The 121,896-nt window shown below is 39.2% G+C and overlaps 2 protein-coding genes and 1 pseudogene across 2 annotated transcripts; 1 reads left to right on the forward strand and 2 right to left on the reverse strand.

Moving 5' to 3' along the window:
- Window positions 1–9,773: 9,773 nt before the first annotated feature.
- LOC134488742 (U2 spliceosomal RNA) lies at window positions 9,774–9,894 on the reverse strand (annotated as a pseudogene).
- Window positions 9,895–45,356: 35,462 nt separating this feature from the next.
- CCN2 (cellular communication network factor 2) lies at window positions 45,357–49,796 on the forward strand. Its single transcript, XM_063309903.1, has 5 exons — window positions 45,357–45,614; window positions 45,743–45,962; window positions 46,756–47,013; window positions 47,168–47,379; window positions 48,452–49,796. Exons 1-5 carry the CDS (start codon window positions 45,564–45,566, stop codon window positions 48,746–48,748), a joined length of 1,038 nt encoding a protein of 345 aa, XP_063165973.1. The 5' UTR covers window positions 45,357–45,563; the 3' UTR covers window positions 48,749–49,796.
- A 13,806-nt stretch (window positions 49,797–63,602) lies between these two features.
- Window positions 63,603–120,108, reverse strand: ENPP1 (ectonucleotide pyrophosphatase/phosphodiesterase 1). The gene is made up of 25 exons (XM_063309914.1): window positions 119,780–120,108; window positions 105,212–105,284; window positions 104,038–104,154; window positions 101,612–101,737; window positions 100,387–100,447; window positions 99,245–99,342; window positions 98,264–98,343; window positions 97,624–97,743; window positions 92,288–92,397; window positions 87,240–87,305; window positions 86,416–86,488; window positions 84,400–84,508; window positions 83,320–83,451; window positions 81,772–81,803; window positions 80,076–80,203; window positions 77,600–77,669; window positions 75,967–76,054; window positions 75,246–75,421; window positions 73,623–73,668; window positions 73,364–73,518; window positions 72,323–72,458; window positions 70,274–70,354; window positions 68,886–69,018; window positions 67,404–67,560; window positions 63,603–65,059 (listed from the first exon to the last, which is right to left on the reverse strand). The coding sequence occupies exons 1-25, from the start codon at window positions 119,963–119,965 to the stop codon at window positions 64,892–64,894; spliced, it is 2,721 nt and encodes a 906-aa protein (XP_063165984.1). The 5' UTR covers window positions 119,966–120,108; the 3' UTR covers window positions 63,603–64,891.
- Between the last annotated feature and the right edge of the window lie 1,788 nt (window positions 120,109–121,896).

The following is a 121,896-nucleotide window of genomic DNA, read 5'->3' on the forward strand; positions in this document are numbered from 1 at the left end:
CATACTGAACCAGTAATTTAATGCAGGAATTATGGTAGAGCAGATGCTGTTTGGGGTCTGGCTCTAGACTTCTGCAATAAAATCCAAGCTGTGGTAGAATGATCAGCATATCCTGCTGCCAGAATTTGCATATACACACATGGATGTTTTGTTAATGGAAGAAAACATTAACATACTTGGAGTGGAGGGCTTTTTTTTTTTTACAAGACCTTTAACTATCATTTCACTTTTACTAAACCCTTTCTACCCAAAACCTATGATCTTATATACCAATATTACTACAGCCTGGGTTTAAACATTTAGGTTTAATTTTTGGCTATGATTCCTTCTTGTAAGCATTAGGAGGGATCTGACTGGGGTTGTCTCAAGCAAAATACAGGGTTTGTTTTGAATAAGAAAATCAAAGAATCCCTTCTGTTTTGATTTAGATGATTACTTCAACACCTACATTTTTCTCTGGATTTTACCTTTTATAGATTCACAATTAATTTTGAAATTCATGTCACATTTCAGCAGTTGCTTTAAATTTTATCCATTCATTCATTCATTCATTCATTCATTCATTCATTCATTTAATCTCCTACCCTTCTTTTGTACAGCTCAAGGTGACATACTGTACATAATGCTCCCTCAGCCTATCTTCCCCACAAGAACAACACTCTGAGAGCCAGCTAGAACTCACAGTCTCCTAGTCCAGCATCCGTACTACACCACATTGGCTCTCAGTGGCTCCCTCTTCATGTTATTCTTGGATATTTTCTGACAATTAAGTAGTTTCTGTTTTTTTTTCTGGCTATATCACTTCAAAGGCTCCAACTTAGTGTATGGTTTTATAGGTGTAAAACTAACTTGGTAGATAAGGCACTAAAAATCACTTGGAATTGGATCATCTGGATCATGCATTTTTACTGTATAAGTAAAAGAAAAGATAGTATAATTAATGGATTATTGCATCTTTTGGTGTCAGGCTTCAACTGGAGATTCTTCTATTGGTATGTTTACTTAGTTTTACTCAATTGTTAAAAAGATATACAGTACATGCATGCCACATTTCATTTTCATAGGAGTTCTTAAAGCAGTTTACAGTAAAACCTTACACAAATATAGGTAGGGTAGCACATCTAGAAGAGGCAGAATTTTGGAATATGGAATTCAGAAGGAAAATGTTTCATTCATTGTAGCTTGAAGTTTTAAAAGGAAAGGGAAGCTTCATTGGAGGAACAGCTTTGCAAAGCATTGATGGAGTGATTTAATTGCAAGGAGAAATCATCTCTTCAGCTCATCTCTTTGAATCAAATCTTGGGACTAATTAAGCTGTTAAATTTAGCCACTTGTCCTCACATAGCTTCAGTCAGATTTGAAGACCTATTCAATGGATTTTCTACGTTTTCAGAGCCTCGACCATTGGCTTCCTCAGTAACTTTGGGTTGGGGAGGGTGTTTTGATAACAGACATGAATAGCTGCCCAAAGACTTTTGTCCTCTCTGTCCTCTCAGTCACCCTGTAAGAGTGTTGCTCTGCTGTTATTATCTTATCTTCCCTCTTCTGTTAGAATATTTTTTTATGCAGGTTTGCTTGAAGGGAGAGAAAGAGATTCAGTTCTTTTCTGCTATTTTACATAGTATTTATTTTATTTTACATAGTCTGCTCTTTCTGATGTGATCCTTAACTTTCTTAAATCTTCTTTTTCCTCACTCTATTTGTCTGACATGTAAAATAATCCTTGTCAGTCTCTGTGTCTAGTACATCTGCAGTTCTGTTTTTTCAGTCATCATTTTGATTCTCCTTTCATTCTTGCAAACACACACACTATCCAGCTCTTTTGCAGTTGCCTAAAACTTAAAGTGATTCTTGTCAAAGCACAATTCTCAAACAGTTCTCTTTTACCAGATTTATTGATATTAATGGGATGGTGTTACAAGGATTTCAGCAACTGAACTATTTTCTATATGTATTCCATTGAATGGAAATTTTCTGATTTTCTTTCTAGCAGCCTTCTTTAATCCAGTGGGGAGACAAGTCTCTTCACTGATAATGAAGACATTTGCAGCTGTCTCTTTACACAACAGTCTCCTGTTTTCATAGCAGTCTCCTGAATCTTTATCAGTCTGGGGACCAACTCTTACACACACTGAAAATTTTAAGAAAGTAGTTTGTTTGTTTTTTGCTACTTGTCTATCTCATATTGTATTATCTGTGGGTTTTCTCCACTGTGGATCTAAGAAAGTATGCTTGTTGTTAGAAGTTGGATATAATTTGTTTATATAATTCTGTATTATACATGCAAGAACAGGGATAATATACACACTTCTCAAACTTCTCAGATAAAAACTGTTGCATAAGTAGCACATGAAACATCACTCCCAGAGATGGCTTCCTTTCCTTAGCAACCTAGAAAAGCAAACCAAGAGAGGGCAGTGGAAACTTTGATTTTTGGTAAGAACTTATTTTTAAACAGTTTTTAATGTTTTATTTTGGTTTCAGAGTAGGATGCTTTCTGAATTGGTTCAGATTAACTTATTTATATTTCTTTATCTCTGGAAGGCTATTGTGTTGTCCTTTCTTCATCTCTGCTCTCTCTCCTTTAGAGGAGTTACAAGAGAAATATTTCAAAGAATTATTGTGATGAAACTTTGAAGCTATTCAGATGAATGTTGCAGTCTTAATGTCCTCTTAAGCACGGTTTTACAAACTGGGTTCTTCAAAACCATAGGGTTCTGTGAGAACTTGATGGGGTTCTGTAAGAGACCAGGCAGGGGGGTGTTCTCTCAAACACAGCCAATTTTATATCACTAGAGCTTTGCCTCTTGATCATGGGTTCCATAATTTTTAAAAACAGGTTCCACAGCCTGAAAAAGTTTGAAACCCCTTGCTCTAAAGGATCTGCCGTCATTGCTACTTTTATCCACACTGCCAAAGCAATTGCTTCTCTATTATAGCTACAGTCAAATCTTTTATCAGGGTGAATTATGAGTGGAATGTTGTTGTCTTTGAATCTCATCTTGCACATTCATATGGAATCTTTCCGCCTTTAAAGCTCAAATATTGATTTCAAATCAAATCTTGGCTGATTTCACACACTCCTAATATTCCAGATGGCTTAGAGAAGGTTTCTTATGATCCAAAAACAGCATTGCAGAAGAAGTGGGATTTCAAGATGTATTTAAAAGAGAAAATAGATTTGAGCTGATGGATAAAGTGTGACTTTTAAGGTGCTTTGGTCAGATGGACTGAAGCTTTGTTTACTACACCTAAAAAGGATATGCAAACATTTGTGAGGCCATACCCATTCTTGCTTTATTGGGTAGAAAAGGGCTCAACTCACATGAAAACATATTTTCTGTGAGATTGGGGATTTGTTTTGTCTCAATGCACATAAGAAAGTCAAAGAATTGGACAGGTCCACTCAGGCTACCGAAGCTAACTTGCTCAGCACAGAAATCCAGTTTAAAGTACCCTTGACAGAAGGCTGCCCAACTCCTTCCTGGACAGTAGTTAAATACCAATAGTACATCATTTTATAAAAATTATCTTTCCAATTATAATTCAAAGTAAATTTCTTACCTTTGTTCCACATATTCTCCCATTGTTCAAGCATAATATTATACCCAAAATTCTTAGCTCATTTAATCATACATTCTTTAATTTGTTCATCTTCTAATTTCATCTGTAACAACATTTTATACATTTTCTTAATAAGATGCTCATTGTTTGTACAAAGTTCCATTTCAAATTGTGTTATTTCATTAACAAAATTATATATCTTCTTATCCAAATTAAACCATTCTGACAGTTGTGCGTAATTAAACCAGTGACAGATATGACCTTCCAATTCTAGTTGTTCCCTTGTTTAAGTTTAGGTAACCCTTCTTCAAAGTTCAGCAATTTTTTTTTAATATAAGAATTTTACTAGATTTAAGACAAAGATTAAAAAATACAAAAAAGAAAAACACTACAAAAAGGAAAAAAAGAAAAAACTGAAAAAGAGTGAAAACTCAAGAGAAAAAAAAAAATTTTTAATTACCAGAAGAGGTGACTTCCGACTTTTAACAGCAGGGATATACAACAAATTTTCCATAATCAATCCCTTACTCTATATTAAATCAAAATCACATTATTTCTATAAATCATTTCATTAGCACATTATAAAAATCACTAAATACAGTTGCTCCATCCCCTTATATTAAAAGAAAAAGAAGAAATTATTTATATATGTTTGTGCATATATATATACACACACACTGTGTGTGTGTAAACTTCCTAATCAACTTCCCCCCAAAGATAACATTTATTTAATTATTTCCTTCCTACTACTATTCTATACATTGCTGTCTACTGTAATAAAAATCAAACTAAAAGGCGTATAAATTGCCTGCCATTGTAATTAATAATACAACAATTATAATATCTTAATCATATTAAGCCTAAAACCAAGCACTTATTATTATAACTTGTTAATCTTAATCCAAATTGTTAGAGATGAATGAAGTCAAACTGGCCCTAGAAGCAATCCAGATAAATATTCTTAAAAATTCTTCAAAATAAACCAGAGCATTTACAGATCCCCACAACACACACAGAGCTTTTTTTCATAAAGAAATCAGACAGCCCAACTGCCCCCCTTAAGAACTCTGACTTCTCAACAAAAAGCCTCCCATACATAAGAATCCCCTTCTTTTCCATCAGGAATTCACTTCACTAAGTTCCACTTATGGCTGGCAATTCAATCTGTCCCTTTAATTTCTTCACCTCGACTATCCGACCTTCATCCAGCATTTCAACAGAAGCCCCAATTTCTATCATTGTTAAGCTCTTCAATTTCTTCCATGACATTCCCAACCAGATGGCACATTTTAAACCTCATGTTTTCCACAATATCCTGAATACCTTGCATAAAAGCTTGGCGGGACTCAGAAAGCATCTGTTTAAAGTCTCAGTGAAAGTTGGAAACAGTCTGATTGAAATCCTCCATGTCTCATGCAGTAGATTATGGCGCCCCCTAGGTACTTAACCAGCGAAAGTGGGAGATAATAGAAAAATTCTGAGACGTGTTTACAGAAGTGAAAGTATGATAACAGGCAGTTCCCCAGAAAAAGTAGCAACAGAAAGCTGAAAGTTCAAAACAGCTGATTCAACGTGTAGGAAACTGCTAAAATCTTCAAATTTAGTACAAAAATAATAGCAGGGAGACAGTTACTTACTCTCAACCTTCCTTAATATTTGAATGGGAAACAAAATCCAAAACTTAAAAAAAAAAATTTAAGAAATTAATCACAAAAATAACAATAAGCACCAAGAGAACTCATTTCTCCTTGCTGTAGAAGGCCTTTCTTAGAGTACATAACCTTAAAAGAAAATTGGGTGAGGTTTAGAAATGAGGTGGCTGGTCTTAATGTCCCTTTAAGACTACAGCACAGCTTGGAAATGGTGATCCCCTAGCCTCCCGGCTGCCCTTACCAGTCAATCGCGAATGCTGTTTGAAATTTTCTGGCTGCAAGCAGCCTTCCTGAGGACAGATGTGGTAATTCTGAGTGTTTTCCTCTCTCTGGAAAAACACTCCTGGGCTTCAGGAAAAACCTGTCTGAGCCCGAAAATTGCCATGTTATCAGTTCTGCTCGCGGAACCCACAAGCACAGCTGTTCAGACCACCATGTTCCCACTGGAAGCCCCAAAATTCAGCAAATCTTCATATCTCAACCAACTTAGTTTGCCTGCCATCTCTCTGCTAAAAAACACTTCTTGAGGGGACAACCACATAGGTACATTAGGAGACAATATTGGTTTATTCCAAACCCTCAGTATGGCATACCTAACAAAATGATTTTTTAAATCTTTATTAACTTTATCGTACCACAAGTAGGCATGCCACACAAATCAGAGAACATATCCCTCTAATTGCAATAATTTTGTGTCCTTCAAAGTCACCCAGTCCTTCATCCATAGCAAACAGCTGGCAACTTGTGTCATCTGCAGATTTAACAAGCCTTCCCTCCACTGCTTCATCCAGATCATTAGCATAATACTGAAAAGTTCTTGTCCCAGGCCATAACTGTAGCCACAGCCACCCCCCACCCCCAATAACCTTCCTCTAATTTAACAAGGAACTGTTAAATTGAGTACTCTTTGAGTACAATTTTCAGGCCACCCAATTAATCAGGGTCTGATGGAATGGGCCATACAGAAGGAGAAAGATACAGGGGATGAACAAGACTAGAGACAATTGCAGTTCCATTACTAAAGAGGTATCATAGTGATAGCCTGGCTAAGAGGAGACAGATCAAGTCTTTGGTTCCGACCACATGGTAAATAAGCCATGGACCGAGCTCTCTTCATTTGTTAGCTATGCATGTGGGCATGCTATATGTTCCCTAATAAGCCAGAATTTTGGAAAAAAACACCTGTCTTATTTGATATAATTCTGTCTTAATGAAATGGAATGAGAATTTCAAGATTATATTATTATTTAAAACAAATCTCACTGGATTTCTTTGGATTCATGATGAGGAGGAAATGAAAGGGATGCCGTAACTTGGTCAACCAAATTATTCTGTCCAAGTGTACTTCTGATATCTCTTCACTTTCACAGAGTTTGCAGTTGTGAGAAACTCTACTGCCTAACTGGAATTATGCCATGAATCATTTGTTCCTATACCCCTGAAACTATACAAAACCCTGAAGCAATATCTGAATTAAATTCTAATGCAAAAATAAAAATGGAACATGTTGAACTTTCCTGTTGTGAGGAGAAAATGCTTCTTCTATAGGATTTTGTTCTGTGATTTAAAAAAAAAAAGCTCTGCATTTTTGGTCTCCAAGGAAATTAGCCCGTTACCTTAGAGGCTGTTTCCTTCTGATGCAGCAGAGTAGGTGAGAGGCTGTTTACCTTGGCAGCCACGAAGAGTTAAACACTTGTCTGATGAATGCAGGCCTTTCAGGACCATTAGCCCTGGCCTGCAGGAATAAACATTCCTTTGGAAAAAAAAAAAAGTTTAAACGGGGAGGGGGAACCTGCTGTAGAGTATTAGAATCAAAAGCATATTATACAATATAATAGTCCCATAAAAGCCAATTCAGTATATATCTGTAGGGTGTAGTGGTTAAGGTGCTGGACCAGGACTGGGGAGATCCAGGTTCTCATCCCCCCTTAGGCACAGAAGCCAGCTGGGTGGCTTTGGGCCAGTCACCCTCTCTCAGCCCTAGGCTGGGGAGTCAAAAAACACCTATCTACCACCATGCACTGGACTAAAGTAGTAGACTAGGGTCCATAAACTTCTATGAAGAGGTCTTTGTCCTGCAGTGGAATGTGGTTAAATTTCTAGTTCCACTAATTATAGTTAGCAGCTGTATAAGCTGTGGCTAAGCAGAGAGGGACAGAAGGAAGCTGGAATCCATTCTGTTTGTTTGTTTCTATAAAAAGGTAAGTATAGAGAATATTTATTGAAGATAGTGATAAAGGAATTGTGGATGAATATGGAGATAACCTTGAAGAAGGAATGAGAAAGTGGTTATGTAAACACCAGGTTCAGACAGTAGTTATGTAAGCACCCGAGAAAGAACAGGGGGTAAGAAAGAAACTCAAGATTATCCTACCTTGATTCTCTTTGCTATAAGAATGGGCAAAGAGAAATTCTGTTAGGCTTTCAAGAGGCTATTATACCCTACAACAGTCAGAGTTCCAGTAGTTCTTGGGGTATCTGTTTCCTGGCCTGGCCTACCTTGAAGGGCTGAAAGGAATAATCTGACCCCCACCAAACTTTCTTACATGAGGATCAGAAGAATAGAGTACAGCAAAGACATGAATAAATAATAGTCCCTCCACAGTCTTTCTAAGCCTGCTTCTAGGCTCATGGGAATGTTTTCACGTCTCACTAGGCAAATGCTACAGGTAGAATTCTCAAAATATTTACCATAAAATAGTGTTATTGTTCTTTTTCCTGTAAATGAAGTGTTTGCAAAAGACTGGATTGAAAATAATTTTCTCTTTTCTTTAGAATTTGATCCATGTTGCATCAGTCGTTTTGTTTTTAAATGAATCAGCCATTCATGTAATGTCTCAGTAGTTCATCTGGGTGGGACATGGATAAAGTAAGAATTCCAAAAAATAAAATGCTATAATTTTTGTTTTATTCTTCCAAGAAGGAATACATCCACACTGCACATCAGAAAATAATGGAAGAAAATGTTTACAAGTAAAATGCTTGTAAAGATGGGCTGTGCATTTTTCCCACTTTTACAAGCATGCAAAGCTCTGTGAAATGCAAATATAGACAGAACTTAAATTCTCTAAAGCTCAAATCTTAATAGTCTTAATGGGTTGTGCTTAAATAATACTAAGCCTGAGAGACTTCTAGAAGTAGAAGCATATCTGTGACATGTGCTATAGTTTGGAGCCAATCCAAAAGAACAGAGAGAAGCCCAGACTGAATCAGAGGGAAGGTCTATCTGTATCAGCCCTCCCAGTTTTCAACCACGTCCAGCAGCTTTTTCTAAAAAAAACACTGCAAGCTGATTATGAAGGTGTATCAACAGCCTACTTGCCTTCCTGTTTGCTTATAAATTTCCCAGAAGAATCTGTACCACTCCCTGCCACTAAAAGCTTGGTGAAAAAAATGTGGTTTTGCCAGTCCCTCTCTCTCAGCCCAACTCACCTCACAGGGTTGTTGTTGTGGAGAAAATACGAGGAGGAAGGAGTATTTGGTATGTTCTCCACCTTGAGTTATTTATAAAAATAATACAGGCAGGATAAAAATAAATAAATAAACATGGGGCGAGTGAGAGCCAAATACACCACATTGGGAAGGGCCTTAGCCTGGGAGCCATGTAAGAGAAGGTCCTTTACTGTAGACCACCAAGCTGAGCTTCTGACAGTGGGAAGGTCTTCAAAAGGGTCTCTTGTTGAAATAAGCAATTGGGCAGTTTTATAGTGGAAGAGGTAGATAGTCACATTTAGGACTTTGAAGGTCAACACTGATACTTTAAATTGTAGCCGATAGCCAGTGATCCCTGTCATTACATTGGTTAGCATCCTAGTTTTTGTACCAATTGCAGTTTCTGGATACTGTTCAAGGATTATAATGTGTAGTGTGCATTGCAATAGTCCAAATGGTTTCCATTAAAACATGGATAACTATTGCCAAATCTGATCAGTTCAGGAGGGATCACAATTGGAGCACCAGCTATAATGATATAGGAATGATTGGTTCTGTAGAGTTAGATGGTAGGGAGCAACAATCCCAACTCTGCCACATGGCCCCATGGTTCTATAATACTGAAAGCTGCTGAGGGGTCTGGGAAAACTATTAGGTTCACACTGGCCCAATCTAGTTACCAACATAGGTCATTCACCAACATGACCAAGGCAGGCTTAGCACCATATCCTAGATGAAACCCTATTTGAAATAGATCCAGATAATCAGTTTCATCTGAATCCATTTGGAGTTGTATGAGGCTGCCATGTTCTCAGTAGCCCAACCCAAAAATGGAATACTTGAAGGAGATCTATAATTACAGAGGGCTTTTTCAGTTAAGGTCTTATAAATGCATCCTTTAACCAGGTGGAAATACATCCCACACTCAAGGATGTATTGATTCCCACCCCCAACCTAACCATTGGACCAGTCCAAACCTGGCTAATTTAATCATCCAAGTGGGTCAAGGGTCAAGTAAGTAGGTAGTGGTCCTCATCTTTCCACTCACCATCCATATTCTTAGGAACTACAAACTAAAAAATCAAAGTGGAAATGTAATAACCCTTTATATCATCTTTAATGGGAGGGGAGTTTCTAGTGCCTTAAACTTTCCCATTTGGAATATGTTCTAGTCCCTTTATAATTTTGATAATTATACTGATAAGAACAGATAATACACTTGATCTTAGCCAAAAGGCTGAGATGTTTGCAACAGTGGTGGTATCTTCAATTTAAGCATGTTCTAATGTGAGCTCCTGTTGCTAGTCCCAGCTCCTGCCAACCTAGCAGTTCAAAAACATGCAAATGTAAGTAGATTAATAGGTACCGCTTCGGCGGGCAGGTAACGGCATTTCGTTTAGTCATGCCAGCCACATGACGACGGAAGTGTCTACGGACAAACGCCGGCTCTTCGGCTTTGAAACGGAGATGAGCACCACCCCCTAGAGTCGGACACGACTGGACTTAATGTCAAGGGAAACCTTTACCTTTACCTAATGGACCAGCATGGGCCACTTGGCCATTTCAGTGGAATACTTTGGCCATTTCAAAGGTGTCTGAGATGCTTTCTTATTTGATGGAATCCATGACAGAAGTAAAACCTATAACAAAAGCTCAAGTATATTTTTAAAGTGGACATTTCTGGGATTTCCCAAACATGGACTAAAGAACTGGAGTCTCTGATAATGCCCTATCAATGTCCTTAAAAATCTAAAAATGGTATCTACAGATTTGAGATTAAAGTTGATTCATCAAAATATTGTATATACGGTGTTCTGGACTCCCCAAAGCATGTCTTTGAAAGGCTGAACATCAGACTTTCTTTGTTGGAGGTGTAAAAAATTTGAGGGTTCATTGGCCCATATGATATAGTAATGTGATCATCTGGTATATTTTTGGAATAGTGTTCTGGTATATTTTTGGAATAGTGTTCTAATGTACTGTATATATATCCCACAGTGCAACTCTGAGGAAGCTGTTTGTTGCCACTCCCACTTCTTCTCCCACTTCTTCTTTCTCTCTTCCTTCTTCTCCACTAGAAGCAAGCATGCTGCTCTGCTCTCCATTCATCAGGGCCTTGTGCTTGGGCCTTGATGAAGAATTCTGCCCCTTTCTTCCACACAGCTCTTGGCAGCTGTAGGGCTAAGAGTTTAGGGCAAAACTACGTATTTAGAAAGGAAAGAAGAACAAAGGAACTTCATCTTTTCCACCAAGATGTAACACAAGCAACAATAAAGTCTGTAAGAAATTATTTTACTTCTTAACCTAATATGTCTAAGCATGTGATTCTTTATGGTTGGGAGGGCAGAGTGAAAGATCAATAACCTGGGTTTCCCTGACATGCTCATTGAAGCTATCTAAGATAATTTTCTTTTTCTGTGCCAGCTTCTCAGCTGTGTTATAAGCTGTGCTCCATTCCAGTGGTTCTAGCAGGCCACTAAATTGACTTCAAAATGTATATGAAAAGTACTGTTACATAGTTTGTTTAATCAAGCCCCATGTCCTAATAGTCAGGAATCACGCTGAGATGAGGAATAGGTCTCTAGTGTTTATTACTGCTACATAAGACAGAAAATCCTAACAACTGAAGAAGCATGGGAAAAACCCAGACAGCTAAACCCCAAAAGTTAAGGCGGGTCTGATCTGTGTCTCTTTGAATGGCTGCTTAATTCCTCAGTACTACGCATGCGTTTTCCCCCCTGGATAGAGGCCCCCTCCTGCTCGCCATCAGTACTCATGACATCACCCTCCCCTCCAGATTCACATTCCATTTCAGCCCCCTCCCTTCCAGAGGTCCCATAAGAGTCCATCTCTCCCTCCAAGCTCCCATGGGAACTGTGCAACGATGGAAATTCTTCAAAGGAAAACTCCTCCAAGGACGAATCAGTGCTGCTGTCCAGGTCTGATAACGCTTCTGGTCCAGGTGGCTGCTGCTGGAAAATAGCTAGATAATTAGAAGATTCTTCCCCCCTCCCCCTTGGGAAATGCAAGCCTGAGGTGGAGGGCTGCGGCTCTCCCTCCTCCTCTGTTTCTGGTCTCAAGGCTTCAGGTGGGGGTGGAGGCTGCAAACTTACGAACTCCTCTGCTTGGGATTCCTCTGCTTGCTCAGCCAAGTGAGGAATCTCTGGTAGAGTGAGAGGCTTGGGTTTGTGAGGGAAAAGCTGATGGAATCGATGAACCAGCATTGGTGCATGTACATCTCTGGCATTCTCCCACATGCGCTCTTCCTCAGGGTACCCTTTCCAGTGTATTAAATATTGGATGCCCCTTCCCCTTCTCCTAGAGTCCAGAATTTCCTCGACTTCGTATTCCTCCTCCCCCCCCACAATTACTGGAGGGGGGGGCAGTTGCGATCATAAGGCACTTGGGGGAGGGTCCTTGGCTAGCAAGGCTCTGTGAAAGACTGGATGGATTTTCATGGATGCTGGCAGCTTTAAGCGATAAACCACTGGATTTATCTGCTGTACCACAGTGAAAGGGCCCACAAACTTAGAGTCCAACTTCTTAGAGGGCCTGGTAGAAGTCAAAAACTTGGTAGAGAGCCATGCTTTGTCTCCTACCACAATTGCTGGCCCCTCTTGTCTGTGAGCATCTGCAGCTCTCTTGTAAGCACTCTTTGCCCTGTTCAGCTGCTCCTTTAACAACTCCTGTGCGGCTTATTGCTCTTTAAGAAAATCAGCCGTGGCTGGAACAGCTCCCTGCTGGAAGGAGGTGGGCAACACCCGAGGGTTAACCCCGCAGAGTACTTGGAAAGGAGACATCTTGGTAGAGGATTGCACAGAGTTGTTATAAGTAAATTCTGCCATGGGGAGCAGGGCTGGCCAATTGTCTTGCTGATAAGTGGTGTAACACCTGAGATACTACTGTAACCATTGGTTAATTTTCTCAGCTTGCCCGTTACTAGCCGGATGATGCGATGATGATAGGTGGATCTAGACCCCTAATGATTGGAAAAGCGCCCTCCAGAACCTGGAAGTGAACTGAGGGCCTCTGTCACTCACCAAGTGATTTACCATGCCTCTATACCTAAAAACATGGCCCATGAACAACTGCGCTGTGGCTTGCGCAGATGGGAGGCCCTTGCAAGGAATAAAATGTGCCATTTTAGTGAAAAGGTCCACCACCACTAGTATGGAAGTCAGCCCCTGGACCGGGGGTAAATCAGTGATGAAATCCATGGAGATTGTATCCCAAGGCCTACTGGGGGTGGGTAGGGGTTGTAAGAGTCCTGTGGGCTTCCCTGGGAGAGGCTTGGCTCGTCTACAGGTATGACAAGAAGCAATGTAACCCTTTATGTCTGCAGTCATCTTAGGCCACCAGTAGTCTCTCAGAGCTCTATGGAGAGTTTTGAAAACACCTCCGTGGCCTGCCGTTTGATGGTCGTGGCAAAGTCTCAGTACTTCTTCCATCAATGAGGGGGGAATGTATAATCGCCCGCTATGCCAGAGGATTCCTGCCTCCACATTAAAGGGGGAAGCAGTGTCTTGCGGGTCCCTCTGGAGGTCATCCATCCTGGCCCTGGCATACGGGTCCTGTTGCTGCTGAGCTCTGACTCTTGTAAATAGGTGCTCTGCTTGTCTGCCTGCTGCTAAAATCTCTGTCTGGTTCCCCCTCATAGACTGCTGAAGTTGTGAGGTTGTAATATCGTAGCCTGTACCTCCTGGTGAGTAGTGGGGGTTGCCTGAATGGATCGAGACAGGGCATCTGCCAAACAGTTCTGCGCCCCGGGAACATAAGAAATAACAAAATTGAAATGGGAGAAAAACTGGCTCCATCTGATTTGGCGTGGGGTGAGGGATCTGGTGTTTTGTAGACGCTGTAAATTCTTGTGATCGGTGCAAACTTTCACAGGAAAGGTTGCACCTTCTAGCCATTGCCTCCACTCTTGAAATGCTGCTTTAATTGCTAGCAACTCCTTGTTAAAAACATCATAGTTTCTGTCTGCTGGTGAGAGCATGCGTGAAAAAAGGCACAAGGAAGCAATGTATTCTTGGTTTTGTTTGTATATTGCAATAACACTGCCCCAATGGCAATATTGGAAGCATCTGAATGCATTATGAATTGCTTTGTGGGATCAGGGTGCTTTAAAAGCGGCTGGGATGCAAAGAGTTGCTTAAATTCTTGGAAGGCTGCTTGCTCTCTCTCCCCCCAAATGAATTTTGATCCTTTCTTCAAAAGCTGTGTGAGGGGTTTAGCCCTGTCACTAAATTTATTTATGAATCTCCTGTAAAAATTGCAAAACCCTAGAAATCTTTGTACCTCTTTCACATTTCAGGGGGGTTGCCAAGAGAGAATTGCCTGGACCTTAGAAGGATCCATGGATATGCCTTCTGTTGATATTTTATAGCCCAGGAAATGTAATTCAGTTAAATTGAAGGCACACTTCTCTAGCTTGGCGAACAGCTTGTTCTCTCTCAATCTTTGTAAGACATTACGTACATGGGATACATGAGTTGTAGCACCGTCAGAGAATATTAATATGTCATCTAGATAAATGACTAGATACTTATCTAGTAAATCAGAGAAAATTTGATTCATAAATCGGGAAACTATGGCTCCTGCATTAGACAAGCCAAAGGGCAAAACAAGGTACTCAAATTTACCAAACCTGGTATCGAAGGCAGTCAGATATTCATGCCCCTCTTTCATCCGGATCAGATTGTACGCATTCCTGAGGTCCAACCTAGTAAAAATGTGTGCTTTCTGTAAGCGATCCAGCAGATCAGATATTAGCGGGAGGGGATAATTTTCTTTTATCATGAGTTTATTAAGGGAACTGAAATCGTGTACCACTCTCATGGGTGCCTCCTGGTTTGCCGGTGCCAACGGGTCAGGCTTCTTTGGTACAAAGAAGGTAGGAGCAGACGCTGGGGAAGTAGATGGTTGGATGAAACCCTTTTGGAGATTAGAATCCAAGTAATCCTTTAAGGTGGCTAGTTCCTTGGGGGACATGGGATATTGTTTCCTTGCTGGAATCTTGGCTCCTGGTATCAACTCAATGGTGCAATCACAGTCCCTATGGGGGGTAGTGCTGTGGCCTCTTGTTCGCTGAAAATGTCTGGGAAATCTGCATACTTGGCTGGCAACTGGACCCCCCCCTGCTTCCGTGGCTTCGTTGGTTGCTGGAGAGAGGAGAGCAGCTTGAATCTTGTGGTGCTGGCATTCCTTAGCTGGGAAGGAGATTGCTCCCGTAGTCCAGTTCAACAATGGGTTGTGGATCTTCAGCCAAGGTGTGCCCAGGACTATAGGCACATTAAGTGATGCCGTAACATAAAGTTGGATCCACTCAGTGTGGTCTCCCATTGTTAGTTGCAAAGGTTCAGTGAACCTTCTAATCGGCCCTCCTTGAGGGGCTGGCCGTCAATGGTCTCCACTTCTATGGGACGTGGCAATTCTATGGTCGGGATGTTGAAGTCTTGTACAGTCTGTACATCAATGAAATTGGTGGAAGCTCCGGAATCCACGAGGGCCTCTAGCTTGACCTGGTGCTCTGGGTTTACATGCATTATGACTGGTAAGTAGTAAAAGGATTGCCTGGAATCCTCGGAATGAGCCCTTCTTAACTGATTGATGGTCTCCCTGCTGAGCTCTGTGGAGGGAGACCAACGGAGTTTCCCTGGTTGGAAGTAGAGGCGGAGGTGGCTCTTGGTTCAGCTGCTTGCCCTGGGTCTCTTATGGAATTTGCTTGGCTTCTCGCTGGGCAAGCTCTCACCATGTGCCCCTGGACTCCGCAGTAGAAACAGTGGGCTCTCTCTCTCCTTCTCTGTCTCTCGGCCTCAGAAATAAGCCCCTGCTTGCCCCGATCTGCATTGGCTCCTCTGGTCCTGAGTAAGGAGATGCTGCTGAGAGAGCTGGAAATCCTGGAAGCACCCTGAGGCCCCTGCCTCTCCCTGACTGCATCTGTCTGAGCTCTTCTAGCCTGGCATCTATGACCACAGACAACTGATATAAACCTTCTAGGGTAGCTGGTGTTCCCTGGCGCACTAATTCATTTTTAATTTCTTCATCCAGCCCCTGTTTGAATTGGTCTTTCAAGGCACTCTCATTCCAGTCCAGATCTCCTGCTAACAGCTTGAAATCAGCAATGTAGATTCCCACTCTCTTGTTGCCTTGCTTGAGCCTCCGAATTTCCCGGCTGGCAGTGACCTCTCTGATCGGGTCATCAAAGTGTGCTCGGAACCCTGCCAGAAAATTCTGGTAGTCGTTGAGAATTGGGTCATTGTTCTCCACCATGGGAATAGCCCATTTGGCTGCTGGGCCCTTTAGCAGACTTAAAATGAAGGTGACTCTGGTTCTGTCTGTGGGAAACTCTGCTGGTCTGCTGTCGAAAAACATTGTGCACTGTGTGAGAAAAGTTCTCAACTGTCCTGCTTCTCCTCCAAACTTCTCTGGTAGACTGCGCTGGGATCTCAAGACTGCTGGCGGAGCTGCTGCTGCTGCTGCTGGCACCGGTTGTGGGTTAACCGGAGCTGGTTGTTGTAACTGCTGTAGCATGGCTGCTTGTAATGTGTTGATCTGGAGATCTACTTGTTGGTGGTGTTGTTGCAGGGCTGCTGCCAATTGTTGGATGGCTTGCTGAATTTCCTGGTTTTCCGAAGACATTTTCCCCAATGTCTCTCCTTTATTTTTCTTTGTTCCTCCCTCTTTCAATGGGAGTAGGAGTTTGTTAGGATTGATGTCCTAACAGTCAGGAATCACACTGAGATGAGGAATAGGTCTCTAGTGTTTATTACTGCTACATAAGACAGAAAATCCTAACAACTGAAGAAGCGCAGGAAAAACCCAGACAGATAAACCCCAAAAGTCAAGGCGGGTCTGATCTGTGTCTCTTTGAATGGCTGCTTAATTCCTCAGTACTACGCATGCGTTTTCCCCCCTGGATAGAGGCCCCTTCCTGCTCGCCATCAGTACTCATGACACCCCAATCTAATAATCCATAATATGCTTACTAATAATCCCCCAAACATAGAATTTTGTTTATTTTCTTACTACTGGAAGATTCATATTCTCTAAGTACAATATTAGTTGATTTGATAAACTGTGGTCCATGGCATTAACTAGCTAAACTACTCAAAAAAGCAGCAGGTGGCTTTTCAGTAAAAGCTATTAAATGTTTGTAAGTTAAACTCATTAAATCCAATTTGCTTTTCTTTGCTAAGGTTTCCTTCTCCATAACACTTTCTTTCAGGAGATGAATGCTTTCATCCACTGTCCTCTGAAGACACCTATGCAACACTTTTCAGAGGCTGTTGGTGTCACGCTCCCAGATCAAATGTTCCCAGAAGATCTTATTGGACTCGCATCCATCTTCTAGCAACATGTGTTAACCCGTGAGTCGCCAGCAGGGAGGGGCAGCTGGACTGGAGTGTGAATCATCTTGTTTGGGCTAGATGCTCCTTGCCCCAAGGTCATCAGGAGAGAAACCTATCCAGCCATCTGCTGGCACGAGAAGGAGGGGCGCATACCTAAGCGGGTAGTGGGGGGGAATTTGAAGTCTCTGTGATTTTAAATTGTAGAAATGCGCGGGAAATGCCATTCACAACTTTTTGTCTGTACTGAACGCTTCGCTTCATTAAACAGATTTATAAGCAACAGCTTATGAGTCATAATTGAGTGAAAGCTTGAGTGTTCCAGTCATTACTGTTGAGTTTTCTCATTTGGCATTGAACTGCTATGGACTAAAAATACATCTATGCAGCTGAATATCCCCCTCCCCCCCCTCTCCCCCCTCTTGTGCCTTTAAACATCCTGACTTTACTTCCACAGACACTTCCTCACTGCACAGGGTCTACTTTTGGGTATTTGGAATCTAAGCTCACATCTTGACTTAGACAATGCTGAATGTTCCTCAAGGGAAGCTCACAGCCAGGAGCAGGTGCTGATATTGAATCCTTTCCTAATAATTCATTACTGTTGTTGTTCTTGTTATGCTGCTGCTGCTGCTTCAGTTGACAGAACAGGTACAAAGGTAAGGTTTTGACCTTCATCTCCTACATGGATGAAACGCACGTTCTGAGTTCACCAGCATACAGGATATCATCTTAAAAATACAGTAAATCTCTTTTACCACACTTTTGTTCTGAGCATCTTTCCTCTAGTGAAAGGACTTGGACTGTATTGTATGGACACTATTGGTTCGCTCACATCAGTTCTAATGAAGTGGAATGCCTCAGCATGGTTGGCTTAATGTTTTCATCAATAATATAGCCACCTGTGATTAACTTGGGATGTGATTATTATAAACCAGCATATCTATGACAGTTTTCAATCTGCAGTGTGATTTACAGTTCTTATCTCTTTTATACTTGCAACTAACCTTTAGGTGGCTTGGTTGAGCAAGTGGGAGATTGATCGATTGACTGATTGATCTGTGAAATTTGTAGGCCACCCAACTCCTAATGACTCTGGGCAGCTCACAACTAAAACAAGGAAAATACAATAATGACATAATGATAATGATAATGATAATGATAATAATAATAAAATAAATTGGTGAGAGCAACAGACTGGACAACTATGAAGCATAGGGTCTTCACTCCCCTTTGCCAAAGGCCTGGGTGAAAAGATTCTCTTAAGGGCCATGAGCATCAGTACTAGTAAGCAGATATTTGAAGGAGTGTGATGCAACACAATCAAATTTAAATTATACAGTATCCAGGGTACCACATTATGGTTCATAGGCACAACCTTGTGCCAGCAGCAAATGTAACAAGCCGTGATGATAGCAAATGATAACACATACAATATGATGCACTTATGTAATGATGTCATAATGTCTGACACAAGCATATGTGTTGCTTAATTTGCATGATGACATCATCACACTCGTGTTATCATTGTCCATCTTCGGCCAGCCTCAGCTATGTGCCTCCCTTTGCCTTGGCCCAAGAATCTATCTAAACCAAGTGCTGGTTTTAGTTACTGCAGTACTGCAGAAAAAAAAAATTTCTTCTGTAGGAAGTAAATAGTGCAAAATTACATAAACTGGCCATGTAACAAAAGTAAATAAGCCAGGACAAAAAAGCAAATGGTGTAGTAACTAAGTACCAGCTGGATTTAACAAAAGGTGAAGAGGATTTCCAGGCATTTTCAAGTCACTTTTTTGAACAGAGAAAGAGGAAAGTTTTAATATTTCCCTAGCAGCCAAGCACACCCCTGCCTTTTGATTTAAGGGATGGAGAAACAACTATGAAAATCCAGTCACTGGGTTCAGTTTCGGCAGCCAACATCTAAAAATAGGCCTGCTTTCTTATGGAAAGGTATACGAAGTTGAAGAGCAAAAAGAGGCATCTGAAGATGAACCCCCTCCAAGTTGTCTGAATTTGGTGCCAAGCATACAGGGCAGCTTGATAGTTAAGAGGCCTCTTGTGCCATTTTTGGAACTTTAAAGGCGTTGATGACCAAACACTCCATGCTGGGAAGCAACCATGGAAAATAACCTGATCTGTAAGGAGCAAGCAGTCTAATCATTTTAACCATTCTTTGAGGTTTCTTTCATGTTATTCGGCATAATTGCTCTAGCAGACTCTTTCATCAGAATTCTGGTTGCAATAGTAGCAGTGAACTACTGATAACTATGACTGGTCTGTGCAGTATATGAAAACAGTGCTCTATGATCTGAAGTCCTATCTGATACAACTTTCTGGGAAATTCAGAATATTCCCATTTCCATATATGGACATTTCTGCTAGCTGCTCCAAAACATGCTCATTTTGCTTATTTCTTTTTGGATAGCTCCACTTTTCCAAGAGGAAACTTCCTTTGCCCCTTAAGATTTAAATATACACTATCCCATACTGGCACATAATCTCCTGAGTTAGTTGTTAAACTTTAGTTGATGTCTCATCTTTAATTCTTACTTCTTCTTGCTATGGATATCTTGAAGCAAGTGCAGTAACGTAAGAGGAAAATAGAACATTATCAGGTGTATGTATACTGATGTGGCATTATTCTGCTAGGCCTTTCTCCACAAACACAAATTTGCAAGATCTTGGATATACGACTTAATTAAATAGTGATATAATCTGGGGCAGACAAATTTGAATTGTCTAAATTAAATTTCATCTTCTACTTCTAGGAAGGATAGTCATTGTGCCTGAGGAGGAATTAAGCTGTCTTGCTGAAGCCAACACATTCCCATATATAATGGCCCCATACTGATGGTTAGTAGTATTCTTGTACTCTCACAATCCAAATTTAAGAAGCACTAAAGGATCCATATCCATGGTTACAAGCACCAATATGCTTCCTGCCTATAGCTGATTGATTGACTGATTGATTTCAGGTGCTACCTGATTCTAGTCTGGACAACTCACAATATCAAACAGCAAACTAAAAATTCAATATAAGTAAACAAGATAGTATCTGACCATTCAATGCATAGCATGTCTAAAGACTCATCCAACAAGGTGGTTCCATCCACCCTACCCCAAGGCCTGGGAGAACACCATCAAGGGCCTTCAAGGTCTTCAAGGCCTCCCAGAACACCATCAGGATGGGAGGGATTTTGTTCCAGAGGGCAAGCACCATGACAGAGAAGGCACACTTCCTGAATCCAGATTGATGGCATTGTTTAATCAAAGGAACCTGGAGTGTGCCAACTCTGCCAGTTCATATCAGCCAGGCAGAAATTGTGGGAGATAATGTGGTCCCACAAATAACCTGGCCTTATGCCATGTAGATCTTGAAGATGATGTTTTTCTTTTAGAAAACTTTGTAAAAACCATAGTAATAGAGTTTGTGTGAAGAGTTGACTCCTGTGAATTTTAATCATGAGACACATTTAGAAACATTTTTATTTACTGAATTTAATGTAATTTTAACTATGCCATTAGGAGGCTTGCAGATTATAGTTTTCCATTGCATCTGTATGCCAAAACAATTTAAATTCCTTCATATTTTGTCTGGGGGTCCAAAACAGGAATTACACATGCCAATGGCCCATCATCATTTTTGAATTATTGTAAGTTGTGGTAAAAAGAGGGAGAAGAAACTTGTATTATCATAGAAAAAAAGCCTCTTGCTCAAGTTTTCCAAAACACAAAATATGCCAGTCCATTTCTGTTTTAAATGTCCCTGGTATCACAGGAGGTGATTCTTCTTTTGTGCCATTAATTCTAGTTTTGGGGCATCTCCTAAAATCTAATTAGGATTGGGGGGAAGTGATCCAACAAAAATGAGGTCTGTATGTAAACAAAGAAATAGGTTCTAGAGAAATAGGACCTTCAAAATGCTGGACGGAAAGTTTTTATGTGTGCAGATGAGCATTCCTGAAAGCAGGAATCTAATCTGAGCAATGATTAGTGAAGCAGGTTTTATGTCTATAACAGAAAGAAGCTTTATTTAAAGAAAATCAAAATAGGAATAGGGAAAGCCTAGCATCTAGCTAACTGGATGGAGGAGAATCAGAGCTTCATGCATTCCCACCCAGGAACAAAGGCAAAAGAAATTAACCTGAGATTAGCAGGACAAAGGGAGGAGGTAGTGGTATAAATCCTTACCCCTCCCTCCAGGGCCGCAACTAGGGTCTGTGTCACCTGGGGCAAACATGAATTCTGCGCCCATTTGGGTGCCACCCATGCCCATTTTGGCACCCCCCAGCACAGCGCCTGGGGCACATGTCCTGCTTGCCCCCCACCCCCAGTTGTGGCCCTGCCTCCCTCTCTCTATCTCTCCTGCACTGCCTATTCTGATCTTGTGAAAATATAAAACTGAAATCTCATTATCCAGACAACATTAACTCATATAATTCCATGGGATTTTCTTATAGCCCAGAATAAGTTTATTATGTATAGCCAGTTCAATGTGAAGGCTCTCAATTTATTGGCATATTGGAATGCATATGAAGTCACTCCGGTCACTTATAACACAAATGAGATAAAGTATGAAATCATTGCAATAAAATAAATAGGCTGAAGAGGTAAAAAAGAGTTGTAGCTTAGCTAGCACATGTTGATCTTATGATCCTAGAAAAAGAAGGATCTCCAGGATGCTGGATTCCAAAAGAGCATTCTGGGACCTCTTGTTCTGAGGCTTGGCTAGTCTCCAAAGGACTGTGATGTGCCTTTGTCACAGCCATACTATATATGCCTCAATCAGTGCTGGACAGGATACATTAAAGGGCCTGACATGCAGTCATAGAGGCAATGGGCAAAACAGTGTCCTTGCGGTCAATAGGCTTTTAAGTGCTAATGAATCAGTGTCTTGGAAGTCACAGTTTTAATACAAAATGCTTTATCAAAAGGATCTACTCTCTGCTGGTTTTAACAGATCTTGCTGTTGTTATACTAGATATACACAACTATATTTCAGTCTTCCACTTAGAAAAAACAACCTTTTTCTGTCAAAAGGTATTGCCAATTCTGCTTGATTCCATGAGTTAATCCAATATGTTTCTCCTTGAATGCTAATGTTTAGAATGACTTGGATATGAATAATGTACTTTCCTACAGGACTTGAAAACATGCTTAGAAAGACTCCTGGCTTTCTCCCATTACACAACAAACCATTGCTGGCTTGTTGTATTCTACACAATACAACAAGGTGACACTATTCAGATTTAGGAGACTGCCTGCTCAGTGAAATAATGAGATCTTCATCATTGTTACATTTCACCCTTATCAGATTTGCAAGAAAGTTCTCCATTTCCATCTAAGCACAGCAGAGACAGATGCGTTTCAAGATATAAAGGATTAAGACTCCAAAAAATAGCTATAATAATTTTTCCAGATGTTACAACTGTTGAATAAAACCTAAATTGGTTCCATTTTGGAACAATAAATAACACAGATAGCAATTTGGCTTTTTAAAATTATCTATACTGGGAAACAATTTTGTGATTTGGAACATTTTAAAGAGAGAAAAGAACTTAGAAACATGAGTGGCATTTCTTATATGCTCCTTGATTTAATCTGTGCTTGTTCGAGGCAATTGTTCACCTTGGCACTTTTCCCCTATATAATATTTATGCACTGTATAGGAAAAGATTAACAACCTGGGAGTGGCTAAGCCTTGTAAGAAGTTCTAAAAGCAGGTGGGAATGGTGGTGCCTTGGAGCTATTACATACAGAGATGTCCGCAGAATCCAACAATGTCATCAAAATGAAAAAAATGAGTGTTGCAATGGTGCAAATCAAGCTTTGCCTGTTTTGTATGCACATGTACAAAAGGGGTGGAGCTTGTGTCATAACTCTGCTTGTGTCATCCTTTCCCCTCTTTCTTCCCTGAAGATGCATTTGATTACATAAAATGAGGTAACAGGGGATTCCCATCTCAATTCCTCTTTAACTGAAACCTAGAGAGGCCAACCAGACTTTGAGTAGGGGAATTTGTTTGTTTGTTTGTTTGTTTGTTAGATTTTTATGGCCACCCATCTCAAACAAGTGAATCTGGAATGTCTGGATATCTGTGACTGTATGTGTTTCAGCAAAGGGTATAAAGTGTTTAGATCAGAAAGTACATACAGCACATATGTACATACCCAGCACCCTCTTCCTTTGTGGTGTGAAGAACATAATGTAAAGTGCAGATAAACGAATGATAGAATTCATAAACCAGCAGTGATTTCTAGGTGTCCTGAGTCCTTGGGTAAATAAGAACAAGTAGTGCTGAAGGTATTACAGAGAAACTCTTCATAATCCTCTCATGCATTATGAGGATTGTTTAATATATTAATTGGAAGAATAATATTGTTTTAGATGAATTATTCCCATTCCTCTTTCATGTGGAGAACAGGAAATGCCTCCCTATATCATATGTTCCAGGTACAACAAAAAAATTGGGAAAGAGAGGAAAAAAGTGATGTGAGTGTATGGCATCCTGCTCCTAAGCTCTTAAACAACATATTAGAGGTCTCTGTTCATCTCCAGGATACCTCATATGGCCTACACATCTTTTCATTCTCCTATAGAGTTGTTAGGGAGATTATATGGGCACATGTTTAGTGCTTTTTAAGTCTCTAGGCCAGCCTTTCTCAACCTTTTGACCCTGGAAGAAGCCTTGAATATTTTTCAGGCCTCAGGGAACCCCTGCACATTCAGGCTCAAATATAGGCCAGAAGTTACAGAATTATTTATTTATTTATTTATTTATTTATTTATTTTATTTTATTTATCAAATTTGTCACCGCCCATCTCCTCCAACTGGAGGGACTCTGGGCGGTTTACAATATAATTATTATATTTGTTTTATGTGTAGGCCTGTATATATGCATTGACAGTGTTCTTAAATTAAAAATAAAGGATGAAACTTACCTCCTTAATGTGAAGTTGCCCGAATTGGAAATATTTTTTTAAATAAATTGTGATCTCCCAGGGAACCCCTAGTGACCTCTCACGGAACCCTAGGATTCCACGGAACCCTGCTTGAGAAACCCTACTCTAGGTTGTGAGAACCACCTGATACTTCTTTGAACAGAAATGCTTCATTTCTTAGGAGAGACATGAAGTGAGGATAAAAAGGAAGGAAGCACAAAGACTTGTGGCCTTGTATAGTGCTTATTACACAAAAGCCCCTGTAAATGGCCTTTGAATGATAACTTCATTACATGACTTTATCCCAGCTATAACGTCAGCTGTCACCAGGCAAATATTGAAAAAGTGCTGGATAACACTAATAGTTACTTCCTCTTGGGATTGATGGATAAACAATTGGAAAAAAGACATGGAATTTTATTTTTATATATTATAACCGCAGCAAGATTTTGTACACACAAAGATGGAAAGATTTGGCAATACCTACAATGGAGGAATGGTTGGTGAAGTTGATCAGACTTGCTGAGATGGCCAAATTGACCTGTTTGATTAGAGAAAAGACAATATCTACATTTACTGCAGACTGGAAACCTGTTATGGACTTTTTTGCGTAAAACAGAAAAAAATTAACTTATGACCTATGGTTTTGATGATTAGATAGGATAGATTATAGAAAGAAGACAGTCACAATGTAACTTTAGAGAAAGAGGTAAATCTACAATTGTATTTATAATTGCTGTAGAGAAGATTGGAAGCAACTTCTTTATATCTTTTTTCTTTCTTTTCTATTTTTCTTCTACCTTTTTTCTTTTCACACTTTAGCTTTCTCTGTTATTTCTTCCTTTTGCTTTTTTTTCTTACTTTATTTTAGTTTGTATTAATTTTTCTCTTGTTTTTAAAACTTTTAATAAAATTATATTTAAAAAAAGAACACTAATAGTCACTATGATTACAATAAACTAAAGCATTACATAGAGCTTGTTTATAACCCATCTTATTTACTTTGTATCTGCATTTAATACTCTTTGGAAGGGGAAATATTGGCAATGGTTAAAACTTACAGGAGCTTTGAAAATTTGCTCCTACAAATTAGGCATTCCAACTGTCCTTTTAAATCTCTGAACATTTTTTTCAAGGAATAAAAATAATTGTATCTATTAACAACAAACATTTCGAAACTTTAATCTCCAAAGCAAATGGTAACTGGTCTCTGGTCTCTTCTTATTCTTAAATGTTATGCAATTCTGATGTATCAAAAAAGGTAAAGGTAAAGGTTTCCCTTGACGTAAAGTCCAGTCGTGTCCGACTCTAGGGGGCGGTGCTCATCTCCGTTTCAAAGCCTTGGAGCCGGCGTTGTCCATAGGACACTTCCGGGTCATGTGGCCAGCATGACTTACGGAACGCCGTTACCTTCCCGCCGTAGCGGTACCAATTAATCTACTCACATTTGCATGTTTTCGAACTGCTTGGTGGGCAGGAGCTGGGACGAGCAACGGGAGCTCACCCCGCCGCGCGGTTTCGAACCGCCGACCTTCCGATCGGCAGCTCAGCGGTTTAACCCGCAGCGCCAATGTATCAAAGCTAGTATAAAAACCAGCGGGATATTAGAATTCGTCGTTCCAGCTCTGAGAGCGATATGCAGCATCATGCAAATGGGTCTGCTCAATTACTGCCATTCCTCTCCTTTAAGTTTTATTTAACAGAACATATTAATGGCTCTAATAATAATGCAGTGAAAACAATTACCATCTATGTTTGAGTTTCTTACGTAAGTTACAAGAAACTGGATATGTTTCAGGACCTATATTGTGCCTCTCAATGTAATGATTGCCTATTCCAATAAAAGGAGTCTCATCAGTAGTTACTAGAGAAAACTAATTTATTGAATGAATAGTATGCAAAGTACGAAGAAAGCTGAGAATGAGCAAAAGCGCGCCAAATACAAACTAAATATCCTCGCTTCAAACCCAATCCCGCCCCTCGCCCCACCATAGCAACCACCCCCTCCCAGGTGTTGGCAACCGTCACACATCGGCCTGGGAAAGCAACCTTGAATACATGTCATAACCCAAACATACATTCCTGCAGAACAGCAAGGAGATTACAGCCTGGCACGGCTGAAATTCCCCTCCCCACAAATGACAGACACGGAACAGGAAAGTGACATGTGAAACGTTACGATGTATTCAAACCATTGGAACGATGAACATGACACTCAAACATTCAGAGTATGCCTCTTTCACTTCACCTAAGATATCCCCCCTTTAAAAAATCTTCACACCAAGTAAAATAGTTCAAATCCCGAAGTGGAAAGGGGCCATTCCAACCCCTTGCTCAGTGCAAGAATCCAAATTTAATCCCCCCAGACCCAGAGAGATAGCTGTATAGTTTCTGCTTGAACACATCCCATGAAGGGGAGCTTACCACCTTTCTTGGTAACTGGATCTACCATTGATTTTTTTTTCCTCCCGTCTGAAGATAGGGGCGACATTTGCTTTCCTCCAGTTATTTGGGACTTCACCAAGATTTCTCAAAGATAATACACTGGGGCTTGGCCAGGCTTTTGGCTAGTTTCATCAATCCTTTGGGATGCAATTCATCTGGTCCTAGAGGTTTAAACTCATTCAAGTAGTGTTATGTATTCCCTGACCATATTTTTATTGATCTCAGGTTCAATCCTGTCTCTTCATTTTCTGGTGGAATTTTTTGTAGGAGAGGACTGAACCAAAATAGGAATTGTAGGCAAGGAGGGCATTAATTTTTGAAGTATATAGTAACTAGGCATACAGCAATATGCTACGTTCTGTTTTCTTTGAAGACAGACACCAGAACAGAGACCGAAAATTGAAACTCTGTTTGTATACATTGGCCAAATGCTACCTGCTTAATTATTTGACTGAAAGAGGCAATCTCACTGAGAAACTAATAACTTTCTGTCCATGATTGTGTTACAGATAAAGTAAAAAAAAACAAAACCTAATCTGGTCCACATATGCTCCTTGAATACTGTACCCTGTCTGATCAATCCTCAGAATTCATGGCACTGTTATTTATCCTAAAGTCTTATTATTTGTCTGAAAACTAGAACAGAAGCTTTTCATTTAAAAATGGTCCTTTCTTAAGTTAAACTTGAAAAATAACGTAGGATGCGTGCAACCTATTTCAAACAACATACTGTTTGTTGAATGATGATAGTGATGATGATTTTCCATCCTACTCCAATAAGGAGTCATAAGATACTTGAGTAGCAATTCTATAAAACACAAATTTGTACTGACCAAAAACTCATACAGTGGGATTATTTGTGATATTTAATCCTGTACAATTGAATAAAAATGTTATTATGCACATAATCAGAAATATTCCTGCTGAACTGAAATGGTTTTCCGTATGCTATTCTACGGATCCACACTCAGAGAAGGCAAAAGATGAATTTCTATGACCTTAGCATTATTGCATTACCATATTTAAAGTCTTGTCTCCTTTGAGTCATATTTAAGCCCTAGTAACTTCATGAAGATGTCCATGTAGTTTTCTTGGGGAAAATATGGAAGTGGTTTGCTGTTTCTGCTTTTTGAGTTTCTCAACAACCTAATTTAGTTGACAGCTCCAGTATTTCCTGGATGATTCCCATTCAAATACTAACCATAACCAACTTCCCTTAGCTTCCCATCCCAGAGAAGTTCACCTATATGCTGCCAGTCCAGCCTGTGTCATCAACTCTTAACCAGACCTTAGATTATTTCCTCCATCAGATTAGGTAAAGCAGGAGATTAGAAACTATTCCTGATATTCTCTCTCCCTCCCTCTCTCTCTCTCTCTGCTATCCCTTCTCATAATCTATGCCCAAGCAGTATTCTAATATCTTCCATGTGCAAAGACTTTGCCTTGGCTGGTGAAACAAATATAATTCAATATACCGTATGTGAAGAAAACCACAGAAAATGAATGTAATGAGAGGCTTATTTCAGAGACACAATTGTCTATTTTAGTGTTGGGACCAAAACACAAACAGAGTCTATATACAAATAAGCAATGAAATCCCTACATAAAAAATGAAAATTAAAAAGAGAAAATACATTAATATATGACAATGTGACATCCATGGACAATGTCATGTCATATCATAGCATAATGTCTATTGAATTTGACTGAATAGATGGCAGTTATCAGACATCTCCTAACATTTCTGGATAATCTCCTGAATGGCTTGTAAGAAAAAAAACAGTTTAGAAATCACCATTTTTTTTAACCCAACCAATTGTCCCACTTGAGGTTAATTCTAAAATTGTATCTAGATTTCTATATTGCAATGATTACACATTTTTCACTTCCTAATTCAAACTCTTCTTTTCTTTTGACCTTCTTTTGACCTTTTCATTTTCTGATGTCCTCCATTTATATCTATTCCCAAACTGCAGAATAAAAATGGAAGAAAAAAATAACCACAGGAAATTATTTCTTTGGCACTTTTGCCTTGGCATGCAGTGCATTTCCTGTTCTATTGTAACCTGAAAAAAACACTTTCAGATTCATAACACAATCGCAGCAAGATTCTTATTCTTGGATCAGATGCAGATGCCCAGCCACTGTTGCTTTTAGACCCTTCAGAATCTCCCTTTTTCATCTTATTGTTCTATGTTTTATACATAATCATAGGTTTTATACCATAAAAGTAATAAAATATACATTTCAGTCAGAACTGGAAACTCTGCAAAACATTAAGCAGCATGTTAACTGGCATTGCTAAAAACCACTTTGTGAAAGTGTATGTCCATAAATCCAGAATGCTTAGCACTCTGGTCCGTAAGAATTTCCACTGACTAATTCTGGACATTTGGCACTTTTGATAATCTCTTGATTATTTTACTTTTTCACTAGGAGTTGAAGGCTTTGAAAATCTGGTTCTCCTTGGGATGCTGAGTATTTAAAATGAGATGTGGGTTTTCCCTTTGATGGAAGGCTTTAATTGGAAATCCAGGCACACCTTGCCATTCAAGTGCATTGGAATGTGAGCGCCTTAGAATTCAGCAATGGTTTCAGCTTTCTTTGGTTTCTGGAAAGATTTGTGTTTTGTTTTGCTTTTTGTTTTGCTTTTTTAACACAAAGAAGCAAGAAGTATAGTTCTTACTGGGCTTTACCACTTTCGAATTTGGATAAAGATATTGCTTATATGGTTTTACGTTTGGGTCAAGTTTCCTGGGCATATTAAACTATCATTTTTTCTTCTTCCTACTATATTGTTTCCTCAGGCATGAGGTTTTATTTAAGGATCTTTTTAACATGTGATCACCTCTTTTCTGAATCAGATGACAAAAAAATGGCATGTACTAGGGCTCCTTGCATGTATCAAAACCACCCTAGAAAGTAGGAAGTAGACACCAAAAGAAGATTCAGAGATTTGCAAAGGTAGGTACAGTAAAGTAGGAGCTTGTAATGTATCACTCCTAATGATGCTATCAATTACATATAGGGAAGTGGGGGTGGGGGGGAAAGATCAAGGATATACAAGATAGTAGGTTTTCAAACGTGCATAAGAAAAACCCTGGTTGTCCACTGTTGCTCCAGAAAGCAAGATTGTAGGAAAGCATATTGCAGTTAAACTTCAAAAGAAACTTTTTAAAAGGTTATTGTGGGGCTCTGAGCCAGACTGTCTTAAAAGAGTGAGTTTCCACTGGAGGTATGAAATAAACCGGATGAAAAGCTATCAGAGATTACATAGGCGTGACCTCACATCAGTTCCCATACTGAGCAGAAAGTTGGATCAAATAACCTCAAGAATTTGTTCTAACCTTATAGTTCAATTGAAGAACTGGGCTTTTAAAGAAAACAGCTATATTCTAGTTTTTTGAAAAGTATTCTGTTTGGGGCTGAAAGAATCTTTTGAAACTGTTTGTCTGTTGCAACCTGTAACTTGTTCACAGGTTCTCTTTGCTCAGTATGTTTTTTGCCTCTTTTTCCAAAGCAATTTAATCATTTATGAAATTTATGTTCAATTTAATATCAAGGTGTTTAGAATGGTAATCAAATGTTCACAAATCAAAATAGCCAAAACAATGTTATCTTTTACTTGCTTTTAGAATTATATTGAAATTTATCCAACTGCAGACAAGTTTGGAACACATGAAAAAAACTGCAGTTTCAACACTACATAAATTATTTGTGTTTAAAATATCATGGAATGTGAATATAAAATTGCTATGCTATCAAAATAATGTTTGGTCAGAACTGTTTCAACTATAGGTGTCTTCATGCATTTCATAGATATGAAGTACTACTTTTAGAAACTGAAACTGGAAACTAATTAAGAAGTAACAAGACAATAAAAAAAGTGGGAGAAAAAAAGCAACAATCAAAGTAAGGTTTTGGGCTGTATCAACAGAGGTACAGTGTCAAGGTTAAGGAAGTGATAGCATTGCTCTATGCTGCGCTGGTCAGACCACACCTGGAATACTGTGTCCAGTTTTCGTGGCCACAATACAAAAAGGATGCTAAGGAACTGGAAAGAGTGCAGAGAAGAGCAACAAAGATGGCAAGGGGCTAAATCCTACAAAGACCAGTTAAAGGAACTTGGTACATTTAAGCTTAAAGAAGAGAAGGCTACAGGGAGGCGCGATAGCAGTCATCCAATACATGAAGGGATGTCACAGGAAAGAGTGAGGAGATGTATTCTTCCTAGCAGCTGAGGGTAAGACAAGAACCAGTGGGTGGAAGCTCTACAGGGAGAGATCCAAACTTGAACTAAGGAAGGATTTCCTGACTTTGAGAGCTATTAAGCAATGGAAAAGCCTGCCTCCAGAAGTGGTGGGTGCTCCATCACTGGAGGCTTTCAAGAAAAAAACTGGACAGCGATTTGTCCAGGATGGTATGAGGACTCCTGCACTGGGCAGGGGGTTGGACTAGAAGACCTCCAAGATCCCTTCCAACCCTATGATTCAATGATGCTGTGACTTAAGTTTTAAAAAAATCTGCCTTCTTCTCAGGGAGCTCTTTGGCAAAAGTTTAAAAATTATGATCAGAATGTACTTAAATTTTCAGTATCAGTACACGTCCTTATTGGTGATTAACACAATAGGATGGGGATCACAAGACCCCATTCACAGGCAGTAACACCAGTCTGTACACAAAAACGAATGCATTTGTACACACAGAAAAATCCATCCAGCTCACACCTATAAAGAACACATACATGGGTGATGTGGTATACATGTATGTGACATTTACCCACTGGATTGTCGAGGGCACTCATGCTCTCCCAATATGTAGGAGTAAACCTTAAGAAGAATGCACAATTCTTATGTGACAGGCTCTGTCTCATAAGGATTGTGCATTGTAAGCTTATGTGGTTTGTAAGCTAGTTCCTGTTCAGAGGATCTTCCTACATCAATATGTTCACAAAGCATACATCACACTAACAGCAATAGTGACAAGAGTAATGCCTCAACTTACGGCACTGCACTAGCATTCCTGTGAGATCTGACGTTCTACAAGCACAACAGTGTGAATAGGGACCCCCTGCAACTGTATTTTTCTTCCTTCACTGTGGGCATATCATTAACAGGCTCTTTCTACTTTTGCCTTATATTCTGTCCCATAATAACCAGCAAACAATCCTCCTCTGCCACAAATCCTCAGCTGTTATTTATAGTTTATATTATGTTGTCTGTATTGTTTTTAAATGCTGTAAGCTGCCCAGAGTTGCTGTTGTGAGATGGGTGGCTATATAAATCAAATAAATAAATCAGCTTTGTAAGCAGTACCATGCTAAGTAATGCTACAGTGGAAAATGGCCATCTGAAGGATTTTGACTTGGAGTACTCATTATGCAAAATGCACTTGTACTAAACACCTGATGGATTTTCCCAGTGCATCTCCAGTGGAGTAGAGCAGGGAAGGGGTTCTCTCCATGCAGAGCAAAAATATCATACTGTGCATTCGATGGTGAACATGCTCAGAGAAAGCCTAAAGCAGTTACTTCAAAACTCTTCCATTTCTTGCCTGCCCAAAATCTTCTTCCAGCAGCAAAATGATGCAGTCTCATACATGCACCCCCTTGTGGTCTTAAAGGATATATTTTTTTTCCAGCTATAAACACACACCATCACACATTACTACTTGCTATAAAAGAGGAAAATCTCCAAACCTTTCATAGCTGTCTCATAATTTTTCTTTATAAGGCCTTCAGGAAGCCTCATCTGAAGGCAGCCATGACCTTCTAAAGTATTTGTAGGGCACAGTTTTCTATTGCTGTGTTACAAATTCATGGAGCATTTAAAATGCCCAAAGGGGTATCTTTGCCAGGTCATTTTAAGTAAAGATGTGTTCAGTTAGCTACCTTTCCCTCCCCACCATCACTCACTCACTCACTCACTCTGTCTCTGAGCTCTATTCCTATTGCTTCTTAGGACAAATGAATCAGCAAGCCACAACTGTTCCTCCTTTTTCTGGTTTATGTCACTCAGTTGCACCTTCCCTGGCAAGGTGATAACCATGTGCCCATAGGCAAGAATAGGAAAAAGGGCACCAGCAGGATCTGCAGGCTGCTGTGGTTAATTGTGAGATCCCTGCCAATCAAGACTCTTAAACATGGGTTGCTACCAGGGTGGTGTAATGGTTAAGATGTTGGATTGGCACAGAGATATTCCAGTTCAATTCTACCCTCTGCCACAGGAACTCACTGGGTGACACTAGGCCCATCCCCCTCTCTCAGAGTTTTTGTAGGGAAAAAATGCAGGATGGAATTTTAGGGATGCTGATGTCAGGATACAGATGAAAGAACCACGCTGAGGCAGGAATTGCACTCTAGTATTTATTGTCCTACTCAAATAGACAGAATCCTGCTAAACTGAGAACAGAACTAGTAAACTCTACTGGAAAAACCCCGGCATTCAAAGGCGGTCCTTTTCTGATTTTCTGGGCTGGGAGCCCAAGGGATTCTACACTGTGCGTGTGCTTTCCACCCAGGAAAGGCCCCCACCTTCTTTGCCAGCCACTTCCGTAACATGCACCTTGAACAAAAGATGAGATGTAAATCTAACAAATTGAGACCTTATAATAGAAGCAAAGTTGTACCACCAAGACACAGATCTTCTACCATTAGTTAGCATTACAGCTACAGACAAGAAAATTCCCGTGTTTGCTTGTCAGCTGGTCCAGCTGGACTGGCCAAAGCAAAAATGTACCTGCCTTGGCAGCCTAAGAGAAAAATGTTGTGCATTACTCAGACAGTATGCATAGTCTTTAAATCATGTCAGAGAATAGGCAAGAATTCTGTTCCTGCCTATACTGTCAACATCATGTCAGTCAACACAAGTTTATCAGTGCCATTCAATTCACATATTATTCCGAAGAACAATTAATTCGCCGCAAATAGAAACAGGAGTTTGTTCGTTATTTTTTACATTGCTCAGATAGTAGTGATGATTAAGTGATGTTGCAAAATGTGCATAAATCGAAAGGGGTTTTGCAGATTAATCTGAAATCTTAGACTGATACACATAAGGCAGCCATGTATACTTATTTTGTATTGTAACTATTTTAATTGTAATTGTTTAACTGTTTTATGGTTTTTATCGTTGTAAACCGCCCAGAGTCACTTGCTGAGATGGGCGGCTATAGATATTGAATAAACAAACAAATAAATAAATAAATAAGGTAACATCAGAAAAAACACTTATATTATTTTGGTGCTACTACAAAATGAGACTGCCTCCAAATGCATTAGATTAGAATGAATACACAACACACTGACACACAATGGTGATGTGGATTCCTTGCTATTTCTTGCTTGGAGCAAGTTGCTAAAACTGCTTATTTGCTGTCCACATGGAACTGAAATTTAAGAGTGCTTTTCTCTTGTTATAGGATGAGCTTCTGAAATGTATTTATAGATTGTTTAATGATTTTGAAATGCCATTTCCTTACAAGCAACCTGTTGTACTCTAGTACCGTAATGGAAATATGTAGCATAGGTTCTCCTAGTATTAGAATGTGTGTGTGTCTGGGGAGGTGGGTGGATTCTTAAACTCCAGAGGAAAGTTCAACACCATGAGTTCTGACTCTGAAAGGGGGTCAGAGGAAAAATAATGAAGAACATATCGGGCTGTGCAACACAAGAACTAGGACTTATTTAACTGGGAGGAGGAAAGAAACTAAACAAACACTCAGATGAACAAGCAGTGTAAACCATCTGTATATAAATAGGGGGGGGGGAATTGAAACCATGATCCAGTTTTCTAAAAAAGAGAAATCCTATATTTATTTGCACAGAGCTTTAGGTAACTATGGGCTCTTGGTTGGCTGTCCAATGATGTCAGAAGGCCAAAAGATAGCTGCTGCAGCTCTTGTGGCAGAGAGAAAGAGAGAGGGATGGGTGACAGGGCACATACAAATATAGACACAATTCTGGCAATGTATTTACCTTTTCCAGTATGCCTTGGGCATTGTATATATTGATTGAGCAATGCACATCATTTAGTCAATGTATGTGTAGACATTTGGAAACTAAAAAGATGCATAATTATTGGATGATGTGGAAAATGCTGTAATTATGACATTTGCCAAAGTGTCTTTTGAACATTGTCTAGAAAACAATAAAAAAGAGTAGGAAAAGACTACAGAAGATAATAAATCAAATCAAATCAAATCAAATCTATACAACTTTCCTGTAATGCTAGAACTGCCCTGAAACAATGAATCTGGGATATAGATCTCCAAACAAATTTAAGTAAAGTGCTACACCCCAATATCTGTCATTTTCTTCCGGAAGGGTTCGTTCCAGCTTCTTATCTATTATCTATCGCAATTTTGAAATTTCATAAAGCTTTCACTTTAGCCAGGCTGGATGCGCTGGCCTCAGCAGTCCTTTTTGGACATTTTAAGGGTACTCCTATGCACGTTTGACTATGTCCATGTGGTGACAGCTCAATAGAAACCCTAAGCCATATGTTGTTATATTGTTCCCTGTATAAGGATTCTAGACAGATCCTTATATATCCATTATTGAAGAAATGTCCAGGCAGGGAGAGTGACTTTTATCTAATGCTACTTCTTTCAGACAAGGACCCAAAAATATCCTCCCAGGTTGCCCAGTTTTGGGCTACCATCTGCACAATACGCCGCACCATCACTTAGATTTTTAATTTCTTAACATAGTATTTATTTCAATTCATTTTAGTATTTTCATTCTTAATTAATTTTGGATTGTAGTATATTAATTGCTTTTGTTTATATATATGTATTAACATAAGATTGTTGCTATTGTATAGTTTTATTGTGTCTGGCCTTAGGGCTGTAATAAATGTGATGATGATACAACTTTCCTGAAATCTGAGAGTGATAAGTCATGGTGAACCTCAAATATATGACAACACTAGTTGAGAGCCAGTTTGGTGTAGTGGTTAAGGCACCAGGCTAGAAACCAAGAGACCAGGAGTTCTAATCCCACCTTAGGAACAAAGCCAGCTGGGTGACCTTGGACCAGTCACTCTCTCTCAGCCCTAGGAAGCAGGCAATGGCAAACCACTTCCAAAATTTTGCCAAGGAAACTGCAGGGACTTGTCCAGGCAGTCGCCAGGAGTCAACACTGACTGGAAGGTACACACACACACATATAATAGTATGCATTGTAAAGAGATTGGTTTTGAGACAAATAGCTTCAAAATACTATTTAAAAATAAATAAATGGTGCATGCTCTCTCTTTAGAGAATTGATTCTTTACTTTCTCCACTGAAATCAGGTTAGCAGAATATGCTAATTTTTCCTCTTTCCAACCGCCCTGTAAGGAAGGCTAGCCTGAGAAATCCGCCATATTTTTGCCTCAGTACAAGTTATATCATTCAAATATTCTCAGCAGGATATGAAGCTTTTCTTGAAGGTCAAGAATGCTTCAGAGTTCTGCCAGTGTGCTGCAAATAAAAATGGGCAGAGCTTCAATCATAATTGTGCAACCACCTTGACTTTCCTGACCACACCCTTCAGACAACCCTGGATCTATGCCTTCACATCATTGACATATTCTGAGTATTTGGGCCCTTTCTAAAGATAAAATTGGATATCTTAAGAGAAGATTTGAGCAACAACACCAAGGAGTAAGAAGAGGGACACCATCTCAAGTTTCAAAGGGTATTCAGAAAAGGGAAGTGAGCATCCTGATTTATAATGCAGCTTGGAACTTGCTCTTTAGAGGTTCAAGACTGAACTGGAAAAAATAATGGGGGTACAAAGCAGTATATTTGGAGAACACTTAAATTATAGTTACTTTTTATGTCTTGTTTAGCCAGAAATAGGTCACTGAAAGAAAAAAAAAATTCTCCCCTCTTCTTAAATGGCACCCTACCAGTCTGATAAATTGAGATGAAAATTAGAACCCCATTTTCTAAAGCTCACATAGAGGGACAGAATATTTAGAAGCTTCTATACACTCAACAAGAGCCAGTTTGATGTAGTGGTTAAGGCACCAAGCTAGAAAACTGGGAGACTCTGAGTTCTAGTCCCACCTGAGGCCCAAAGCCTGTCGCTGAGCCAGTCACGCTAGGAAGCAGGCAAGGGCAGGCTATTTCTGAAAACTGTTGCCCATGAATTGCTTGTCCATGAAATCACCAGGAGTCAAGATAGACAAGAAGGCACCAAAAACAAAAAAAGCCTTAAATACACTAGTAAATTCAGTTTTAGAAATAAGCATGCCTACAGATAGAAGCAAATTTCAGATACAAAGCAAGGCTGTTTTATTTATGTTTTATTTATGTTTCATTTCCAGCGGAAGCAGAACAGAGAGCTGTGCTTGGTTTTGACACATTAAGTAAATATCTGTTTAATGTCTGATTAAGCAGGTTTGCAGAGGAGTGCAAGATAATATTTATTAAACATTTGGGGAAAATATTCTGGCAAGCATTTAGGGAAGGAAATTAATGTCCATTATTACACCTGAGGCAAGCTAGGAACATCTGCAGTACAGCTTACAAGCCCATCAGGATGACAAATGGCTCAGGGCAGAGATGTCCATATACGGCTACACACTTCCTATAAGCTGACAGCCTTGTAAGAGCATTGCATACAGTACTTGGATCAGGTTCACATTCTTCGGGCGTGTTTCTCTGGGAGCCAGCGTTTGATTTCCGCTTTGAGGGCTGGCTCAGACCTCCAGTGGCTCTCATAAGAAAATAGCCACGACTGAAGGTTGAAAATGTGCAAGATTCTTTCTTTAAGTACACAAACACTCCAAGTCTAGCCACTTTCCTGCAGCCCTGCCAGGGTTGGTTTTCTTTTTTTTTTCCCCCAGTATGTCTGCTACTTGATCAAGTGACTTCTTTAGGAAAGAAGCTTTGAGTTCAAAAAAGGAGAAGAATAAACATAAGAGAAAGAATGCCACAGATCCGCACCTGTGGGTTTTTTTTTTTAAATAAGTCTTACCACTAGTTGAAACTAATGTCGGCACACACATTCCACATATAGCTGTATAAATAAAACTGTGTTGCTGCTGTAGTTAATTCCTAATTTGATCAGAAAAAATATACAGTCTGAAAAAGAGCTGCTGTACAAACACCTGCACAAAAGTCAAGGAGTCCATGTGAACAATCATGTATTCATGACAGCCCATCATTCTTGGAATGATGGAATACCCTTTGCTCATAAGACCAGGCAAAGAAAAGCTAGTGACAATAATGACCACACTTTAATTTTAGCATGATCCCATCAGCACAATACATATCTGATGAGTCATTCCTCAAGGGTGTATAGAGCAATAAAATTAAAATCCACAGGATTTAAATACTAGACAAATTGTGCAATTTATGAAACACAAAGGGAATTAAGTCCAAAACTGTTCTCAAAACCCAAATGAAATGGACTTTCTTTCTGAAGAATAAATAGATGTCCTTAGACAGAGGACACATAGTCAAGTCTCTTGAGAGTGATAAGCCAGGTAGCAACTTGACTCATTGTTTGCCAATGATTTGCAATGATTATGAATGATGAGACAAATTTGGATATGTGACAGTACTATCTAGTATTCCATGCCACTCCAGACAGAGAGCTGGGTATATGATCTGTTCCATGGAATAAAGGTTTGTCAAAAGAAGGAAATATTACTGTATATAAAAACATGTTTCTGTTCACTTCTTTTATGGAAGTGAGAGTTGAATTTGTCAGGAGAAACATAGACATAACTAGATTGCAATGGGAATGGGGTACTGAAGTAGTTTGCGTGGTAAAACAGGAAGAGACAGAATGAACGTGGACTGAATACGAAAGTAAGTGACCAGTATGAAAGAAGTATTTTGCGGTAGTTTGGCCATACAGAGAGAAAGAATGAGGATCAAGCTGAAAAACAAATATATGAAGAAAGAGTAAATGTGTTGAGAAGGGGAAGATTGAGAGGATTATGATCAGATGGAGTTGATGAAATCCTCAAAAAGGAAGATGTAAGAAGTTTAACAAACAAAAAGCACTATATGAAGTGGAGTATGGTCCCAGTGGAATCAAGAATAATTTGTGAGAATAGAAAGCTATAGAGAGGTGAAGTGAATGATGTTCATATTAACTGGATGTAGTTATATTTCCTGTTCTTTTATTCCTTTTCTGCACTTTGCATAATGCTGCCTACCCAGAAAGGGAATAGTATGATAGGGTATGTATGTATGTATGTATCTATGTATGTATACAGTATATGTTTGTATATGTATCAATTCACTCATTCAGTTCCAGTGGCATTCATGCACTGGTGTCTTTCAATCTGTTGAAACTGCAATTTAGCTAACACATCTGGAGGGAACCTGATCAGCTATGGCTGTTAGGAGTTATCAGGTGCTGGCTTTGAAAAATCAAGATATGTAAATATGTACATATTGTAGTCCTTTAATGTTTAGAAGAGTAGTACTTGATAAGTGATATTTTGGAGTTCTTTTTGTGGGGAAAGGAGGCCTATGAAGGGTCTGTGTATCTTGTTTGCTAAAAGCATGATAAATTCACTGGATTCTAGAAACTCTCTGGCTGTGTTAGCACAACATCACATGAGTTAAAGGCCCAGTGGTTGCATTCACATACTAGGTTGCACTTGGTTAGTTTTAAGTATGGTTGTTGTGGCTTTTGTTGTTTTGTGGCTTAATGTTGTGTGAACCCAGTCCATTCAGTTAGTTTATAAAACTGGATAAACTCAACAGTCATAACTTAGATCAGTATTTCTCAACCTTGGCAACTTTAAGAAGTGTGGACTTCAACTCCCAGAATTCTTAAAGTTGCCAAGGTTGAGAAACACTAACTTAGATGTTTGTTCTTCCCTCTCTCTCGCTCTTTTTCTTCTCTTGTCTTTTCTATTCCTTTCTTTGTATAAAAAAGCAATAGAACATAATTCAGGTGTTGTGCATAAGCAGCCATTACATAAGATAGTACCTTATCCATCTTGAACTACTGAAGTCAGCAAAAATTTCTCCCTGTCCTCTTCTCTTTAAAAAAAATTGGATTGTTTGTTGTGTTCAGGTGAGCCAGAACAGCCTCAGGATACTAAGTGCTTGGGACATGTACTCAAATTAGACTTACTTTGGGATGACTTAGGGGGAAGAGTTTTGTCATGCTCAGGATTAATCTGATTTTAAATGGAAGAGTTTTCCCCAGTAGTCATGCAGGGAAATTTGAACTGGGGGTTATAGATGTTCTCTAGTAAATGGATCAATCAACATGTAATGCCATCCTGTACTCAGAGGAAAGTCTCACAGAATTCATTAAAGTGTTGTGTAGTAAAGGACAACCTAGGACCCTCTGGATACTTTGACTCCAACTATCTTTTGCCATTGTGCACGATAGCTGGACTTGGTGGGAGATGGACCAAAATATTTGGAGGGTGGAAGGTTATCTGTCTCTGGTGTACAGTATTGCAGTCTAAGACTCCAGTTATCTAACTACAGTAAAATGAGTGGTTCCTTAATGGCAAACATGATTAATGGTTCACTTGCTCATTTGTGGTGGTGGTTGTTAGATCTGGTATTGTTATGGTAAAAGTGTGCATGGGTGCTTTATAAAAATAGCATTAGTGTCTAACAAAAACATGTTCATTTTCATTTATGAAACTGTAATCTTTTTCATACTTCCTCCAGTTACTAAAAAACATTCTATTACATGTGCAGTAAAAACAAGTAAATCTATATAAAAATCTATATAAATCTATGTATCAGTTATTTGATCAATGACTGATGATTTTATCCATCTGCTTCAAGGCAAGTGGTCAAACAATTAAAATTACTTTGTTTGTCAATGCTCATTTTGTCTTCCCCACCAGGTTTGGCTCATGGTCACAGGCCATTTTAATTTGTTATGCTTTTAGCCTCCTCAACTCAGTCATTTCTAATTCAGTGACATGCATAATACAAAGTATCCTTCCCCCTCCAACTATCTTTTACCATATTTAGGCATTTTAAAGCATCGTTCTATTTACCTGGTTGCATTTCCATTTTCGTAAGCATGTTGTACATAGTTTGGTGTGTCCGTTATTGACTAAAGTGGGTAAATGCAGCCTTTTTTATTGCAGGCATCCAAGTAAATAGAGGTTTTGGAAAGCCTCATGAATTTAGAAATGTGTATTACCTACCATAGCAGCTTTTTACTGGATTTTTTAAAAAGAGGATTTTTTCCATTAAGGAGAGCTCTTTAAAAAAAATTAGTGTGGTGTTGGAAAGAAGCTATGCCCGTATTATGGTGCGTTGGAAAAAGAGGTGGCAAACTGCAAGTCTAATTCATTGCAAACATCTCCTGTGAGGGCCAGTTTGAAAGGAAATAAAGGCAAACAGCACCAATATTACATGGCAATATATCTTAAAAGGCCTCAATGGTGACCATATATTCTATACCTCATAATTCTCTGTTGAACCATGTAATAAATATGCTTTTGCGAGCCACATTTTGCAATAAAAATGCTGTGATCCCTTGTATTTCAGGTGGAAACTCTCTCAGCTCCGACACTCTCTCATCAACTGCTAAGAAAATCATGCTTACTAATTGGATCCAGAACCAATTCAAGCAAAGGAGCCAAGAGCTAATTGGAACAAGCACCCTACCCCCTAATCCTTTGGAAGACACTTCTGATGAAATCCATATTTCTAAGGCCAGAATGCAAAGCAGCTTCCCAGGGTATTGGATCAAATTGCAGGGCCAGCCCAAACTTGAGGTAAAAAGGGTGGCAGCCTTTGGCAGCAGATTTGAATGTCGTTAAAGGGCAACTCATTGAGTTATTCCATTTGTTATGATTGTGTTTTTACTGCCAGGTGTGGGGAGATGCAGTGGTGGGATTTTCTGCCTCATTTGCCAAAATAACTTGGCTGGCTTTAGGTGGAACTATACTTCCCGAGTTGTGGACGGGGCTGGCTTTGTAGGCAGTAAATGATCATGAGCAAAGTCTGTCAAATGGAGCTGTGGTGTTATAAGTCTGTCTTTCTCTTCTACCAAGAAATGCAGAGCTGGACCCAGGGTTTTATAAGCAAGTTGCTCTTCCCCTGAGCAACTCGGCTGTCAGATTTGAAGAAGAAAAGGCAAAACCTGCGTGGAGTGGTAGGGAACATTGTTTTCAAACTCAAGAGCACGTACAAGAGCCCTGCCCTATTTAAACACAAGACAATTTCGCTTTGATTGATCCCAGGCAAGTGGCATCTTCAGATGTTCAGGCCACACCAGGACAGAGGATGTGCCCAGAAGTCTGTCTTGCAACTGCTCTGATGCAAAAGTATTGCCTTAAAGCAGGCACACTTAACATCTACTTCCCAGGCCCCCTCCCAAATAGCTACTTGTTGTTTTTTACTAACCGAGAAAGGAAAATGTTACCAAATACATGGGAAAGCAGGCAAATGAACTGCATTTAATTATATTAAATATTATAAATGAAATATAACCCAAAGGTGGGCCTGCCTAGGCCTAGTCACAGCTTCTCCCAATTTTTCAAGGATGCCCCAAGTCTTCCATGCAAAAACCAAGGGCAGACGTTTGCCTGAAAAAAGATGGACATCTTCCTTAAAGGCCCTGGGGACATATTTACACCTGATTCAATTCAAATAAGATAACTAAAATGAGAAACTCATTTGTTTCCAAGTGGAGTGCAAAGATCAGGTTTTATCTATGAAGGCCTGTATGGCTTGGCATTGAGATACTTACAAGACCATCTTCTCCAGCCAGAAATGGCCTACTCAGTGTGCACAATTTACAAATATACCACCATCATCCTTTAATGGTATCCCAAACAGATGAGGGGAAGGAGTACATGAGCAATGTTTTTAGTTGCAACCCCCCATATTATGGAACAGCCTCTCTCTGGAAATCAGGCTGGTGCCCTCATGGTTGGCCTTTTGAAAGCTGCTAAGACAGAGCTATTCCAGAGGGGGGTGAATGCTCACCACCGGGCCCACTGTATTATGACAGATTTATCTTTTATCTTGATTTTAGTTTTTTTTTTAACCATGTGTTACGGATTTTTGATTAAACTGCCAGGAGTTGATTTCTAGATCCAAAGGCATAAAAAGACAAAAAGACAATACACAAATGAATAAACAAACAAACTGTTAAGAGTATTTATTTTTTCAATGTATAAGCCACCTTAATAGCCCAAGTGACTCTGGGCAATGCACAATGTTAAAAGAGTAAGACAAGCAGAAAAGCAGTAATAAATAACAAAAACAATTTATTATATTACTATATCAAGAAAGGAATAATGAGGTTCATTACCCAGATTGTCATTCCAATTCTTTTACCAATGGGTTTTACATCTGTGCTTTTGCCGACAACCACCCTGTAGTGTACGTTGGTTTGTTAACTGGCTACCCAACTACAAAACATCTCTGAGTGTCTTCAAAAGGTTGAAGGAACAACCTTACATAGATTAAGCTGAGAGACAGTGTCTTGGTGACATAGTTGGAGGTAGGAATTCACTTCTAAGTTGCCCATTCACTGCAACTGTTAGATTAGGGCAGGGTTCCTCAACCTTGGCAACTCTAAGCTGTGTGGACTTCAACTCCCAGAATTCCCCAGCCAGCAAAGCTGGTTGGGGAATTCTGGGAGTTGAAGTCCACACAGCTTAAGAGTTGCCAAGGTTGAGGAACCCTGGATTAAGTGATATAGATACAGCTTTCCAGACTCAGCTGAAACACCAGCTGTGAGCTGCTTAAGTGGAGCAGGTCATCTTTGCTCAGGCTAACCCACATCCTTGGGCTGTTGCAAGTGTGGGGGGATGCCGTTTATGACTCATGAAACTCCTCTGAGGAAGGGAGATTAGAATGTAAAAATAGAGGCAGGCAGAGTGAGAGACATAATGCCTTATTTCAATAAATGGCATCATCTTTTTTTAAAAAGTAGTGGAACTATTGAGGGAAAAAAACATGTTTAAGGAGCAGAACATTGCTAGGGTGTGTTGCTTACGAATGATGAGTTCATAGGCAGTGGGAAAAGCGGAGCACATCTTCCATGCTTCTGTCTCACTTCACCGTGCCAAGTATTTCAGAGCGAGTACGTTCCTTCCCTCTCCCTCCCCCTCCTTCTCCCTCTCTCTATTAACAGAAAGTACCTATTAGGGAAAATATTCCAGTATGATTCAGTGGTCTAATACTGCAAACCAGGCATTATACAATATACAACTCTGGGTGATAATATAATAAGAAATGCCCCCAAGTAACCTTCTTTTCACAGAAAAGTACACCTAGGTGTGTGGGGTGAGTTGGGGGGAGGGAAGTAGCCAGAAAGTTAACCATCAGGCGTCCCAAAAGAAATTAGCAGAAAACCTTCCACCATTGGTATTTCTAGAGTCTTATGTCTTGAGTCTTTTTGTCATAATAAGAAAAAGAAAATAAAAAGTTTCCAGCTTTGCTCCTAGCAACCATACAGGCGATCAGCTACCCACCCTACCCCTTCTCCCCTTCCTTCCCCCTCTTGAATTCACTGTTCTCACTCATGGCAGGAGAGGAATCAAGTAGCACAGTCTTCCTGTCTTCTCTGGAAGGATATTCAGGGTGGTGATTGCAGGGAACGAGATTCCATCTGCATCCATTAAAGCAAATGGAGCACTGTCATTTACTTCACTAGGAATGAAGAATGCAACCTGTGTTTCTAAACCCATTTTATTACCTCGCAAGTACTATTGTTAAGAGCCTGAGGGAGTTGATTCCAGATTTGCACTCAGTCCAGCTGGTGTAACCATCCTCTAAAGTGCTTGCTGAATGTTAGAGGATGGACAACATACAGAAAACATAAACTCATCATAAATTAGAGAGGACTGACTCTGAAGTGCACCAGCCAACCTTAGTTTGCACAACTTTCCAATGATTCAATTACCAAGTCTCTCTCTCTCTCTCATGTGTGTATGTGTGTGTGTGTGTATGAGAGAATGTGTGTGGGTGGATGTATAATATATATTGTACATTAATATATATTCCATATAAAGAAGCACCCTTTTTCATATAAAAATTATTAATGCATATGGATCTCAAGTCTCCACTGCAAATAGGGAAGCTCTTCCTCCAGATAGTTTGTATCTAGAGCAGTTACAGAGGCAATTGTCTTCAAGTCACACAGGACAATATATAGGATTATTAGATCCAAGACTGGATTATTAAATCATTTCACCATATAGGGAAATCTTCTTTAAAAGAAAAACTAGTAAGTTTTTAGCATACTAATGGCCATTTAGGGAGCAGGAAATCTTGTACTGAACTTGGATTATAGTGGAAAAACTTAAAGGTGATTTTTGGAATCTATTCATTTATTTTACATTTTTCCATTAAGCTGGAAAAGAATTTCCAATTTCACAACAGATTTCACAAACGGTTTCTTTAGAATCCTCTGGGCTTAACAGGGGAAATGCCCTCCTTTTTAAAATGCCTCTTCGAAATGGATAATTGTTCATATGAAATCTCTGGTCTTTAAAAGAGATCATAATACTTTTCAAGAAATCATTTAACTCCTTTCTCTTTCCACCTGAAAAGTGGATTTTAAAAGTTTAAAAGTTGCAAGAAACAGGTTAGGGTGACTGCCAGTGGCAGACAGGCTGAATTTTTGAGGAATGCTGGTTCAGCCTTTGGAAGAGGAAGAAGAGAGAGTACGGATTCCAAAGGAGACATATTTTTAACTTCTATAAATCAGGATTGTGGTGATAGGAAGAATCTAAGCTGGAACTGGAGGGAAAGCTCTCTCTCTTTTTTCCCCCTTGGTGAAAATACAGCGCCTTTTTTGTGCGCTGAAGTGCGCCAGCTTTTTCAGACAGGAGGAATGCGGAGTGTCAAGGGGTCAGGATCAATCCGGTGTGACTTGATGAGGCAGGAAGGTGGAGAGGAATGTGAGGAATGTCGCTGTTTGTGAGGGACTCCATTCAGCCGATTGGCGCGTTCCGGACGCCTCAAGCGTATAAAAGCAGCCCGCTGCCTGCTCACGACTCATACCAAACGTAGCTCTCCTAAGCAGAGAGAAAGAGAAGACAGACAGAAGGCGGCCCTGTTCCAGAAGCCCCAAGGCCAAGCCGATCGAAGGACGACCTGCCCTCGCCGGCCAGCGAGATTTAAAACCAGAAAGGACTCCACCTGACAAGGAGACCCCTCGGCTCCAAAGCCAGCCGCGCAACTTTTGCCGATTCCCTTGCGCCGAAAAGTTACAAGAAACAGGAGGATGGCAGTCCGCACCCTCGCCTGGGTTTTCCTCGCCGCTCTGCTTAGCTGGGTAAGCACTGTTTTCTGAGACAGGCCCGCTGTCTCGCTCCCCCTCTCCGCTCCTATTTCCTCATTTACCGGGCCCACCTGCGGGAAACGAGTCTTGACCCCCCGCCTCTTCTCCCTCTGTGTCCCCAGGAAGCGGCCGGTCAGGAGTGCAGCGGGAAGTGCCAGTGCGGCTCCGCGCCCCCCGAGTGCCCGCCCGGGGTAAGCCTGGTACTGGACGGCTGTGGATGCTGCCGCGTCTGCGCCAAGCAACTAGGCGAGCTTTGCACCGAGCGGGATCCCTGCGATCCTCACAAAGGGCTGTTCTGCGACTACGGCTCCCCGGCTAACCGCAAGATCGGAGTATGCACCGGTGAGTAATTGCCTTTTGTTCTCCTGCCGTCGCTGCCTTTAGGACGGGAGCGATTGGAGTAGGGTAGAAAATACTGAAAGGGGTGACTTCTCCTAGGGCAGCGTTTCTCGATCTCAGCCCCTTTAACAGGTGTGGACTTCAACTCCCAGAATTCCCTAGTTGGGGAGTCCACATACCTTAAAGTTGCTGAGATTGAGAAACGCTGTTCTAGGGCCTTGCAAATTCACTGTTCTGAAAGCTTTCTCTTCCTTTTATGCATTAAGTATATTTCATTTGAAAAAAGTATGGGACAGGCTTCCCCCAAAGGTCTCTAGGATTGTTTAGGACTACAACTGCCAGAATTCTAGTTATGCTGTCTGGGAATTCTGAGAGACATAATTCCTTCACATTCGGTGACATCCATTAGAATAGAAGTTAGCATAGAGCAGGCTTCTTCAACTTTGGCAGCTTTAAGATGTATGGACTTCAACTCCCAGAATTCCCTGCTGGCTGGGGATTTCTGGGAGTTGAAGTCCACACACCTTAAAGTTTCCAAGGTTGAGGAACCCTGGCATAGAGGTTTCCTTCAGCAGGGAAAGTTTCACCCAACTTACAACACTTCTGCTGTTGTCTGTCATAAAAGGCAGAGGAGCTGAATATAAACAAAAATGGCGGCTCTCTGAAAGGAAGTCAGTCCTTGCACTCTCTCTAGATGGTTTAGCTCCTCTCTTGTATAGTTCTAGATTCTTGATCTCTCCATCACCACTGACACAGCACTGAGTATTTATAAGTGAATCCTGTTGTCTGTCTGCAGCAAAGGATGGTGCTCCATGCATATTTGGAGGTATGGTGTATCGGAGTGGTGAGTCCTTCCAGAGTAGCTGCAAATACCAGTGCACCTGCTTGGATGGAGCTGTAGGCTGTGTGCCTCTCTGCAGCATGGATGTTCGTCTGCCCAGTCCAGACTGCCCTTACCCACGAAGAGTGAAGCTCCCAGGAAAATGCTGCGAGGAGTGGGTGTGTGATGAGCCCAAAGACAAAGAACGCACTGCAGTTGGACCTGCTCTTGCCGGTGAGCTGGACTTTCCTTAATATTTCTTCTGTGTTGCTGATGCCCTAGTTTGAACTACGTAGGCCACTTTTGTAATTCTGTTGTCGTAACCACACTTGCTCGTATTGGTTCTTAATGCTCAAATATAAGCTTACCATTTCTCTATGCTTTTCAGCTTACAGACTAGAAGACACCTATGGACCTGACCCATCACTGATGCGTGCAAATTGTTTGGTTCAGACCACTGAATGGAGTGCCTGCTCAAAAACTTGTGGAATGGGAATCTCGACCAGGGTCACCAATGACAATGCCCACTGCAGGCTGGAGAAACAAAGCAGACTTTGCATGGTGAGACCTTGCGAAGCAGACCTTGAGGAGAGCATCAAGGTAAATAATTGTCCATTTCTGCTGGGTACCTGCTCTAGTAAAGGTGATTTATAGCCATTATGTTACCCTACTTCGGAAAAACTCTGATATAAATTAATTTTCAGTCAGTTGCAAAAAGAGTTCAACCAGTAGGCCCTGAAACAAAATGTTGGGATGTCTCCTGCTTCTCTTCAGAGTACTACATTCCTGTTCTTCCCACCCACCTGTTCCCTGTATCAGTCAGTCATAGTCTACATTGGGTTGATCTGGAGAATTTCCTCTTGTAGGACTATAAAGCTATGTGCAATTTTGCGAACGATGAAGTTCCCTAAGGCTTGTTAATACTGTAATTCCTTTTTGTATTGGTAATGCTGTAAATAAGCAATGTGTAAAATCAGTTACAGTGCACTTTTAGATATCAATTCAAAGGTTAATTCACTGAGTGCAAAATGTCTTATTCCCAAGAAAGGAAAGATGGAATTGCAGTCTTAATGATTATAAATTAAATAAAGAACCTTATTGTCTGTGGCTGTCCTTAAAAATTGCAATACAAACCTGGTTTTTAATGAGTATCAGTAAAACTTTGAAGGGAACCAGGCAAGAACAATCTCCTAAAAGTCCACTGAGGAAAATTAGACTTACTTCCAAATAAAGGATATGAACAAGGCAAGTTTAAGTATCCTAAGATTATGCTTAACTCTGACCATGGGACAAATATGTGTTTAAGACTGGCAAAATTATATCCCATAGATTGGATGCTAACTAAGTTAGCTAAACATAGAACCCATGGATACCTATATTAGACATTACTTAATGGGACTTCAACTATGTCTGGATCAAGGGTAGATAACTAGTGCCTTTCAAATATTTCAGGCTATGACTTCCATAACTCCTTGGTCATTGGCCCATGCTTATTGGAGCTGATGAAGTCCAAAACATCTGGAGGTCCTCTGGTTAATCTCTAGTCCAGAATTCAACCTAAAAGGTTGGAAAGTAAGAAAAATGTTAATGTTGGAAATATAGCACATACTAGGTGATCTGAATGGGAGTATTATTTATCTGGTATGTCAATATAAGATTTTTTTTTCAACAGAAAGGTAAAAAATGCATTCGTACACCCAAGATCTCTAAGCCTATCAAATTTGAGCTGTCTGGCTGTACCAGTGTAAAGACCTACCGAGCCAAATTTTGTGGTGTCTGCACCGATGGGCGTTGTTGCACCCCCCACAGAACAGCCACTCTCCCTGTGGAATTCAAATGTCCTGATGGTGAGGTCATCAAGAAGAGCATGATGTTTATCAAGACTTGTGCCTGCCACTATAACTGTCCTGGAGAGAATGATATCTTTGAGTCAGTGTACTACCGGAAGATGTATGGAGACATGGCATAAAGCCCCACGAGAGATTTTTGAACTTGACCCTCAACTTGAACTGATAATGGCATCTCATTTTGTTAAACATGATTCAATGGCACAAGTGATTTAAATGTCTGGGTTAAAAAAATGACAAATTCCATGTGACTTTAAGGTAGAATTGTCTACAGACCCCAAACATTGGTTTGAAGGAAGAATAATAATAAGGTGATGGTGAATAGTGAGGAATGATAGTTAATTTGTGCATCAGATTAGAGTGTATTAGGGAGAGGGATAAATATCTATTAATTAAGGGACATAGGCAGTCTTAAGAAACATTTTCAATATGTGGTAGCATGTGTCCCATTTAATTGTGCAATCAAAAAAGACTCCTTAGCAAGGTTATTGGCACTGGTTTTTGTGACAGTAACAGCTGGACTGGACATTTTCATCCAGCAAGGTGCTAAGTAATTGTGTTATTTGAGAATGGCGGTAATTCTGCCTTTGAAGTTCTGATTCAGAGGATTTGCTCAAAAAGAATCAGAATTAGACTGGACAGCTTGTGGCAATAATTTGCTTGTCATGGGCAAGATTTTTCTAAAATGATAGTGTAACAGTGTAAATACTGTGTGTGTTTATGTGTGTGTGTTTATATGTGTGTGTGTATATATATATATTGTACAGTTATCTAACTTAATTTAAAGTTGTGTTGCCTTTTTTTGTTAATGCTTTGATACATCAGTGTTAGCCTCTTTACGATTCAAAGCTTGTCTGATCCAATGCATTCATTCAGCTCATAAAATAGAGTCTGTAATGGTAGTTTTGTTGAGTTAGTAGGGGAAAAAATTAACTGAATTGGTGCTTTGATGAAGATGCACCAGTGTCCTTTCAAATCATTTCATCAAACTAACAACAAGGGGAGGAAAACACATTTATCTCTGTTTTAATTAGTATTCCCTGAAATAAAATGAATGCTGTCAAATCTTTCCACCTGGGAACAGTTTGTTACTTATTGAGAAGTGTGACCAAAAGATACATGTTTGCACCTTTTTAGATGAAAAATAAAGTATTTTATTTTTTATATAAACTGGATTGTATTGACTTTGATTTTGTTGAGTCCAACAGCTTTGGGACATGGCGTATATTTATACATCGTTACTTCTCAGCCAGTGCTCCAGTGAGATATTTCTGTATGCTGGAATAATTGAGTCACTTGAGCAGGAGAAAGTTTTGATAGAACAATTTCCCATGCAAGTTTGCAATCAGCCTACTGCATGATCTGATACTAAAAATAAGTGTTAGCTGACCAGCATGGCTGTGAAAGGGACAGGGAAACTGTAGCCTCCCAGATGCCTTTTCAATACAACAGTCAGCATATTGGGCAGCACATCAATGGTGAGCAATGCTGGGAGTTAAGTTCACAACATCTAGAGGGGCAATGGTTTCCCAGTCCTGATCTAATGGAACTGGAAGTTAAGCCATTCTAATGTCCTATTATCTTAAAAAAATCATCCTGAAACTTCTCTTGGTGACAAAACGCATTCACTCCATCTCCATAAAATATTTCTTCATTTCCATGGATGAAGTCAGCTTCTTGCCTACAGATGAAAGGAAAGAGTTTGTGCTGTAGAACACAAGTGCATATGCACACTAGAGGCATTTCAGCTTTCTCTGTTTTCAGGGAGTAGAAAACAATACCTATAAACTGGTTGTCATCTTCACATAGAATCCATTCAAGGTGTTACTTGAACTGAAGCCAATTTAAATGGCAATGTCACTCCACCTGAGTGTAATCTTTCTTGCAGTTAGTGAAGCTTACTTCTAAGTAACCATGAATAAACTGTCGCTTCTCACATTTACTTTGATAGAATTAATATTGGTATAGTCAGGCTTGATTAGATTGCAATTCTTTGCAGACAGATTTTGTGCAACATTTCCTTCTGGCTCTGGGTGAATATGTTAACAGAGAGATGGCTTTTTCTGCTCTGCAGTGGACTAAACCTTATAACTTTCAGTTTCCAGTGCTTTTATGTCCAAGCGGATGGATTTCATCAGCATCTAGGAGTATTAGAGTATTAGAAGAATCAACACTTGCTGGAGAAGAACTACCAAAGAAAGTCAGGTGGAACAAACTCTCAACCAAGAGCACTATTTAGCATTAGAGCTCCACTTACTTTAAAGAAAATGTATGGCTTACTTTGCTGCAACAGCACCCATGTATTTTCTACAACACTCCACAAACTAGATGCCACAATATAATACATTTCCTTTGTTCTCTCATACTACTCATGTCAGACTATGAAGCAACATTTCATTTCTTTGGCGAAAGATCATATATATTTAGCCCAGTAGAATCTTTAGATGAGTTATGCTCAATTTTCTATTCCTTGATAATTATGTTTACCTGAAAAACAGAATGTACAGGGACAATTCATAGATCACTGACCATGGTGGAATCCCAGTGCCATAGCTGATGCGGACCCAAGAAGCAGACTTACTATTAAGAGCTGCATTTTACTGAAACTACTGAAGAAATTCTTCAGTAGCCCAAAGATTGTATCTTTCAAACAGCCCCTGCCGGGTGAAATTGAGAATAGCAAGATGTGGTCTGTAAATTGCTAAATTTTCAGTCCTTCAATGCATTATTTACCCAAAGTCTGATTTGTACGGCATCAGTTGAAGTAAATGACATGGGTCATATTTGCATGGGAAATGCCTATAATTTTTAAGGAAGGAAATATCTCATTAGTCCCAGTAAAAAATAAAGAATGCATTGTTATCACCTGTTGACTACAGAGTACGCATTGACCCTATAATTTTTCCAGTCTGGAGTGAAAATAGTTGGAAAATCTTCTTGGAGGGTGGTGGGGAGGAGAGATCATATGGTATCAAAGAATGAATCCAATACACATGGAACAAATGCCATAGATTTGAGCTTTCCATTTCTTTTCATGAAGAACTAAGATTTTACTGTCCTCTCTAAAATGCCACAAGATTTTTAAAAAATGAGAAGAATCAATATGTATTGATCAAATTAATACTGTTTTAAATATAAGAAGTTTACAGTGCACTGAAATAAAGTATTGGAACTTTTGTAGTTGTTATTTTGAAGATTATATAATTATTGCAAAGACAATTAAAGCAAAAGCCTTCCCCTGATTCAGGCAACTCAAATGAAGCTGCAGCAAGTGATTGCCAGGGAGAAATCATGGAAATCAAGAGAGTTTTATACTTTACACGGACATTGTTCAATTTGCTAAATCACTGAAAACATTACCTGCTTGTGCACTAATGACATTATGTCATTAATGAATTAATGAATTAATGCAAAAATATAAACCAGTTATTGTATATACTCACAGATAAGCCCATCTGTGTATAAGCTCAGCCCAATTTTGGGGGTGTATTTTGGCACCTAAAATTCTCAGCTTATCCACAAGTATATACAGTATGTACTAAATAATACCTTTGTGCAAACAGATAATTACTATTTCCCTGACTCTCCTCATTTCTATTTGCCTTATGGTCTTTTAACAATTTCCATAGGAAAATAGCAACAACATAGTTTTTCTAAGTTGGATATTACTTTTGTATTTGGCTGCTCTGGTGTGGATCCTTGGTTGTTTTCTTCTTAAATAGAGACCAATGATATTGGAATTAGCTCTAAGCTTTACCTGCATCTTTCAGATGTCTCACATTCATCAGGCCAATATCAATTGTACTAGAAGTTTTGTCTTTTCCACAGCTATGTTTCAACTATACACCCATAAGGCAAATCCTAATATTGCATTCTACTCCAGAATAAAGTTCCTTTCATATCTGTATTCTTCAGCTATTTAATGGAGTTGATGCTGTGAAAGTGAAGCAGTTACATGTGACTCTATTATCATGGACAAATCACCTTTTTCTGGATAATTTTGACCTGGCTGCTAGAATAAATTTCTGAAGGAGTTGTTCTACAATGGCCTGCTCTAGGTGCCTGATAAATCTGGATGCTTCTTTTATCCACCTGTAGTGCTGATCTGAGGAATACTAAGCACCTGTATTCCTCAGATAATACTAGTCCCTATGAAAGCAATTAAATAGTGAAATAAGAGAAAAATGTGGAAGAAGTCAATCCAAGTATGGGAGTCTAACTGATTGGGGACTAATTCTGTGTCAGCGAAGGCAGGGAAGAAAGCTAACCAATTTGTTACCATCACTCCAACATAGAAAAGTTCAGAGATGCTTTTTCATATGCTACTGAGATGTTGCAAACAATTAGCTGAGACATTCAGTAACTAATTTATTTTGGTCTTTGTATATCAAATCATTTAGTGACCTTGGATTAGACTGTATTATTAGTGCAGTGCAAACGGAGGAAAGCTGCTCATCTCAGCATGTTGGGATGCTTTCAACCACACCTTCTGAGAACGCAGACAAGCTGCCTGGAGCACTGAGGCTGCCATCTTTTTCCTCTGACTCTTGCTTCCTCTGATCAGATCAGTCAAGGCAGGATTCATGCATTGGCTAAGAGATGTAATTATTTTGCTTTTAGGGGACAGGTGGTTCCTGCTTGCTTAAAAGAGATGCCAGTTGCTGGCTTTTGTTTTGTTTTTTTACTTGATTCAAAGCATTAGTTTCAAAGCCCTAAGCCTACCTGTTTTGGTATGAATCTCTCTAGTTATTAAAATGTACAAACAAGAACTTTCTCAGAGCAGTGTTATTGTCAGAAGCCTACTTGTCAGGCAAACGTGGAATATGTTTTTCCCTCTGTGGCTCCTGAATGTTCTTGTTCCCTTTGGATTCATGTTTGGTCTCTTTTCTTTTGAATTTTAGAAAAGTTAAAACATACCCTTTTAAAACTTGGTCTTTTGCACTGTTTTCTGTAAGGTCACTGATCTATTAAGCCAGCTTTACTGTTGGCCTTTATATTTTTATGATATTTTTAAAGTTGGGCAGCATCTATATGACATTGAGAATGCATATAAGATGTCCTTTTAACTTTACAATTTTACAATTACCATTTTAGAGTGGCTGGTACAAGGCAACCAAGGACATTAGACCTGAGATACAATCTGACCTAGATATTCTCAGTACATGTTGAATCACTATCTCTTGTATTACACTTATTATATATCATTCCAAGGGTGTAGTACAGAATCACTTCTACAGCCAGGCAGCTGTCCACAGTCTAAACACACAATTTCAAGACTGGATAATCATTGCACCTTGTGTTAGTTTACAAAAAGCTGGGTTCATTCCTGCTACATTCCTGCTTTCTGGAATAAAACCTGGGACACTGAAACAACAGGCATTTTTATTCAATTCAAATAAAGTTTTTAGCTTTTTAACATTGTCATTTAAATCTACTGTGACTGTTTAACAGAAAACTTGGTATGGTGATTCATGTACCTACCCATCTTTTCTGGACAGATATAAGGGGGTCCAAAGAAATATTGTTGGAGAGATGCTATTTTTCCTTGTTTCCTATCCCTTGTTGCAGAGTCATCTGCCTATAACTGTGTCATGCTTGATCACTTCCCCCAATTACTTTCAGCTTAGTTACAGTGCAGATGTTACCTTGCTGTTGATAATCATCATGATGATGGTATATACTAGGGTATTTTTTTAAACAAAAAAAAGTTATGAAAGCAGCTGCAAATAGAATTTCTAACAGCAAAGAAACACCTACTTTTTAGATTATCTCATTCACAAAGAAGCAAAAAGAAAAAGAAAAAAAGAAAACTGACTTTTGAATGCATGCTCTAGAAATAGCCAACCCCAGTTAAGCAGTCAACATTCCTTCTTGTTAAAGTCTTTCCCTAAACACAGTGTTAGAGATCACTTCAGCTATTAACTATAATCAGAAGGCATAAAATAAATGGGACAACCACATTTTCTTACCCCACCAGCCATGTCACTTGATGTGACCTTACTGCTATGTTTCTAATGTACAAATTTTGCTTTCATTAGGGAAAAGGCTTGGGTGTGGCTTTCTTTAGATTACCCTGTTTTATGTCCTTCGTACACAGAAAGAATTACCAAGAAAGCTGTCCAGCCACTTAGAGAGAAAGAGAAAAAAAAGTCAGGCTTTGCCAGAGAACAAGAGGAATATTAGAACAGAAAGAGGTTGTTTCATTTTTTAGAGCTTCATTTTTCCATTCTCTTTTTCCTGATCTCTGCATTTCTTCATATGCCCTTAAATGGAAGTTACCAAAATGCTAGCCTCAAACAGAATGTTCAGCCTGACGTGAACCAGGAAATGCTGAGGATTTCTTTAAGAGGACCTCTTCTGCAGTCACCCAGAAAGCAAGACTATCCAAAACACATTTGTTTGGGAATAAGTATATTAAAAAAAGGAATCTTGCTATTGAGTAAATATCTTTAGGATTGCACAGCATTGCTTTTAATAAGGGCCTGCTTTTGCAGAAGTAAAATCCTATCAATTACATGCTTAACAGAAGGGTCTGGTTTTCTCAGTGCAGCTCATTGAACCTGTCACTATTCCTGGGTTAATAGTTTACCCAGTGAACCAGTGCAAAATACACAAAGACATTGAAAACAGCTCCAGTTATATGCAAAGCAGCCATTTTGGCCCGGATCCCAGCTTCCTTTGCAGAGGTTGGCCTTCTCTCTCTCTCTCTTCCTTTCTTTCTTTGAAAAAAGGAAGAGCGTAAGGTTGGAACTGTATGTGACAGTAGGCCAACCTCAATGAAAGCTCCCATTTCACACACACACACACCCATGTACTTGGGATGAATGAAAAGAAAAACAAAACATCTGGGGTGCCTGGAACATCCTCATTTCAGCAGAGTTTAGGCTCCTATCTCTTTATCCAAAGCCAGAAGGGAGAGTTAAGGAGGGCCACCAGACCTGAGATGCAGACATTTATGTTGCAGTAAATAGTTTCTAAACCCTCCTTTCCATATCTATAAGGCTCCCATATCTGGGCTGCAGAAATCTAGATGATGACTAGATGGCAGCAAAGAGATGCAAAATGCTACTCTTTCATGCCATCTAGTGGTTGCCCAGAGTTGTGCAGTCCAGATCTAGTAATCCAAAGTAAACTCTCTCTTCTGAGTTATTACAGCAGGGTGTCTGACTCAGAGTGACTATTGCAGGGTTCTGATCCTGGATTTGCACTGGACCTTTAAATGAACTAGTTATCTGGACAGAGCCTGTATGTAATGAGTCCAGGACAGCTGCCCTAATCCAGCTGGAACATACAAGTCTCTGGGCTAGGTCTACCAAATCTGGGCTGCAAAACTCCAAAAAAAAAATTGCATCACTGTCTGTACAGCCCTATTTGTTAGACTCATATAACACCTTTCCTCCAGGTGTGTAAACAGCATATATAGCTGTCCCTGCTTCAGCTTTAGCCCTATCGCAATAATTCTCTGAAACCGGTTGGGCCAAGAGGCAGTCACAGCCCAAAGACACCTGGTGAGCTTCTGTAGATTTGAAAGCTGGGTGTCTCCAGTCCTGTTTTCTGCCACACATCCCATCTTATAAGGGTCTTCAATGAACCCCAAGCTCCTTTCCCTCCATTTGTCCTCACTGTCAGTACACCCCAAATGTACCCAGAAAAGTAGAGCGGCTCTTCACCGTTCTTGGTGGGTGGGCAAGAACATGGCAGAAAGCTTTCCTCCAGCTGGAGAGCAAAGGACAAGAAGAGTGCAGAAGCTGGGACACAGCATCTGGCTGTAGGGCAGAGGGACAGAACAGAAGCGGATCTGTCAGGAGAGATCAGAACCCAGAGGCTCCTCCATTCTGGGCCACATCACCATTTTTGCAACCCAGTGCTGGGGTGACTCCAGCAGCAGAAGAGGGGTTTCCCCATACACGGTACAACTCCTAGCCCAACACCTTAACCATTAGACCAAACTGTGTAAGTACAGCAACCACCAAATGCCTGTCTCCAATCTTATACCCTACATTACAGTAGTGAAAGAAAAATCCATAGACAGTGCAAGCTGTGTTCTCTTCTAAAATTCAAAACCTTTGGCTGACTCAGACTTCTTTCACTCTGTCTTTTGCATCTGGCTTCAATTGGTAGCTTTCAGGTTTCTAGGAAACAAAACAAAACAATCTATCAAATCTACCCATCTTAAATTTGAAGCAGAGAATTGTAGAATCATAAAGCTGGAAATAACTTCAGTGGTCATCTAATCTAATCCCTTCCAAAGCAGAGAATTAATCACCCCCAATCTCTGTCTAAAAGCTTCTAGTAAAAGAGTGTTTGCCATCTTCAGAAGCTGTTAGTTTAAGAGTTGAATAATGTCCTTGGGGAAGTAGGAAAGATTCCTTCCAGTGCCATGTTTTTAGATGGGCATGGAAACCTTTTCATTTTGGGAGGGGGGTCAGTTTGGATTATTAACATGACTTTGGAGTGATCATTGCATGTCACGGATGCATATGTTCTGCTTGGCTATATACCCAGTATTTGGAATCCATTAATATACCAAGAATTATAGACATTTCACTTGTGGGGACCCTCAAGTCCTGCTATGCTACCTCATTCTGGTGGATGTGTATTCCTGGGAAAGATGAGCAAAGAATGCAAGGAATGTATAGCCAAGAGCACATGCTCCCAGCAGGGAAAACCAAGGTATGACCATCATCCCAGCTGCACAGTTAAAGCAAGCAGGCACCCATATAAGGCAACAGTGATATAGGAAGGTGCTGGAGGCAAATGATCCTTTTAGTGACAATTATAAAGACATCATTTCATACTGTGTGGGAGAAGGCAGTGATAAACTACTTCTGTGTTTTGCCAAGAAAACCACATACACGGACAATATAAAGAGATTGACAAGATAGTGCAAGATGATGGGCACCCAGGCTGGGTGGTCCTCAACATGGTACTGAGGAAAAGGAGAGCATTTGTTTGTTAATATATTGTTTTCTACTACAGATTAAGGTTACTATGGTAACTAATCATTTTGGCGGGGTGAAGAGGTTGAATTTAATTGTCCCCTTTTCACGTGTTAATGGTTACATTACCTAAGGGAGGAACTTGCCTGAACTTGTTTTAGTTTTAGTTTCCCTTCTGTGTAGGCTTGCAGAGAATATGCAGCTGAGAGAAATCTCTCCTCTCAGCAAACAGCCTTTAAATATGTTTGTTTTCTGTAAATAAAATTATTTTTATAGAAATGCCTGGTGTGTGACTTTTCTGGTCTCTCCTGGGCCAAATGCTTTCTAGGCACTCTGCCAACATTGTTGGAGTATTAATGTTGTTTATTACACAACTAGATTAAAGCCTTCAGGATGTCTAGTTGCTGATGTTGCCTTTCAGGAAAAGAAAATCCAAAGCTGCAAAGACAGAATTACAGTGGGAACATGGAACGTAAGAAGCATGAACATGGGAAAGCTCAACACCATGAAAGATTGTGTTGACTACATATTGACAGTGCAAATTGAAATGACTGAAATTGGATACTATCATTCAGAAGATCATAGTGTTTACTATTCAGGACATGAACAACAAATAAGGAATGGTGCTGCTTTCATAGTAAGAAAGGGGATAGCAAAGACAGTCCTTGGGTACAATGCAGTCAATGGCCAACTAATATCAAATAGATCTCATGGACAACTTTTTAATATGATGGTCATCCAAGTTTATGTTCCAACTACTGATGCCAAAAAAGAGGAGGTTGACAAGTTTTATGGTCAAGTTCAATCTAAAATTGACAGAGCATGCAAGCAAGATGTGTTGCTTGTTGTTGAAGATCAGAATGCCAAAGTCGGAAATAATAAGGAGGAAACTGTAGTTAAGACTATATGGGCTAGGAAATAGAAATGAAGCAGGTGAACAACTGATCAGTTTCTGCCAATCCAACAATTTCATTATTGCTAACACAGTCTTAAAACAACCAAAACAATATCAATATACATCCATATCACCAGATGAAATACATAGAAATCAAATTGACTATATTGTTGCTACAGGGAGGTGGAACAGCTCCATCAAAACAACAAAGACATAATCAGGGGAAGACTATAGAACAGCTCATGGACAATTCATATGCAAGTACCAAGTCAAACTAAAGTAGAGGAAGTTGTATATGATCCTGTGCATATACCCATAATTTTCAAAGAGAACATCATGAATCACTTTGAAATCTGAACTTCATTGATAGGGAACCACAGGAACTGTTGAAATGAAATCAGAACTTATTAAGGATGAATGTGAAAAGAGACTGTTGAAGACCAAGAAACAGAAAAAAGCAAACTGGATGTCAGGAAAATAGTGAAAATTGCCAAGAAGAGAAGAGAAACCAAAGCCAAGAAAGACAAAGATCTCAAGGAAAGTCTTAATGAAGAATTTCAGAGAGCTGTTAGAAGATACAAGAAGCAGTATTACAACCATATCTATAAAGACACTGAAGACAGAAACATACACGGAAAAACAAGGAAAAATCTTTGAGAAAGTCCCTGAACTCAGAAGGAAGTTCCAAATTAAAATTGCCATATAAAAGAGGCCAATGGACAGTAACTGATTCAAGGAAGTTCAAACAAGGATGGAAGAAGCATAGTTAAATTCTGTACAGGAGATACTGTATCCCAATATCTTATTCCAAGATATCTTGGAAGCTGTTTCCTATTTACGAGAACTTCTAGAATCAGAAGATTAAGTTAGAATAACATCAAATGATCTATGCCAAGCAACAGAAGAACAATCAAGGTTCTAACAAAACTATGCCAGCAAATCTGGAGAATGACACAGCGGCCAAAAGAGTGGAAGAGGTCTACATACCAATACCATGGCAAGAACCTTAACAGAGTGTGTAAACTATCACACAATACCTTTATTTTACATGCTACCAAAATAATACTTTGGATCATCTAATGTAGATTAAAGCCTACATGGAAAGGGAGATGCCAGAAGTTCAAGCTATTTTTAGAAAAGGCTGAGGAACATGTGACATTATTGATGATGCATGCTGGATGATGCATGCTTTGGGAAAGGCAAACAATACCTTCCCCACAAAGTCAATATGTGCTTCATTAATTATAGAAAGATGTTTGATTCTGTCATCCATGTCAAGCTGTGGAATTCAAGCTTAGGAAAATGGGAATTCCAGAACATTAGATTGTCTTCAAGCAAAACCTATACACAGGTCAGAAACTCAGTCTGGACAGAACATGGCGAAACAGATTGGCTCCATTCAACCTATATGCTGAATATATATTGAGAGAGACTGGATTAGAAGAAGATGAGAATAGCTTTAAAACTAGAGGAATAAACATGCATAACCTGTTTAATTTTTAATGTGGGGACCTGGTGGGCCAAAAAAAGAAGTGTTAATTTCTTTTAATAAATATATGAAATAAAATGCTATTTTAGATTTTATTATGATTTTGAGTCAGAACTGTAACTTTTGTATTAATGAGTTGCTACAAACTGGCTTAGTAGGAATCATTTGACGTATACAACATTCGTTAAATGAATAAGTAAGCAGAGAGAGGTGTGCATGGAATTTCACAGAGTGACAATACAAAGGCAGAATCCAGCCCATAAAGCAGAAGAAGCAATAGACAGGCTAACACCTAACATTTTGACACCTGAGTCAGAGCAGCAACCCTGCTCTGACTCAGATTATCTTATTCTGGCTTGTAATTGTTCTCCCTTTCTGGGAGTAAAATGCAGTAATACATTTTAGAGCCCGTACTTTGCCATCCTTTCATATCCCCAAAACCTTCATTTTACCTGATGGTAGGTCCAGCCCTGGGGAAGGAAAAGGGTTGGGCCAGACCTGTTTTTCAGGCCAGGATTCCTTCGTTGGTCCTATGAATGGGCTTGGAAAAGTGCATGGATTGCCCTTCCCACCGAATCCTTTTCTCCCATAACATCTGTCCAAATGTTTGGTGGCCACCCAGATTTCTCAAGCAGCTCTCTGGAAGCACATGGAACTTCAGGGAAGCAGTCAGCAAAAAATCACCTGACTATTTGGGCTTGTTTTCAGTGGAAAATGATGGTTATAAAGACATACAGTACATCAGTCCCTTATTCCTCTAAGCCAAATATACTAGTCATTGCTTTCTCTAAGGCCCACTTGCACAGCCCACTGTAAAACTTAAAGGTCTTTTTTTTTTTTTTTTTAGTAATTCAGAGTGCATTCAGTAGGTAATATTTTGGGATCAGCACCTGACAGGTCTCAGATAATGAGTACTGACTTGTTGAGTGATCATGGTATGCTCACTGATTCTTGTGGGGGAGGGTTGGAACTGGGAAGGGGAATGTAATGGAGTATCCTGAAAGCAGACAAGATTGATCGGCTGGCTGGATTCTTGAGAGGAACATACCATGTGCTGGCATGTTTTTATGTCTATATTCTGGAATAATACTTGAAAGCTCTCAGATATGGGTGTGAGTCCATGTTTTAGTTCATACCATGCTGTCATCTTCAATGTTGGTAATTCAAAAACTGCCTTCCTATGCATATTCCTTCTTCCAGGTAGCTCACCATAAAAAATTCTAAATGATTAGGGCAGTCTGACCCCATGTGGTAGAGCTGCAGAATGTTTACAAAGTACTTACAGAACATATAAAATGTGATCTTGGTTTCAGTAGGCTATTTGCTCATGTATCTAATAATTTTTGAGCAAAGGAAGGAAAGGAAATCATCATCATCATCCAGAACTTCAGAGACCAACATAGCATACACCACAAGTAGCACCACCCCAGGTGGTGATTTGCTTGATTCTGTCTTGGCTGAATATTTCAATTTCTTACAGAATAAAGAGTCAGAAAGAAGTCAGGCTTTAAAACAATCCTTAGGCTTCCCAGAGAAACAGTAAGAGTTCAGAGATAACAAAGGGTGAAGAATTTTGTGTTACCATCAGTTCCCATCTGATTACATTTTTCTCAGCTTCTGTGTTCAAATAATTAATATTACTTCTGGTTTTCTTTAAGATATATAATTAAAGTGTTTGTGATATGGCTAAGGGAATACATTCTTCATGTTTGTAGTCTACTATCTTCCCTGGATTTTTCCTCTGAGAACCTGCCAGGGTCCATCTTATCTCAATTATCTCAATTCTTGGAAAGACTATACTGGAACATGATACCATCAACAGCCATTCCTTTTTGCTTCTTCTATCAATCCAATTCTATTGTCCTTTTCCTAGTAATTGGAATCAGGAACAAGTAGGTGTGAGAACTGAAGTAGAAACCATTCAGGCTAAAAACAGTATGAGGCAGGACAATTTCTTGCCCCATAATTCCCTCAAGACTCCTGTGAAATGCATTTGATTCCAGAAGAATAGAATCTCATTTGCTCTTTGTCTTGGATGTCTACTTATGCACTGTTGTTACAGAGATGATGCCTGGAAAAAGAAGCTATTTGATAATACTGTAACTACTTGCTTGTATTTCTTCCTTATTCTTAAAGTAACTATCTTTAAGATACCAGCATGAAACTGTTATTCCTTTCAGTGTAACTTGCATCATTGGTGAATTCAAATAAATAATTCCCAAACTCCAAAATATTGATCCTAAGCACTGTTATCATTAAAAAAGACAAGAGAAAGAAAACTAATCTGTTATACAGTATTTATTTACAATTCTCCTATTCCCCTCAAAAAGGCATTTCATAATTTCAGTCATATACATTTGGAGAAAGATTTGACTATCTTCCTACTAGAGACTTCATCTTATGTGACAAAAAAAGAATTCCAATAGAAGAGAATATATGTAGCTCAGGGTTGAGTCCTTGGTGCTCTCTGAGCTTGGTTGTTTGCTTGCAGACGTTTCATTGCCCGACTAGGTAACATTGTCAGTGTGAGTGAGTGTGGAGTTTGCACCCTTTTTATATACAGCAGCTTGCCCTGCCAGTGTTGGTGGGGGTGTGGTTTTCTCTTTGGTAGTTCCTTGATTACAGTACTGTTTTTGGCTTGTTTGTCTGGTGTTAATCCTTCCATATCTGGGTGTTGGCTGCTGGAGGGGATGTGCTCTGGTCTTTTTTGTTTCCTTCTTAGCTTTCTATTGTCTCTTTTGAATGGTGTATAAATATGGTTTATTTCTATGCGTCTGTTGATGCCTGATTTGTCTGAATGCCAAGTTTCCAGGAATTCCCTAGCATTTTTGGATCTGGCTTGGTCTAGGATGCTCACAGTTTCCCAGTTGAAATTGTGGTTGAGTCTGTCCATGTGTTGAGATTAAGGAGTATTCATTATGTCTTCTGCTAGTTGGTGTTCATGGATACGCTCCGCTAGTCTTCTGCCTGTCTGTCCTCCATAGTGGCTGTTACAGTCCTTACACTGTATGTCATGGATGACTTTTTTTTTTCCCCTTGGGCTACTGGGTCTTTTGGTTTACTTAAGATGTTTTGGAGGGCTTTGTTGGTTTGTGTGCGACGGTGATGCCATGTGGTTGTAATAGTCTATTGATTGTTTCTGAGATGTTTCTGATGTATGGCAGTGTTATCCTTTTCATTAGTTGTGTTGTAATGGGTTGAGTGGTCAGGCACCAACACTGGCAAGGTGAGCTACTGTATATAAACAGGGAGCAAACCCCATACTCGCTTGCACTGCTGATGTTACCTAGTTGGGTAATGAAATGTCTGCAAGCAAACAACCAAGCTCAGAGAATACCAAGGACTCCACAAAAAAGAATTCCTTTACGGAAGTTGTGTCTTGCTACTTCAACGCAGACAATTGTTTTGGAAAGATTGTCAGGGCTCAAAGTTCAACAAAGGAAAATCTATCTGAAAACATTTCCCAGGAATAATCTTCCTGCATGCTGTATTTAAAGGTGGGAGCTGTTTATACTGAAGACATGTGTTCCTTAAGTAATCTTAATCCTCCCTCTCATCAAAATAGGTATGAGACTTTATTGTTACTTGCCAGAAATGTTTTCTAGCCTTCTACTGTCCTCAGTAACAAGGTATTTTATTTTCTAAAAAATGGATTTTCTCACAATCAGTCTTTATTCAATGCTAGAAAAGGAGATGGTTAGTATAAATATAGAAGTGTTTTATACATGTTTGGTTCATATTGATACAATATAGTTTCAGGAATCTTGCTACTGTACAAACCCTATCCAGTCATTATCTCCCACATAAACTTCGGAGAAACCAGTCTTCAGTCTGCCATCATGGACCTTATGTTGGGTAGGAATGCCTTATGGAGGGAACTATATTCCACAAGCAATTAAAAATGGAGCTTTTTAAGAAAGCCTTAGATATGTGAGCTAACCTTATCTATTATACCACTGTTTGTATTAGGTTTCTTTTATTATACTATTCTGCTTTATTGTACAGTGTGTGTTTTATATTTATGTGTTGATGGAGGTTGTAAAATGCCAAGTATCTCTGAGACTGTAGTTAGGTTAATCCAATCAATCAATCAGTCAATCAATCATGCATTCACTTAGCATTCAGCCACATAACAGATATAAGCACTGAAGTATCATAAATCTACCACATGCCTGTTCAGATGTATGAATGGCTAGTCAAATATAGTATCTGGGGATATGGTAGCAGTATCTAGAACATGGCATGAACATTATGGAAGCATTAAAGGCAGTATTACCAAAAATGATGCAACTATCTTTTATGTTTTCAGGAATAGCTGAACATGCAGTCCACAGTATATTAGAGCTGTCATCCTATAACCACTTAGCTGAAAGTAAATCCCATTTATCTTAAAGGAGCTTCTGAAATGATATACATAGGTGTGATATTCCAGAAATAATCAAGAATATCCATTAAATTATATTCTATTTATTAAACAGAGTAAAAAAAAAAGTTCAGAAAATGACGATTTTTTAAAAAAGTTTGTATGTTACTTAAAATTTTTGAAATATACATGCCAGTTGGGTTCACTTTTAGTTAATCCACTCTTGCCTTTGTGTAAAAAAAATCAGGCAGAATAAAATAACTCCTGAACACTTTTATACTGTTGAAATCATTGTTGAATTGTTGGTTTTTATCCCATACACTTATCTGTTGTGTTGATGTTGCAGATTGGCTTTAATAACAGTATACAATACTTCTATCACATTGAAGAGAATAATAAGGCTGAAAATTGCTCTTCTCTGATATAGGTGGTCCATTAAATGTCCCTGAGATACAAAATGTGGCAGAGATTCTTTCTTGGTCCCGTTTTGTTTCAGTATCTTCTAAAAATCTTCCAGCGTGTTTATGAAGCTGTGATATAATCTCTCTTTTTCAGTACAGAAATCCAACAAAATTAAAATCAGGCCTTGTCAAAACTTGGCAAATATGTTTTCAATTGTAAAATCTCAGCCACAGGCTGTTTTCCTTCATGATAAAAGCTAAGTCCTGTAAGAAGTTCCACATCTCTAACTCGGGCAACATGAAATCTCATTCTCTCCTCAACCCACAAGGATTCAGGCTTGCCAACCTATCAGAAGAAAGAAACAAGAATGCTAACATTCTGTTGTGTCACAATACACAAACTCAGCATATCATATAGTTCATGTTATAGATATTTTGAGATGTTTAAGAATTCAATACTAAATTGGTAAATTGCTATGGAGATGATCTGAGGATGTTCTGCAGAGCAAGAAGGAATGGTGTTCAGAAATGTGAATCTAATAGCCCTTACTTTCAACACCTCATGAACTATTGACCATAAGGGGGCAGTAGAGTATAGATAAGAGAATTAAGAGCTTATACTGTATCTTTGTCTATCATTCTGCCTCTTTTTTTTTTTAATAGATCACTGATCTCGGGTCACTTCCTTCTGCCTGTGTTCCCAGGAACTTGTGCAAAAAAGGCATGAAAGCTGGCTGGGTGACCTTGGGCCAGTCTCTCTCTCTCAGCCCAACTTACCTCACAGGGTTGTTGTTGTGAGGAAAATAGGAGGAGCAAGGAGTATTAGCTATGTTCCCCTCCTTGAGTTATTTATAAAAATAATAAAGGTGGGATTAAAAAATCTAAAAAAAGAGAGAGAGAACATGCTCTTTGACTCTCCTCCTAATAGAATGTAGCTAGCTAGGTGCTAGAATTTGACTATTTCTATAATGTATTTCCTATAAATAAATCTCTTTTCTGTTAAAATTATAAAACCTGCTTTACTAATAATTGTTCATGTCATATTCTCACTTTCAGAAATGCTCAAATGCACACAAAGAATACTTCAGCGGCCAACCAAGGATTTGATCTCACCGGAGCAACGTGACTACTTTTTATAAGCGTACCAAACATACAGTCCTAATACAACATGCAATTTAGCATTCTTTTCCATAACAGTGTGAACTGAGCAGTCATAGAATTATAAAGTTGAAAGAGGCCATTTAATTCATTGAGTCCAATCCCTATTCAGTGTGGGAGTCCAAATTAAAATAGCTAGGACAGATGGCTATCTCGCCATTGTTTGAAAACAGCCAGTGAAAGATAACTCACCATCATCCTTGGTAATTGCTTCCATTGTTAAACAGTCAATACTATTTGGAAACATTTCCTGACATTCAGAAACTGCCTTCCTTTAACTTAAAGCAATTACAGGTAGTCCTTGACTTATGATCATTTATTTAGCGACTGTCCAAAGTTACAACAGCGCTGAACAAAGCAATTAATGGCCAGTCCTCACACTTACGACTGTCTCAGTGTCCCCACGGTCATGTGATCGCAATCCAGACACTTGGCAACCAGCTCACACTTACAACAGTCGCAGCATCCTGCAGTCACGTGATCGCCATGTGCAACCTTCCCAGCCGGCTTCCAACAAGCAAAGTCAATGGGGAAGCCAGCAGGAGGTTGCAAGTCATGGTCAAGTGATATCTCGGTTAACAATTGCGGGTGATTTGCTTAACAACCATGGCAAAAAGGTTGAGACGTGAAGGTGCTTGCACAGGGGACCTTTCACCTTTCACTGTGGTTGTGGGTCGAGGGCTACCTGTATTCTGTGTCCTGTGACAACAGAAAGCAGATCTGGATCTTCTGTGTGGCACGTCCTTAGATGCTTTAAAACTATTATATTCTACCACCATCATCACAATCACCCAATTTTTCTTCTCAGGAATAAACATAATGAATTCTCTCCTCCTTCTTAGGAGCTGTGTCACACTGTTGATTCATAATCAGTTTGTGATCAATTATAATTCCAAGATCCTTTTCAAATATACACCTTTTTAATTACTGAATAATAAAATCAATTAAGAGAGCTAGTTTGGTGTAGTGCTTAAGGCACCAGGCTAGAAAATGGGAGACTGTGAGTTCTAGTGCCACCTTAGGCACAAAGCGAGCTGGGGACCTTGGGCCAGTCCCTCTCTTAGCCCTAGGAAGCAGGCAAGGACAAACCACTTCCAAAAATCTTGTCCAGACAGTTGCCAGGAGTCAAGACAGACTCAAACCACCACCCCTGCCCAAACCTGCATTTTAGACCAGGATTTGAATTCTTTCCCCCCTGTATTCCTTTTAAATTTTATTTTGTTACTTTTGGCCCACTTCTAGCCAATATTTTGAATATCTGTGAGGCCCCTATGGCATAAATGCTCACAACAGCCACAATGACCACTGCGTTAATGTTGTGCTGATGTTTATGCCAGGCCTAGAAATGAGGTTTGTGTGTTAAAATTGCAGAGCATCCTTCGATTTCAAAGCTTTTCTTACGTACTTCTTGCACTTTCAAGCCTATGTATGAAAACTAGACATTTGTACTTAAAAGAAAATGAGCGCTCGCTCTCTCTCGCTCTCTTTTTTTTTGCATTTTATGTTTCTTATATTAAAAAAGTAGTACTCACTATGCAGCTTTCACTGTTATCTTCTCTGTGAGGTATAATGTAAGACATAACATCAAGAGATCCTTCACATTGCAAAGGTGTCTGGGAAACATTTTTACAACTTGTCAACATAATGAAGTAGTGCGTTGGAATCAGGACTGCTAGATTAGTTGAGTGTCTGGAATTTAATTTTAAAAGAAAAACAACAACATTTTGTTGTCAGTTAAACTGAGCATACCCCAGGTGCATGGGCAAAGAAATATACAAGCTATCTGGTTAAGCCAGAACTATAGTATTAAGTGATCTACTATTCCAGTAGATATAATCCATCAAGATGTGTCAAACATAGGCTAAGTCTAAACAATTATACTTGAACCTCAAATGAAGTAATGTATGGGATGCAGCCTCTTGAAAGGAACAGATCTCCCTTGTTAAACCAACTCCACAAGCAACTTGTTTATTTCCAGGCACATTCAAAGAACTGGTTATAAACCTTTAAAACCATATGTAATGGGGCCAGACAATTTGTATGATAACATTCTTAAGTCAGTCTGGGCTTCACAATCTCCAAGAGAATTTCTTTTCTCAAATCACACTGTTAATTTTTATTTAACGGAAAGAGAAATCATGGTCTTCTCAAGTACTGTTCTAACTTGTAGATATGATTTTAATGATGTGTGATTTATGCTTTTGAAATATACTTTAAATTAATTTCCCTTTTTTAAATCTTATAATTACTGTTAGAACAGTGATGGACATGCTTTATGGAAAAGAGGAGTATACATTTAATACAGCAATAAATAAGAGACATCCACATGATTTGAGGCATTCATCAAAATGATAAAAGCAGCATTGCACTGTTGCAACTCAAGCTCTATTGGTTTGATACTTATGTGTGATATCATGAAGCACATGTGAAAGGGATGAAGCTTGTGGCATGACAAGACATTGCTTTCACCATTTGTCCCTCCTCTGACATCCCTCTCCCTGCCCCTGCACAGATGCCTCTGAGAATGGGCTGCCCACAACACTGTTAGAATTTTAATGTAATTTTATATTCCTTGATACCTATTGCAAGAAGTTTAATTTTTTGCAAATATCATATTAATCAACTTGAACCACATTCTCAGATTAATGTGAGTACTGAAATGGTTTCACCCACTAGTTTTTAAATACCCTATAAAAATATCTTCAACATTGCAGATTTTGAAATAAAGTATGTATTAAAATACTTATCTGAATGTATATTTTCATGCATTTTTTAAAAAGAAAAGCCACAGTTTACATAGGTGAAACTTGGATATAACACATTGATACATATGGAAGAAGCCAGAAAGGGACTGATTGGCTCATTCTAAATTGTTAGTTGCCTTACTTCAGGACATAAGTTCTGTTAAGTCAGGAAAATACAATTTAACTGAGGTTTGTTCCTATAAATTAAATTAAAGCAGCAATTTTAACACATATTCACACACACAAAAGGTGAAACCCTTATCTACCTACCTTCTTATTTCTTCTGGTGTATCATACACGCCATTGTAGTCATAATCAAATATAGGACCTGTGATCACATTTACACCATTTCTGGCTGCAGCATATGATGGCAGTAGGACAGCATTAAAATATTCCCAAATCACTGGAAGCACAAGGGAGAATATCACTAAGAAAATGCCATAAACCTAGGAGAACCAAGGCAATCAGTGACATTGCTGGTTGAGGGTCTATTTTCTTGTTCTAGGACCATAGGTTGCCTTTGTTTTACTTATTTATCAAACCAGTGTGAATTCCACAACTATTTTTGAGTATGCTGGAGCTACACAGACAGTCCTACCCAATATTCTGTTTTTGGCATACTGAAGGCTTGGAGCTCAGGACATGAGCTTCCAAGTCCAACATATATTTATGAATGAATTAAGCTCTGATGTGCGTTGTCTGGACTTCCAGAGTATAATGCAAACAGTGACATTTGCTTTGACCATCTTTTTTATATTTCTTGAATGGGCATGACATTCTTTGCACAGGTGATTATTGGGCCCAATCCAGAAATGCTCCTAATGTTTACTGGAATCTACCATTTGATTCCTGATCACACTTGAGGCAAGACTTTAGAGCTGAAACAAAACTATGGTACTGGTGATCAAGGCCTTTCACCTGCCAGTAAAAAAGATTTCCTTCACTATAAGCATTTTCCATCATGGTTTTACATAACAACTGTCTTGGCTAGCTGGGGAATTGCCCACACATCTTAAAGTTGCTGAGGTTGAAAAAAACTGTTCTAGATAAAGGTGATTCTAGAGACTAGTTCTCTCTTTCTGTCTCTCCAATTAAAATAATCGATCAAAGATAAAGTTAGATGTGGCAGGGAGCCCAGGCAACCAGGAAAGCAGCATTGTGTCCATGCTAGTGTTCAGTCTATGGCCACAGAATTATCTATCTCTGGATTAGAGAACTGAAAACAATTCTTGATAGATCTATTTAGAAGTCCCATTTTGCTCAATGGGCTTCTCCCAGGTGAGCAGAGAAACTATTTTAGCCTTCCAATTTTAGCAGTGTCTTGCTTGCATGAACAGGGGAGTGCAGAAGCTATGATAAGGAACAAAAGATCCATTTCCGTTTTGGCTTGTTAAGCTATGGTATGATCATTTGAAGTAGACTGCAGACTTTCAGAATCAAGAATGTAGGAATTCAGGAAGCTGTTATGTATGATTCCTGTGTTATGGAGGCTGAGGAATTATAGCACAATGTAGCACAGGCACTATCGTTCATTGCATACTACTATGTGTATATTATTGCAGACACAACCATTTATAAGAGCATAGCTTTAGATAATTATATTTTATTAGCTTGTACTTTTCCCTTAAAAAAGAAAAAAAAACATAATTAGCCTTTACCTCGAAAAGCAGAATATATTGGTGCTATGTTGCTTGAGAGAAGTCCTTGATAATAATTTTTCTTATCATCTTTAATCAGATCTAGGAATATAAAATATATAGGCAAGCATTTACTAAAACTGATGTACATCAAGTATTTCAAATGATTGAAAAACCTTTCTAGGTCTTTAAATAAATGCATGGTACTAAACATTGAAGTCCAAATATAGTGTTCAAGACCCAAACAGATAGTTTTGCTTGTTTGTTTATTTATGTATTTATTTTAATGTATAGGCCACCTGACACCTAAACAACTTTGGGAGGCTTATGGCTAAACATGCAACAGATACAATTGACTGGAAGATCAAAATTCCAAAGTAAAACCAGACCAGATCAAACCAAAATAAACCAAACCAAACCATACCAAAAGGGGCTCCACAATCACTCTGCCCTCAAAGCCTGGGAGAAGGCCTTTTGCATGCTGAACAAAGCTTTGGGCTTGTGAGTCTCAAACAGTAACTTTCCTTTTAAAACCAAGAGGACTGTCAAAAGGAGCTTCTTATTGTCAAGAATGCATCTATACATATATCTATATATCTACATCTACAGTACAACTACATCTATCTATTGATATTAGACTCATAGAAAGCCTTAGGCTATGCCAGGACTGTCCCCAGCAAACTGCAATCATACCAAAATGATATGTACATGGTGATGTCATCATACAAATGCTGCCCTTACATTCTTGCATCTTTGGTGCCTGATGCAAATAAAAAAGTTGTGGTATTTGCATGATGACATCACACATGTGTCATCATTTGCCCCTCCTGCTGATATACATGGGCTATGCACATCCATCAACTTGCAACCGATGTAGACATACTTAGGATTACACTGTTAGACATTCTTAAGTCAGCACACTATTCTGTTGCAATCCTCTCCAAACTGCACTCCCAAAATGGGTTGGACTACATCTCCCACAATGACCAGCAAATATGGCTATTGACCTGCTGACTGGGCAATCTGAGTCTTGTAGTCCCAACACACTTAAAGGACACCAGATTGTATGTAGCACTGCATTCACTAAAGAGCCCATTCCAAAATTTCCCAGGAATGTTGACAAACACCCTGAACTTTCACAGGAGCAAAAGGCAATCCCTACTTAAATGTCAAAGTCAGCTTCAAACAAGAGGATGCCACCTAATCTGGGGGTTTATAACCACCCCCCCCATCTGGGGGTTGTGTTTGTAAAAAAGAAACATCCAGTGCATAAATTACTTATAGAATACAGAAAAGAAATCAAAATTTACACGTCAAAATAAATGTACATGCTAAGATGACTGGGTTTCCAAAAGCATATATGGAACAGTTCAGAATTATTTTTTCCACAATAAGCCTTTTTGAATTAGTGATTTCTAATGTCACCTGGCCATTGCTAAACAATATACCCTATCTATGCTCATTCTGTGAGAAATCAAACATTTTAATGTTTATGCTCCACGTTGACATCCTGTGTATTTATTTTAACTTTAAAATGATGGTTCTTTTGTAGTTTGAATGTAAAAGATGAAGAGTGTGTTAATAGTATCTTCTATCTGCCAACCATAATTTTACAACTTTTTTTTACTTAGTAACATTTTGTATAAATATCAATTATAGATTTTTCTAGGTTGGCTTTGACTTACCTCCAATATTTAATCCTTATGTATAAAAGAAGTTTGTCCACACATTTTAAGAATGTGTACAACTTTTGTACTGCAGCAGAAACAGCAAGTTTGATTTTGACTATTAACTGATTTCTGCCTTGGCTGATCTCAAATAAGCTAACCGAGGTTGGACCTGGTTAATGTTTCAGTGGGAATCCAGCATGAAATCCCAGGGCTATAAACTAAATTAGCAAGTAAAACAAAATTCAGAAGAAGGCAACAGCAAACTGTTTCCATACTGTTGCCAAGGAAAAAAACATGGGTGTTCCTGTAGTACCAGGAGTCAAGCTCCATTCAGAAGAAATTTTACCTATACTGTGTATTATACCACTCTGCTTCGAAGTAAGAGAGGAAATTGAATTACTTGGAGGGAAAAGAAATCCATAGTTAAACTGAGGGTGATTTTTGTAAAATAAACAAGTCTGACTGCTGTTTAAAGGAATACGATGGTCCATGTGGAAGCAACTTGAGGTAGCATCTGCAGAGGCATTCCAGCTGTCCTAATTAACAAAACAAAAGTATCAGTGGTTGTGTATATGTACTGTATATAGAGAAGAACACAAGATAAATATCCCCCTATTCTTTTTCAGCACATACAATAATTCAGTCATATATTATGAAAGAGGTTTTTCTAAACTCTATTATGTTTACATGTTCTCTACCTCAGGCTAAGTTTGGGTGGTTGGGGACTTCTGAAGACATCTCTATTCACAGATTTATCATTTTATAAATCCAGACCAGGAAAAGATGCAGCTGCTTTTAAGGTGTTCCTGAGAGGTGTTACATGTGCAGTCATGCATCCATTTACATTCAGTCCTTCAAGTCTGGATCCCTGCACAGCATGCATGCATTCATACATTGAGAAATTACGTAAAGGGATAGGGATTCAGTCCATCTGCCTAGCAACACAATAACTCTCCCAAACTAGGACCAAACTTGCATAAGGAAGGAAACTAGCAAAGGAAAGATCAAGATCAAAAATTGATCTGATTTGGCTGGAAGATGATACAAGTTCAGAAGAAATCCCCCAATGCCTCCCTAAGGAAGAGGCAGTTGGGTAGCAGCTTGGAATCTGCTCCATTCTCCCTTCCAGTTGCATGACCCAGAGAGAAGAATATACTGTATGCTCATCTTGTATTTTCTGCTGCACAAATACATGCAAACATATGATGATAGCTGGTAAAGAGATCAGGAAAAAAACCCAGAAGCCAAGCTCCACATGCTTTCCCTTATTTTACTTAAACCACTGCTGAAAACGTGCATTATTTAAAATTGATTTATCCCCTTCATCTTTGTTCCCAACTTAAATGAAACCAATATCTGGCTTGCTACTCTTGTTTTTCCTGCCACTTACTGCAGTATGTCTTTTTCCTTCAAATGAAAACTAAATCACCAGCATACTTACATGCTTGTTAACAGAATAGCTACTCCACAAAGGCATCTTGATGATCTGGCTAAATCCACTGACATAACGATGGTTGTGAAGAAGGCAAAACTTCTGATTCTTTTGGAGCACATGAGGCCTCCCAAATGGCAAGCTGTATTTTTCTATCTTCTTTACTACAGAAGGCAAAAGGATGCTAGGTCTGCTACCATATCATAATTTCCCAGTCAAGGCTTTCTACTTCATTTCCCCATTTCCCAAGAGCAGTTACAATACTTACTTTCTGAAGTAGTGAGATCTACCTGTGGTTGAATCAGTGGTAAGCCCTATATGTAAGGGAAGCCAGAAGATGAAGTCATTTTTATGCAGCATCGAACAGAAGAAACAAAAAGTTATGAAAAAAAAAATCAGCAACATCTACAGCAAACTGAAGAGTTGCCAAAATGATGCCTCATGCAGGAGGCAGTATCATCACACACATGCTATCCTTCTGCAATTATATAAGCCACAATATTTCCCTGATGACATTATCACACATGTTTTGACATCTGTTCTCTTTGCTCCTCCCCACCGCTGTACACCCATGCAGGTTTTTATCTCTTTTGCTTTCATTTGAATATATACAGTATTAATATAACTAAAATCTTCCTTAAATATGAAAACGTATGCACGGTGGAACAAACAGTCCCATTTATAACTCTGTTTAAAATCTCTAGAATCAGAGCCAAGTTATAATGGGTCTTTGTTGATACATGAAATTATTTTCACATTTAATTCTTATTTGAGAGGGATGACCTCCCTCCTCTGTCCCATTTTTCTGGAAATCAGCCACATTCATTCCCCTACCAAATTAGAAAGAAATGATTATCATTTTCTGAGTCAAAATGGTAGCTGCGCTAGCTGCTGTGAGCCATCAGAAGGAGGTTTGACCCTTCCTTCATCTCTGTCACTTTAGTGACCTGCAGCATTCCAAGCCCAGGAATCCATAGGAAGACTAGGAGAGAGCTTTCTCTTCCTGTCTCTCCTTGTTCTGCCCCCGTTGTTTCAAAGAGAACAGATAATCTGTTCCACATTACGTGGGCCAATGGGAACAGTATTCAGGGATAGGGAGTTATAGTGCAGACAGAGGGAAGCTACACTGGGATTTCTTCTTCAGCTTTGATTTCTGTCTAACTAGAGAAGAATTTTGGAGTTCATCACATTTCACAGCTCATCAAAGTTCTTTTCTGAATTCGGCTCCAGAGCACTTTTCTGACATCTCGAGGTCTTGTATGCCAGCTCCATCCAACTCTCTTCAGCTATGATAAATGCATGCAAAGCTTAGACTGGGAATAGATACATTCAAAGACACGTTTCTGTATGATTTTATGGTAAACTGACATTATCAGTTGATCTGAGATTGCAGAATGAAACAAATTACAAATAAATATACACCTATTTAATTACTGAGTAATAAAATCCATTAAGAGAGCTAGTTTGGTGTAGTGGTTACAGAACCAGGCTAGCAACTAGGAGCCCATGAGTTCCAGTCCTGCCTTGGGCACAAAGCCAGCTGGGGACCTTGGGCCAGTCACTCACTCTCAGCCCTAGAAAGAAGGCAAGGGCAAACCACTTCTGAAAATTTTGCCAAGAAAACTGCAGGAACTTGTCCAGGCATTCGCCAAGAGCCAAGACTGATTCAAAGGTACAAATTATACATATAGATCATCTTGACTGAATTACATCTAAATTTGTCCACATATACAACTGTGAAGACGGGAGATATGATTCCAGTTAAAAGTCCACAAATATTCTAATTGCTCTCTCTGAAGAGCAAGTGACGTTGACCAAAATTATGCAGGACTGCATAAATTCAGCCAAGAATGTAATTAATTGCTGGCTTTTTGTTCCTCTACGTCCTTACCAAAGAATTACAGGAGCAGCTATGGCCATCAGTGGAGGTCCTCCGCTCCACAAAAGGGCATAGTGAAGGGCTGCTTTCTTCTTTGGGATGCCTGGGAATATAACTGGCTCTCTTGAGAAGATGGTTGAGGCTTCCATGAGTTCCATTGTTAGGGGCTGGTATTAAATCAAGAAGATCTAAAATAGTTGAGAAAACAGTGTCAAAGATATTGAATATATGTCTTACATCGCAGTTTAAACATAATTCTAACAATAAACATGCTATAGACATAGACATTTTTTACTTATCTGGGTACTAAATTTAATAGCAAGTTATGCCAATTTTGACATAAAACTTTAAGTATAAATAAAGCATGCTATTTTTTAAAAAAATCCTAAGTTCAAATAGCAGTTACTAAAACATAATATAAAAATAAATAAACAGGAGGAGTTCAACATACATTCCACTGGGTCAAAACTAGAGAGACCTCCCATATGGGAAGTTTTGAAGAATCACAAGAGAAGCTTTTAAGGAAAAAGGAAGAGAGTCAGATGGGGACCAAATTCCAGTTCTAACAGGACTGGAAACTGGCACGGGCACTGACATCAGAAATAGTCTTGCAACTTCTCAATATAATAAGTAACCAAAATGACTGGTATAATTCTAGATGAATGGTAAATATTTTCCAGAAATGTTTTGAGTTGAAGAGATAAAGGGGTTGGGGGGAGCCAATTTATCATACCACACATTAAATTGTAGATTTCAATGTTTTCAAAGGGATCGACTTCTGTTTGGAACTTGAATCCAGGTCCAAATCCAATAAAGAGCGCCTACAACAAAAATAAGAAATTGGAATATCCAGTTAGTCTTTAACTGGGAAATTGCTGAGTCCTCCAAAGCAATTTATTAAAAACTTGCCTTCAGAAGAAGAGAATGGTTAAATCTATGTATAAAAGACAGCTAGCTTCACACTTAATAAGTTTATGCAAATAAAAAGTCACCCAGGAAATCCAGATAAAAGCAAAGTTGGATCTAGCATAGCTGACAGCAGATTTCCACAATGGTCAATACTCAGCTAACGCTACTTTTATTTCTTTTAACAATTAGAATATGCACCAAATCATACATATTTCTGTGCAGATGTTACTGGAATCATAGATTAACTACCTCAATTTTCTGTAAGTATTTAGAATACATCTGTGTTGAGACAAATGAACATGAGTTGTAAGCAGCTTCATTCCAGGCAATGAGATTCATCATCTCTTTTGGTAATTCTTTTCTTATTTTCTCCTAAAAACATCTGCTTTTTTTCCCAACCACTGCTAATATTCTTCTGCAAAGATTTGCATATAGTCTCTCTCAGTAATATAAGACAGAGTTCTCATAGCAAAACTGTTTAGCTACTCTTTTTTTTCCAAACGTTGTCCTTTTAGATTCCATCACAGCTGCTCAGAAGATAATATCAGCACAAAATGAAGAGGCTTACCATCTGGCTACAAGCTGCTTCATTCATCAACAGAAGCACCGTTTCTAACTTAAACAAATATAAGTTATGAAACTCACAATTTTGGTATCAGCTACTGAATTACTCTCATCCCACAATACCTCATGACCAGCTCACAAAAAGAGCAGGTCCTGCAATTTAAGGGAAATTAAATACCGCAAAACCAAATCTGGTTTTGTTTTATTAAGCTGAGCAAGTACTAATATCCCTGAGTCTTCCACACCAAAATTAGTAAAATTAATATAAGTTTTTGAGCCTTTCCTGGGTCTGAGTATGAATTTATACCTCTGAAGCCTACTAAGTTGTCATGGGATAGTACTAGAACTGGAAGAACGCTATACTGTTCTCCATTATTTATACAAGGGTCTGAAGAACTTATTTCACTTTCTATACTTCAGCACAGGAGATCAGGATGAATATTAGGAAGAATTTCCTGATAGTAAGAGTGAAGGTTTCAAACAATGGCATGATGGCCACCTGCCAGGGGTAGTTTAGTAAATTTCTACACAGAGCAGGGGGTTGGAATAGATGGACTATAAGACCCACTTCAACTCAACATTTATTTTATTATTTTTCCTGCTGTTTTCTAAAGTATGAAGTTACTGTAAGTTCATAGGCAGCTCCCAGCAATGATCTGTTGAAAAGGGCATGGCTTTGCCTTTAAAGATGGGAGGAAAGAAGAGGAAACAGAATTTGTGGTCCCTTGCTAAGCAACCACTCCCATAGGTTATTGAAAGGAATAAAAGTAGGTTTGGCCTGAGAGAGAAGCATGGAAATCTGAAAACAGGAGCCCTTATATCTTGGTTGAAGGAGCAAAAGTCAGCCCAGGTTCCTAAAAGACTGGAAGGCACCAACAGATATTGCTATTTACCTGCATATTTGCAAATACATTGTCTGATCCATGAAATCCACCAGTGCAATACTTGAGCTCAGAAGGTATCCTGCAAAACACAGGCATTACTTTATAAGAAACAAGCCTGCCAGCATCTATTAAAGTAAAACCTCTTCTTGGCCTTTCCTTTCCACATTTAGTCTTCTTGACACAGTGCAATGTATCACTGCAAGCACATTCTCTTCTTCGGTTGCTCTGACTATAGAATGCTTTTTCTCAGGTCTGTTTAATAGCTGTCTATTCTTGGTGATACTCATGCCAAACTCCTTCAAGAATGTGCTATTGACCTGTAACTGTAATTCTTTGGTCATCTGTCAATTCACACATACGGTATAGGCAGATCCTACTTGGAATATTTTGGAGCTTGCAGAATTGTTTGGCAGGAACTCTGCCCCACCCATGCATATCTTGCTGTACCCCTTCAATTCCTAAGACCAACACCACAGATCTGAAGGAACAGAGAAGTCACCTGAAGTCAAGCAAAGTACGAGAGTAGATTGTCTGAATTCACAGATGACCACTCAAATAACTGCAGTTAAAGATAAATAACTAATTCTTCTGCACCATGGTTTTTGTGATTCACAGATATGGGTGAGTAGTTAGCTGGAGGAGAACCTGATTGTCATAAGGTGACTAAGGAGAGGACTAACCCTAACCCTAAGTTGCACTTCTCAGTGAGCAGAGGCCAGTCTATAATGCTAGATAAAGGTGGAAAATTGAGTCTGTGGCCTCCTGGTATAACACTAGCAGGGCAAAATGCCAAGGAAGGCTGCCAATGCCACTGTTGCTCTTGTGGAATGAATGCAGGTTAGATGTTCAGAGTGGGGGGTGCTGTTTAACCAGTTTGTAGCAAAGTCTGATGATTGCTGCTATCTATTTGGACAAATGCCAGGGCAAAAGGCCATGGCCTTTAAATGGATCTTGGAAAGGCAGGAGTAAATTATTGGAATACTGCTCTACAGTCCAGATAAAAAGTGAGAGCCTGAAGGACATCAAAAGAATGAAATGGTGTTTTTAATAGTATTGAGGGGGGAAATGGTAAGGAATATAATATCTTGATTCAAACAGAAGGTTGATTTTGGAAGGAAGGAATATCTGAGCAAAGGATTACTGTACAATGTTCTTATGAAAAATACAAAACAGAATTTTTTTTTTGTAAGGAACACAGTACTGCAGCTTTATTAGCTGACAACAGAGCTACAAACATATACCATGAAGGGAGGTAAATCAGGATGGTAATCAAGGGTTTTTACATTAACAAAGCTTTTGACCAGCACTGGATTAACTGTTAAGCAAAATAAGCATGTGCTTAGGGGGGCACCACAGAATTTCTCTCCTAGCTATCTTGCCATTAACTCCTTCACTGCCACACTTGACTTTAGTCCTTTTTTTTTTTTTGTAATTTTCCTTATCTGCTGTGGTTGACTTTTATTGGCATTTTTTTTCCTTTGGCATGGTGACTTACTAAAGTTTAAAGGTTTGGTTTGAAGGTGTCATCAGATATCATATTCGTTTCTGCTTCATGGCGTGACAGTTTTGCTTCTGTCAAGGGGCATCACTGTTGGACTGTGCTTAGGGCATCAATTGGCCTTAATCTGGCCCTGGTTTTGACATTAAAATAGAGAAAACACAATAGGCTGTTCATGAAACTCTTCATTACTAGAATGGGGAAAAAAGATGGAGATGGCCACAAGATATATTTTCATTATCTTCCCAGACAGTCCTCAAGACATTTTCATTTAACTGCAAAGGAAGACCCATGTGGAAGATTCCCAGAAGCAGGAACACTTGCTCTATGTCCTTCTGGAGTTGTGGAATCAAATCCTCCAAATTGTAAGGAAGAGAGAATCAAGACATTCTTTGGAAGGAGAACCATCACACAATAACATGCCTCCCACTCCTTAAATCACTCCAGAAGAATACCATGATCAATGGTACTGAACGTTGCTGAGAGATCAAGGAGGGCTGGGATGGATGCATCTCCACCATCCCAGTCCCTCCAGAGATCATTGACAAGTGTGACCAATGTTGCCTCAGTACTATAACCAGGTCTGAACCCTGACTAGAAGAGATCCAGATAATCCACTTCCTCCATGGCCCTTTAAAGTTGCAACCCAACATGCTAACACATTGGTGGTTGAAAACCATCTTAGGGTATTTGGTGGAAGCCATGTCTGTACTTGTATCCATGGGGAATGAGGCTCCTACCAAATAATTCTGTAAGTTCTAGAAGTTTCTGAACAGGGCAGTGCATAAGAGTTGAGCCCTAGTATGTGAATCGTACAGGCCACGATGAAAAAATTCTCCTATCCAGATATGTTCAGCCTCAAAATCCAGGAAAGAAACAGAAAGTAATTCATTTTATATTATATTGTAAGATAAAGCTACAACAGAAATAATTTGCTCCCTCTTAAGTGAAATAAATAGTTAGGAATTTAAAAAAGCAGGAGCTTACCGGGCAAGCTGCCACTGCTGGTCCATATAAAAATGTAGAGGTTCAATTCGGTCATTATTGGCATAGTGAAATCGCTTGGGGAGCAGCTGCTTCAGGTACGGCTTGAAATGCTGCTCTGGGACCAAACACTGCAATATGGAAATTACAGTAGATGGTTATATCCAATACGATGCAAAACTTCTTATACCATGTATTCTTTCTCTCTCCCTTGTTGCAATCTGCCCTCACAAATCTGCTTTGGACAGTACCCAGGGATGCATGGAAATGTAAGAGGTAGAAAAATGTATTTTATCAGCAGTGGCATTTCTTCTCTGGATAGAGATATTATGCCTCTAACATGTTTATTAAGTTTATACTTTCTTTTCTTCTAACAGATGGCACCCAAGCGGCAGGTAATGCATAAACGAAGTTGTTAAAGCACAATCAAACATAAATAACATCCATTAAAATATAAAATAAAAGCCATAAATAAATAACCAATGTCTGCTTCCCTATTACACATGGAATCCAAAACCTGCTTGTGCATCAAAGGTCTGCCTAAATAAAAATGGCTTGGGCCTGCACTCTTTTTTTAAATATAATTTTTATTGAAGAAATTTTTAGCAAGATAAAAATGATACAAATATTAGAAAAGAAACAAAGAAAATAAGGAAGAATAGTGAATAAGTAAGAAAGGAAATAGAGATAGTAGAAATAGAAATAGAAAATATTGTACAGAAGCAGCTTCCAATCTTTTTGACAGCTGTTATAAATGCCTTTGTATTTATCTTCTCTCTCTAAGGTTACATCATTTGGGCCTGTACTCTTACATGAAAACATTTGAAGCCAAATGTGCATAAAACTAATGTGCAATCAGACAGGACCCTGATTTCCCTACTTTATATCTCAAAAGATTTTGGTGATTTTTCTCTGAGACCTTCTGTAATGTCATGCAAGACAACTGAAAACATATCTGGTCTTTCCCAAAATCTCATTAAATTGAGCATTCTTATTCAAAATCTCATATGATAATGAAAAAAAATCACAGGATTTGGGGATCTTGCAAGATTTTGGTCATTTAATTTTTTTAAGGGAATTCTGCACATGCCTTTTAAAGTTATTGTACTGCAGATATTCTAGAATCCACAAGTGTTTTTGTGTTCAAAAATCCTATTCAAAAACATGGCTTACCAACCACAATTTCTAGATTTAAAAATCACACTAAGACAAAGCCAAGCAAATCACATTATCACTTAAAATGATTAGTCTGAACATAGTCAAAGAGTTAGTCTTTTTAAACACTTGTATCCAGAATTACTTTTTACACCAAATGCTGATTTTTGCTTGATTTTTTCTTTCCATCTCACAAGAGACATTTCAATCATGCCAACATGATCTGATTGTGGAAGTTTTTTCTCAACTTACTGACAGCCTCTGGGATTGCCTTTGATAACAAACTCACTAAAATTGTTATAACCACATCATTAACAATAATCACAATAACAATATAATAATATACCAAGGGGAAGCAACTCCCATATCTTTTGATGTGTCTAAAGGAGGGAAAGTATATCAGATATGGATGAGTTGACCAATTCTATACCTGAAGGGGAAAATATAGCTAATGTAGTCCACTGGAGTGGGTAGCTATATTAAATCTAATCAATAAAATAAAATAAAATAAGAGTCATGACTTGGAGAAGATGTCAATACTTACTGTAAGGTTTCTGATAAGGCCTTCATAATCAACTAGAAGAGTCAGATGAGATAATTAGTTACCTAAAAGTTAAAAGAAATATAAAAACAAAGAACGTCCAAATAAGTAGTGATAGCTGAAATACTGCATAATATTTCATCTTGTTTATCAGCTAATTAAAATATTCTTCTTTGCTACAGCCATTAGAAATAACTTTACCATACAGCGGAACAAAAGGATGTAACAGGTCAGTATATGCTAAAACAGTTCATCTGAAAACTGCCTCATATTTTATTTAATATTCAACATTCATAAGCTCTAAGATTTCTGAATGGTCAATATAATTATCAAAAAATAATAAGAGGCAAACTATATATACTGTAGAATTAAAGTGTTTATATATATATATATATATATATATATAATGTGGAATTAAAGTTTTTTTTTTAATTCCACAGTGTGGGATTAAAACGTATAATGTCTTTGCTAAGCCATTGAATGCTGATGGCCTGTTCCAGACTACTTTGCCTACACATAATGATCCCACTCCAGGCTTGCACGAGGGTAAAAACAAATGAGAAAAAGTAGCTGCATGTGCCATATTACATAAAAATAGGTAATTTCCCCCTAAATGTCTAAATAAAGGCACGCAAGAAGCAGCAATTGTCCTATTTTTGCTTTAAGACATTATCTGAAAGACCATGACTTGAGATATATATTGAAGGATTTCAGAGATCAGTTCACTTTGCTCCGTTCTCTGGAAGACTACTGCTCCACTGTAAATCCCCAACCTCTATGAAGCTTTGCCTACTGGGAATCTTGTGCTTGACACTGAACATTCAAGTTCTGCCTTTAAACTACCTGATCTGCTCAAAACAGAGATCAGATATCAATACCTGTTTTATTGGCAAACCATAATTACAGTACTTCTATTTGTTTTGTTCTGTGATCCTAAGAGATGTTCAGAATTACGGTTTTCATCAGAAGGTCTATGTTAGAGGTTCCTAAACTTCCTCAGTTTACAACACCGTTAGCATCTCTGTAATTTTTTTACAGCACCCTAGGCCAAAAGACTACCCAAAACCGAGCTTCAAATATGGACCACGCAAAAATTTAAAATATCCTATAGCACCCCTGTCAGTTTGCCGTAGCATCCAAGGGCCAAAGTTTGGGAACCACAGACCATGTCCTACATGAACACTGATATAGAGGATTATGTAAATTTTTGCAGTTGTTCTTTAAAAAGTTAAACATCATCAGGTCTTTTTTTTTCCAGGTGCAAATAATGAGTGGAATCCAATATTGGTCATCCTCTGGAGGAAACAAAGCATATGCAGCCCCTCCCCCCCAAAATATGTAGCAAAACTATTCTAGAGGGACTCCAAACAGGAGAGAATTAGCCAATCCCATTTTTGTGAGTCAGTTTATCAGTGAAAGTTCACAATGAATTCGAACAAGTAAATACAAGCATTTATTTCTTCCCACTGCTTTATATAAGACCAAAGTTCACACACTAAAGCAACAGTATAAAACAAACAAGTAGTTCAAATTGGTCTAGCAGTTACATACAAGAGAAATACTCATCTGGAACATTTTGGGGTCTTAATCTTGCTGCAGGGCCAGGTACCACAAACAGGTCTTTAACATTGCCTACATATGCATCCAGATAGACTGTTTTTTGGCACTTAGCTGCCTCCATCCCTTCCAAGAAAAATAAAAAGATTTATGTTCGTTTATAAATATGGATCTATTTTTCTATGTACTGAGAAAAAGTAGCTCATCAGGTATAATTGCCAGCAAGAAATCAGCTCCAAGACTTGTTTGTTCATATAAATAAATGTAAATTATTTTCACTTTCCACATTGTTCCCAACTTCTTTACATGCAAGTCCCAATGACTTAACAAAGTTTACATGTTTAGAACCCACTTGAGCTAGCTGTCTTTATAAATAATGATCATGCAAGTCTCTAGATCAGTCTCAATCTAATGCAGTTAGGGTATACACATGCCTGGACATAGGATTTATGCATGGAGCTCCAGCTGGATGGGAATGTAAGCAGCTGGTGCTCATATAGTTGTTAGCCCAATCAGGCAGGCAGGGTGTCACATGGGTAGCCTTGGTCAGAAAATCTAGATCAGTGTTTCTCAACCATGGCAACTTTAAGATGGGTGGACTTCAATTCCCAGAATTCCCCAGCCAGCAAGCATATAGTTCAGAGTGTCAGTTGGGAAAGAAACAAATTTCTTTCCCAACTGACTCTATGAACTATGTGCTTGCTCTATGAACAATGTCCTCTGAAGCTATACTTCACATATAACTAAACTGAATCATCTGCATCTTTCATTAGTACTTGTGTTTGGCTCAGCATTGTTGGTTTGGCACATGGCTTCAATTAAACCATGATTCTAATCTCTGTAATTGGTAATCCAGATGGGTTAGAACTAAGTCTACTAGTGACCTCATGAAACTTTACTCCTATATAATGTGTATATAGGATTAACGCCATAAACTAGACTACATTTATTTAGAAGCTTTCTTTATACTGCCAGTCTACTACAAAGGTATCATTTCTTTAAAAACAGATTTTCAAAAGACATTACAAACTTATTTTATGTATCCTAAAATCTATATGGTTTAAGAAGATTTACCATGGTCAGAAAGAAGAATAATGTTAATGCAGTTGTGAAGGTTCATTTGCTTAAGCCCATCCATCAACAACCCAACCACTTTGTCCACTCTCTCTAATGCAAGAATGACCTGCAAATCAAAAGTGAAAGGCAAAATAAGTAAGTTAACATGCAATTCAAAGAATGGTCATTCCCAATGAATATTCTGCTACCAATAGAAAGCATCTGTCAGCAACATGGAGCAGGAGATGATTTCCCATTAGCTTCCCTTGCTCTGCAACACTTATCATTCCCCTTTGATTGATAGAGTTCAGGGAGTCTTAGCAGCAACATAGCTGACTGATGCTTTCCATCAGCAGCAGAAGACCAGTTAGATATCACCCAATAGCTCTTCTATGTATTTCATGGTGGCTGGTGACTCAAGTGAAATTAATTGTCCCCCCTGAGCTCCAAAAACTTCATTGGTCTATGTCAGAGTTTCTCACACCTGGCAACTTTAAGATATGTGAAATTCAATTCCTAGAATTCCCCAGTCAGCATGGCTGGCTAAGGAATTCTGGGAGTTGAAGTCCACACATCTTAAAGTTGCCAGGTTTGAGAAACACTGGTCTATGTCAAAGTGAGCAATTACATCAAGGATCATTCACTGACTCTGCATAACTGAGCAGTGCTGGATTGCTGTTCAGTCAGCCCTATGGCCGAACTAAGAGATACAAAGAGTCTCCATAATAGAACTAAACAAGCAAACAAAGCCTGGTAGAGATCTACCCAGACATTGTAGAAAACATTCCAAATTTCCAGAACACTTAACCAAGGAGGAGTATTACAAAAACAAGAGATGGAGAAGAAGCAAAAATGTCTAAAAATTAGGCCAATCCTGACACAGGCCATCCTTCTTCAAAGTAGTTGCTCTTCCAACCCATTCGACAAGCAACACATATTATTACTTTTAATTTATTAAATATATATCCCATTTTTCTACCTATACCATACTCGTGGCAGCATACAGTGATTAAAAATACAAATTATAAAATATAGGAATAAAAACAATAAAATTGAAATGAAGGCAAAATTAAAATCAGTATCATTAGAATCAATTCAATTAGCAATTAAAAGCTTGGGGAAAGAGATGTGTTTTTGTCATTTTCCTAACTACTGGAAAAGTGATGGTCAAACACACTCCCTAGACTGGGGACACCTAGGAGAAGCCCCTCCCACATACTAGATAGCCAGACTTCTGGCCACAAGGGGGATCTTCAAAAGGGTCTTTCCTGCTGATCTAAGTAACCAGGCAGGTTCAAAGCAGGAGAGAACAATTTTTATACTGTTATAGATGTCCAGTCTAAGAAGAAGAAGGAAAAAAAAGATCTTACAATGATGGTCTTCAATAATCCTTTTCTGACCTAGAGACCTAAATATGTGAAGAATTCTGCATGCAGCCTTCCCCTTTAAGAATTAATTTTCACTTAAATGTTTGATGCATAAATTTTGATCCAGGAAGTATTACACTCCTCTCTCTTTAAAGTGCCAGGCTACCACCAGATGCTTTATCCTAATGGACATACATACAATTTTCTATTATCTACTTGGGTCACTTTTTAAAACATTTCTTAACTTTTAACCATATCAGTGTTAATGTCTTTGGATGTCTGATTCTAATTATTTAATATGATGTAAATCCATTTGAAGTCTTCTTTAATAATTACTTTTAAAGATTCTGCTGTGGTCTCCATTTTGAAAGTTGAATGCTGAGAATTTAGCATCAAAAAGATCTTTCACAGCAGTGTTCACTTTAAATATATATGGCATTTTTACCCATTTAGATAATACCATATCATAACATTATACTTAAAGAGCTGTGCATCATTTCTGATAATATATGAATAATTAAAGGGGTGTTTTATTTTAAATGAGGGGCTCATGTTACCTTTTAATCGGTCAGTCAGATTTGGTTTTTTTAATGTTCTTATCCTTGATCTACTATGGAACTTTAAAAGAAATGCAATTCTAACATCCAGCTGACCTCCAGATACTTACTTCACTGCTGACTGGTCCATATCTGTGTCCTGAGGAATCTGGTTCTTCTAAATACAGAGTGTAAAAGTGTGGTCTATATCAAACAGCATTAAAATTTAATATTTTACATATAAATTAAGAGAAGTGTGAACATATTTACATTCAGTAAATTTCATTAGAAACAACTGTGCATTAATAACAAGTCTTGTGGTGCTTTACAAAAAAAAGTATACTATAATACACATGTAGTTAGCACATATAGGGATGTAGCGTGGTGACCAAGCGGCTGAGTCCTGAGTCAAGCAGCCCCTCACTAAATGGCCTTAAACAAATCACACTCTCTCAACCTCAGCCCACAATATGGGTAGTAGCAGTAACAACAACAACATCATCATCAAATTACTACAGTATACCTGAGTGTTACAAGGATTTAGACTATGTACATGGAGTATTTTGAACAGCTGAAAGCACTGTGCAAATGTCACATATAGTGAAATCTCAGTTTAAGGACCTTAATGCAACAGATTTCAGATTCAACTAATATGATTTCCATTGCAATTATATTTGCATCGTGACATCATGGCACATAACATACTGTCCAGGTTAACAGACTAGTAAGAATAATGGACACTCCTTTCACCAAACGGATCCATTAAGTCGGTAATTCACTATTTATTATATTTTTTCATCTTCATACTATGTTATAAGCTTTTTGTGAACACTTTCAAATTTATTGAAGCAAACATCACAACATACACAAGACAAGCCAAATAGTATTCAACTTAATAGTTACTGTTTGCCTTTCTATTATTTTATACATCGCTTTGAAATGGCAAATTACTTACCTTTCCTCTTCTGGTAATTGTAGCCAGCTTAGAAAAGTTCCTACTCTTTCTTCAAATGGTATTGATCTAAATAGAAAACACCAACAAAAGATTAGCACAAAAACCTGTGATGAAATCTTTAAGTACTTGTTTAATTTGTATATGTAAGATCAATTGTTGTCAGACTTCATTTGTTTTGCTTCTTTACATCAGCTGTGTTGATGTAGGATTCACTGATGGGGTTACTTACATGGGACCAGAATTCAGCTCCTAAAAACCAAGGCTCTCTGAAAAAATATAATAGAAGAGAAGAAAGCAGACACCAGTCTGGGACACCAACATTAGGGCAACCATACCTGGGCTAGAAGAAATGTGCTACATTCATCTACTTAATGGACTGCACACACTTTGAAAATTATTTAAATTTGGGGGGAATTTTGCAGCCCAAATCTGGTAGCCCTAGCACAGAGAACTGCATGCCACATTTGCCTTAGGGCAGCTGTCACTGATTTATTAAATCTGGATATAAAGATCTAGCATACTGTAAAAGCCCAAAAAACAGGCCATTATAGGTCAGGATCTAAACTGTGTAGTAATTATTAGTTGGCTACTTTGAATCAGGCAGGTTGTATGAACCCAAAAAGTAACCCATACAGTTAATTTAGGGCGACTACATCTGGACTGCAAAAATTTGGACCATCACCAGATGGCAGCAAACAGTTTTCTGTATTTCTCTGCTGCCATGTAGTGATCATCTGGATGTTGTAGCCCACAGATTTTACCCAAGAGATACAGAAAAGAATAAGCCATAGTTGGGTTTGAAATAAGTCTGCCATTCAGAGAAGGACAAGAAACTTTGCCATAACATGGTTAACTAATTAAGGCTTTCTTTTCCTACTGTGTTTGATTGGAAGAAATATTTTCATATATTTGGAAACTGTCATGAGTAAGGATGGCGAGCAGGGGGCTCCCATCCAGACTGTTAAGCGCATGCGTAGCACTGAGGAATTGGTCAGCCATTCAAAGAGACACAGATCGGGACCGCCTTAACCTTTGGGGTTTATATGGCTGGGTTTTTCCCACGCTTCTTCAGTTTGTTAGGATTCCTGTTATGTACAAGCAATAAAACATTAGAGACCAGTTCCTTGTCTCAGCGTGTTTCCTGGCAGTTAGGACAGAAACTACTTGAATGATCATGAAAGTATTCAGAATCTTTTAAAATTAAATTTAGAAAATCAAAATTTTCTAAAACGTTTTTTTTTTAATTGCAGGAGTATTTGCTTAGCATTTCAGAGACTTGTGCTTGGAAATGCATGTTTAGGAGAAGTGCATGGGCATAATTCCAGAAATTATATAATTACACCAATGCTGTATGGACGCTCTGTAGCTTTACATGTGAATACAACGTACATTCAATTGCAGCTATTAATGAGGTTAAAATAAATCCCTAAACCATAAGAAATATGTCCTTGTTTCATGGGATATTTGGAATCAATACAACTTGTCTTTTTTTGTGCTTGATATAAGGATCTAGGAGAACTCTTGCTCAAAAACCTTCTAGGAAGGCCACCTAGTTTTTTTTCTAACTACTACAACCACAACTACAACTAATACATATGTAATACTTCACAGCTCAGTATTTAACACTGCCTATGCATCTCATAATGAAAACATTTAGATAACTCTTCACTATGAGTTGTTGCTCTAGTTCAGTGTTTCTCAACCTCAGCAATGTTAAGATGTGTGGACTTTAACTCTCAGGATTCCCCAGCCAGCATACTACATAGATATACAGATATATAGTAGTCCTAGTTGTATATATGGTTGGATTATTTTCTACCATTTCAGAATTGATATTTGTAATTTTATGAATGAATGGTTTTTAGATTTACTTTCATTTAATACTTTTTCTTGATTGGTTGGTTGTGTGTGTGTGTGTGTTTTGTAAGGGTCAACAGACCATATACAATAAAGTATTCCGCTATACAGTGTTCCCTTAGTGAAGTCCCACTGTAGTTTATTGGATTGTATCTTCACATTCTAGGTATATTAAATGAATTCAACCTCAGAAATAAGGAGCTGAACCTTTTAATTCCAACACCTATTGTGGCATCCTACTTTCAGTATCTCTACTTGGTACCTAACCAAAACAGTGCCCATATATTCTCATCTGTGCCTTTGTACACATGCTCATATGAGAGACATTATAACTCTATTCAGTTATTATGCCTGAATACAGTATACTAAAATGAGTATAAGAGACGGGGCAACACAGGTTAGCCCTGTTCCAACAAACTTGTGCATAATACCCTAACCCCAATATCTCTGATTTGCCCCAAATACCCTTATGGAAGCCTGATCGAGTATTCTGATTTTAATCCTCTTGGGATCTTGTTCTTATTTATGTTTAATTATTTAAGTCTTTTAAGTGATTTTATAATAAGTTATTTTTATTGTACACTGCCCAGGGTCACCTTGTGTGAGATGGTGAGATGGTAAATTTGATGAAGGAAGGAAGGAAGGAAGGAAGGAAGGAAGGAAGGAAGGAAGGAAGGAAGGAAGGAAGGAAGGAAGGAAGGAAGGAAGGAGAGCCAGTTCCTGGTTGTTTAGAAGTTCCATTTTAAAATAACAAACTTCATTGTTAAAATCAGAAGTAGCAAATGCAAAAACCATATTCCAAAACCAAAAACTGAACAAATCATAGCCATAAGACAAAACTTTACAGCCACGTCACAAGCTATGTTAAATTGATCTGACAATGGGTAGGCAACATACCTGCCCCTTGTCTTTCTCAACAGCTGAATTAAAAAAGGATGTTGTGGGCCTATTGTGAATCTCTCTACATTGCAGACAATGAAGTAGTCTGCAATACTACTTCAGGAAATAGTCATGACTATTTCCTCTGTGCCACAACCAGTTGTGGGTGACAGTACTACGCTATTTTCCAGCCAGTAGCACTGATGATAAAACAAGCTAAAATAAAACCTCTTCTGCAATTTGATGTCTATAAAGCAGGTGCAAGACCACAATTACACCTCTCAAAAATATTTTTGGAACTTTAAGTCATGCATCTATTTCATAAAATGAAATTAATTCTGTCAAATCCCTATGACAATGAGGGTTGTCAACTCAAGCAGATAAAGGTCTCCCCATTCAAAACCGAACATTCAGAGATGCTAGTGGCAGGATCCTCTTCACGCATGATGGTACCTAACTGCACTGACGTACTGTTTACTGCATGTAGGATTGAATCCCTACTGTTCGACAGAGACTGAACCTTAGGTAAAGTGTCAGTGAGGTCTACAGATTTTAAGAATATCTATTAGTAATAAAACTTAAGGAACAAAGTGAAAAAATGGGAGTAAAATTAAATATAAGGAAGACCAAACTAATGACAATAGGTAGGACAATCAGCCTTAGAACTGGCAATGAAGATTTTGAAGTGGTGGATAGTTTTGTTGGCATTTCCTTGATTGTTTTGCAAGGACCAAGCCACTATGTTACTATGGTAACAAACCACTCTGGCAGGGTGAACAGGTCAAACTTAAGTATCCTTAGTTTTGGGTGTGAAAAGACATGACCATATAAGGTAAAACTCCTAATTTGCCTAGAGGAAGCTTGCCTGGACTTGTTTCAGTTTCCTTCCTACACAGCCTTCCTCCCAGTCCTCTCTGAACGTGTGCGAATGCACAAGCTTGTAAATATGTTTTTGTGCTTTCTGTAAATACATTTCTTTTTATAGAAATGCCTGGTGTGTGATTTTTCTGATCTCTCGGGCCTAACGCTTTCCAGCACTCTGCCACAAGTTTCTCCCCTTTAGGATCAACCATCAACAGTAAAGGAACAAGCAGTCAAGAAATACGCCACAGACTAGCACTTGGTAGAGCAGCCATGAAGGCCTTGGAAAAAACATTCAAATGATGTGATGTTTCTATACCTGCAGAGATCAGAATTGTGCAAGCCATGGTATTCCCTGTGACACTCTATGGAAGCAAAAGTTGGACTTTGAAGAAGCAAGATAGGAAGAGTATTGACACTTTTGAACTTTGATGTTGGAGAAGACTCCTGAGAATATTGTGGATAGCCAAAAAAACAAACCAATGGATCATCAAACAAATTAACCCAGAGTTCTCACTTGAGGAAAAAATGATCAAGCTCAAATTATCCTACTTCAGACACATTATGTGAGGACCTAGCTCTCTGAAAAAAGCTCTAATGCTAGGAAAGGTGGAAAGAAAGAGAAGAAGAGGATCACCAGCAACAAGGTGGATAGACTCAGTTACAGTGGCAATGGGTGTAATGTTGAAAGACCTGAAAGACCAGGTTAGGGACATATCATGGAGGAAATATATCTATGTGGTTGTTAAGAGTTGACACTGACTTGATGGCACATAATCAATCGATCAAACAACATACCATAAGGCTAATCCCCTCTTTCTCTCACCTACCGACTTCAAAACAAACTCAAACCTATCAGAAGAACACTTAGAAAGAATTACAGATTTAGAATTCTTACAGAGCCTTTCAACAAGGTGCATAACAAAAAAATTATTGAAAAGCTAATTCAAATCTCAGAATGTCAGCATTCAATTATCTTCAAATCTTTATACACAAAACAATTGCAAATGCATAACAAGATAATTTTAAAAAACCAAGTGATTTACAGTCACCATAATACCAAAATCAATTAAACATGCAATCCCATATTCTAACAAAGTCTCTAATAAAACAATTGAATAAATGAAAGTCCATAAAATAATAAAACTTAAAATCATATTCTAATGACACACATCTAACTACAACAGGACATAATTTACTGAAGAATTTATTGTAGTAGCTTGAGCTTAAAATATACCTACAGATTTTCTTTGAAGTGGGTTTTCAACCTACTAGCCACCTAAACCTAAGCAACTGTTAATATTTAAAATGTGAGCGGAAGGGGAGAAAGGTTGCACCACAGCAAGAGCTTAAAAAAGCAGAAAGCTATTCCAAAGGAATCCTGCCACACTTAAAAAGATTTAGCTTTTGGGGGCTTTTTTCATGATGTTCCTTCATCCACAAATTCTCACCTATTGTATAATTCGTACATGTTTGGAAAACTTCCATTGACATCAACATCTGAACCAGGCCAGAAAAACGAAGCTGATTTTAGTCCCTGATACATTGCAGTCAGCCAAATCTGTACAAAAAGATAAACACTTGTTATTCATGAATTCTTTCTGTTGCTGTATTTGGAAAATAATTTGCTGCTTTAAAAGAATTTCATGGATTTTTTGCTTGCCAATTTCCCTCCTACTTCTGTGTTGTCATCAGAAGGAAAATATTTTCCCCTACCCTCATACCATTCTTCTCATATTGAATCTTTCATTGATTGCTTAGGTTTAAAGCGATTTATTTTTCAGTCATTAAAAGTTGAGAAGCTGTCTTCATTTATAACAGTGCTTCTCCTGAGTCTTTCACCAGATCTGCCATTCTGTTTCTTTTAAGTACAGATGATCAATACTTTATTGTGGAATCCTCAAGAATGACTGATTATTTCAACATTCCTCTGATCAAGCCTTTGCTAGAAAGTACACTATACAGTTTTGCATTGAGTACTCTTGATCTTGTATTCACAAAGAACTGCTTTATTTCTGACTTCTCTCCTGAAAGCCATGATCCCCTTTTCAGAAATATTGTCCTTTCCTCCTCTCTTTGTTCATGTTTCAAGAGAGCATGGCAGTTTTATCCGTTACAGATTTAAGACTGCCTCTTTCTCCTGCACTGGCTGTCTGGCCAGAGATCACCAATACATCTGTCTACCTCCCAGAATCCTTAATTCCCTTCACTTAGTTAATTTTTCCACTCCCATTCCACCTGAGGCTTTTCTCCTTCTCTTCCTCTTTCCTCTCTATCTTCCATTTTCCAGTTGCCCTGCACTGATACTTCCCACAATTTATTTCTTCTTCTCCCTTCCTGGTACTTTGCCTGAGTTCTTTGTTTCCCTTGTCTAACGCTTCTCTCCCTTCCTGGTTTTCATCTCCATGCCATTATCTCTTTTTCTACTTGAAGGCCTGCAAAAGCTTTGGAAAAAACCCCCAAAAGAAAGTGGCTTAATGAACAAAGTGAAGCCATAAATGAGATTTGAGGATAACAACAGCAGTACTTGTAATACCAAGAACAACAGCTATACCCACATATGGCAGAAATAATAAGGAATAATTGATTACATTTCTTTTAATGATTAGGTAGCTGACCAGATGGAATATGAACTGGAACACATGTAGAAAGTTAAGTTATAAAACAATCATACATTGTTCTCTAAAATGCTAGGGACAACATGAAAGAAAAATTAGGCCTTTGTGTGCCAACAACTGAAATCAAAAAGGCTTTGCCATTTATCTTGATGTATACGAGGGAGCACTTTGCTCTCTTAGCTTGTAAAGACATATCCATTATTACAGTGATTTGTGCATGTATTAGGTATCTTGGAGTAAAAACTACATCAAAGTACCATGCCACAGTGACTGAACTGCAGGTGTGAAGGGGGGTGGCACTTTACACAAAGACGATAGGGGAGTAAAAAGCAGGGAGAACAAGAAAAGAGCGAGTGAGGTAGCAAGAGAAAAACCAGCAAGACTTCATCAAAGCAATCAGCACAAATTGAAAGGAAAACCTGCTTATTTGTCTATCAAAGCCTTGTGCTATAGTAACCAGTAGAAGGAGGAGGGGGAGGAGGAGGGGGAGGAGGAAGAGAGGGGGAGGGGGACATCCACCACCTGAAAATCTCCCAATTTCCCTTACTGGAGACATAATTTAGGAAACAGTCAGCCATTGTTTCATCTATTGTGTTTATAATCCTGTAGATAGAAACTGTACGGTTGTATGGAAGCAGTGCATTATAAGCCGTAAATTGACATGCACTTTTCCCCCCTTGTATGGTCTGAATTTCTGGTCCTAAGAACACAGTCTGTTTGAATCCTGGTAAATAATTGTCCTGAACAGTGTCTTGCATACATGTAAGTACCCCATGTCAAACACATTACTGTCTCCCATTTTTCAAATGGGGAAAATCAATCAATCTATCTATCTATCTCTCAACGCTTCATCTCCAAGATCATGTATTCCTATTGCATCAACTCTCCCCCTTGATCCATTCAATATGTTTTCCATTCTCTACACTGCACTGGAAATGCCTTCATAATAATCACAGCTTAGCCCAGTGTTTCTCAACCTTAGCAACTTTAAGATGTGTGGACTTCAGCTCCCAGAATTCCCCAGCCAGTGCGCTGGCTTAGCCTATTGTCTTTTGACCAGCCTGATCGTTTCTTTTCAGCGTTTCCATGGAAGGGAGGGACAACAAATGGGTCTCTTATTAGACCTGCCCTGAATTTTTCAATTCTAAATCAATATATGGATGAAACCCAGCTCTACCACTTTCCTCTCATTAATCCTGCAGCTCCATTTTCCCCAGTTCCATTTATGCTAACATGTTTAAACATTGCCATTTCAAATGAAATGGGCTGGACCTAGACTTGCCCCTCCCTAAATGGGGTGCTACTTTCTATGGGTAGAATAGCAAAGTCCAGCAAAGGCTTCCCACAGGAGGAAACAGTCAGTCATGACTTTCTGATTCCCTTCCATCCCCAACTGAGTTAGTTCCGTTTTGCTCCAGATGTCCCCAACTTTCCATAGTGAGAGCATCAGGGGAAGGAGAAATTAGAGAAACAGCTCTGCCATTTCCTTCTTCTAGCAAAAGTGGAACTTCATCAAGGGCAAGTTCCACCTGACATATAAATTACTGAATTTCTCATCTTTCCTTTCAACCTCCCTTCTTCTTCCCTTGCTATCTTTATCATTATTATGTTGCCATTTCTCTGTGGAACAGGCAGATAGCCTTGGTTTTATCTTTAACTCTCTCTCTCTCTCATTTCTCATGTTTCCCATAGTTAGTCCCACTCAGCTCATGTTGTTTCTCCATACAAAAAAATTACACAATGATTTCCTCTTTTCCTGCAGCAAAAATTCTGTTTGTCCTGCATTTAGACTACTGCCATCTCCTTGTCTCTGATTTTCTTTTGTCCTTTCTTAACCCTTCCATGTCTATCCAAGAGTCTGTTGCAAAACCAGTCTTTAAAAACAAAAACATAAATAACTGCCCACAAAACACTGAAAAAAAAGAAGAGCCAAAAGAAAAACAGAAAACAAGCTACAGAAATTCAAAAACAAAAAGCACTTAGTTTGGGTATGTATATGGCTACATTTGTTACCATAAGGAGGTATATGAAATTTTAGACATTCGTATTCAATACTTCTGACCAAGATTACATTTGTACGGATGAAAGTTAGTCTATTACAAATTATTTTGTTGATAAACAGTAATTAAAAATGAAGACCAAATGTGAATAGAACTGTATTTAATTAAATAATTTCTTAAGAATGTTTGTTGCTGTGATAAATTTGCCGCCAATCCTGTTTCCGACACTTTTTGTAAAGTATTGTTCCACGGCATTTAATGATGTATTTTAGTTTTCCAGTGCTTTGCTTTAGTAAATCCAACAATTAATAACAACTGACTTGATTTCTTATATCATTTTGCATCTCCTTGGAAAAACCAAACAACAAATCTGTACTACATTTAATTATTTACAAGTGTTGGGTAATTTTTCTTGTGTCCTCAAAAACTTTCAGCTAAACTAAGTGGGCTTTGCCACCAGGAATATAATACATACCAACATGATTGTTTCTTTATTTTTATTTTTAATTTATTTTATTATTCAATTGATACACTGCCCATCTCACTATAAAAGTGACTCTGGGCAGCTTACAAATAAAAATTATAAAACCATTATAAAAATAGAAAAAGTAAAAAAAATAGAAAAGAAAAGAGAGAAACTAAAAGGTAGAGAGAGTGTTTTAAGCCAACAACCACCCGCAGAGCTGCCTATCACTCTTGGATCCTCAAGCTAGTTGGCAGAGCCAGGTCTTGATGCTATTCCTGAAGGCCAGAAGAGTGGGGGCCAACCTCATCTCAGGGGCAAGATGTTCCACAGGGCAGAACAGACAATGGCAGAAAACACTCTCCCCCGCAACCTGCCAGTCGGAATTCTTTAACCGATGGGGTCCGCAACATGCCCTTCCTGCCAGACTGGGTGGGATAGATTGATGCAATGGGGGTGAGGCGGTTCCTCAGGTAACCTGGGCCCATGCCATGAAGAGCTTTAAAGGTCATAACCAACACCTTTAATTGGACCCAGAAGCACACCGGCACCCAATGCAGCTTGCGCAGCAGAGGTGTTACATGCGCAGCCCTAGATTTCTGTTCTTCTGACTCTTCTGACATGATCTAAATTTATGTTATATATTGCATTCACATTTTAAGGGGATCTAGAGCCATTTATAAATTATTTTTAGAATCAATTTTTATGACTTGCTAAAATATCTGCAATAGAAATTTTATACCATACAGTTCCAAGCTCTGTTATGTGATTCAAATCCCAAGTCTCCTTACACATTTTAAAGATTCTCTAGACTGTCTGTTATGTAAGCACTTCATATTCTATTGAAGAATTTCCCTTGATTTTAAATGATGAAATTTTGGGGGTTCTTAATTGTGAAGATCTCCGTAGAGATGATTTTACATCTCTCATCTGAAACCAAGGTGGAAGTTGTAAGTGGTTCCATAGAGCTAACAGGTGCAGGAGGCCAATAAGATGACATACAGTATGTTGTGGGGAAATATCCGTATCTGATTAAGAGCATCAGAAGCTAAGCTCATTTTCAAAGACAGGCATTTTTGCACGCAACCCATTCTTGTCCTTGGGACTTCTCTTTTCATTGGCTGCGGCCTCTTACCAAACCCAGCAAACCCTCCCTCCATCTTTATCTTGGAAAGCCACCAATAGCTTTCTCTTCTTTATCTCTCAGAACTTTTAGCTTGATCATTGTCTGCTGTGACCTTCATTCCTGTGGCCGAAATCTCTTCTATTCCCTCAAAAATTCTGCCTTCCTGCTTTTATTTATTTATTTATTTACTTACTTACTTACTTACTTATTTACTTACTATCCCACCTTTATACTTGATAGTGGTTCCCATAAAGATTTTCTTTCAACTTCCCTAAAAAATGAACAGCTGGAACCACAAGTAGTACCTTGTTTATCCCTGCATCCATTTTTCTGCCTTTCTAATATGGGATTCCTATTTTGAATTTTAGATTTTAAATTCTTCAGGGCACGGAATCTGTCTTCTTCTATTGTATGAAGCACCATGCACACTGATGGCATTATATAAATAATAATAATAAATTGATATGCATGTGTGTTTCCAGAATGGTTTCCATTTTTATTAAGAAAAAACAGAATACAAGCATTAAGTATCTTTTGGTAATTAATAACACATTTCTCTATACTTAGAATTGATACTTACTGGCTGTCCTTGGTACCATTGTTGATTAAACTTCTCTGCACCTTTGAGTGTGAAAGTAGCATTTCTCTTTGGTTCATACATTTTGTTATCCACCAGACCATGGGATTCTGGGTATAGACCCTGGAAGTAAGATTTGAATCACTATGCATCAACAATGATCACATATCAACAGTTGGAGACCCCAAGCTATACAGAAGACAGTAACACTTGGAGGTCCATCAAGTTTGATTCCCTCAAGCTTATTACAATACAGTAGTGAATTTTAAACTAAAGTACACCTTCATTAATCTCCTCTCACAATTCTAAGGTAGTCCGGGAACTTTCTAGGCACTCTTGATTTCATGTGGGGCAATTGTAAGGCCCAAGAGAGGTTAAACGTTAAGGCTTAATATGCATGTTAATATAACAATTTAAAGAGACAATGTTGGATTTACAGAGAAAAGAGGCACCAACAACACAAACAAATGCTGGGATGTGATGGAATCTGCCCTGGTAACATGGAATTAAGGAGTGGAAAAAGTTATGGAAGTCACTCCCTGGTTATTCCTGCTAATAAAATGAAATAGAATTTTTAAAACTCTGGTATTCCCCCAAAAAGAGTGTGGAACAGTGAGAAGCAGGAAGTGCAACAGCCTCTTACCGTGGCAATACTGTAATGATTAGGAAATGTTTTTGATGGATACACTGGCCTTAGGCTACGTGTGTATGTCCCACATTTTCCTGTCATGGGAAAAAATAAGAATTCCACATTTGTAAATAATAAACCTTTTCATATCAAATATTTAGAGTGACCTAGAATAATAGAGCAATTCCCTTATGCTTTTGCAGCAGCAGTAGGCAATACAAAGGCAGCCCTTGAATCCCTTTTTACCAGCCCTAGAGTCCCCAGGGGTAAACTGCCAAACACTGGCAGCACAATTTCCCACTGAATTTGGTTAGTGAACAAACAAAATATTCTCAGTTTTAACATGGGCTTGCTACATACTAGACCAAGCACTCCAACTGCAACAGAATTGTCAACCAGCATAGTCTTTGTTGGGGAAAGGTGGCATAGATCAAGGACCAGGAAGGGATCTATTCACACAAATTAGGTCATATACAGAGTTCAGGCAGCCCAGAGCCACTTTTGCTAGATAGGCTGGAGAGGGTTTAAGTTGGCCTAGTGAAAACCACAATTTTATCTAGAAAGTTGCTTTATCTATACTCTGTAGGGAGAATTATGCGAATTTCTCCCTGAAATACATACAAACACACCAATTGCTCATTATATTTCTTGGGGATCCTATGAAGCAATGGTCCTCTTAAACAAAGACAATGAGCTTTCACTAGGCACTCTGGACATTAATATCTTGCTACTGTAATAATAGAGATATTGAAAAGGGGTTCATACTCCCACATATTATTGAATTTGTGATATGAATGCTTAAAAGCATGCCTTAAAAAGCTAAAACGATACTGATTTCTATGGACTTGTTCTTCATGAAACGGCCAGCCTTATTTGGAGTTTACAAAGGGTGTGAAGAGCTTCAGAAGAGCTTCACGTCATATGAAAGGGAAGACCACTTAATTATTTTTTCTTAATATCTCTGCATGCTATTGCTCAGATAGAATCGGTACTCACTTAATTTGCTAATAACAGGAAGAAGTCCACCCCAAGTATGCAAATATTCAGCACGGAATCCATCCAAAGAAAACAGTAACACTGGAGGTTTTGTAAATCTGAGCAGTGGGAAACATTAAGCCAGTTAAAGGCAAGCATCTGATAATTATTCATTTATTTTCTACATGCTCTAGATTAGAGCTCTTCCTCCATGTTACCATAAGCATGTGGCAGAAAAAAGGAGAACTATACCTGCTGCCCAATACCCACTATTCACCTACATCAGCTTTCCTCAACCTGCTGCCCTCCAAAACCTCAAACCTCAGCTGCCATATTGATGGGAACTGCAGGAGATAAGAGCCACAGTTTTTGATAACACCAAACTGGGAAGGCTGCTCTACAGGGAGGAAGCATGTTTCTTTATGTAGAGCAAACAACTTTCACCAGACCTTCCCCCACAAATGTGCACAATGAGGAAAGAAGAAGATATACCAGCAATTATGGGGATGATGTATATGCCCTTAATTTAATAATGTGAATTTGTGCACAAGCAAATAGGGCTTATATAGATATGTACACAGAGATAAAACAGGCAAGTACAAGAGATAAATCAGGCAAGGTAGTCCTTGGTTAACAACAGCAATTGGGACCAGAATTTCCATTGCTAAGCAACATGGTTGTAAAACGCAACGTCACGTGACTGTGCCACTTAGTGACTGCAGTTCTGGCACTTCCAGTTGCCATCTTTAAGTGAATCCTGTGATGTTGTTAAATGTGATGTCATGTGGTCACCATTTGCAACCTCCTGCCAGCCTCCCCATTGACTTTGCTTGTGGGAAGCTGGCAGGGAGGTCGCAAATGGCAATCACATGACTGCAGGGATGCTGTGACAGCTGGAACTTCAAGGACCAGTCATAAGTACCACTCGTTCAGCGCTGTCTTAAGTTCAAATAGTCACTGAATGAGTGGTCATTAAGTGAGGACCACCTGTAGCAGGTAGAAATATTAACATACATAATTTTTTTTTAAAAATGAATTTGTTCAAGATTTATTCTTGGGATTAACTGTTTTTCCACCAAGGTTGCTGCAAGAAAAGTTTTGATACCACATTCCCTCTCCACAGTTTTTTAGAAAGTTGCAAAATCCAGCTTAAATATCCTTACCCTTCTGGACACTGGTGTTCACTTATGTCTTCACATTTCTCTTCAAGCCAACTTGTCTTTCCTTGTTTTTTTTTGAAAAAAAGAAGTTGATTATACTATTTTATTCTTCAAAAGAGTAAAAGTGATTTGATACTTTATTGTGTAATTGGGAAAAATATTATAATATTTATTTCTTAACCTCCTGCTAAATTTCATAGATACCATGAGATCTCCAACCCTTTTTTTAATTGCAAGCCCACTGGGCACTGCAGATCTAAAGTAATTATTGGGTTTCAGCTTTGATATCACCATATTTACAGATCACAGACATAATAAAAAATGTCATTAAGTGTAGCCATATGTATTTTCAAAAAATTACTTTTAAAGAAGTTGTAATTTTTAAAATGGTTATCTCAAATTGGTGGTGTTTCTGATGTCTATATTGCTTGTTAATGCAGAAAAGCTAAACATGTGCAGTCTTTGAAATTTTGCCCATCCTGTCTAGGTCACCCATTACTCCACCCACTGACCCTCCCACTGACCCTCTAGTAGAAAAGTGCTGCCAAGCCACTGTTTTTTCCTTAGCCCAGTTCTGATCTGAGACAGACCATGAGAAAAATAGCTGGAGAATGGGGTACAAGGGAGCAAACATGAGAGGAGAGAGGACTCAGCTCCCATTTCCTGAATTTCACATTTGATGTCCCAGTCAAACGTTTCTTCCCACTCTCCTGCTTGGTATTAAAATAAAAAAGACGTGAGCACGGCTGATGCTGCAGCTTGTCATGCCCTTAGAAAGAAAGGTCAGGACTGAACAAATAATTTAAACAGTTCCCATGATTAAAGGAGCTTTGGACTGAAGACTTAGGATAACTTCTGGGCTTAAAATGTACATCAAACGGCAAACTGAAATCCCACACAGAACGCACAAATCCTTGAGAACTGCCGGAGCATTTGCTTATGGAGTCAGTAGCAGAGCATTATCCCTTTGCTTTAAAACCAAATGCACATAAAATGAGATCCCAGTTAATTCAGCTCCCACTGAAATCAACTGGCCTTATGTCACACTGTGACCAACTTATCCCAATAATTTCAGTGGATTCTGAGTTTGAATAGAATCTGCCCTATGCTTTCTTTCGAAAGAAATCATATTTCTTGACCTAGAAACTAAAACAAAATCCTTGAAAAAGCAGAATAAATAGCCCAGTGCACTGCTGCCTTTGGGAGAAATAAGCAAACGGAGTTTTACCTTGGCAAACTGAGTAATAATTGACACAGCAATTATTATTTTTCACACAATCATCAGAACAGGAACAAAGATATTCTGGCCGGTTCTTCTCGCCACATCTAAACTTGGTACAGGTCCATATCTGAGCTATAAACAGAAGGACACTATTTGAAATTAAACATGTCTGGGCTGGATATATATAAAAGCTCTAGATGGAATTGCATCTCAAATTATTATAAGGCTACAAAACAAAAAAGGAAACTTTTCTTTTTGTACTTTCTGAACTCAAAGAAATATTGAGAAAGGGCTGTGTGGGTAACGCCTCCAGACTTTAGGAGAAGACCTGGTGCCACCATTTAAATTGCCCACCAATTTAAATTCCCCCATATTCCTACCTAAAGTGTTCCTCCTACTCACCAGTCCATGCACCTTCTCACCATTTTAAATATAGAGTGGAGACCTGGAACCCCTAGGTTCAAAACATCTAAAGCAGACCTTCCCAATCATTTTGGACTGGTCAGCATACAGTATCTGGTATATGGAGAGTCACAAGATGGTTGCCATGGGGTAGAGATTACCCATTCAAAAAATAATGGCCATGGTGGGTATGGCCAGCCATGAAATATTGAATTTACCAGAACAGAAACTGGTAAGAAAGTTCCATTCCTTCCCCTATAGCCCCCATCCCCATGATGCTCTCTACTAGGAATGTACAAATCAGGCAAAATGTGATTCAAAATACTGATTCAGTTTGGTTTTCCAGTCTGGATTTCCATGTCAATTAAGCAATTCAAATTGAATTTATTCAATTCAAACATATTATTTGGTTTGGAACAATTTAGGCATAAGTAATTGCTTAGATTCAAATCAACTTTAAAATTTGGTCAGAAATAAGATTAGATTCAGAATGGAACATTCACACTATTTTTCTACCATTCCAACTTACTTTTTAAGTACTGGCATTTTTCATTTTCTAAAAATGTCTTTGGGACTCTGAAGCATTTTTGGAAATAAAAATGATACTGTATACTAGAGCTTTGCTTTCCATCATGCCAGTTTCCCTTTAAAAATGTTGACTTTTTAGTTTAAGTAGGGAATGACCTGGATTTCAAGCAAACTGTCCATTGGTACTACATTAAAAGAAAGTGGAAATGAAGCCATATTCAGGAACTGTCCCGTAATAAATCAGGGTTCAAAGAATTTACGGCAGTGATTCTCGAAGTGTGCTGATTCACTACAGCCTTCCCACTTTCAGAGGCCAGAGCCCATGTGCTTCCCCAGCTTCTACCTTCCCACACACACTGCAGTCAGCTAGTAAGAGCATGTTCACCATCTCAGTCTCTGCCTCTCTATATGCCCCAACAATCAGGTAGTTTACAAAAACTGACCAGTGTTAAAAATGGTTCATTAAAATGTATAAATACTATTACAAGTAGCAATGTGAGTACTTAACTTCAGAAAACTGACAATAGTGAACAGCTCTTAAGTGCAGTTACCAACCCTGAGGCCACATGTGCTCTGTTAAGTGGAACTGTGATTTAATACCCCAAAGAAAAACCCCAAAGTAAAAAGGATAATGTGTATCTAAAAATAAGATTTGATTGGACTGGGGACCCATGCACCCCAGCCCCTTAGTATTCAGAGATTTCTATTGAAGGGTGCTCTTGACCAGCAGGTTCGTGCTAAAAGTTGTTCATATGGCATGAGGTGTATAAAATAATCCAAGTGATAAATAAATACTTAATTTTGGATTAAATGGTTTGATGCAAAATTTAGTCTAAATTATTAAAATGGAGAACATGGGAAAGCATGCACAAACACAACTGTAGTCATTACCTTATTCATCAAAAACTGTGAACTCCAATATTTTTAAAAAGAAAATGTAGGGAGAAGTGTTTATTTAATGGGGTAGTCCTCACATTTTTTTAATATTTAGTGGTCCACCATTGCAGAAAGCTTGTGAAACTCTAGGGAATTGGCATGTACCTATTAGTTCTGTTCCCTGATCAAGAATTTCCTTCATGGGCCAGAATAAGTTTTACATACTTGATCATACTTGATCAGGCACAGAATCCTTTGCATGATCCAATTGCAAAGAATTTTGTTTTCCTTCAAGCAATTATGAGCAAATCCTCAACTCAGATCTTCTTCTCTGAGATAAGTAAGTCAGGAGTGGCCATTGTATAAGATTGTTTCCTTCTACATGGTTTCCTTCATAGGTCACAAGAAAATATCTGAGGAAGGCTTAATTTCTTTTTCTTAAAACTATACATTTTCAATAATCTTGAGACCAGATAGAAATAACAGTTGAAGTCCAGAAGCACAACTCCTTCAAAAACTGAGCTGGAAAGAAATGCAGTGCAGTGCAGTGCAGTGTAATGCAATGCAATGCAATGCAATGCAATGCAATGCAATGCAATGCAATGCAATAAAAAAAAAATGCTTACCAGGTTCTGTACAAGCTTCCTGGAAATCTAAACAGCAGTTTCCAAGTTTAACACATTCACTGTCACAGCGGCAGCTTCCAAAGGTTCTTTCATAGCAACGACCCTTGCAGGTTTTCACTGAAAAGTTGAATATTTACTTGATGTTAGGGATTGAACACAACAATCCATTTCAGGGTAGATCTGACATGGTTTGGCATCCATGTGCATGAAAGTATGGATTCCCCTTTCAGTAATTCCCTTTTTGCTAACCCCTAACTAAAAAGTAGACCTTCTTAGTCTAACAGAATTTAAGTGCTACAGAATGTGGCTATGAATATAGATGTGGAAGCATTGGAGGCATGCACAAGTATGTTGCCTAAATTTCAGCTTCAACAAATGGAGACTACATTGATCTATTAGATCTAAAGTTGCCCATTCTCCCAAAAGGGATTAAATGAAGCCTCATCTATGTTGGGCTGAGTACAGCTTAATTTTCTCATTCCTTCTGATACGTGGGGGGAAGAGGTTTAAACTAAAAAAAGTCCTGACAGACTGAAAAAGCGAGTGGGGGGGACATTTCCATATAAAACTTTGATACTAGCTACTATGAGCCATTTAGAAGTAGCTCTTCCTTCACCCCATTTAAGGTTGCATAGTTAACTGTATGTGCAAAATAATCCCATGCATGTTTCTTGGGTGCCATGGGATTTATTCCAAGGAAGTGCGCATAAAATTGTAGCTGAAGGTTGTGATCCTGACATACTTACCAGTGACTTGCATGAGATCTGAAACTCATTTGATTAATTAACCAAGGCTCTTCTTAATTAAATGGCAGTTCAGATAAAAATATTATCAACAGCATTCATAATTTATATTGTACTGAGTTCCTAATGGAAAAGCTATGACACTAGGCATATTAATATTAAATCAGAAGAAGCCTAGCCAGAAAATCAATGGTCTAAACTACTTTGTTCATGCCTGGATTATATTCTCATATATAAATTCTTATTTTTATATAGGTTTTTAAAGAAGTAGTGTACATCTTATTCTGGAGCCGGTTCAGATGACAAGCCGTTATTCAGTATGTACATAGGGGCAGCACGGAGTGTCATGAATTTAATCTTTGGGGAGGTGGGAATATTTTTAAAACTCATATTATATATTTGTTCTTCTATTAGCATTTTTCACTACTTACCATCTCTTGTACAGCTAGGTTTCAGTCCAAATATACATCCTAAGATAATTGTAAGCACAATGACACATAATACCTAGAACATAAAAGAAAGTTTTATCAAATAATCTACTATACTAATTTGCACTAATTATATTCATCAGAGCCCAATGAAGTAATTGGTTGATTGGCTGGTAACAGGGATAGCAAGTTTTTTTTTTAAAGTAAAGTCACTGTAACATGCATAATTTTACCAAATGTTTATTGCTATAGCCTTGGCAAGATGACATCATAGTGTCCATGCAGTATAGTATGGTGTTTTGGGGGATTTTCTATCAAGCAAGAACTTGCACAGTAATAAATTTCATAGGCAGTTATATAAAACTACTATGAATTCTAACGAATTATTTTTCCCTCCTCCAGATCCAAACAGAAATATACCCTGCCTCCCAATTTGTTTTGTCAAAATATTTATCTTTCAGATTTATACCATCCCCTTTATCTGTTTCCATGGGATGCAGTGGCACTGTGCGTTAAACCACTGAGCTGCTGAGCTTGCCGATCGGAAGGTCGGCGGTTTGAATCCGCGTGACAGGGTGAGCTCCTGTTGCTAGTCCCAGCTCCTGCCAACCTAGCAGTTTGAAAACATGCAAATGTGAGTTGATTAATAGGTACCGCTTCAGCGGGCAGGTAATGGCGTTCTGTTTAGTCATGCCAGCCACATGACCACGGAAGTGTCTACGGACAAACGCCGGCTCTTCGGCTTTGAAACGGAGATGAGCACCGCCCCCTAGAGTGGGACACGACTGGACTTCATGTCAAGGGAAACCTTTACCTTTACCCTTTATCTGTTTATAACTTCTTGACTAAGCTCTTTGCTGTTGTTTTAAAGTCTTTTAAAAATATTATTTCCTTTGTTTTACTTTCTGTAATTCAGAAAGAAGTCTAACTCATCCAGAGGCTGTTTTCTTTCTCCCACTGTTTTCAAAGACCTCTTTTCAACTGCAAATTGATTGTTTCCAAAAGTGATTACGAAAGTGAGCATTTGGGACTTCCAGTGGGGGATTGGCAACTTGAGACATGTCTCCACAAGCTTCCCGGTTGACCCAGCAACACAGATTTTTTGGGGGGCTCAGGCAGGTTTTCCTAGAGCCCAGAAGTGTTCTCCGGATTAAGGAGAAAACAAGAAATTACCCCATTTGTCCTCCGGAGAGCTGGAAGCAGCCAGATGACCGCAAAACAGAGTTTCGCGATCAAATGGTAAGCTAGCCGCTGGGAGGCAGGGATTGCCATCATTTCCTAAGCCGTGTTGAAGCCTTACTTAAACAGACTCAAAGGCTGCCTACCCCATTTCTAAAACACCATTTTTTTCTTCTTTTAATTATTATTAAATTAAATAATTATTTAATAAATAAATATATTATTTATTAAATAATCTTTGCAACAAGGAAATGCGGAATCTCTTGGTGGTTTTCATTACTTCTGAAAGTTATTAGTTTGTTAATTTGGCTTTTTTCCCCTAAATATATATTTTTTTTTCTCTCTCTCTTTTTTCTTTTTAAATTGTATAGTTGAATTTAAAGACTTTCACCTGCTTACTGTTACTTTTTTCAAAGTCTGACAAAAGAATCACCTACTTCGTTGAATTTGTGGTGCCGAGCTTTGGTCTATTTGCTTTCCTGTGAGAAATGGCTTGGTTTACCTTTATTTTTCCACCCCTGCTGATTAACACTTTTGTTCTCAAAGACAGCCTTTTGTCTAATATCCTGAGGCACTAGAGGGTGCCACAATGTTCTGTGGAGGGATATGGAAGATTTTAAAGATATTTTTAAGGAGCTGTACCTTAAGGTTACTTGTGCTTTGGACCATCTCTTAGAAAGTTATTTGGAAAATAAGGTCCCAGTCTCAAAGAAAAAAATGAGGACTAACTCCCAAAGCCAAAAAGTGAAGGGAAGAAGATTCACCTCTGGAATGTTAATGCTGAAGAAGGAAAAGCTTTGGGTGTAAAAGGAACGGAAATGGCTGCATTCTTGGAATATCGAGATCAAAGACAAGATTTAAGCCTCAAGGGACGGAAGGTCCTTGAATATGAGTTGGACTTTACAAGGCAGGTCAAGGATTGCAAGGAGAAAGCCTTGTGTATAACAGTGAGATACATAAATGCCTTAGTTTACTTTGAAGTGGGTTAACTGTTTAAGGATGGTCTTTATTAGGTTTAGACAGAAGACATTATTAGGATGGTCTTTTAAAGGTTTAGACAGAAGTTTTTTGCTTTTGGGATAATGAATTTATCTTGGGTAAAAGGATATTAATAAGGTTATTGTTTAAATATGTAATGGTGGAGATATAATGTTTAACTATATAAATGATTTGGTTAGGAGTAAAATTGTAATGAGGAAGGGTAATATTTGATTATCTGTCTATTAAGGGGGAATTTTTTTTAATCTGATAAAATGTTTTTTTTAATATATCAAACGAAAAATAATGTTTTAGAGGAAATGTTATATTGAGAATGGAAATGTTTTATAGAAGTAATGCTCATTCCAGTTTGAACCAGAGTAAGAGATTGATATTGATTTATTTATACAGAATCTTTGTGGTAGAAAGTCAGAAGTTAGTATGTATCTATTATGTAGTAGTCTTTTTTGTATTTTCACACATTTTAGTTCCTTTTTTCTCTTAATAATACTCTTTATTAAGTATACTTAATAAAGTATACTTTATTTCATTTCTTGTAGTTTTTATGTATTTGTTGAAAAACGTAATAAAGCTTTATCGAAAAAATAAAAAAAAAAGAAAGTAAGGGTTTGGTCAAACTTAGTGTCCTTTAAAAGGCTGCACACTGCAAGTGCAAGCAAGATGTTTCTCCCGTGGCCTCCAGCCACTCTACTCATGAGGAAACCACAAGACTTCCATCCTGCGGTCTCCTCCTGAGGAGCAGCTGTCCGTGGCAAAGTGGACGATCTCACGGTCTCTCCTATATCCAGAAAGACTTGGACAGATAGAAATCACCGCTGGCCGCCATTCACTACCGCAGCACCATCTCAGTTCCTCTGCAGATGTCTGCTCTGCTACAGAACCTCACTCGGAAGCCCAACTGTATTGGACTTCCATACAACAAGGCCAATGATGGAGCTGTCCAATATATCTAGAGGGTGCATGTTGCATAAGGCTGGCCTAGAGAATACAACTGCTACTTCCAAATGGTAGAGGTCAGCCAAACATCTGCACTTTGCAATCCTGTTTCTAAGATCTACATGGAGGCCATAATTCAAAGCTTACCCTTCAACTAAAAGAAAAAGAGGCTTAGCGCCATTGATTATGAATGGCTTCTAGGAATACTAGAGATTATTACAGGGTAATACTGGAAAATCTATCTTCCTCAACATAAAACAAGAAGGAAAAATAGATTCAAAAACTGTATTAAACTGAGGCATGATTTATTATATATCTGTTAAAGCTTCTTTGGAGAAAAAAAAAAGTCTAATCTGTAGAATCTAAAATTCAGAACAAAAACAAGAAATATATACATTTATTTGGAACACAGAACATTGGAATGATGTTCAATTCATTGCAGTACCCACATGACATCATTCTAACTACTGTAGACTTCAGGAACCCTAAGCAACACTGTACACTGGGAGGTTACAACTGCTTCTGCGCTCTTTACACTCAGTAAGTCTGGTACACACATACTAATTCTGCTGCTTGGCCTATCAAGTCTCAGTGCTAGTGCTTCACTATACAATGGAAGAAGCTGTTATAGTCTTTTTTTCTCTTTTGTGCAGCAGGCCATCTAATATTTGCAATAGTGGAATACTATAGATACAGGTGGAAGCAAGTCACAGCTTGAGTTTGTCCAGGTAATCCTGAAAGGATCTAGTGAAATCCAAATTGGGGACCTGTAAATTTCTGAGGACTGTCCAATGGAATTGCTATAGCTAAAGGCCCACTGAAATGGAAGGAAACACCCTGAGAATGGTATACAGACAGATTATTCTGAACTGTGCCAAATATTGAAGGGGAATACTAATTTATTTGACTGAATAATGAATAGGTGATTTTCTCTATGAAGGAAGAATTGTATGTAAAGAAATGCGATCTTCCAGAAAGCATAAGCATAAAATAAAAATACTTCCACTTCTCTGGCTTTCACATGCAGATAAGGTCATATTACAGATGGGTGTATATTGCTTGCCTCAGTGAACACTCCCAATAGAATCATCATGGCCAGAAAACAAAAAAATGAATCTTTTCCCGTGGTCAGGAAGTCCTGTGGAAATGATCTTGTTCCTGTGGAACTGCACTGATTCATGTCATACTAAGTTCAAGTACAAACCACACACAGGCAAGTTCGTAACACCGCAAACCTCAGAACATTTCAAAAATATTCTCATGTTTACAGCAAGTTGGTTAGTGGAGGGCGAACACAGCGTCTTGAACTTGAAACAAATGTTAAGTGATATGACCAGCTGCCAAAGAGGGAGAAAATTCAAGATGAAGACAAATAGATTGAACTGAAGAGGACCATTTCCAACAAATCTGTAACCAGTTTTCTGGGATGTGCAATATGATTAATATTCCATAAATAATCAGCATTAAGATCTGCTTATAAAAATGCAGGTCTACTGAGGCTTACAATAAAGAAACACCAATAATGTTTCTTGTAACAGTGTACAAATAACCATTTTCAATAGGGACACACATTAGTATTAGTCCAGCATTGCAGAAGTTTTTTCTGTATTCAAAGATGTGAAAGGGGAATTAAATGGAAATAGTGGGCCCCTTGTTTCCATATATATCCATACGTCCAAAAAACAGCATGCTCCTGACAAACACTGCTTATACATCTTTTAAGAATGTCCATAAACTATACATTAATCAGTCTCCAATGGAAGAGATCCATGGGTGCACCTGAATGCATGCAAACCTCTCTTCATGCTATTTATTAACTCTAAACAATTATGGAGCAACCCGAGGTTTCATTCAGATTCCATTGCCACCTCAGGGTAAATTATTTTCCACAAAGTCATTTGAATTTTGATGTACCCCACAATAAGCAAATATGAATTAGTGCTATTTGCATAATCAAAATTCTCAAATACATCTTTCATTAAACTTTAATACATCTAGATAAGGTAGGGATTCCCTGGAAAAGAAACTCTCAAAAACTGTATCTACAGGTCTACAATAGCTTGAAATTAAATTTCACTGAAAACTATGGAATTTTATTTCAGGTAAAAGTGGCTTAAATTAATTATGACAGGCCACAGTTCTGAGTGAAGTTCCCTTTTAGCTCTATCTGTCTATATTTTTCTCCCAGGTAGAAAACTGAGGCAACGCTTCAAGCAGCAGGTGCTCAAGAGCAGGGGGTGGTAGTAAAGTGTTGGGGAACAAAGCTTTCTGCTCTCAGTTGTAGTGGAAGACAGCAGTCCATCACCAGTAACTGAAGAAAGAATCAATTGCAAGTCTAACTGGGTTTTGCCATAGAATGGTGAGAGGCCCCATCCAGTCCTTTGCTTTGGGCAGCAACCTATTTTGGACCATTCCTGTGGCTGAAAAAGCCTCAGTGGGAAAAGTGTGTACAAGAAAACAGTGACCCAAACCTTCACAAAAACTATTGTGCACTCGGATTCAGCCAAGAAATGCTGGAGCTGCATTAAGGAAGAATTACAGAATGCACATTTATTTATTTAATTTATAGACTGCCCATCTCAGATACATGACTCTGGGCAGCTAACAATTAAAACAGAGTAAAAACAATAAAAATAACCAAAATTAAAAAACAAAGGGAATAGCATAAAATAGCAGCTGAGGACACCCATAAACACTTAAACTAACCACAAAACAGGCTCACCCATACTATCAGGGCCCCAGGCTTGATGGCAAAGCCAAGTTTTTAGTGCCCTACTGTCTAAGTTGATAATAAAGCATTAGACTGGGGCAACTGAAACTTTATCACATGTGTAAATTTCAAAATAAAGAACAGGTTTAAAAAATAACTGTGTCCTTGAATTATATTCAAGTCCCATAGTGTTCTTTGCAACAACACAGGCTCACACTGCCTTCTTCCGGTTGTTTTTTCAGCTTCTCAATCTAACCTGCAGCCCTGGAATTTCCTAACAGATTCTCATCTAAGTGCTAAACAGGCCACTCCTACTTAGCTTTCAAGTTCAGTGAAGTTTAGCTATGCACTTCTGCCTGCTGAGGCAGTAAAGACCACAGAAAGAATCAAATTGACGAGCAATTAAGTTGTTTAAAAAAACCCAAAATGTACCTTTTTTCTTTTCTTTTTTTTTGAGAAATGGAAAAACAGCCCTATTTTATTGCTAAATGTATTTTTGTATGTGTTTATACTAGAACAAATTTTAAATTCTAAACATGAGTATTTGGCCCCTTAGGACTTCCTCTGTGTGGGAGGCAGTGTGAAGCATCAGCGTATAAATACAGTGTCATGATAATTATGGGCCCTGTTAGCTGATGGCTAATTAACAAAGAGATATCTTTTTTGTGCTAACAGGAAAGTAAAATCTTTGGAAGCAAAGTAAGCAAGCATTTTTAGATGAAAACAACACAGGTAAGACAAATTGTATCATAATTCTGCACCTGAGTGACCTTGGGCCAGTCACTTTCTCTCAACCCCAGAAAGAAGGCAATGGCAAACCACTTCTGAAAAAAAAACTTGCCAAGAAAACTGCAGGGACTTGTCCAGGCAGTCTCCAAGAATCAGACACGACTGAACAGATTTTTTTTAAAAAGTAGCATACAATATAATATATTGGCTATAAATCTAGACTATCTTTCCCAGAACAATCTGTTTTCACTGCTACTCCTATGCCTGCGTATTTTTGTTCCATCTTTAGGCTTCTACAGCCATTGTCTTGTAATCTGTTTGAATTCAAATAAAGCAACAGGGCAGGATGGATTTCCTGCTGAGATCTACAAAGCACTAGATCCAAACACCTTACAGGCATTCCAAGACATTCTGGAAGACATCTGGTTCACAAAGGAGATGCCTGAGGACTTCTGTGATGCCCTCATTGTAGCTTTCTGCAGAAATACAGGGGTATCTGTCCATCACAGGCAAGATTTTTGCCCGCATTCTCCTGAACAGACTTATCACTGTCTTGGAAAGGAACCTCCTGGAGGCGCAGTGTGGCTTTTGGCCAGAACAAAGTACAATGGACATGATATTTGCCATGAGGCAAATCCAGGAGAAGTGCATTGAGAGAACAGGCCTCTTTGTCTTTATTGACCTGACAAAGGCATTTGACACTGTAAACAGGGAGGCTCTCTGGATCATCCTGAGATGTTATGGACACCTGAGGAAATTCATGAAGTTGATTCAGCTGCTCCATGACGGAATGACAGGACAGGTCCTTTACAGCAGTGATGCGTCAGCTGCATTTGTCATTTCCAGTGGGGTGAAGCAGGGCTGTGTACTAGCCCCAGTTCTTTTCAATCTGTTTGCACTTGCAAGTTGACATGTGCTGTCCAGGGTCTGAAGGAGGGAATGTACATCAGGTACCAGTTGGATGGCTCTTTCTTTGACCTTTGCCGTTTGAATGCGTGGATGAAGTCCCTCATGCAGTCATTGAAGAAACCCTCTTTGCTGATGATTGTGTGCTTCTGGCACACAAAGACAGTGATCTACAGTTGATGCTGAACAAATTCTCAGATGCTGCTATGCTCTTCAGCCTATCAGCCTAAACAAGATTGAAGTACTTTACCAGCTCATGCCAAATACCAACCCTACAGAACCAAAAATCACTGTTGGTGACACCCAGCTGACAAATGTAAAGAGCTTCAAATACTTGGGAAGCATTATCTCAAGTGATGGGTGTTGGACAAAGAAATTGACTTCATGATCAGCAAGGCCAGCCAGGCTCTGGGGCAACTATGTGCCAAAGTGCTCAATCAACACAATATCTGCAGCTCCACAAAGCTGAAAGTCTACAGAGCTGTGGTTATCCCTTCTCTCCCATTTGGATGTGAGTCCTGGACTCTGTACCAATGACACATCAAACAGCTAGAGAAATTTCACATGTGCACCCTCCGTTCCATCCTTGGCATTTGTTGGCAAGACCATGTCTCCAACCTGGACATCTTGGATCATGCAGAGTCCACCAGCATTGAGTCCCTGATTATCAGAGCCCAGATGTGGTGGGTGGGACACATCATTAGAATGGATGACCATTGTATGCCTTGCCAGCTGCTCTATGATGAACTGGAGACCAGAAAGAGACCTCGAGGTCATCCACGCAAGCACTAAAAGGATGCTGTGAAGGAAACCCTACACCACTGTGACATCCAGCCAAGGGAACTAGAAGCTGCACCTGCTGACAGAACCCACTGTGCTATGAAGCCTACACCAGCTTTGAAGACAGGCACCACAAAAAACTGGTGGAAAACCATGAGCAGCATCACACCATAACACCCACAGCTATTGTAACAATGGACTTCCAGTGCCCCCATTGTGCTAGACTCTGCACTTCCAGACTGGGACTGCAGAGCCACCTCCATGTTCACAGATGAACGGCACAACAGCATGTCTTCTTCAAATCTGAAGGAATAGATGTTACATTACATAGGCTTCTACAGCCATTGTCTTGTAATCTATCTGAGTGCTATCTCAGCCTATCACCCAGGCTATCAATAAAATTAGTGAATATTTAGATCCTAATATCATTTTTAGATCTTCATTCATTCATTCAATTTCTATAGCCGCCCATCTCAGCAAGTGACTCTGGGCGGCTTACAACGATAAAAACCATAAAACAATTAAACAATTACAATTAAAACGGTTACAATACAAAATAAATATACATGGCTGCCAAGTAAACAATGTAAGATGTTAATACAACCAAGAAACGGGACCATTACCACACTCAGGGCCCCAGGCCCAGGCACATAACCAGGTCTTCAAGGCCTTACGAAAGGCCAACAGGGTTGGGGACATCCTGATCTCTGAGGGGAGAATATTCCAGAGGGCAGGCGCTACAGCTGAAAAGGCACACCTTCTAGTCCCTGCCAACTGACATTCTTTGGCAGACGGGATCCGTAACATGACCAATCTACCAGATCGAATTGGTCAGGTAGAGGCAACTGGGAGAAGGCAATCCCTTAGGTAACCCAGTCCCAAGCCATGAAAGGCTTTAAAGGTGACAACCAGTACCTTGAATTGCACCTGGAAGCACACCAGCAACCAATGCAGCTCCCATAGCAGTGGTGTTACGTGTGTCGAATATCCGACTCCACTTACTACCCGGGCAGCTACATTCTGCACCAGCTGAAGCTTCTGAATGCTCTTCAAGGGCATCCCCATGTAGAGCATGTTGCAGTAATCCAGACAGGTCATGAGGGCATGAGTGACAGTGCCTCCCGGTCCAGGAATGGGCACAACTGGTGCACAACCTGTGCAAAGGCCCTCCTAGCCATGGCTGCCACCTGCTCTTCCAGCAGGAGCCGTGAGTCTACAAGGACCCCCAGATTGCTCACTGGGTCCATCTGGGGCAGTGCAACCCCATCCAGGACCAATGATGGAAAAATCTTGTCACCGGAAGGCCCACAAACCCAGAGCCACTCAGTCTTGCTTGGGTTGAGCTGAAACCCATTGCACCCCATCCAGACCCTTACAGCCTCCAGGCACTGGGACAGGACATCCACGGCATCACTCAGGCAGCCAGGGGTGGAGATATAAAGCTGGGTATCATCAGCATATTGATGATACTTCACCCCAAACCATCAGATCACCTCCCCCAACAGCCTCATGTAATGTTAAATAGGAGAGGGGAGAGAACTGAGCCCTGAGGCACCCCACAAAGTAGGGGACATGGGCTGGACCTCCCCCCCATCAACATCGACAGGAACCGACCCAGGAGGAAGGAGGAGAACCAGCACAACACTGTGCCACCCACCCCCAATTCCTGAAGCCGGTCCAGAAGGATATCACAATTGATGGTATCGAAGGCCGCTGAGAGGTTAAGAAGAGCAAGGATGGTCACACTGTCCCCATCCTGCTCCTGTCAGAGGTCATCTAAGGGTGAGATCAATGCCGTCTCAGTCCAGTAACCCAGCCTGAACCTTGACTGAAAGGGGTCCAGATAATCCGCTTCATCCAGGGTCCTCTGAAGCTGCCATGCAACCACTCTCTCCACAACCTTCCCTAAAAAGGGGAGGTTGGAGACTGGACAAAAACTATCCAGGCTGGTTGGGTCAAGCGATGGCCCCTTGAGGAGAAGATACACCACCGCCTCCTTAAGAGCCAGCAGGACCACCCCCTCTCTCAAAGAAGAATTAACCACCACCAGACTCAATCACATGCCTCCTCCCGGGCAGCCTTGACCAACCAGGAGGGGCACGGATCTAATACAGAAATGGCCAAACTAGCAGCTTCAAGGGCCCTGTCCACTTCCTCAGGTGCAACTGGATCAAACTCCCCCCAGATAACCGTGCCAGACTTAGCCCCCATAGCCTCCACTGGCCCTGCCTTAAGGCTGGAGTCCAACGAGGAACAGATGCAAGCGACTTTACCTGCCAGATGCTCAGCATACAAGAGCCTCCCCACCATTTGAATTCATTCAAGGCTGTTTTGGTCTTGAACTTTTGCTTTTCTTCTGCAGCTTTATCTCTTCCTCTAATTACTACATATTTCTGAAGAATTTCATATACACAGGATTAAACCAATATGTATCAACCAGCTTGGTTCAGATGATATAGTACAGAAATCATGGATAGCTCCTCCATAGTTTATAAGCCACACTTTAGGAAGAATCAGTGGAGGTGAGCATGCTTGTTCACAGCTAAGTCATAATATAGCTTAGCATGATGTAAAAATGCAATCTATGAGCTGTATCCCATATTTTATATCCAAAGGTAGAATAGTATCCACCAATGGAACAGATTTCTTCTTCTAGCTCCACCACCACCCAAATCTCTTAGAAGGCTGTTTAGTGAACTTGAGGGATGCAAGTGCAGGAGAAAGCCCTGTTTCATGAACCAAAGTAGATGAATAGATGTAGCCTAAAGGAAGCCTAACACTGCACTAGGTTTCAGATATTCTTGTGTTCACTGAAGTATTCATGAGTGATTGCTGCTTTCCACCAACATCCCCTACATTCTGATTTGGCAGGAAACAGTACGAGGTGCTATATATGTTTCAACAATTATCTGCACTGAACAAAAGTGGAGTCTGCAGAAATACACTCAGATGACATGTGGAATGCATACTGTATATGTGGGACCAGATGAACATTACTGAACAGAGTACCAAAGTGGCGTATAACTTAAATAAATGCATTTAATTAGTTTGAGAGTTTCATATGACTGAAAATTTGTACCAGATTGGCATACATGGGCCAATCTTCCAAAGGGAAGATTCTGTGCCACAAATAAGAGCACTGAGTTTCTTTGGTACTCACGTATGAAAAGTTTACAAATGGCAATAGTATGTGAAGCATCTTCTGTTCTGAGGCAACTTTAACTTACTCCCAGTGGTCACACTGTCATCCTTCAAAAGAATATGCTGACATTAGGGAATGAACTCAAGAAAAAAAAGATCACGCAATTGGAACTCTAAGTGAAAAATATGGGAAAAGATGGAGACTTTTCGTTCTACTTTGCTGGAATTCAAGGCCATAAATTCTAGGTATTCTAAGCTTAACTCAAGTGTAAATTCCTTTATGTTCAGTGTTTCAGGTGTATGTTCATAGGACTAGAACTAGAGAAAGGCAAGCAGAGAAAAAAACAACAAATGTAGATGTATAACCTAGAAGGATCAGTGAGATTCTTAAGAAACAGAGTGTTCAGCTAAAAGGTACAAAAATGCTCTGTTTTCAAATTGTTTATATGCTTGCTGATCTATCCTGTGCTTGACTTGATTATATTATTAAATAAATCAAGTTGCCTATTTCTAAGGCATCACCTTCTTAAATGAATTTTAAAAAATGCTGTTGTGATTAATCTATTCTAATTTTATATGTTTCTCTCCCCTGTATGACCCTTCTATACTCAGATATTTCACAGAGATTACAGTCCATAAAGTTTTTATAACCTACTATGCACAAACAGGAATATAAGTAGCCATGGGTCTCAGTTCAGCCACATTAGTGATCAATTCAGTCACTGAGTCAAGTACTGTTAACTGTTTATTACTACACAGAAGCAAAGCATTTGAGATAGGGAAAGCTTACCATGAACTGGCTGCAAACACTGAGGCCTACTAGAAATGGCTCAAACAGGATGAAAACACAATCCTTATGGAACAGAAACAGCCAAACTACCAACAACTCTAATGACATATTGAGGCCCTCACAGATACGAGATCAGAAGCAAAGAGTTTCTTTTAATTTTTCCTATTATTTTTAATTTCCAGATGGGTATTGTTCTGACAGGTATCAGTCTTATTTATTAGGCTTACTTTTGTGGTGTAATTATAGGTGTGTTTTAATTGCACCAAGCTTAGAGTTGAAAGAACATACAGGCCATTTGAGCTGCAGAAAACTACTTGAGAGAAAGCAAAATCTCTGCTGGATACCAGCAAGTTCCCTTTCCAAACCAATCTTCTGAGGACCCCCCAGGCAGATACATTCTGGAAGATTAGCCACATTATTAGTCAGCAACAGAAGTATTATGGTATTTACCCAGCAACCAGTTTCGTATTGTGGTAAGATCTTAATCACAAAGGCAACCTCCCTGGTTGCTCTCCATTCAGTTTAAGCTTCTGGACAATACTGAGGTCAAAGCTTGAGCCTTGTTTGCAAATTCAAGAGATTAAGGATAGCTAAAGTGATTTAAGGCCCCATTCTCCTATCTCTAGGGTGATAAAACTTTTCCCAAATTTTCTTTAAGCAGAACGTTAGTCTTAAAAGAACTCTGCCTCAGATGTCCTCTAGAATAGTACTCACTGCAGCTGGGCTAGATATTTACCTCAAAAAAAGACAATTAGAAAGGTAAGATGGATTTTCCTCTAAGATCCCAGGTCTTACATATGTTCCAAAGAAGACACTTTTGTAGCATAACAAAAGAAAAATGCTCAACCTGCAACATGTTAATGGATCAGGAAAGTCCTGCAGTCAGTTAGACATAAGGAATGCAGATTTGGAGCATGAGAGAGGAGACACAAGTACATCTGCAGACTGAGGTCATACTCATTTCCTTAATTTCATTATTGACTTTTTCTCTTTATTTTATCCCAAGGGTAAGTTGTGATAAATCCACACGACAGCTGAACTTCAAAGAAGTGAAACTGAAGGACACACAGACAAAATCTGTCCTACTTCCGGAAGTCATGGCTCCAGAGGGCATTTGACTGGAGGAGGCTGCTCCACACAAGGTTCATTTGCTTGTCTCAACAAGGGATGTGTTTAAAATAGTTTATGCAACACTACCACTTGGACATCACTCAGGAAACTTTATGTGATTAAGGATTGTATGTAACTGTTTATGCCAAGAAAGCAAATCATCGAGGTTAAACCCTATCCTAACTAGACCCCTTACTGTTTGTGTTACCTATGTAAGTGCTTTTGGAGAAGCTGATATTGAAGGAATTGCACTCCATACATCAGTGTTTCTTAAACCTTTTTCTCCCAGGATCCCCTCCCTCCCTTTTCTCCATATTTTTTAAAATTATGGAAGATCCCAAATGAGCTTGTTTGTATGAGTTATATTTGATATTTACCATATGAAAAATTAAAATTGAAACATTCACTGCCGCTACTGCTTCTCACAATTGTTTGATGGTATTTTAATATTGTATTATTTTTCAACATACGCTGGTAAATAATTTTGATTTTCCGGACCTCAGAGAGAGGCTTGGGGGACCTCCAGGGATCCTAGGGCCACACTTTTTAAGAAACACTGCTATACATGCTTAGAAGCCTGTTTCTACCTATTAGTTATGGTTGCACATGTTTTAAGAAGGAATAATGGCACTGAAACTACATCTGATGAAATCAAGACTTCCATTAAAATTGCAGTATTTGCTGGCCTGGGTACAGAGTGACTTGCTTAAGACCCAGAAAACTGTGTAGTCTCTAAAGTCAGCTGTGTCTATAGTCACACCATAGATCAGCTTTCTGCAACCTGGCATCTTCCAGATTGGTTGCCCTCAATTACCTGGAAAAGGTTCTGTTATAAATGGGGACGTATCAAGGCACACAGCAACAGGGGAATTGCCTGACACAAACCGGACTGCTGTGGTTAACACTGAGCCCCAGCAGCAGTCCAAGGAATCGGGCAGCATTTTCCCCAACCCTACCCGGGCGGGGCCTTGTACCTTCTCCACCCAAAGCGTTCTATGGCTGCGCTTCAGCCCCTTCCTTGCGAAGTCCTCGCGAAGCCCGCACAGCTTTCTGATGCCAACGGTCCAAGAGTCCCTAAGCGAAGTCGGCCGATTCCGCGTCCTTTTCAACACCCATCTTTCCTTCTCTGACCCCAGAGAAGTCCGCAATGCCCGCTCATCCTCCCCGTCGCCCTGCGAAGGGGGTTACGTGGGCAGGCAACCCTCCTCGGAACCCGGCTAGATGCCCCTTCGAGTCCAGGGGGCTCTTCATTCAGAGCCGAGCTGCGTCCGAGAGCGCGCCGCCTCCTTACCAGGGAGAGGACTTTGTATGAGGGGTCCTTGCTCTTCCTTCTGAGCGCCGCCGCCGTCGCCTTCTCCGGGTCCTCGGACACCTCCAGAGCCGGCAGCATGGGCGCCGCGGCTGAACTCTGCGGCTCTGCCCCGGCGGGGCGGCAGCCTTTCCCTCGGCCGTTAGCAGCAGCGCCGTCGCTCGCCATCGTCCCCGCCGCGGCGCTCCTCGACGCGACTGGATCGGCGCCTGCTGCAGCCTGCGTTAAGAAGCGGCTGTGATCCCACCTCTTCTGCTTCGGGCCCCCCTCGGGCTCCGGATCCCTCGGATTCCCGCCTCGGTTCCGCCTACCCCGCCCCTACCCGCGCTCCCAGGCGATTCAGGTCGCTGTCCAGTTTTCCTTGGCAGGCGGGCGTCTTCCCCCGGGGGGAGGGACAAGCTGTTCCCTCGGAAGAAACCTAGTAGTAGTAGCATTGTTGGTATTACGGCTATTATGGCATAGCTAGAAAGGGTAACCGCCTGGCTCGAATCTAGCCGCACTATTAAGACCGAGCCGGAAGGTTACTGGGGTTGTTTACGCGCGGGGGTGAAGGTGCAGGACAGCGTTTCCCCGGCGATATTTTTCTGTGTGGAGAGGGGAGGGGAGGGAAAGGCGGGATAGCAGCCACCTTATTTACCCAAATTTTCCAGAAGGCAAAGTCTCTTCATTTCTAGGCTGAAATGAAACCTACAGTATGTTCTTGAAGCTCACGGGGCGTAGTAGAGGTGGCTTGTTATCTTGGGAGTTCAGACATTAAATTCAGCGCGCGCGCTCGCCGCACACCCACGCACCCACCCACCCCCTACCCTTCGTCCTTCCCGCCTTTCTGCTACAATCTTGGCCGGCTGAAGTCAAAATCATCTGAAACCAGCTGCATGGATAAGGTCAGGCTGCTCCTTGGTTAGAGGCTCGCATACCCCAAGAATGTGGGTGTGTGGATTGTGCTCTTAAATTTATTTATTTATAGATACAGAATGGGAATCTATCTGGCCGACTCTGGTCTCTTTACTTTGTTCTGTTACTTGTCTGCATTCTGTGTATAGTCCCCCCCCCCCACCTTTTCTACACACAGTTGTCTAGCAATTGAACTCACTGAAGAATGTATCGAATTCCATTCAGGTTGGATTGTACTATCCTTATATCAGCAAGCTGAATTGCTATATTTATTAATTAGATTTGAACTTCACTGCAATCAGAAAGACTCTTTGGTTCACATATAGTGGTATAAATACAGCCATGGTAAAAGAAGATGAAAACCAACAAAACCAAATGATCACATAACAATCCGGAAGTCTGATAGTGTCAGCTCATCCCCTGTAAAGCTCTCCAAAATAACTCAGTTTTTAATAGCCTGCAGAAAACCAACAGAGGTGGAGATGCTGTGCTCCAAAGTGTAGATAAATCTACCCCTCTGTCATGATAGGGGAGGGATCACTGGCAGATTCTCCTGGGCATCTGAGTCAGGAAAGACAAGGCATTCCTCAGAGGACTTTTAAGATCAAAAACAGCACTTTGAATTGGGCTTGGAAGCTAATAGAGATGCAGGGTTAGAAGCACAATGTCACATACTCATGCCAGTGGGTCTCTGCATTCTTCTTCCAAATAGTCTTGAAAGGCAGCACCTTGTGCTGCATATTGCAGTAGTCTAGGAGGGTGGTGATAGGGCATGGCTGCTATCATGAGGTCCTGGGGCACCAGTTGGAGCTGAGCAAAGGCCCTCTGACCACAGCTCTCCATCTGCACACCTAGTAGTTGCTTTACGTCTAGGAGAATCCTCAAGTCCCAGACCGGCTCTTTCAGGGGCTGTGCAAACAGTACCAGAGGCGTCGAGGAGCTTCATTGAACAAGCAGCAATTTCGTCTTGCCTGGGTTCAATCTCTTTCATCCCGTCCTGGCCCTCATAGCCTCCAGAGAGCGGGCCTGCATTTCCTGTCCAGCCTGGAGTAGCAAAGTACAGCTGGGTATATCAGCATATTTATATCATATCCTGAACCAACAGATGACCTCCCCCAATAGTTTTATGTAAAAAAATTTAAAAGGGGTGGGGGGAGACAGGAATCTTTAAGAGAAATGGAATTATCAGCATGTCCTTGACCCAG

This window comes from Candoia aspera, chromosome 1 (assembly GCF_035149785.1).
Source record: "Candoia aspera isolate rCanAsp1 chromosome 1, rCanAsp1.hap2, whole genome shotgun sequence".
In the NCBI taxonomy this organism is placed as follows: Eukaryota; Metazoa; Chordata; class Lepidosauria; order Squamata; family Boidae; genus Candoia; species Candoia aspera.

Excerpts from the sequence above, each read along its gene's own strand:
- CCN2 (XM_063309903.1), top strand. The coding sequence starts at position 45,564 with ATGGCAGTCCGCACCCTCGCCTGGGTTTTCCTCGCCGCTCTGCTTAGC. Across the intron at positions 45,963-46,755 it reads CAAGATCGGAGTATGCACCG|CAAAGGATGGTGCTCCATGC; the intron begins GTGAGTAATTGC and ends GTCTGTCTGCAG. Across the intron at positions 47,380-48,451 it reads ACCTTGAGGAGAGCATCAAG|AAAGGTAAAAAATGCATTCG; the intron begins GTAAATAATTGT and ends TTTTTTCAACAG.
- ENPP1 (XM_063309914.1), bottom strand. The coding sequence starts at position 119,965 with ATGGCGAGCGACGGCGCTGCTGCTAACGGCCGAGGGAAAGGCTGCCGC. Across the intron at positions 104,155-105,211 it reads ACCTAGCTGTACAAGAGATG|TGAAAACCTGCAAGGGTCGT; the intron begins GTAAGTAGTGAA and ends TCAACTTTTCAG. Across the intron at positions 92,398-97,623 it reads AATGGTACCAAGGACAGCCA|ATTTGGCTGACTGCAATGTA; the intron begins GTAAGTATCAAT and ends CTTTTTGTACAG.